Source organism: Pithys albifrons, chromosome 15 (assembly GCF_047495875.1).
Source record: "Pithys albifrons albifrons isolate INPA30051 chromosome 15, PitAlb_v1, whole genome shotgun sequence".
In the NCBI taxonomy this organism is placed as follows: Eukaryota; Metazoa; Chordata; class Aves; order Passeriformes; family Thamnophilidae; genus Pithys; species Pithys albifrons.
In genome coordinates this window covers 7,799,510-7,922,734 of record NC_092472.1, presented here as the reverse complement: position 1 = coordinate 7,922,734, position 123,225 = coordinate 7,799,510, and the positions used below count along the sequence as shown (strand labels likewise).

The 123,225-nt window shown below is 50.1% G+C and overlaps 3 protein-coding genes across 9 annotated transcripts; 2 read left to right on the top strand and 1 right to left on the bottom strand.

The window, feature by feature from the left end:
* Positions 1 to 2,815: 2,815 nt before the first annotated feature.
* On the top strand, positions 2,816 to 4,122 carry POU4F3 (POU class 4 homeobox 3). The gene is made up of 2 exons (XM_071570239.1): positions 2,816 to 2,935; positions 3,202 to 4,122. Exons 1-2 carry the CDS (start codon positions 2,816 to 2,818, stop codon positions 4,063 to 4,065), a joined length of 984 nt encoding a protein of 327 aa, XP_071426340.1. The 3' UTR covers positions 4,066 to 4,122.
* An 11,943-nt stretch (positions 4,123 to 16,065) lies between these two features.
* TCERG1 (transcription elongation regulator 1) lies at positions 16,066 to 45,745 on the top strand. Of its 6 annotated transcripts, none has more exons than XM_071570670.1 (22): positions 16,066 to 16,160; positions 16,921 to 17,146; positions 19,795 to 19,947; positions 20,117 to 20,354; positions 22,884 to 23,126; positions 23,434 to 23,550; positions 26,730 to 26,792; positions 28,051 to 28,251; positions 28,992 to 29,107; positions 29,831 to 29,916; positions 30,905 to 31,065; positions 31,864 to 31,930; positions 32,874 to 33,009; positions 33,792 to 33,881; positions 34,597 to 34,715; positions 36,688 to 36,838; positions 41,232 to 41,396; positions 42,103 to 42,285; positions 42,761 to 42,940; positions 43,784 to 43,867; positions 44,123 to 44,223; positions 44,622 to 45,745. In XM_071570670.1, exons 1-22 carry the CDS (start codon positions 16,084 to 16,086, stop codon positions 44,821 to 44,823), a joined length of 3,159 nt encoding a protein of 1,052 aa, XP_071426771.1. In that variant the 5' UTR covers positions 16,066 to 16,083; the 3' UTR covers positions 44,824 to 45,745. The 6 variants fall into 6 exon arrangements, with proteins under 6 accessions (XP_071426771.1, XP_071426770.1, XP_071426772.1 ...); XM_071570669.1 differs by having other exon boundaries at positions 29,828 to 29,916; XM_071570671.1 differs by lacking the exon at positions 23,434 to 23,550 and having other exon boundaries at positions 29,828 to 29,916.
* Positions 45,746 to 47,728: 1,983 nt separating this feature from the next.
* PPP2R2B (protein phosphatase 2 regulatory subunit Bbeta) lies at positions 47,729 to 115,108 on the bottom strand. 2 transcript variants are annotated; one of them, XM_071569951.1, is made up of 10 exons: positions 115,049 to 115,108; positions 114,836 to 114,913; positions 65,432 to 65,529; positions 63,732 to 63,897; positions 62,289 to 62,401; positions 56,001 to 56,178; positions 54,693 to 54,857; positions 50,901 to 51,070; positions 50,239 to 50,330; positions 47,729 to 49,724 (listed from the first exon to the last, which is right to left on the bottom strand). In XM_071569951.1, the coding sequence occupies exons 1-10, from the start codon at positions 115,056 to 115,058 to the stop codon at positions 49,445 to 49,447; spliced, it is 1,350 nt and encodes a 449-aa protein (XP_071426052.1). In that variant the 5' UTR covers positions 115,059 to 115,108; the 3' UTR covers positions 47,729 to 49,444. The 2 variants fall into 2 exon arrangements, with proteins under 2 accessions (XP_071426052.1, XP_071426053.1); XM_071569952.1 differs by lacking the exons at positions 114,836 to 114,913; positions 115,049 to 115,108 and adding an exon at positions 94,091 to 94,262.
* Positions 115,109 to 123,225: the final 8,117 nt, after the last annotated feature.

The window sequence follows — 123,225 nt, the reverse complement described above, 5'->3', positions numbered from 1 at the left end:
ATGATCTTCAAAGATCTTTTCCAACCCAACCATTCCCTGATTCTATGATTTTGATAACTAGCTGCATCTCAGCAACAGGACTTATTTTGTCACATAAATCTTGACTCAGATCTGGAAACACGATTTCTTTCCCAGATCCATGATGAAGACAAATGAGACCCATCCAGGTCTTGGAGTGGGCTGGGAAGGGGAGAAAAGGCTCAGAGCAGGGGCAGAAGGGGGTGCAGGAGCTCTGTGCCCCAAAGAGGAAAGGGGAAGTCTCCCTGCATGACCTCTGTGTGCTTGAGCTGCCTCATGAGTCTCAACAGGTACATACTGTAGCAGCCTCCTCCAAAGGAGCTGAGCATGCAGGACATTGTCCACTTGCTCTAAACAGCAACTGAAGAACATTTAATGGGGCATGTTCTGTTGGCTTTGTGACTGTAACAGACAGTGCTGCTCCCAGCCCACGGCAGAGAGAAGATACGGGTTAAATAACTCCTGGTTTTGTTTCAAACTTCCCATCAGTCCCATGCCGGCATGTACTGTATATTTTTTAAACTGAGCTGATAGAATCTTTGTTTCATTGTATCAACACCACTTCATGATGGGCTTTGAATTAAAACCTAAGTAAGAACAGAATATTTTGATGTATTAGGAAAATGGATAACAATCCCTGAACTGTGACAGAGAATAAAATAGCACACGCTTTTAATCTGACTTTTGCCTTCAGATTTCCAATGAGTCACCAGCGATGTTTCATCGGGGTATGGGTTTGGTGGTTTTTTTCTTCCAGAAATGCCATTAATTATTTACCAGTAGGTGAATGATCTCTGAAATCTATTGCACTGACACCTTTGAGTCTGCAGACAGTTTCTGATGGCAAACCATCTGGGCTCTTTTAACTTGTTATTGTTTATCCTTTGGACTCCTCTCCCCTGGCTGTAAGGTGTAATGGCAGCAGACAAGGCCAGGAGCATCAATATTTTACAGCTTTAATTAAAGGGAGCTCGGCAGCTGCATTGCCCAGCCCGGCCCCCTCGGGAGGGGAGGGAAGGGAAGGACCGTACTTAAAGAAGGCGGACAAGAGAGGTGTCCTGTGGTGGGCTGGGACAGGGATCCTCTGAGCTATGAGAGCAGCCCCGAGCCCAGCACTGCGGTCACACAGGTGTTGCTCGGCTGTGGCAGCGAATGGTCCGTGCAAGGACAGTGGGATCAGGGGAAGGAGGGTGCGAGGTCCGGCAACTCCTCCTTGCTCGAAAGGGAATCAACAGCAGAGAGACAGGGAAAAGCTGACTGCTCTCTGCGAACGGCATCGGAGCTGGAGCCAGGGAGCCGTGCTTTGACGAGCACGCGCTAATCGAGCTCTGCATCCAGCCTTTGCATCCTCTTATTTACTGTCGTTAACCAGACAGCACTAAATAAAGGGAGGGTTAAACCCAAACCAAACCGAAGACCTGAAATTTATCCCTCTATTAATTACTTCCAGCAAGCATGGCCGCCTATAAAGCGGTGCCACTTCAGATAAAACTTTCATGCAGCTATTTAGGGCCTCTGAAATATAAATGATTTCCTTTAAATGTTTTATCATAAATCAGGGCACGGAGCTTCGCCACAACGCGCCGCTTCCCGCCGGCCGGAGGGAGCCGCTCGCCCGGCCTGAAGCCCCCGGCCTGAAGCCCCCGGCCCGGCGGCGCATCCCGGATGCGCAGGGTGGAAGCGGGATGGGAACGGGGCGGGAGAAGGACGAGAACGGGACGGGAGAGGGATGGAAGTGGAGCGAGTGCGGGACGGGAGAGGGGCGGGAGGGCGACAGAAGCGGAATCGCCGCATCCCCCCGCCCTGCGCGCCCCGGTGCGGGCGCTGTCCGCGGTGCTGGTCCGCGGCGCGGCCCCCGACGGCCCCCCGAGCCCCCGTCCCGTCGCAGCCTCTCCCCGTCCGGGCTGGGAAGACCTGCAGTGCGAGCGGAGAGAACGGGGTGATCTTTAAGGTCCCTTCCAGCCCTACCCATTCCTTGATTCTGTGATCTTTGCTCTGTGTGCGTTTCCCAAAGGAAGACGTTTCACCACAGTGGTGCCGTTTCTTTGCCATCAGAGTCTACATTTGTCAAGAAGCATCTCCTTCGGCTCTTGGTCCGTATTTATCGACGCTCATAAAAGTCTTGGAAACTTTAAATCTGGGAGTAGATTTTATTTTTTAGGACTTCGAATTTTTCAACATATTTACATACCTGGTCCCTCAAAAGCCACTAGTGTCTGAAGATGTGTCAAGACTGCGAGAGCAAAAATGAAACGGCCACTCAGCTGGTAGAACGATGCCAACTTCTGGACCGTTTCCCCGCGGGGCGGGTGTGCGGACACCAGTCCCTCTGGTCCACACTTCAGCTCGAGGGTTTTACCAACGGAGAAACATCCGCTCTCCGTTCTTTCCTCGGGACCTGCGGGCCAGAGGGAAGTGCGGGATTCGAGCGGTAGCGACACGGGGGCTGCGAGCCGCTCTCTGACCCGCGCGCCAGCCGAACACCTGCGACGGCGCGTCCCGGCCCCGGGTCCCGTGCGGGAGCTGAGCGTGTCGGGGCCCGAGACACCGGGGAGACCGAAGGGGCCCGAGGGGGGACCGGAGCGTCCCGCTGCCCGTGCCCTGCCCGTCCCGCCCGGGCGCATCACGCGTGCGCGGCCCGTGTGCGGGCGGGCAGCGTGTAAGATGAGTGAGGGAGCGGTGGGGGGGCGGGCGCCGGGGGAGCTCTCCCATCGAACACCGCTCACTCGGGCAGTGCCGAGGGCAGAGGCAGCCCCGTGCCCATGTCCGGGGCTTCCCGCCCTAGGGCCGCGCGAAGATGATGGCCATGGACGCCAAGCAGCCTTTCGCCGTGTCCGCCGCCCTCCAGGAGCCCAAGTTCCCCAGCCTGCACGCCGGTGCCGACGCGATGCGCAGAGTTTGCCTCCCGGCCCCGCAGGTACGTGGATGCACAACAATTACCGCTCTAAGGCACATTTTCTGACAGTCACCGAGTTAATGTTTTTTTCATGTCGGCAGCACCATCGCGCGTCGCGCCCCCCTTCCGCGCCCGCCCCTGATCCGCACGATGCGGAGCGGGGCCGCTGCCTTCCATTAATTTTTATGACCCGAGCTCCGGGGAGGACCCGCGGTGCCGGGGCTGGTTTTTCAGGCGAAGATGACAGAATTCCCCACTGACCCCGCCATGCGCGCTCTTGCTCACAGCTGCAGGGCAATATATTCGGGAGCTTCGATGAGAGCCTGCTGGCCCGCGCCGAGGCGCTGGCAGCCGCGGACATCGCCCCCCACGCCAAGGGCCACCACCTGCACCCCCCGTTCAAGCCGGACACCGCCTTCCACGCCATGAGCGGCGTCCCCTGCGCCGCCGCGGCCCTTCCGCACCCCGCCGCCCTCGCCGCCCACCCGCACCCGCTTCCGCACCCGGCGCTGGACGGCAGCGACCTGCTGGAGCACCTCTCGCCCTCGCTGGCCGTGGCGGGGCTGGCCGAGCCCCCCGCGCTGCCCGCCCCGCTGCCGCCGCCGCCGCCTCTGCCCGCCGCCACCGCGGGACCCCTGCCCGTGCCCGTGGGCGCCCCGGGGGGCCCCGCGCCCGCCGCAGACCCGCGGGAGCTGGAGGCGTTCGCCGAGCGGTTCAAGCAGCGGCGGGTGCGGCTGGGGGTGACCCAGGCCGACGTGGGGGCGGCGCTGGCGGCACTGAAGCTGCCGGGAGTGGGCTCGCTCAGCCAGAGCACGATCTGCCGCTTCGAGTCGCTGACGCTGTCGCACAACAACATGACGGCGCTGCGGCCGGTGCTGCAGGCCTGGCTGGAGGGCGCCGAGGCCGCCCGGCGCGCCCGACCCGCCGGCCCCGACCCGCCGGCCGGCGCCGAGCGCAAGCGCCGGCGGACCTCGATCGCCGCGCCCGAGCGGCGCTCGCTGGAGGCGTATTTCGCGCTGCAGCCCCGGCCCTCGGCCGAGAAGATCGCGGCCATCGCCGAGAAGCTGGACCTTAAGAAGAACGTGGTGCGCGTCTGGTTCTGCAACCAGCGCCAGAAGCAGAAGCGCATGAAGTATTCGGCGGTGCACTGACGGCCCCGGCCCCGAGCGCCCTGACGGCGCGGCATCACGGACCCCGGGACGGGATGGACGGACGGCCCCGAGCGCCCCCCGCCCCGCCGCCAGCCCGGCCCCGGAGCGGAGCCAGGCGGGGAGCGGAGCGCAGGGCGCAGCACGGTTTCCGCGGGTCCTCGCGAGCTCCGTTCGCGGCGGGCCGGACCGCGAGGAGCGCCCCGGGTAGAACCGCCCCCTCCGCGCCCCGCCGACCCTTCCCGCCCCGACCCGCCGCGCCAGGCGAGCCCCGCGCCCCTTTCCTTAATAAAGTTTTATTTTTCAACTTGCCGGGACGTGTCATTCCTCGCCGCCCCGCACCGCAGCCCCGAAGCGAATACCCGAAATCTCGCAGTCGCCGCAAATGCCTCTCGGCGGAGCGATCCCCGGGACACCGGGCCGGGCTTGGCCCCGTCGGGCCCCGCGCTGCCACCGGCTGCCATCCCGCCCCGACGAAACGGAAACATCCCCCACCCACCCACCCCCAAACGTGGTGGCAGGTTCGTTTCTGTAGCTATTCAGGAGAGGGAAAGGGTTTTTATTCACGATTCCCAGAAGCACCTTAACGATTAAAGATTAATGCTCAAAGCGCGAGCCTCCTCTGAATATTCCACTGTAGCATTTCAATAAGTGACAAACATCGAACATGAGAACCGGGTCTTACCCTCCTTCCCCATCCGGGAAGGGTCTCACGAATCCAGCTGTTCCTCGCAGGTCCCCGGGAACGCTCCTTCGCGCTGCGTTTTTCCAGTCAGCTCCAGTGATTTTTCCCAATCAAATGTCCTTTAATAATAAATGCCCTCATGCCATTACATTATATTGTGGGCTCAGAAAATTAAGAATATGGGTGATGCAATATTAATCGCTTTCCGCAATATAAAGAAGGCAGCTCCGACAGCATCTTTCCCCTCAGCTGCTCTCTGTCGCACTGCCCCGGAGCCACTGGGCTTTCTTACAGGTAAGAGACAGGGCTGGGGAGCGGAGGGAGCATGGCCGAGGGGCCGGCGGCATTTGCTGGCACAGGGATCCATCCCGGCTCCCTAGTGGTGCCATTGGCGCGGGGCACCGCGAACTCACACCTTTCGTGTTACAGCATCCAGCAGAAATAACCTAAAGCTCCTACAGCTGCCCTCGGACGGGATTAGTGTCCTCCCTGGTTTGGGTTAACCCAGCCTGCATGCCACCCAGCTCCCGCTTCTGCCCGGCCGTGCAGGACACCCACACACACCGGGGCCATCATCTGTGTCTCTGTTCGCCTCTGGAAGGGAGGTCGGACCGGGCTTGTTCCTACAATGGCAAGGGGGTCCCCGCGGTTGTACTTGTGGTTTTTCTGGTGTTGCCTAGATCTGTCGTTCTGTGACGGTTCGGGGTTGGTCCGTTTTGCTCAGCTCTGGAGAATGGCTTAAAAATGTAAACCAAATCCTGAACGAACTTTCCCAAACGTGCAGTTCCTGTCCCAGAAAACAGCTCCTGTGGGCTCTTCCTCCCCTCCAACATGTTCACCAAGGAGACCTGAAGCCCCTGGACCCTTTTGCTCACACTTTCTTGCTCCCAGCCCCTCTTCTCCCAGTAACGCTGCAGGGTCTCTTCCCGGTTTCAGTCTTCAATCCCGTGTTTATTTTCACTCTACGTGTATAGGTTCATGCTTTGATCTACCCAAATACCACATACAGGACGTGATCGCTTTGAGATTTATTTTGGAGGTCAGGTACGTGCTGGTTGGTCATCGTGAGTGCCTTTGTCTGCTCCTGGGCTTGGCTCCCAAAGCTGTGGTGCCAGAAAAACCCACAGCAACACACGAAACTCATCTGGTCTTTCTGCATCTGGAGACTGACTTCCTTCAGCTTCATGGGAATAGTTCAGAACCGATATGCATCGCTGAAAAGGGACAAAGAAGTTGCCCACTTTTATCCCTTGGAATAATGAGCAGTGCCCTGGAGCCAGAAGGCATTGCCAAGGGGCAGTGGGAGGCAGGATGGAGCCAGTGCTCCAGATGGGGAGTTTGTGAGGAGCTGCCACCACAGCACAGCCCTCCATTCCCTCCTGCCCCATCAGCCTGGGGGATCAAGGACTCCCATTTTTCTTTGAGGGCTGGGGCTCCTTGTCCTGGGCAGTAGGTCTGTGGGACTCACCTTGGGACACTTAATTCTTCAAAACACACCCTCCACGCAAACACACCTCCCACAGGTAATATGAAAAATGCAGGTGAAATTTTTTGATAAAGGCAATTCCCCTTCAGTGACAGCCCAGGTAAAGGAAAAGGGAAACTTGCTGAACTAGGAAGTGCCCAGTACATGTGTGAGACACTCAGCAGGCAAATCCCTGCCTATGGTTTCTGAGCCACTAACAAATGATTTATTATTTTTTTTCCTCATTTCATGCTTGTTCCTTAATATCCTGCTTTGTGTCTCCTGGGGTCTGCGCACAGGAGATGAAAGCACAGAAAACCAAACAAGCCATTGGCGCTGCTCACTCAATTGATTTTTACACAAAATTTACCTTCGTGCACGAAGGATGGAAAAATGATCCAATTAATAATGAATAACAAAAACAAATGCAGAGAGGAAATCAATAGCAGCACAGCTGATCTCACAGGGGGACCTGGGGGCAACCCCCAGACATACAAAAGCGAGAGAGAGGGCTCAGGATGGGGGACACACGGGGGCACTTGGCATGGTGTTGCAGTCCGGTCAGAGACTGTAACACTGTTCTTTTAACTAATTACTCAGAGGCTAGATTAAGGTACGCATCTCCCGATGTTAAGTCTCAAACAGATAATTGCTTTGTTTTAACAATAATTAATGGGGAAACAGGGAGAGGTAGGGAAGGGACAGTCTATTACAACCCCCAGTGGGAAGGGTCTCTGAGGGCCTCAACCAAAGCAGTTGCCAGTAGCCGACAAGGAACAAGGCAGGCAGAAGCAGGGCAAGGACGGCGAGGATGAGGAGAGGTGGCGAGGATGAGGAGAGGTGACGAGGATGAGAGGTGATGAGGACGAGGAGAGGCCGGCAGAACTGACAGACGAGGAGTGGGGCCAAGAGTCGGGCTTAGACCCTGGGTAAACCCGAGCTGGAATGGCCACCGGGCAACTGGGCACAGTCTTCAGTGGCCTCTGGTGGATGCTCTTCGGCCAGTGTGGCTCCGTGCTGACCTTTCCACGATGGTGTTTGCTTGAGCTGGTGTCTAGGCATGTTGGCTCGGCAAAGGCAGGAAAATGTATCTAGTTTTGCTGCCAGTAATGCGTCGAGGGCTCCCCAGGATGTCGGCGAGCAGCCCAAAATGCCTCCCGGTTCTGTGAGGACAACCCTGCAAATAGCTGAGGTCAGTGTCTGCCACTGTATTTGGTCCCTGGACTCCGGTGGGGGCTCTTGAAAGCTGCAAACCTCCGTTCTGCAGTACCTCAGCTGCTGGAAAAAGCTCTTTGTGGTGTGGCTGATTGCTACTTATGCGGAGTTAAACAGTTTCAAAGTAGCCTTGCCTAGGGCTCTTAATTGCTGCTTTAACACTTATCGTGCCTTGGCAGAGCAACTAGTTGCATTAGGAATAGGTCTAATTATATTCTGCCCCAGTCAATGTGGAAACCTATTAGCGAGTTAGAGACAGAATAGTCTCTTACACATGGGTGGGTTTGAGGTGCATGTGTGTGTCTGTGTTTGTGTGCACACATGTGTTTTCGTGTGTGTGTGTGTGTGTGTCCCCATCAGCGTAGGGTTCAGCCACCCATGTCTCATGGGAGCAGCAGAACCTGCTGAGGGTCCCTGCTGGCACAGAGCCACTCACCTGTGCTCACAGGGGCACCAAGTGCTGGTCTAAGGAGTGGTCACTGGTAAGGGGGGCATGCGCTGGAGCTGGGGCTGTGCTGTTTCCACAGAGAAAACTGGAGTTTTCGGCTGCAAAAATGTCCCAACCTCCAGTCTCTTTTCTCTCCATGCTTTTCACCCTCCAGGTTTCCCTTTTGAGTTTTCAAGGATATTTGCCCTCCCCAGGAGACACATTCAGTTTGGGATGAAAAATGAACTTTATGAGAGCGGTTTCTGCTGGAGCCCAGGCTTTGCTTCAGGTCCCAGGCTGGGGGCTGTGGTTCCCATAGCTGGAGTGAGGACTGGACTCTGCACCCAGAGATGTGGGACTTGGGAATGAGGGACTGTCAGGGCGCTGAGGCAGAGGACTGGGACTCCAGAACTGCAGCGCCCAGCCCAGCCCAGCACAGTCCAGTCCAGTGCAACTCAACCCAAACCAGGCCAGCTCAGTGAGGAGCAGAGATAAGTGCCACTCCAGGACAGTCACCCACCTTTGTGCAGGGGCCCATGGTGAGAAGGGAATCCTCAGAAGGGACTCCAAGCTGCCCAGTGTTCAGCCTGACACAGAGACAGGGCTGAAACCTCTATCACCCACAGGCTCCCTGGGACCAGCCTATGGGTGCCAAGAGCACATGGCCGTGGACTTCGGATCAGCATCCACAGTCAGGAACTCTGTGGAGACCCACTGAGGCAGGGAAAGTCACACTTTGCACTGTTACAAAGTGGAGGAATCTCACTCTGGTCATATGTCCTCAACAGTTATCTTCAGAACAGTGTTCTAAAGCAATTAAGCAAATTTGTCTGTAATGAGACCAGTTTTGCTTTGCAGTTTACCTGTAAATGTTAGATACAAATTTATTCAATTAAGACTGTTTAGACTTTGTTTCTTTAAGCAAATTGAGAACTCTGTGGAAAACCAAGTTACAGGGGTTGCAAAAGAATTTTATATGGATGAGCAAAACAATGCTCAGAGGAAAATGAAATGCTATGACTGTTTTGAAATCCGAAGACAATTAAGAATGTCCAATAATGCAACACAAATCTAGATCAGTTGCTGTCAAATAGTACAGACACTTGGTAATTATCTTCAACCTGTCGGGTGGAAATGATGCTGCCAAATACTGAGTGCAAAGCAGAGATGGCATCAGAACTGCTGGGCCCACATAGCCCCACTCAGGCAGCCGAGTCTGTGGATGCCCAGGGTCAGCTCAGTGCCTGGCTGTGGTTTTCACTGTTCATGCCACTGAAAGGGCAGTGCTGGAGTCACCCCATGGGGGTGAGGCAGCCCATGAGCAAGGGGGGCAGCCCACAGGTTGGGGGGGAACAGTCCTGCCAGTGCCTGGACACATCCAATGCTGTGCTAGTCCTGGGACCAGCCCTCCTGGCACCTCCAGGTCCCAGGAGCAGAGCCGGACCCCAGCGCGGGGTTATTATTTGTCAGTGTTGGAGGAGTGCCATCTCTCTCCATTCACTCCCTGTCATAACAGATGAACCAGGAGGAAAACCAAGGTATAATCCTCCAACAGAGCTCAGCATTCAGAGCTCAGTGAAGGCAGTGAATAACCCAGCACCTGTGGAGTGGAGCGGTTTGTACTTCTCAGTGGAACCACCTTGATGTGACTCCCCATATCCTTGTGCTTGGAGGGGATACTCCCATCAGGCAGATGGGCCGAGCTTCTCTTTCCAGGAGCAGAAGGAGGAGGGAGCAGGTGGTGAGGTGAATCACAGTGTCTGAATTTCCTTGCTTTTAAACTTGCATGAGTGTGGAGTTAAAGTGGAGAGAGACAGAGGGCAGGTGGATGGGCAGGGAAACCTTCAGTTTTTCTCCTCTTGAGGCTGGTGTGTTTAATGCACAACTGAGGCTCTCAGTAATCCCAGGAGACCCCTGATACTGGATCCCAAGAGCCCTGACACTGAATCCCAGGGCCTTGGGGATGTCACTGTGCATATGGATCATGGCCCAAAGGACAAATCCTCCACTGGGTGTCCCCTCCAGCAGGGCCAAGGGGCAGCGCCTGGGCTGCCTAGGGGAGACACACCCTCCAAGCTCCATGGAGAGCCACAGCTCTTCATGGAGTGCAGCCAAACCCTGCAATCCATGCCACAGAAACACATGCAGGGGGTTAGAGGACAAACTCACCAAAAACCAGGACATTATCTGGGGACAGGGATTACATTTTCAAGACCTCTGTGTGATGCAGAGCTAAGGAAGGTTCAGCTGGGCACCCCATTTGCTGGAGCCTCAAATGTTGCTCAAGTTCCCAGACAGGTCTCCCCGTTGCGTGCAGTGTCTCCACCGCTCCACACAGGCCCCTCCTCAGGCCCCCTCTGCAGCTCCCTGCACCCAACAGGCTCTGCCAGAAGGAACAAAACACGCCAAGGATCTGAGTCAGAGATGTAGTTAAATTTTGATGTCTCAGTTGTCTCAGAATACATTTGTTTTTCCCCAATTGTCAAAACAGATTAGTCTGCAGCCACCTCTACATCCTGGCCTGAGTGTGGATCTCTGCTAGGAAAACCAGCACAGCTCAGGGATCCTCCTTCAGGTACCACAGTGAGAACATGTAACAGCCTCTGGGAAACATCTGAACCCCTGTTCATTGCTTGGTTGGTTTTACATCCTGTAACTCCCCAGCTGATGGATGCAACTCTGGGCACTCAGGAGGGGATGGGACACACAGGCCCCTTCCTGTGGAGCAGAGGAACAAGCATGTGGGTCTCCTCTGGGTAGGACAGGGCAGGAGGTTTAGGGATAGGGATTCTGGGCAGGCAAGAAGAGTGGATCTCTGGATCCCCTGGCTGAAAGAAGAACCTATGAGGCAGTCATGGATGGAATGGAGCTGGAGTGGTATCTAAGGCCAGCTCTGTGAAGGTACTTGGAGGATGGTTTGGCCAAGTTCTAATGCTGTCAGCAGGCTGAAATGCCTCGCAACTCAAAATAACTCTCATCTAAAGGCAAAAGGAAATATTTAGGAAAAAAAAATCTTGGACTTTCTAAGGAGAGATTTTGTGCCTTTTTTCAGTATGTTTTTAGCAGGAAGGCAGAGAAGGGTCAGTGAAGGCACATGAAATGCTTTGGATAAAGCAAGTGTCTTCTTTGTCAGAGATACTGGAATGGGAGTAGTTGTTCATTTCCTCCTTTAATGAGGAAACTTGAAATATTGTAAATTTGGGGTCAGCCCAGGCCAAAGCTGGGTGGAGAAGCAGAGTGGCAGTGACATGCGCAGCCCTGTCCCCTGCCAATGGGGCACGTGAGCCAGTCATGTAGTATTAGTGACTCCATGGTGAAGTCAGGTTGGATGCCACGTGCTGGCACGTTAACATGGAAAACACATTAGCCCCCGCCGAGGAAACCTGAGCAAATTGGCCATGAGATGTAGCGTCCTGGGATTTAACACTGATGCCATTCACAGGACAGGACAGCACGGCAGAGCTGAGGCCCCAGGAGTGGGTTGGCTCAAGTTCACCACAGTCCCAGACAGCCAAAGGAGTACTGGGTTGGAGCAACCCTCTGGAATGGCACAGATCCATCGCCTACCGCAGCTCCCCCCACCATCCCTGGCCTGAGCCCCCTCGCAGGGGTCGCGGTGGGTGTCTGTGAGTGGCACCACGACCCTCCCGCACCCTGCGGGAGAGCACGTCTGCCCCGTGCCCCGGAGCCAGCTTCTGTCCCAACATCTGATGAAATATTAACCCCAGAAACGAAGCATTCGCGGTCTCCCGGGGGAAAAAGGCATATTTGCAATGCTCTGAGGTTGATCTCTCCCGGACACCCGGTCACGCTCACTTGCACCAGGCTGGCACGCAGCCCCCGGCGCGTATCCCGCCAGAGGGGACACAGAGCCCCGCCGGGAGGGGACACGAAGCCCCGCCAGGAGGGGACACGGAGCCCCACCGAGAGGGAACACGGAGCCACACCGAGAGGGGACACGGAGCCCCCCCGGGCTGTCCCCTCAGCTGACCCTGCCGCGATCCCCGATGGCCGCCCCGACCCCCTCTCCTGGGGTGATGCTGCTGTGAGGCTTCCTGAGACACCTCTGGCTGTGCAACCCCTGCTCAGCCCCCTCTGCCAGACCTGTGTGCGCCGTGTGCTCTGAGCGAGGGAGCCGAGGCCCAGCGGAGGAGGAGACCGCGGCAGTGTGGGCTGGAGAAGGGACCCAGGGGGAGCACAAGTCGTGGTCAGGAGCTGGATAAGAGCCTCTCGAAGGAGCAGGGAAGCACACGGGGCATGGTCACGCCCGTGTGAAGCCCCCGCTGCTCCGGGGCTCTGCGCCCCAGCACCGGGACCGAGCTGCTCGCCGGGACCGAGCCCCGGGATCGCCTCCTGGCAGTCCGTCCTCGGGACGGCGCGGCTGCGGCAGCGGGAGCATCGCGGAGGAAACGGGAGAGCAGCAGCACCTCGGCACATCAATAATTCATAAAATGCCAGCAGCAACGAAGGGAAAGAGGGACCGGGAGCACAACAGAGTATCTCACAGCTTTTTAGTGGTCTTTTTCTATTAGTGTCAGCTCTGTGACTGGTTTCGGTGTAGAGAACTTTCCCTGGATGCCCCCAGAATGTCGGGATGGGGCCTCCTGGCCAGAGTCGGCTCCCAGCTCTGCGGTGGCTGGTGCAGATGATTTCAGAAGGGCACATGGGGCTAGTGACACTGTCTCTCCTGGCCAAGTAGCTGCAAGAGGTGACATACTGCAGGCAGCCAGGGTTGGCTTGGCTCTGCTGTCCCCTCTCCAGCCATCACCTCTAATGAGTCCCAGTTTGGGTGAACCCTTGTTCTGGCTGACTTGGGGCACCTCACGGGCCTCCTGCCTGTCTGTTGCCCTCACCACAGCTGAGCCTGCACCTCCTCCCCCATGTCAGGGGGGATGTGCAGATTCTGCACGTACAGGGAGAATGGGACTTTTTCATGTAAAATACTGGGAAAGCCTTGGCCAAACTGGGGAGCTCCATACCCAAGGCCTGCATGTACCACAGTGCTGTGCTGACAGGCGGGGACATGCCCTGTTAAATTTGAACAATGCCCAGACCCACCCTTTCCCCACACCTCTGGATGACACCTCAGGTGGCCTCAGAACAGGGTTGCCCAGCCCCACCATTGAGCAGGGGCAGGTACCCATGGCCCCCACCGCCCCCATGGCCCCTGTGGCACTGATAATATCCACAGCACCCATGTCACACACAGCCCCCCGGCACCTACACTCCCCATGGCATCCACAGCACCCAGAGCATCCACAGCCAGAGAGAGCAGGGGTTTCACCCCCAATCTGAGCAGTGAGCTGTGAGGCTGAGGAGGGGAGGCTGGGAAAGCAGAGGCACCGCTGTGCTGACGGGAGCCTCCCCCCCCCGCTGCCGCCTTCCAACACGGGACCTGGGGGTCTCCCCGGCAGATGTTGGCACCGCAGCAGCCCAGAGGCCCTGCAGACAGCCCAGGGCAAAATTTTTAATTTGGCATCACACTTCAACCTGAAATCTAAAAAAAAAATCAAAACAGGATGACAAGATGTCAGCATCTCTGAGGCAGCACAGCCCCACAGCTGCCACAGCTCCACGGCCGGGACCGCTGCTGGCAGCGGGAGCCCACGGCAGCTCCAGGTCTGCCACACTGTGCCAGAGGGAACCTCAGTGCTGAAACCAACTCATGGTACAGAGCTGCAACGAGGACAGAAAAGGCCACTTGCCTTGAACTGAGGAAACACGAAAATGTGGCTGGTTTGAGAAGGAGCATCCAAACCACAGGATTTCAGGATTCCTCTCTGTATGCCTGGCAGAGAAGTCAGACCATGTCAGAAATAATCCAAACATTTGAAAAGGTTCCCAGTTTGAAAACTTCCAGAGCAGCAGCGGCGGTGGCAGTGGCAGCAGCCCTGTGGCAGTACCTGGCACAGCGTAGCCAGCAGCTTTCCAGCCATGGAGCAAAGGCCTGGGGAGGATCAGAGAGAGGTAGAGGGAAACTGGGGCTGCAGTGGGGGCCACAGCCACAGACTTCTCTGGAAAATTGCTTGGATACCCAGCATGGCCCAAAGCCATTCCATATGCACAATCCAATCTGCCAGCAGATCCAGGAGCCCTATAGTGGGTGTGTTTTTGGGATTCCCCGGCAGGGATCTCCCCCTGTCCTAATGCTCCCACAGCCCCATTCCCTGAGGAGCATGGCCAGCAGTGCCCTCCCAGAGACTTCCCAAGGGGATGAATGAGTGGGTACAGAAAGGTCCTGGCCTGCAGGTCAGTCCCCTTGTACCTGTGTCCCCTGAGCTCACTCTGCTGGTAATCAGGGAGGGTGTCTGAGCAAACAGCAAGTTAAGCTATAGGAATTCTGGGTTTTAATGAAATCCAGAAAAGTGCATATCAGTCACAGTAAATTGTACTGTTGCCAAGAGCTGTGTCCTGTGGCACAGGGAGCTGCCTGCACATTCATTGAAAGACTCCTGTTTTGCAGCTCACCATTAACTGCTCCTGAAGGAGTTGCAGTCAGAGAATTCCTGGCTGGAATGTTTTAGGTGAGAGGGGCTGGGGTACAGCAGTGGGGCCAGCCCCCCTCCCTAAACCCAGGAGAGGGCCCTGCTGCTGCTCCCAACTGCCAGCCTGACATCAATAAACGTAATAGACAACCCTGGAACAGGGATATGAAAAGGGGATGAAAGAAGTGTGGAAGACAGGCAGCCCCACTGTGTGGGAAGGATCAGAGTCACAGTGGCCAAAACCTGTTTTAATCTCTGCTGTGGGAAAGGACTGGCAAGGGGAGATGTGTGGGGGACATAAGAGGATGTCCAGCTCCATCTCCTCTCCCTGGCAGAGTGGTGCAGGTGCTGTGCCCCTCACTCCGCAGGCAGAGCCAGGCAGGGATCCCCTTCCGAGGGGACACGGAACAGGGAGGACTGTGGCTCCCCCCGCTGCTGCCACCCAGGTTTGGGGCAAGGATAGGCTGGGGACATGCTGGGGTGAAGTGGGACACACTGGGATGGAGCTGGGGACACATTGGGATGAAGTAGGACACACTGGGATGCAGTGGGACACTCTGGGATGAAGTGGGACGTGCTGGGATGGAATGGGACACGCTAGGATGGAATAGGACATGCTGGGATGGAGCGGGACATGCTGGGATGAAGTGGGACATGCTGGGATGAAGTGGGACATGCTGGGATGGAGCGGGACATGCTGGGATGAAGTGGGACATGCTGGGATGGAGCAGGACATGTTGGGATGAAGTGGGACATGCTGGGATGAAGTGTGATGTGCAGGCTCCTGGGGAGCCCCAGCACCCACTGGCCCATCCCAGATTCTCACAGTGGCACAACTTTGAGCAAAACACACGAATAAAGCCCCCAAACAGTGAACTCAAAGTGTGTGAGACTCCCTGTGGATCAGCACCGACAAAGGGCCCCTTGACAAACCCTTTATTTTCATTATTTAAGAAAAGACAGATGTTTTTATTAGAAACAGGAAAGGAATGGTAAACGTGTGATCACAAATCCAAAGCCGGTCGAGATAGAAGGGCCCCACGAGGCTCCGGCGTGTTTGGGCACCGCACCCGCAGGAGTCGCTCCCGCCACCCGGGGCGTTCCTTTGCCACGAGCACCGCGGTCGCCGGCGGGTTCCCAGCAGTGTTTGCCCCGCTGCCCCCGCTCTCGGAAGTGGGTGCTGCCCGCCAGCCGGGCTGCCCCGAGCGGTGGGGCCGTGCCGGTGCCGGTGCCGGTGCCGGTGCCGGTGCCGGTGCCGGTGCCGGTGCTCGCCCCGGGCCCGCCCCGAGGGCCCCTCCCGGTCCCTCTCCCCGTCCCCGTCCCCGGGGTTCCCTCACGGCCTCCCCGCGCCGCACAGCGCCCCCTGCCGGCCACCCTGCTCCCCGCTCCGGGCCCGCCCATTGGCTGCGGAGCCCCGTGACGTCACGGGTCAGGACGCCCCCGCTGGCCGCGCTTCCCCCCACCCTGTACGGCGCGAAGTCACTTCCGGGTTCTTCCCCCGGCCCCGCCACTCCCGCGGGTCGCCCCTCACGTGACCCTCCACCCGGTCCGGGAGCGGCGCGCGCCGCCCGCGCGCAGCCAATCGCGGCGCGCCCGGCTCCCCCCATTCAAAGCCGGCGGGCGCTGCAGCCAATGGCGGGGCGCGCCCGCCCCCGCGCGCGCTGACGGGCGTGCGGCGCGGCCAATGGGACGGCGCGGGGCCGCGCGCGGGGCGGGGCGGGTGCGCGCGGCGGCGGCGGCGGCCATGGCGGAGCGGGGCGGCGGCGGCGGCGACGGGGAAGCGGCGGCGGCGGCCGGAGAGCGCTTCGGTCCAGACCTGCGGTACCGCGGGCCGCGCCGCGCCGGGGCCGGGCGGGATGGTGATGGAGATGGGACGGGGAGGGGGCCGGCGGGACCGCTCCCGCCTCCATTTCCCGGCCCCGCGTGCGGCGGGACGGGCCCTGTCCTCAGTCAGCGGGCCGGGGCCGCACCGAGCGTGGCACCGGGTGCCCTCGCGGTGCGGACAGACCGTGCGTGTTGCCGGTCATCGCCTTGTGAGCTCTCCTATGCCCGATCCCCAGTCATGCCCGCTCCGTACCGGGCCGCTCCCGGCGTCTGGGAGCGCTCCCGCGGGGCAGCGCCGGCCGGGCCCGGCGGGGACGATGTTTCCTGTGCCGGGCGCCGGGCCCTGCTGCGGGACCCGCCCGCGGGGGACACCGGAGCTCTTGGAGCGGCAGAACCGACACCCCCGCGGGCACGACCCGCGGCCGCGCTGGAGGGGCCCGGGACGGACCCGCAGGCAGGTTGTGGTGACGGAGCTCGGGCAGGTTCCCGGTGCCTGCGGCCCCGTCCCGGCTCTGGGTGTCCGTGCCCACGAGCGGAGACTGACAGATGAGAAGCAATAACCTTGAATTGCGAAGGGGAGGAATCTTTCGAAGTAGTTGCAAGCTTAGCTCTACTCACTCAAACTTGGCGGTGCTTCACACCCTTTTTGGCGTTTGTTGGGGTTTCTCGCTGTTCACAGTCAGCGCTGCTTTTCCCACAGCCCAGCAGCGACCGGCAGTGACCCGTGTCCCCCGTGTCCTCCTCTCTCTCTCCCCAGGATGGCTCAGCAGCAGGCGCTGCGGTTCCGCGGCCCCGCGCCCCCGCCCAGCGCGGTGCTGCGGGGCCCCCCGCCCCTCCTGCGGCCGCCGCCTCCCTTCGGGATGATGCGGGGCCCACCCCCGCCACCCCGGCCCCCCTTCGGCCGCCCCCCCTTCGACCCCAGCATGCCCCCGATGCCACCGCCGGGGGGGATCCCCCCACCCATGGGGCCTCCGCACCTGCAGGTGAGGAACGGGGATTCTCCTGCATTGTTTAAGTGGGATTTAGGGATTTTTTTCCTGTTTGTTTTCACACGTGGAAGTGTTCAGTTTCGGGCCCTTCAATTCAGGAAGGACATTGAGGGGTTGGAGTGTGTCCAGAGAAGGGAGTGAAGCTGGGGAATCGTCTGGAGCACCGTGAGTGAGGGAGCTGGGGCTGCTCAGCCTGGAGAAAAGGGGGCTCAGGGAGGACCTTCTTGCTCTCTGCAACTCCCTAACAGGAGGAGGGGGGGGGGCGGTGTTGCTCTCTGCTACCGGAGGACAAGGGACAGGACAATCCTCAAGCTGTGCCAGGGGAGGTTCAGGTTGGACATCATGAGGAATTTTTTCACTAAAAGGGTTGTCGGGCATTGGAAGGGGCTACGTGGTGAGGTAATGGAGTTCCTATCCCTGGTGGTTTTCAAGCCGTGGCACTCAGTGCTCTAGTCTGGTTGACAAGGTGGTGATGGGTCACAGATTGGACTTGATGATCTTGGAGATATTTTGCAACTTCAGTGATTGTGTGATTCTGAAAAATACAAAAAGTAGACATTCAAAAAGAGACATTCAAATGGGTGAAACAACAGGGTAGGACGTGAGGAGAACACAAGGCTGAGGTGTGGTGTCATTTACCACTGCATATCTGTGGTATGCAAATGAGTTTTTGCACAGCTCCTTAAGGCAATGCTAAACTGATGGGTGGTTTAAGGTCTTTTTTTTTTCTTTTCAGAGACCTGGATATTTTGTAAGGGACAAGGCCTTTGTGTGAGAAATGGATTATTTTAATTGCCATGTGGGGGTGTGATGCCATTAGGGCGGTGTAAGCGCTGTGTGGGCTGAGGAGCTGAATGGTACCACGTGGTGTAAATAATGGATTAAATCCACTACTTGTAATTGCAGTTTGGAGAACCAGCCAGAGTTACTTTGGATCCCAGGCCTGGCTATGGGTGTCTCTGATTTCTGTGTTTGATTTACATCCTGAGGGTGTTGCTGCTCCCAGTGTCACACAGGGCTGGTTTGTTGTGCCAGGCTGGGAGTTCCACAGCTCCTCACCAGCACCAGGCAAGGCTGGGTGTCTCAGGCTGTGCCACCACTGTGCTCTGCTCTGCACTGACATGTGGGATCTGCCCTGCCCTGCAGACAGGATGATATGAGGTCCGTGGTAGGAACATGGGTAGCTGTGCTTGGAGCAGGGCTCAGGATGTGCTGAGGCCCTGGCTGTGCACCAGACACAAGCTGCCCACATGGTGTGACTCCTGCCTTGGGGACAGCAGTGGCAGTATGTGCAAAGTGAACTTCACTGGATCTTTCACAGAGGTTGTAGAGCAGGAAAGAAAGCTCACTGTGTCACAGGTGCTGGAGCTGAGGGGAGGAACAAGGTAGGAAGGCAGGCTGGAGTTGCCTTGAGGGCTTCTTTTGTTTGTGTGTGCACTCTTAACTTCCTTTAGAGTAATATTTGGAACAAATAATTGTTACTAGTTTGGTACATGGATTTAAAGAGCAGTTTAAAAGATCACTCTTAGAGCAGAAAGTTGGATCTCAGGGAAACTTCCAACAAAAGCCAAATGCAGACAGAAGCCAAGGACATGGCAGCACTGGAAGCTTTCAGGGGCACAGCTCCAGTTCTGGGTGCAGGGGTGCAGCTCAGGGCCCATGTATGCAGGTTGGCACCAAGCCACCTCTTCCCTGTGCCATGGGATGTCCTGGGCTGGCCCAGCCCCAGCAGAGCCCTCTGGGTGTCTGGTGAGCACAGAGCTCAAGGCTCTCACTGGAGAGCAAAGCTTTTGAATCACAACTTCATTTAGAGCTGTACTGATAGAGGTAATTAGGGCTGTATTGTAGGTGTTTGCAGTGTAAGTTGTAAGAACCCAGTGAATTGTGTCAACTGTCCTTTCATAGGGAAGTGTTCATGGTACTTGTGCACAGGGAATTTCAAGCTGTCCAAATACGCAAGTAGAATAAAAGAACTGAACATATTTTGAATTACAAACATGTGTTGAGGCTTTCAGGTAACTGTGGTGTGCAGAGCAAGCTGGAATTCCTTATCACAAGGCAATAATGAATATGTAATTATACCTGTGTATTTTTATTGTAACTGGCACTAGTTAGAGTTTTAGTTAATGGGAAATTTAGATGTATTGCAATGTAACCCACTGCTCAACTATGCTAACAAATTGGACTCTTACTTGTAATCTATCTTTTCATTTAACATTTCTTCCCTGGGAGGGTCATTAGATAATTGTTCAGTGGGGTATTTGGGTCACAAATGGGGATGTCTGAGCAGTAGCTATTCAGAAACTGCTCTTTCTTTCTCTTCCTTGCACTGAGATAGTTTCTACTTTTCAGGAGAGGACTTTTTTTTCACTACGTTTCTCTTCACGCCACCTTTTTCAGATCCAGTAATGTTTGCCTCTCAGAAGTGAAGTGCTGGCTGCAACTGTTCTGCCATAGGCGGACAGTTGGCAGGAAGCACATTCCCTGAGCTGGGAGCATTGGATTATTAGAGAATGTCTCAAGCCTGGCAGAGTTATCCTTACTGCCGGTGTACTGTCTGTTGGTGCTCTAAGAAAGGAAAACTGCTTAGAAATTATATTGTTGTTGTCATTATGATCATTATTGTTATTATATGCCTTTAGAGACCACCATTTATGCCTCCTCCCATGGGTAGCATGCCACCACCTCCTGGTATGATGTTCCCTCCAGGAATGCCACCGGTCTCTGCGCCGGGAACACCAGCAATGCCCCCAGCTGAGGAGATCTGGGTAGAGAACAAAACTCCGGATGGGAAGGTGAGATGGGTGCTGGGGTGGTCCCACTGTGAGCCCCTGGCCATGCAGTCGGGCACTGGAATCCCACACTCCTGTCTGTGCCCCTGTTCCTTGTAAGGCTGGAGGAGCTGGGCTGGCTGTGCCGCTCCCGGCAGCCGAGCCACGGGTGACGGGGCTGCTCTCCCGTCAGGTGTATTTCTACAACGCGCGCACGCGCGAGTCGGCCTGGACGAAGCCGGATGGGGTGAAGGTGATCCAGCAGTCGGAACTGACGCCCATGCTGGCAGCCCAGGCTCAGGCCATGGGGGCCTCCACCCCCACCACCAGCAGCCCTGCATCTGCAGCCTCACCATCCACCTCCTCCAGCACACAGTCCTCCACCACCTCCACCACCACCACAGCCACCTCAGTGTCCCAGACCAACTCCAGTGAGTACCTGTGGGTGTCCTGGGCCTTGCAGTGGGGGGAGCAGGTGGTGGGGGATGCTGCATGGGGAGTTCCAGCAAAAAGTTGCTGTCTAGGAGGAAGTTGTTTCAGCATGAAGTGAAGTGTGAATTTAAAGTACGGTGTTTAATCCAGAAGGACCTTGCATGCAAACATTTTCCACCCCCAGTCTCAAATAGTTCTTCAGGTCTTTGTATATTTTACTCCTGCTGTTGTCACATCATCTCAGAGCTATTACGCATCTATTTCCTTTTGACTATAAATAGAGATAAATTGGTTTTAAAGGTGTTTCAAAGGAACAGTTGATCTGAGGTAGGAGTTTAGCTGTAGTTTTCTCCGTGGCATCTCTTGCTGCAGGAGGTCGGGTTTCTGAGAGCTGCTGGGCTGTGAGCATTGGTTGATGTCAGAATAGAGCTGCTTTGGTGTGTTACTTTTATTAGCATTATTCTTCTGCCTAAGCCTCCTCAGTTCCTATTTTCTAGAGTTGCACAAAAAGTCCTTAGAGCCATTATTGTTCACTCATGACGTTTGAGTAATAGTGTGGAGATTAGTGCTGCTTCCATGGGCTGAGCCTTTGCTTGTGAGGGTTTTCCAGCTGAAGGAAGGGCACTGAGTTTATGCAGCAAGCACATAATGCATGGCTGTGCACCCAGAAGTGTGGTTGGCACTGCACTTTGTCCCATCTGTGCTGCCTGGGAGCCTCGGGTGCATCTCGGCAGAGATGTGTTACCTACTGTGAGTCTGTTTGCATGTGAGTGTGTCAGCAGCAAACTGAGGTCACCTCCTGTGCCCAAAGCAAGGTGTGCTGGGGAAAGAGCAGCTCAGAGAGTGTCCTGCCTGCATGCAGTGACACTGACAGACACTGGTGTTGAGCAGGAGTCCAGCACTGGGACAGCCTTGGGTGTTGTAGTTTCTCTGACTCAGATGTGTGCACTGAGCCAGGCCAGAGAGTATGTGGAAGGGGAACTGTTCCAACTCCACTGGGGATAGAGTTGCATCCTCTGAAATTCCTCTTTTTTGTGTAGCAGCTGAGACAAGTCAAGCTTAACTCACCATTTAACCCAAACTTTAGAATCTATGTACGTGAAAGGGGAGTAAAGATTTGGGTCACCCTCAAATTCTGTTTTCATTGAGACTGGTGGGAGAACTCATCATTAGAGCAGCAAAGAACTTGTATTGCTCAAAGCTATTTAGGGCTTTTGTTTAGTTGGAAAGGTAACTCAGTGCTGTGTTCAGTAGCTTGTCGAGGTATGGTCTGCTCTAACTGTTGTGCTGAGTAACATGAGTCAGGTGGGACATGGATGTTAGCTCCTAACCCAATGTCAGGCTTTGGAGAGCTGATCCTGCTTTGGAAAGAGCACTTTTATGCACCTTCTCTGAACTTAAATTTCCTTATATTGAATGCTGAGAATCTGTTCCACTTCTACCTGTTCTATCTGCTAAACTTTGTCTTTGCTTACAAGAACTGTTACTGTTGGTGTCTGTGCCTAGGTGATGAAATTTTATAATTTAAAATAATTTTATAACTCTCTTTAAAAAAACCTGGGACTTTGGCTGAGCGTCATTCTTGCCTGGTACTGATTTGACTTAAGTCTTACAAATCACATACTGACTGTCTGCTCTGTTTCCCTAAATGTTAGGCACTGCTGAGAACTTTTCCCCTTTCTGAAATACTTAACAAAAGACAAAAAATCTTTAATTAAATATGCTAATGCTGTTATGTTATTTGGAATGTTTCTGGTAGTGGTAAAAAATGCATGGTGTGCTTATTGGAATATGGCCATAAATTGGTGTGGTTTCTTTGTTTTCTTCTTTTGCCCTCCTCCCCTGCACCAAATCTTAGAGTGAATTTGAAATTTAAGCAGACTTGTCTGTGGTCCCTGTTAGCCCATGCTGTGAGGTGTTTGCTCCCAATTAAGGGATGGTTTCAGTCCTGCTGCAGGGATTATGGAACTGAATGCCAGTCGCATGTTTTCCCACTGGGAGGCACTGAAGACCAAGAAAGTTATTGCAGCTGCTGAACAAAAGTACTTTCCTTTTCCTTGCTTATTTACACATTTTTATTGATATTTTCCTGTTCTGGGGTCGCAGCTGAACATAATTTTAGGCAGACTGCTGTCATGCAGGTGTTGCTGTTAAAAGCAGAACCTGTGTTCATGTAACAGGAGGGCAGTCAGTTGCCATTGGAAACTCTGTAACCTTCCCTTTTTGTTTCTCTGAACAGGAATACAGAGTAGACCCTCATTTCAGGCTGTATTTGTCCTTTAAAACACTTGCGACTGCTGTAGAGACTTGTTAGGTGTAAAGAATGGGACAAAGTGAAATTGGAAATTGACTTCCTTTGAGTATATTTAATGTTCCAGAGAAGGCAAAGTATTTTTTGTCCAGGAGTGTCTTGGTGCTGGTTATATCTGAGCATATCTGTTATGTACGGGGAAACAGAGCGCCAGTATGTTTGCAGCGATTTATTGCAGTGACTAAGATACAAGGTGTTCTTTGTGTTTTTTTATTAGCACCTACCACACAAGACCAGACCCCGAGTTCGGGTGTTACAGTTGCCACACCATCAGTCAGTGTTTCAACCTCTGCTCCTTCTGCTACACCTGTGCAGACTGTACCCCAGCCAGTCCCACAGACATTGCCTCCTGCAGTTCCTCATGCAGTACCTCAACCAACTGAAGCAATTCCTGCTTTTCCACCAGTAATGGTACCTCCATTTCGTGTCCCCCTTCCTGGCATGCCTATTCCACTTCCAGGTAAATTGGCAAACTGTAATTGTCTTGTCTGCTACATGTCCATGTTGTCAGTTGTTTGCACTCATGTGTCCACTGTGTACAGAACTTGCCTGGATCCTCTCCTCAGAGTATTTCTGAAAGAATTCAGGGTTAGCAGACAGACTTTTTAAATTAACAAAGAACATAAAATTTTTTGACTTCTAGTCCTTTGCTATACTTAGCAGAAAACAGCTGCATTTAAACATGTAATGTTTAAATCAGAATATTGAGCACTATATTTTACTAATTGCAATATTGCTATGATTTTTTTTCTACTTACTTGATTTAGACCTTAAGTCTTGTGCACAAATACTTACTAGGACATGGATGAGCAGGAAGAATTACCATGGAAATCATGACCCAGTGATGTCAGGTGTTCCCAGTTCTCACAGGCTGCAGCCATCAGGTACAACGATGAGTGTTGAGGTGTGACCTGAGGACCAAAATGAGGCATTCACTGTGCCAGGGTGTTATTCACAGGCTTTAGGTTTAAAGACCATTGAGAAGTAATCTTAGATGGCAGCACAATACTTATGGGTAAATCAGTTTCCTGAGTTTTTATGAAATACTTAGATAACTAAGGAAGGAATTTTACACTGGCAAAATGTTGGTCTCACTTGCTGTCTGTAGTTGCTGCAGAGGACCTCCCAGGATGTTACTAACGCCACTTGGTACTTACACACCACATTTGATTTGCATGGGTACAGATGAGATCCTGTTCTAGTACCAAATTGATGTGTTTTAGTGCACAGTAGCATTAAACATACACCAAGAGCTGTCAATTTTGTGTTGCAGAGGGAGGTTGGAGACTGCAGTTATATTGGATCCAAGTTAAGAATTGGATCTGATTAAGAATGGCAAAGAAACATCCATTGTTTCTGAATATTCTTATAAGCTGAGTGAGGTGATGTCCCTGCTGTCCTCCTAATGCAGCCACCCAGTGTCAGTGGAGGGAAGCCTTCACCTTCCACTGAATTGGGTGGATGAAAAGGAACCCTTCAGAACACTGCCTTGGTAAGGGAAATAAACCTGAAAGCAGTTAAAATGCTGACCAGAAAAGAACACCAGCTTTTAGCTACCTCTGGTTTTAAAATAGTCTTCTAAAATAACGGAGCAAAGCTACTTTTATCTGTCCTGCTTGAAAAGGAAATCACAGTGTAGGACTCATTGTTTTAAGCCAGGAAATAAATACTATCCTAAACGTGATACTCAGGGCTGAATACAAATGGATAAAGGGTAAAGGGAGAAGTCTGTATGTTTGTAAGTTTTGGAAGAAGGTAAAATGGGTCAAGCCTTAAAGGTAGTCAGCTGAATCCTCTGAACTGAGAATTCTGACCTTGGCAGCAAGGGGTCAGCATGGAGTGAAGGGTCCTTGCCCACCTGTGAGGGATATAATTTACAAAAGTGTGACCTGTCAGGTAAAGTGGGGGTGGTCAGAGCAGTGGACAAGAGTACCAGTGGAAATGGAGGCACTGGGTGTGAGCCTGGGTTGGGCTTTTTCATGAGCTCTCAGTCAAAAAGGTTTGAAAGTTGTGCAGTACAGGAGCAAATACAGAGCAAGAATACAGATCTCCTGAAACTCATTTTTGAAAATTACTTTTTCATAACTTCCCTATTAACAAGTGTTGGCTCTGACCAGTTCTCCCAGCAAGCTGGGCTCAGGTGGAACCCACAGCATGTAGGAAGGAACCTGGCAGCGAAGTGCTGCTTCAAGTAGCAGGTCTGATTTGTCTGTTCACCTGATTACAGAATGAAATCTGTCCACTTTCAGCTAATTCTAACTTGAGTTGGTTGTGAGTGTTTATAAACACTGTAAAAGATAAAGAAACCTTTAAAAGCTCTTACAGGAACAAGAAATAGAAGTCAAAATCACTTCATGGCAATATCAGGTGATGTCAGAAGGACTTGTGGAGTTTAGATTGTTTAGGGACATGCAGCACTAGGTGTGGTATCAGCCAGGGGATTTGAAGTCACAGGGACAGAGATGATGGGAATCCCACTGTTCAGTCATTTCATGGTTGATCTCTGTTACACTGCAGTAAGGCAGAGCAAGGGAAGAATTCATTAGTGATATCTCATAACCTCAGATCTTAAAAAGTAAGTCTGCTTTCTCTCAATTCCTCCGTTCTGAGTCAGTTGTATGTTTGGGAATGACCTTGGCAGAGGAAACAGCTTGGGTGTTTGCTCAGTCCTACCTGCGCTGCAGCATCCCTGACTCCAGCACCCTGCAGACAGTGCTGTTCATACTGACCCACCTTGGAGACATGCTGTAACTTCCTTAACAAAACGAATTTGCAGGTCCATTGTCAAATACATAACATGACCACTCCCCCAGTTTAGATGAAGACTTCAATTAGTGCTGTTTAAGTCAATGTGTTTATGTCTCAATTCATACTTTATTAAATAAAACTAGTTTGGGATTTTCTCATTGAAATCATTACTAAAGAACATTGCGATTCTAGTCTAGCATCTCACAAATATATTTTTAAATAAATTGGCAGTATTTATGTATGCTTTCCACATAGGCTCTCTAATGAACAAACACAGAAATTATTTTGGTTATAAGCACAGGGGTTTAATTTCACTTTCCACTGGAGCATTTCCCACCTCTAATGATGAAGGGGAGGTTTCTGAAGTATTTCAGTTTCTGAGTGTCCAGACTGGACCAACCAGAGAGAATTTCTATAGTTGCCTTCCACACCCAAAATGGAGGTTTTGGAAATGCATTCCCCCTATCCCTGTCTAATTTCCTGCTAATTTTTGGCCTGATCAAAGAGGATAAGCTGCTTTCCTCTTTGTACTTTTCTGTGTCATGTCTTACTGAGCTGGAGAGCAGACCAGTGCATGGTGCCACCTTTCTGAGGGCAAATTACAGCTTTTAAAGTATTTTCTAGCTTGTGCCATTCTTGATAATCTAAAATAAAGAAAATTTGGGCTGCCCCTGACCTAGTGCAGCTTTATGTACTTCTGTCTGTAGCGTCATTGCTTTTTACCCCCTTTCTTCCACCTGCAGCCTTTCTGTAACGATCCTCATACCCTCAGCTTTCCCTCTGAGTTGCACTTGGCTGTCACCCCTTCTCACTGCTCTGGCTAGTTCAAATCTGTGCACCCACCCTTACCCTGCTCTCTCAGTACAGCAGTAGACTGGGGACAGCAAAGCCTTTGAGTTTCACTGTGCTGCTGCTCCCTCTGGGTCTGCCCCAGCAGAGGCTGCCTGTGCAAGCAGCCCCGGTACTGGGATAGTTTCCCGTGGTACTGTCCTATAAGGAGAGCTGCATTCCCCATGGGCTGAACTTAAACCCCTGAGTCTTCACTGAAACACCTTTTTTCTTTTTAATGACATCCCAGTAACTTGCTGAACAGCTGATTTAACGTAGGCAGAGACTGTTGCTGCAGCTTAAAATTAGTTTGATATTTGATGTAACATAAAATGTTGGAGCAAAAGTAATTTGCATTTTCTTGCCGGGAGGCTCCCCCTCTGCCAGCTGCAAATGGCATTCCAAATTGTGGCAGGAAGTCCGTAGCACCCCGTGGTAGCTGACATCCCATGGCAGCTTTCCAACATGCTTCCTATCCGTTTTGCAGGTGTAGCAATGATGCAAATAGTCAGCTGCCCGTATGTAAAGACAGTCGCTACCACCAAGACCGGTAATTTCCAAACCCATCCTAGTTCGTTTTGTCTGTAAGTTGGCATGGTAGTGAATGTGGTTGTTTCTTTTATTTCTTTATTTGCTTCCCCACTTGAATGACTATATTTATACTTTATTTTTAAAACCAATATAAATGCAAATATCATACTTGGCCAGGAAATAACTGCCCAAATAACTGTTAGTGTCAGCTTATTCTGTACCCAAACTCCCATACAGTTTTCTGTAACCATTGAGTTCTGTAATGACCGTGACTCTCATGCCCATACTTAGTTCCTAGTTTCTTGTGTGGATTTTTGTTTTCCTGCTCCACATGTGCAGTGGCTGGCTGTGCTCGCATGTTGTGTGCGTGTCTGTGTGTCTGAGTGTGAACTTCCATATTTCAATTGTGGATTTAAGAACAGTCACTCACTGAGAACATGTTATTGCAGTGTGTAATGTGTGCTTTTCTATTCTTTAAAACAAGACTTTTTCCATCTCAAAGGCTCAAATTTATGATCTTGTAGTTCCAGTCCTATTCAATTGGTGTTCTAGAATTTGTCCTTCCAAATCTGTTCATTATACCCAGTTTGATGGGATGAGTGGAGACAGAATAGGACAGTGCAGCATTCTGGCTTTCTTATCTTTGGATATTTGCTTGCCATTTTGCTTTAGGATTTCAACAAAATGTTTGGTTTTTTTTCAATCAGTTTGCAGTACTAAACAAACCCAACAATCTGATACTATTTCATTGTCATCAGGTTTTATCAAAAGCTCTGAATTAATGCCATTATTTAAGATTTATCGGAGTTCTACTCTATATTCTATTGCTCAAATTCAAGCCACTGTTGCCTTTTTTAAGAGCAATAGGAATATTTCTTACGACAGCTGAATTAAGCAGTGGAGTAGATTAAAAGAAAACATTCCTACAGAGATCTCATAAAGACTTTTTTAATAAATAGAGCACTTAATTTTGAAATATTAAAGCAAACGTCTAAAATAAGCTTTGTTCTCTGCAGAATTATGCATTAATTGAAATTAAAAGCTATCTAATTTGCCTGGGAATGGGCATTACTGATTGCAAAACACAGGAAGGAAATTTGGCTGCAATGCCTTGCTTTCCAATTTAACTTTGAAAAACAATCCTTCTCTTTAATTCTATGGGTTGATTATTTGCAAGTTAAGTCGGTAACGTGCTAGGTGTTGGTGCTTAGGTCCTACTTTGTCACTTACTGTTTTCTTTTTCCTTTTCTCCCTTTTTCCCTTTTTGCCTTTCCCAGGAGTCCTGCCGGGCATGGCCCCCCCCATCGTGCCCATGATCCACCCGCAGGTGGCCATCGCCGCCTCCCCCGCCACGCTGGCCGGAGCCACTGCGGTCTCTGAGTGGACAGAGTACAAAACAGCAGATGGAAAGACTTACTACTACAACAACAGGACTTTGGAGTCCACATGGGAAAAACCCCAAGAACTGAAAGAAAAAGGTACCTTTGTTTTGGTATTTTTTTGTTTGGATTTTTTTTACTACAGCAGTACTCTGGGAACATTGCTCAAACCATTAGGAGTTGTGTTTGAAAGCATAAGTGGGAATGTTTCTAATCCCTGTTCACCTTTAAGAATATTTTGAAGTTCTAATTCTAAGTTAGTCTTGAGTTTGAAAGTTGCAGTTTCCCACTGTGCTCTAAGAATGTCCAGTTCCAGACTTGCTCTGAAATCTTGTGCCTTGGGTAAGTGCATGTTCCTGTGCCAGTAGAAAGTGAGTACTTCATGTGCACGTGTGTTTGAGAAGGTTCCAGTTGCAGGTAGAAAGTGAAGGGAAAGTCAGTTATTCTAAGGGCTGTAACCAGGAAAAAAATGAAGATAGTTGTGCTGAATTTCAGATCTTCAAAAACTAAATTTAAAATCTGAAAATGGTCTTCAGTGTTGCACTTAGTTGATATTTTTATTGGTGACTCAGCATTCCTTTAGTTGATACTCTTTATTCAGCTTTTTAGTATAATAGAAAATTTCATTTTCCAGTCCCAAGTAGATCTTGCACAGGAGATAACCACGACTTTATAGCAGACACTGCAAAACCTAAGAGGGACAGAAAGTGGTGACAATACATTGAAAGGAAGTTTTGGGTTGGTGGTGGTGTGCTTGGAAACTTATACTAAAAAAAAGAAATTTGTTGTGGTTCTGTAATGGTTCCTTAACACTCAGAAAGAGTCTTACCTTTATTTAGAAAAAATGGAAGAGAAGGTCAAAGAGCCAATTAAAGAACCGTCAGAGGAACCTTTACCGATGGAGACAGAAGAAGAAGAGCCAAAAGAAGAACCTATAAAAGAACTGATAAAGGAGGTAAAAGACCTTAAACCCAATAGTCAGTCTGGCCATTGAGTCCCACATCCCACAGATGTGTCTGCTTCTCAGCTCAGGCAGGTTGGCAGGACCCATGGTTAGTCATTTGAGTTCTTAAGTTCTGGAGGGGATTTTGAAAGCCTTCCTTTGTGGACTCAGACTTTTCTTTTTTTATTGTTAGCGTTTTTTTTACATAACGAAAAAAGGACATTTAAAAGAAAGATACAGAGTATGTGAGTTAAGAAATAAATGAAAACATGGGGCAAAGGTTAGCTCATTACATAGACGTGGTGTTGTCTCGCTGAATTTAATGTGCTCAGAAAATGAAACTTGTCCTGACTGTTTGAAACATTTAGTAGTTTTTTTCCTATTTCTTCTCATTATTTTGAACAGTTTTACACAAACCTCACATGTTCTCCATGTGCTTTAACTTCCAAGTTTAGGTTGTTAGGAGCATGTGTCCTAGAAAGGGTACTATAGTGTTTTCAGTAAACCGAAGTAACTTATTCCTTGGAAGGTGTTTGCTGTGCTGAACAGGATAGTTCTTAAGGATGCTAAGGGATGTTTGAATAAAAATTAAAGCTTTTATCCTGATTTCTTTGAACTTCAATGTAGTTTAGTAGGTAAAAGCACAGAATTCAGTTGCTGGTTTTAGTTACTGTATAATAAATAATTAGCCATCTGTCATTGTCTGATCCTCTAACTTGTTTTTCCCTTGAGGAGCCAAAAGAGGAAGAAATGACAGAGGAAGAGAAGGCAGCTCAGAAGGCCAAGCCAGTTGCTACCACCCCTATTCCAGGCACACCATGGTATGTGGCTGCTGCTGTGGGGTTGACAGGGCTGGTCCTGGAGCCACCAGGGAGGCTGCTGGGGAATTAGAACAAGTGATAGTGTGTGAGGAGCCTGTTCTTGGTGTGCTGCTGTACCAAAAAGCACCGTGTTCTTGCAGCCAGTGCTGCTCACATGGTGCCAGTTCTCCTGGTGCTCAGGATTGTCTGTGGTGTCCCACACTGCCTGGAGTCCCAGGGGTCCATTGCCAGGATTTCTTATCCCAGCCCCCTCACCTGCCACCAATTCCTCCTGATCTCATGAGATACTGGCCAAAAAAATATCTTTGGCATCTCTTACTCTATGCCTCGAAGAAAAAATAGCTGTGCCTGCTGGCCAAAACAAGGTGGGTTTTTTTAACTTGGCCCAGAAGCTCCTCAGGTGCCTGTGTGATGTCATGAGGAGGGTGACTCTTGCTGTAATGTGTAAATCATCTTTGCATGTTTCATGACAAAGGTAAAAATCTTCCTGATGGGAAAGGAGAATTGTTTTCATTTTTGCAATTTAGCTGTTGTTGGTTTTTATTAATGTTTGGTGTTTAAAACTGTCTCCCTTTAAATTGTCTCTCTGGTTCTTTTATCCTATCACTTAAAAGAATCTGGCAAGATCCTGAGTTTGCTTTTTCTTACACTTTGTGGGCATTGAAGAGATGAGGTACATTTTATCCAAAAATCTGCTTCCACTCTCTGAAACGGTTTTCTAGAGAACTGAGTTTCCTGCAGCTCCTGATATAAAGCATTTTTTAAATTGCATTTTCAGTGTCAAATTTCAATTACTGCATTTTCAAATCTGCCAGCAGAGAAAAGCAGCAGTTCAGGATGTTCCATTCCGGCAGGAGGAATGTCTGGCAGTTGTGTAGTCAGTGTAACCAGGGGCGTGTGTGTTGTCATTGTGCTTCAGTGTATGACCGTGATAACGGGTACCGTGAGTGAAGACAAGGTAATCTGAGCCCTCCTGTCCCATCCCCAGGTGTGTGGTGTGGACAGGGGACGAGCGGGTGTTCTTCTACAACCCCACCACCCGACTGTCCATGTGGGACCGACCCGACGACCTCATTGGGAGAGCTGATGTGGACAAAATTATTCAAGAACCTCCTCACAAAAAAGGAATGGAAGAAGGAAAAAAACTTAGTAAGAGCAATCATGTTGCTGTCATAGGAAGTTTGAATATAGCTTAGCACTTATTTTGTGTTGATGTCCAAAGCTTGTAACATTTAAGGAAGTGACAGAAATGTAAGGACATACTGAAAATGTGTTCAAGTGTGGAATGTAAGAGGCTGATTGGAATGCAGATTGCGGAGTTCTTTTGGAAAAAACGAGCCCATTAAAGAAAGTAGATACTAACAACGTTAATTGTTTTGCAAAAAGCCAACAGGCTGACAAACCCCCCAGTTTTTACTGACTAAAAAGAAAGATTTTTTTAGCTGTATAAGCAAAAGGCCAGAAAAGATTAATCATAATTTTCCAATGGGCTCTCACAGAAGAGATCATCAGTCAGAGTACAGTCTGGAAAGAGCTGGAAGGAGCAGAGAACATTCAAGGGGCTGCTGAGATGATATTTCTCCGACTGAATGCTAGTAGATGGTGCTGGGATGATATTTGGGTTTGATAGCTGGAGGAGAGAAAAGTGCGAGCAGGTAATCAGGAGATCCAACTGTGCTTCATTAGACTGTTTAGCCTGAGTTGTTTTCCCCTAGAAATAAGAGGTCAGTGTTTGTCATTTTAAATCCAGTGTTGGCTGCAAGTCCACTAGTCCTGCCCCTCAAATTCTCGTAGCGTTACTCTGAAAGTGACTTGAGAACCATGTGTATGCCTTTGTTAGAACAGAATTGCTGCACACACTGTCCTCAATTGGTGCAGGAGACTTCACTTGTAAATGACAAATTTTCATCAATATAAAATCTAAAGTGTTGTTGAAATCTGTTACAGTTAGAGAAGAGCATGAAGCTGCAGAGGAAGCAAATGAAGATGAGCCTATTAAAATAAAAAAGCGCAAGTAAGTTTTTTCTTTTTCAATACCAAGCAGTCTGTGTAGGTAAAATAAGTGTCACCTGAGACGTGTGTGTTGTGTCCAGCAGAGTAGAACAGGAACTGAGAGGGTTAGGGAACAGTGATCGGCTTTCTGCTGCTCAGCAGCTCAGGTATCTGATATTTCCCTGACACAGCTGAAACTTATGCAGAGAGGAAGAAGCCTTTCTTTTGGAAATGAATGATGTAAGCTGGTGAAACCAAGGAATGTTTTGAGTGCAGTTTGTCTTACATAACTTGCTTCTGTCGTTCACTAATTTCTGGGCACAAGACTGTTGCCAAAATATCCAGCCACCAAAATTTTCATAGTGATTTCTCTATTTTCACTCTGTTCTACAGGTTTAAGAGTTTGGGTTAGGTATTTTGGTCTGGTTGCCTTTTGCAAGCGATACATGTGATATACTTACACTGTTTTAAGAGTGGTTTTGCCATGTTATTTGTGTGCTCATAGGGATGATCGTGGAGCTGTTGTCAGTAAGGGGTGGGGGTTGTTTGGGATGAAGGATGTTTGCTCTTAATGAACCTAAATCAGCGAACAGTGCACTTGTCCAGGAGATTGTGAGGTCTTCCCAGTCTTAACAAACTCCCTTAGTGCCTCATGACCCTGAAGAGGGGACCAGAAAATTAGTGCTGTTGATCTGCTGCGTGTCTGGCAAGACCTTTGAACGCAGCCAGGGTGTGCTGATTGCTTGGAGTCATCTGTTGGCACTGAAGTTATTTGGAATACCTTGGCTCCTGAGCTGTTGGCAGGAAAGTATTCATATCCATGTCTAAGAATGGCTTTCATAGATTGTAAGCCTGTGTTTCTGGAGTGATGTGTGATACCCATCCTGTCCAGGTGTGGTTTGTCTTTTGTCTGCAAGGCTGGAATTTTACTTCTCAAATTACGCTTTATGTCTGTTGTTTTTCAGGAAAGATGATATCAAAGACATCGATTCCGAGAAGGAGGCTGCTATGGAGGCTGAGATCAAAGCTGCTCGAGAGAGAGCCATTGTCCCACTGGAGGCTCGGATGAAGCAGTTCAAGGACATGCTGCTGGAAAGAGGGGTCAGAAACCTCTCTGTGTGTGTGAGGAGGGAGGGAGCGAGGTTCAGGTCAGGCTGGGCAGAGGTCTGAGTTCTTGGTGAATTCCGAACCTGTGATGTTTCGTGTAAGGGAACAGCCTCATCCTGTCTCTGATTGATGGATGCTCTTGGTACAAGACTCCAGATTTCAAAGAAAATCTGGAATTACAGCAACATTTTGATTTCTAAGTAATTGAAATGAGAGAGGATCAAAAGATATTTTTTGTTTTTCCAATTTTTTCCCAAGTTAAGTAATTACTTAATTGGAAGCTGCCATTGAAGATAAATGGGACATACAAACCGGACATATCCTTAATGTTTTTGGAAATATTTCTACTGAAAAAAGCAGCAACTTCCAGTCTAGTCTGTACAGTCTTAGCCTTCAGTGGGAGACTTTTGGCTATTAATTAACTAAATCTGCTGTCTTCTTGATGCCGATCAATTTTGATAGAGAAATTGGGCTATTTGGATAGTAACTAAAAAATGTAAGTGCTTCCAGCTGCCTATGGAACACAGCTCTCAAGGCTTTCTTCCAATGTACTTTTTGTTTTTAATGTCACAGTGCAGTAGTAAATCAGTGTGTATTATCATTTATAAGTTTTCAGAGCTAGCTAGTGTTGAAACTTTCTATGGCAGGCTCCATGATCCATTAGTAATGAAAACTCCAGGATGAGTTTGTTTCCATCTTTTCATCAGATGTCTTGGAGTTTTCAAGCAAAACAGTACAGCTTCCATATATTTTGTGTATTTGTCTTTTAATTAAAGGTCTCTGCCTTTTCAACATGGGAGAAAGAGCTGCACAAGATCGTGTTTGATCCTCGTTACTTGCTGCTCAACCCAAAAGAAAGGAAACAGGTAAAAAAGTCAAATTCACTCTCCATCCAGACACAGCTACTACAGGTTTATCTGAATCCTCAGTCTGTTTTTGTTCCTATAAACCTTCCAGACTAATCCATGTTGCAGGGGGGGGGTTGTCATGATTAGGATTTGTCTGGAAATGGAAGAAGCCAGCAAGGGAAAGTGTTGATAGTTGTTGTATTTCCTGTGGTCAGAAGATGTCTTATTTAGTACCGTGAAAGGTTTATATGTACAGAGAGCTGCCAGAACCTGAATGGAATTGTGGGAGTCATCAGTATCTCTTCAAAGTATTAGTGTAATGAATAATCTAGCTATTTATTTTAAAATACTAAAGTGCATTTTTATTGTTAAGTAAGTTCTCACTTCAGCAGCTTTTCTTCAAGTGGATGTAGGGAAATGGAAAGCTTCGAGAACACAGGAAGTGTCTGAAACATGGGACCCAGGAAAATATTAACTGGAATGTGTAAGGAGCTTCTTCCCAGGTCCTCAGATGTTGTGTTAGGTACAGCACCCTTCATGTGCAGCAGCGTGAATCATTTGCACATTGAAATACAAAGAGTACCTAATCCTTCTTTCTGCCTTGTCTATGTTGGTTCTGTGGTGAGAGGAAAGGAAACAGGAGGGAAGGAAGGAAGTGGGATCTTTCCTCCCTCGTGCCTAGAGCTGTGTGTTAGGTTTGTGTGTTTGCTGTGGGTGACTGGTGTTTCTGTAGGTGTTTGATCAGTATGTGAAAACCCGAGCAGAGGAAGAGCGCAAGGAGAAGAAAAATAAAATAATGCAGGCCAAGGAGGATTTCAAGAAAATGATGGAAGAAGCAAAGATTAATCCCAGGTAGGAGCTTCTTTGCGGTTTGTGTGCATAAGCTTTACTTGAATGCAGGATGTTGGGTTGTATTGGGTTGATTAACTTTGTTCAGAATGGGCAAAGAGGAGAAAAATCATCATATATTGTTGACATTTTCTTTTTCCTGTTTGTATTCACCTAATCTGTGCAGTAATAGAACTTGTGATTTATGATGATTTACATATTTCTAATGATTTATGTATTTATAGTGATTTACGTATTTCAAGTTGTAGAAATCCCCAGTGTGCTGCCTGGATTGTGAGAAAGGGCTTTGGAATCCACCACAAGTTTCTTTAATAACCCTCTTCTTCTCTGAGAAGTAGTAGGGAGGTTTCTTGGGTTTGGAGGGGGCTGAAGAAACATTTCTCTGGTTACAAAATATGTTAATGATAATATGATAGAATATTCTGGTTGCTTTAATACAGCAATGATTGCACAGCCCTCAGATTCAGACCCACTGACAGTGGTAAGAGCAGGGGGATGACGGTGAATGTACGTTCAAGATTTCATTGCTGGGATTGTTTGTTTCACAGCTTCCTCACATAGAGGTCATGAGATATGTGCTTATGTCACCAGATGAGTTCCAGAACGTCCTCTTTCAGCATCTCTTTGCTTATCTGGCATTAATTCTTTCCAGTGAAATAACAGCTCATTTGTTTCACTTCAGCTCAGTTTTTTCCAGTGACTCCTTTTGGAAATCTGGTGACAAGTTAGTGTTACATTAACTTTTAAATTGCTTCAGATCTGACTAATAACTCAGCAGTAGGCTGGAAGAATGGAGGCATGGAAATGCTTTAAGAAACAGTTATGTTGTCTTTAGTATTCTCAGCTTCCAGCATCTCTCCAATATGTCATGTTGGGACTGATCATGGGCTGGGGTGGGAAAGAGTTCCAGCTGAAATACTGTTTTGTTTAATCTTATCCTTTGTCTTCTGGTTTCAGTGTTTGTCTAAAGATATTGCTGTACTTCTGTGAGTGCCAGACTGGTTTTTTATCATCTATCTCAGTCCAACATGCTCAAGAGTTTGTGTTCCACTTGAGCAGCTCTTGTTCTTCGATCTAGCTTTACATTCACTTTCTAATCCTTTTGAATAAGCTACCAAATTCTCTTCTTGTTTCAATTTACCCTACAGCAACAGTAGGCTGGATTTTCCAAGTCTAATTATTTCCATGCTGTGATGAAAACATTCCTATGATTATAAGTGTCTCACGTATTCTTGGGGCCAGATTTGCATCAGAGCTTGGAAAAAGCACAATAGTGATTTTTTTCCGAGGTAAGTGGCAGTACTATACCTACTGCACAGGTTGGAATCTGGCCCTGGAGGTGAGAGAATAGTCAGGGAAATGCTGTGGGATGATGGGTCGAAAGCCCAGTATTGCTGCCTCTGCCCATAGTAGAGGGTTTGAAAAGGTTTCAGCTCCAAGTGGTTTGAGCTCAGATTCTGCACTGTACACTGAAGGGGAAAGAATTGATACAGCCAGTGTTCCGTGGGGACTCCTGCCAAAGACTTGTTTTCTTGGTGAACTCTTAGCATGGTTTGGCTGCAAGTGAATGCACCTGAGAATTTTGGTTTCACAGCTGTGAAATACCTGGACAGACCGGTGGCTGAACTGCTAACCCACAGAAACACAAAGTTTTGTAGACAACTGAGTTTTTTTCATTTCTTCTTCTTGGTTGCACTGTAATCTCTCTCTACACCTGCCTGTTCTGCAGGTGGCTGTATCTGAACAAACCAACCCACCCCTGTAAGTCTCTGACAACACCTCTTGTGTGAGTGCTGGCTACTATCACAGAGTTCATGGGTCGAGCAGCTCTGTAGTGAAACCATAGGATTTGCCTTTTGGGGTTTTTTAAGTTGTGCTCTGGCATATATTGCAGCAGAGGAAATATTTCCCTGCTGAACCTGCCTCCCAGCCCAGACAGCTCTGCCAAATGAGTTCACTTGCCATTTTGTTGCAGAACTACTTTTAGTGAATTTGCAGCCAAGCATGCTAAAGACTCGAGGTTCAAGGCAATTGAAAAGATGAAAGATCGAGAGGCCTTGTTTAATGAGTTTATCACAGCGGCAAGAAAGAAGGAGAAGGAAGACTCGAAGACCAGGGGAGAGAAGGTAAGGGGACTCTTGAGTTCCAGCAGTGTGAGTGGTGTGAGTGAGATGGGACAGAGCCAGTGCTTGGCTTCCCTGAGCCTTCCCTGAGACAGGGACTGGGCTTTCCTACAGGTGATGCAGACAAACACTTTAGGGGTGTCCCCCTAGTCTTTCTGAACCATTTCAAGTTTGCAGTTTTAGAGTATCTAGAATTGAATTGTTTTTATTGGTAAAGCTGAGTTTGCTTAAATAATGACACTTTTTTTTTCATTTAACCAAGCAAATAACATTATCTTCTTAACTGGAGTAATGCTTGATTTTTGTTTTGTTTTTGTTTTTTTTTTTTTAATTAAGTTCTGTTATCCTGAAGCATGAAAAGGAGTCTTACCCTGTTTGGCTGGAACCCCAGAGTTTGCCATTACCTCTGTGCTCCCTCTGTGGAAGCAGCAGAACTTGCAATTCCCTGAGGGTACTCCAATTAAATTTCAAATAGTTCCCATATCCTTCCTTTCCATCTCAAAGCAGACACTTAGGGACTTTTTGAGTAAATAGATCTTATGTATAAACTGCTACTTACTAGATTTAAAGGTCAGCTATTACAGATTAATGATCTGCCAATGTCACATTCCTGCACTGCTGGTGGTGGGGAGCAGCTCTTCTCCCTGCAGAGAGGACATCAAATGGGGCCACTTACTGCCACGTCCCTGTGTGTGTGTGTGTGAGTGGAGGTCACCTCTGAAGACTAATCATTTTGGACATTTGGAAGTCTGCAATGTTTATTTTGTAGTATGAAATGATTGTAGATTTCCCTACCTGGAATGCTTTGGGGAGGGAAAAGGGTCAGGGGACAAGTCAGATTTGGGGACAATTTCATTCTTTAAGAAGCTTTGCAGATTTTTAAAATCTGGGTGCTCTGATTTAATTTGGTTGTGTACTCAAATTTTCACAAAGGTTGCTCTTTTGCTGCTGTTTTCCATAAATGATTATGCTTTCAGAGGGGAGCTGATGTAGTTCAAATCTAGATTTTACATACTGCATTTTGATTGTGAATATGGAATTTTAAAGCATTTTTTGCATCTTAATAGTGCAGTTGAAGACTTTAAAGAATAAATACTAGTTTTGTTGTTGCATGATTGTTCTAAAATTGAAAAGTTAAGAGAGATTGTATTTGTTTGCTTTGAATAATGTTTTTTTTTTCTCCAAAAGCCTCTTGTAACCATTTTATGTATTCTGTTTTATAACAAGTGGATAGACTTTACAGTTATGTGCTGTGCGGCCTGTCAATCAGTTCAGTCTGACAGCTGTCAATCACTGACACGCAAATATTATGGGATTCCCTAGTGAGGAAAGCATTGGTATCTCTGTGTGGTGACTTTAGCCTCCGCAGTTCCGGTACTTTACATTTTTTTAGTTTTTTTCCTTGTGAAGTGATGAGAGTTGTACCTGCAATGTGTTAACTGCCAAAAAAAAAAAGACTTCTAAATACACCTGAAATGTTTTCAGCCTTATTTTCCTTCTATTTTGAAAGTGCTTAAAACATAAAAGAAAATTTAAAGCATTTAACCTGAAGCTTTCTCAGTCTGTTGTAAAAGTCCAAAATCTTTACTTAGGGAGGATCAACTTTACAGAAATCTTTAATGTAAGGGTTTTAAATCATATAATGTTTGATTTTGCTTCATAAAGTAATGGCTTAAGGAATGGGGGTGGAGCAGCCAGTGTTTTCAGTGGCTGGTTTTATTCCTGTGCCAAATTTCAGTGAGTAAATCCGATGCCAGTGCTTCTCAGGTGGCAGAGAGGAGGAGTATGGGGGACTTGGGGATATCAGGACTGTGGGCAGGTAACAGTGTAACGGTGACCAAGCTGCTCCTGTGCTGTCCCAGGACACAGCCTTGTTCCATGTCCCTGGGACAAGCCGTGCCAGCAAATGAGCCTCACATCCCACTTTACAGACTTACTGAAATGTTGAGCTGCAGGTGCCCTACAGCCCCATGCTGGTGGCTGTGTCCCCTGCCCTGGGTCCAGAGCTCTGTGTGATACTCGTTGGTCAAGCGAGTCCCTCTATGCAGGCACATGGAACTCGACATCTGGAGCTCGAATCTGAAAGGGGTATTCCTTGGTGAGATGTTTTAGACTCAAGTTTTTGAGACATTTTCTCCTTTTTTAAATTTAAAATGGCCTGGTAACAACACCTGTGCTGTACCCAGGGCACCTGAGTGGAGTGAAAGCCGTGCTTTAGAGCACTTAAGCCTGAAGTGCTGCTGGTTTTTCTGAGGGCGGGGATTGGCTGTGCCATCTTGATCCCTGCCCAGTCTGGAGCTGGAGAGGCCACAGCTGGTCCTACCAGTGGCTGCACAACCAGGCAGGAGCTTCTGAGGAGGTGAGGGGATAAGGGAGTGAGGGGTGCTACTGGTGCTCACATAGCCACGCAGGAGCTCCTGAGGGAGGGAGGGAGGGAGGGATTGAGAGGCCCTACTGTTGCCCATGCAGCTGGGAAGGAGCTCCCGAGGGAATGCGGGGTGCCGCTGGCAGCCACACTGCTGGGCAGGAGCTCTTGGGAGACTGGAGGTTTGCTGCTGGCAGCTCCCATGGGAGCACCTTCCTACAGCCTGTGGTGGTGACCTCAGGGGAGGGTTTGTGTGGCAGCTGGTGCCACAGAGCTCCCAGCAGTGTGGCAGGTGTGCAGTCCTGATCCCGTGGAACACATCCATGCACAGGTGATTTGTGTAGGATCTTGGAGATACCCTTACCTTAGAGACTTCTGTGGTAACAGCTGGGAACTGTTTGGTTTCTAACAAATATTTAAAATGCCATGGCTTAGAAAGCTTCATATTTCAATACTGCATGCATGTTTTAAGATGTTTTGAAACAACATTCTTAATTTTACAATGAATAAACGGTTTGCTTAGCATTTTGTTGAGCTCCTTTAAGATAAAGCAATAGCACTGTAGCTGTAGCACAACATCCCACTGGCACTAACAGGCTGTTCTCTGATCTCTGCTTTACTGCCTTAGGCTTCTTTGGGATGGGAAAGAAAGAGCCTATAGAGCCTTTTATGTTTATATGTTAATATTTTGAAGAACTAAAATTATTGGTGGGCAAGGCTGCAGACTGTTGGTGCTGATCTTCATCCCATTCCTGCATTCTGTAGCTAAACACGTTCTAGAGGATGGGGATGTGCCAGGTCTCTGGCAAGCCAGAGCCTGCTCTGTCCATCTGCTCCCTTCCCTGAGGAACCTCAGTGTTCTGCAGCTAAACTGCTTCTGCTGGTTTCCATTTTTTAAGGGTTCAGGACGGGAGAGAAGTAGCAAATAACATATGGCCTGTCCTTCTCCTGGATTTTGAGTTTTTAATTTGTGTGCCATTAAGCCAGGTTTAATTTGCATCCCAGCAGGGTGTGGGATGCTGTGGAGGCAGCAGGGTGTGGGGAACTGTGGAGGCAGAACCCTCCTCCCTGCAGGGCCCTAGAGCATTCCCTGACCCCTGGTGAGTGAGGTGATCCAGCCCCTCACCTCTGCTTCAGGAGGGGGAGGCTGAAGTGCCAAACTAGCCTGCCTGGAGTGAATACAGTGGTGACCAAGGACCTAAAGTGCAGCAGAACAGGGAGATCATCCACCACAGAAATCAAGATATCTAACAAAGGCAGAGTAGTTGCCCTTACAACTGCTGGTTCTGGGAGTTCAGATGAAAACGTGTTGCTGGTTGTGGTTGAAATAAACCTACCATGATTGATCCTCTGCCAGCCCTTGCAATGGCTGTTGTTATGGACAGAGTGCTGACATGCCATTTCCAATTGACAAAGTAGACTAAAATGTTTCCCTGAACTTTTATATAGATGTACATGTCCATCCTAAATATAATTTTATTATATATTTTACTTAATTGTAATGTGGGTAATTATTGGTTAGATCCATCTTAAGACATTGCTCTTTGTCGGCAGATCCAAGCATTCTCCTCTGTTCATTGTACACCTGGAGGATGAATCCATAAATACCTGATTTCTCTAGAGCCCTGTTTTAAGCTGCATGGCTTCTGGAGTACTGATTTGCAAAATGCTATGATGCAGCATCAGTAACTTGTTAATTTGACATATATATAGAAGTTCAAAAACAAGCTTAAATTGGAGTAAAAGAATAAAAACTCTTGGTGGATTATTCTTTAAAGAATAGTATTCATCTAAGGTATAGCAGATCACCTTAACGTATCTGCTTTGGTAAAATTGTCCCAAGGGACAGTAAATTTGAGCTGCAGTTATGACTAAATTCAGAGTTTAGTGATTTCTCTAAATTGCAATGGTATATAATGTTACTGTGCTCCCTCTGATGGAGGTAAGTCGACTCCTTTTTTCATAAGAGCAAACTGGCATATCGAAGTGTCTTTCTCAAGTGTTGTCTCTCTGTTTCTATCTGTACAACAGATCAAAATGGACTTCTTTGAGCTGCTGGCAAACCACCACCTGGACAGTCAGTCTCGCTGGAGCAAAGTGAAGGACAAAGTGGAGACTGACCCGCGGTACAAGGCGGTGGACAGCTCCTCACAGAGGGAGGACCTGTTCAAGCAGTACATCGAGAAAATAGCCAAGGTCAGCAGGGAGCACTGGGATTGTGGCTAGGAGTGGGCTTTAGGCAGACAGATCCATGGTGAGGAGAATTCCATACCAGAGTTACTGTGCTGGTACCTTAGAAGACAGCTTGGAACTTAGAAGTTCTGTCCCTGGTGTGATGTTTGTGACACCTGCATGCACACATAGGATATGTGGCAGAATTATCCCTCACAGACTCCTGTGGAGCCATTGGTTGTAAAAATTGCTGTAAAACTTCAGAAACTACAGACATGACATTGATTATTTCCTCCTACGATGGGTAGCATTACTTTTGCTGCGGTTTTCCCTATCAGCTGAGCTTCCTTCAGGGATATGTGTTCATACATACTTCCTTCACTATGCTTCTCTCTTAATCCAATATTCCTACCTTTTTCTTCCAGGCATTTAATGGTTAAGTATGTAAAACTGGGCCAAAAGTGATCATCTTGTCCCTCCTTATTCAGAGTTTGTCACTGAACACAACGTGCTCCTGGGAATAGTTGTTCTGTGACCAAATTTTTCTCTACCCTGGGTAAACACTGTAATGCTTCATCACAGCTCTTGAAGCAAAATTTTGTACTCCATAGATCCCAGATTGCTAAGAAGTGTTTCTTTCCAAGCTGCCTTTAGTTTGGTAGCCCTTTAGTTCACTTACCTGTCTAGTGAAAGGTGTTTTTGTTGAGAAAAGTTGGTTCTTGCATGTCAGAACTTAGATTCTGAGAAGGAGAAGGAGCTGGAGCGACAGGCGCGGATCGAGGCGAGCCTGCGGGAGCGAGAGCGGGAGGTGCAGAAAGCACGCTCGGAGCAAACCAAGGAGATCGATCGGGAGCGGGAGCAGCACAAGCGGGAAGAGGCCATACAGAACTTCAAAGCGCTGCTGTCGGACATGGTGAGGCACGGACAGGCCCCTCAGCTGCTCAGGGCAGGATCTAGTTGATTGGTGCTCCCTGTAAAAGCATTTTGGCATTTGGAGTTCAGATTATATGGAGGTGGAATCCCATTGAGGGTTTTGGCAGAGCTCCTGTTGTCTCTGGAAATCATAATCTCCGAGACTGCCTTTCCAAGCACCCTGGTGAACACAGAGGAGAGAGTGCTGGAATTTTCTGGTTTTGAGAATGCTCAGTCAGGTCAGTGGGACATCTCCATCTGCTTCAAACTGATGCAGAGGGATTCCTTCTGCCACTGCCTGTTCCGTGTTTGAACTGAACAGTTCACGGGGCGCCTGCTGCAGTCTCTTCTTAAAAGCTGGGGTTTTATCTTTTAACCTTAACTTCAAACAAGGTAAATAATAAAAAAATAAGGATGTAGGAATTGTCAATGAACTTTAGAAAAAGTGGTTTAAAAATGAATGATCTCTGGCTCAGGTGCGTTCTTCAGACGTGTCCTGGTCTGACACCAGGAGGACCCTGCGCAAAGATCACCGCTGGGAGTCTGGGTCTCTGCTCGAGAGAGAGGAGAAGGAGAAGCTCTTTAATGAACATATTGAGGCACTTACCAAAAAGAAGAGGGAACACTTCAGGCAACTTCTGGATGAAACTTCAGCGGTAAGAGCTGCGGATGTTCAAACTGAAAAATCTCTGCAGCTTGTTGGGATTTGTTTTTCTGTTGCACACTCTGGTTTTATTTTCAGGGCCCACTTTGCTTCACCACTCTCTTTTTTACCTTCATAACAAAACCTGTGCATTGTGTTTCCTTACCTGTTTGTCTGGAGTGTTATTTTGTTTGAACATACAGAGCATTTACATATAAAATTCTAATCAGTGATCTTTTCATCTTCTTTTTATTTCTTCAGCATGGAGTTATTTGATACTCTTCACTAACTCTTTCACATATCCAGGCAGTTGGTCTTAGTGACCATCAGTATGGTCTTCCCCAGTTCATCTGTTTTGATGTTTTCCTGCTTTATCTTGTGCTGCCAAACACAAGCTTTTACTCTGCTCATGCTGTGGGATCCATCCCTGATTCTGTGCACTGGGGCTTTATTTAGTGGGCCTTGCTCTTTTTTTAGTTCTGTGCCAACTTCAGGCAGCTTTCACTTACCCTGAAAGTTTTTACCTCGCTTTTAATGTATGAGTTCATTTAGTTTAGAGGCAAATTTTCTGAAGGTAATTTATATATGAATATGTACTAGAAAAAGACTTTGGGAAGTTAGATTTGGAGGACCTTGACCTGAAAATGCCATCTCAAAATACAAAAGTCAGTATATAAAATCAACTAGTTAAAAGTACAAATGTAATGGTATGAATAATGAAAACCCAACACTTAAATACAGCAGCAGCTTTCTCAGTGGGCTTGGGAGATATTTACAGGCTTCAGCAGTAGTAGTGTTTGCATTTTGTATTCTTAGAATCTAATTTTCTTTTAACTATTTTTGCTTCTTTTGAAAGATAACCTTAACATCAACATGGAAGGAAGTGAAAAAAATCATTAAAGAAGATCCAAGGTGCATTAAGTTCTCTTCGAGTGACAGGGTAAGTGGTTTGTGTTGCTCTTGCTGACTCCCAGTGTGGTGCAGAGTGCAGAGAAGTGAGTTGGTGGCTGCTGCAGTGGGTTGTGCTCTGTGTGAATGCAGGTGTTAGTAATTACATACAATTTATAAAAAATTAAAAATGTAAAAGATAAGGAAAGCTGTAACTAACATGTAATTATTACTGGTGTTCAGTGTGTTCAGTTGCAGAAGTACTGGAGCTGCATTCAGTGTTTTCAGCTTATCTTTCATCTTTCAGAAAAAGCAAAGGGAGTTTGAGGAATACATCCGAGACAAATACATCACTGCCAAAGCTGACTTCCGGACGCTGCTCAAAGAGACCAAATTCATCACCTACAGGTGGGGAGTGTGATGCCAGCACAGGACTTGGCTTTTATTGTGCTTTGCTGTATAAACAGCAGCAAACGGATGTCTGTTTTCTCCTCGCACAAGCTGATGTCTAAGTTAGTTGAGTCTTTCATCGTGCTTAGTTAATGTGGCACAAGTGTAGGCAACGAGCCTTTGTTTCCTGTGCCCAGAGCACTGTTACGTGCTCAGTCCCAACCTAACATGACAACTTTCTAGCTCAGAAGATGGCCAGGTCCCTGTACCCTTCCCTGCCTGGCCTGTCTGTTGACTCCCTGTGCTTCCTTATGGTGGGGCAGCTTCCCTGAGCCCAAGCAGCCACCTCAGGAGCACTGGGGTTCCTGAGGGTTCCCAGCCTATGCTGCAATGGTAATTCCTACGCTTGCTTTCAGATCCAAAAAGCTGATCCAGGAGTCTGATCAGCACCTGAAGGACGTGGAGAAGATCCTGCAGAACGACAAGCGGTACCTGGTGCTGGACTGTGTGCCGGAGGAGCGGCGCAAGCTCATCGTGTCCTATGTGGATGACCTGGACCGGCGCGGGCCGCCCCCGCCCCCCACCGCCTCCGAGCCCACGAGGAGAACCACGAAATAGTTACGGAATGCTCCTAATCCAAGGGTGTCTGTTAAATCCAAACGCTTGCATGAGCCATCTGTCAGGTTACACACATCCATTGCCGTGAATATATTCAAACATCTGAGGAGCAGAGGCAGGAGCAGCATTTGTGAACATAAAATGGTCTCTGGGGAGGGAAACAACAACGAAAGCCCACGTTAAAGGCATTTATGGATTAATTGGGGCATGACTGATGAATCCCAAGGTGTGGGGCTGTTGTATGACTGTGGGTCTCAGGGCGGGGTGTGTGAGGTGTGGATGTCTGGTACCTGGGGCTTTCCTCTCAGCAGTGTCATACATGTGAGTCCCAGGGGTGATCACATTGTGGTTTGAGCATGTCCTACGTGTGTGCCACCAGCTGCCTGATGGTTCCAGCAGTCCCTGACTGAGGAGGTGACATGCTCTCATAGCTTAAATTATTGATCACTGACAGCCTGTTCTGGAAACACCGGCCCCAATTCCCTGCTTCCGCCCTTGGGAATGGAACTACATCCGTTAAAGCCAGGGTTAGAGCTGAGCGGAGAATTGGGACTCAGAGACCAAACTCGGTTAGTTCACAGGCTGCTCTGTTCCTGCCCTCAGCCATGAATTAGCAGCACTCATGTTGCTCTGCCCAAGTGAAGATCTGTCTAATAACTTTTGCTCGAAGCTGAAAACACTTGGTGCATCCCAGAGGTGACCGAGCAGGCCAGGATGGTTGTATAAACACATTTTTATTTACAATAAAGTGATCTTTACATACTCTGGATTAGACTGTGGATTCCCTCTCCGGACAATTCTTGTAAACTATACTCCTGTTTTGAATGTTAAACTTGTGTTTCTAAAGTTTAATTTTGAAAATGTTGGGATTGTTCAGTTTATGTATTTGAACTACAATAAACCAACCCTTTTTATATATGGATTGTACAGGCCTAATCCAGATTTCTGATAAATTTTGCTGGACTTGTGAATTTATGAGTAAAGCAAACAACTGAAGTGATACCACCTACATTCTTGGCTGTGTTTTGCAGAACAGGGACCATGGCACTGAGCAGTGTGTGGTCAGTGGGGAGTAAGTAAAATGATATTCTCATTTAGTTCTTTCATCTACTGCTTAAATGTGAGCTGGCAGGGCTGGCAGAGCCACAGTTTCTTTCTGCTGCTTCTGTGTTTGATATGGATCTCTTCCCCTGACTGAAGGCTGGGGAAGGAGTCCCTTTTCCTCTGAGAAAGTGGTACTTTTTTTGTCAGCAGTTGGTGTCGGTGGCCACAGGCAGGACTTGCAGGCTGAGCATCAAGGGAGAAAGGGATTGTGACAGCCTGGAGGGATTTGTGCTGCTGACAGCAGAATGTGGTGCTTGGAATGAGAGTGTATGCCCTGAATCCAGAGCAACAATCCCTCCCCCGTGTCTACCCAGTCCATTGGTGTGAGGGTACCCAAACCATTGCAAACTGGTGTTGGGTGATGCCTTTGCTGGGAATGGGTGCGGACTAATAAGAATTGTAGCTGGGTAAGGCCCAAAGTATGAGAGCCTGCAGGAGGTGTAGCTCCCAGGTGGGAAGTACAACCCCAAGGCTGACCAAGGAGGCTGTGGGGCAGGAGGAGCCCTGGCTGGGTGTGGGGCAGTCTAGTCCACGTGTGACAACCAACTCAGTTCATTTTGGGGCTCAGCTGCCATCACAGTGCCCTCTGAATCAGGGAGACACCCCTGCCATCCCCACATGTGATGTGGCCTGTCCCTCCCTGCCAGCCAGCAGTGCCCTCCATTGTCTTCAGGTGCCTGCAGACAATGATGCTGTGGCCATGGTCATGTCTGGGACATGGGAGGTGTCCAGAGCAGGACACTGTCCTGGCACTTCTGGCCTTGCACCCCCTCCTGTGCTCTGCCAGTAAATGGATATCCTCTCAGTGTGGCCCAGTGGGAAGCTGTATGTTTCTTATGGCTGTTTTAGAATATGGTTAACTTGTTCATTAAATGAGTAAGATGGCTATTAATTTTAATTGATCTGGTTTATGGAGACCAGATGTTCATTAACATTTATTTATCTGCTTATTCTGTAGATAAAGCAATCACACCCACAGGCTGGGCCCCGGAGTGGGGGGTGCTGCTTCTGGAGGACATGCAGGTGGTGTGTGACACCACAGACCTCATTGCCCCTGGCAGCCCTCTGGGCAGGGTCCCGTGTGTGCCCAGAGGCAGGGACAGCCTGTGGGAACCTCATCCAGAGAGAAGGCTGGGTTTAAGGGATGCTGACAACTTCCCTAGCATCGTTCCCATCGCAGCCCCGCAGCTCCCCTGACTGGCCCTGCTGCTGTGGCCAAGCACTCAGAGGAGGCAGGGGTTAAATCCAAGCAAGATTAGCAAGACTGGGAAAGGAAAGAAACCACTTGTGAAAAGCTGAACTCATTCCTGCCTTGTGGAGCAACCAGGCTCAGCAACACAGGACAAGCTGCACCCCACAGAGCAGAGCCAGGGCTGGATTTCTTGCTGTTTCAATTGATTAAGGCCTGCAGTAATGTGGAGGTAAATGAGTATCTGAGGAACATGTCCCTGACAGCACAGTCTGTGCCTTGCAGCTGCTAATTAAGGGCTGCTGCTTAAATTCACCAGGAATAGCCCAGAATTAGGACAGGGACTGGGCAGGGGCCTGACCAGCAGAGCCTTGCAGGGCTGTGAGTCCCAAGGTTCATCCTGCTGCAGCAAGGGAGATCCAGGTGCTCCCTCTCCCCACATTCCATGTTACATGGGCCTCACACCCTGAGGGACCCAGAATCCCTGGGATCTCAGGCCCCCCAGCCATCTCTCATCCCCTGGCAGCCACCCTCAGACCATGGCCCCTTGGAGACCACAGATCCACCATCCTCCTGGCATGAGAGGCACAACAGGCAGCAACTCCACACAGACACATTTGGGACAACTTTATTTCTGACACCGCAGCGTAGGCTTTCCTTACAGAACCAAAAAAAAGCATTTTCTTAAAAAATGGTTGATTTACTCTTGCTATTTTATTTTTTCATTTCTCATTTAAAAAAAAAAAGTTACTCCTGAAAGCCATCCCTTGGAATAAATCCATAAGCCAATGTACTTTGTTTTTCCCTTGGGGTGGCTCCTCGAAGGTGGTGTGTGGGGCCGGGGTGTCCCTGCAGCTCCGTGCCCAGATGGGTCCCTGCCACCACCCAGCTCCTGATTTTCAGCACAGTCCATGCGCTCGCTCCGTGGGTGTGCAGCAGTTCTTCCTGGTTGGGGCACGCCAGGATCCTCGCAGAGAGACTGTCCTGGGAGGCACCTGGCCCTCGGTGAGTCGTGTCTCAGTCCCTCCAGGGAGCAGGTGCTGGGAGTACCCACAGGAGGGATAGCAGCGGGGTCGCCCTTGTGGAGCCACTGCCAAAGTGACAGTGTTGGATTTTGTAATTGACTTCATTTATTCATTTGCCTCTTGCTGCAGGAACATTGTCAGATTTACGGAAAATCCAGTCATTCCTTTTTTTTTTTACTGAAAAGTTGCTCAAGTAAAAGAGGGACCTGACCAATCTGTAGAGTAGAAAGAGGCAGCCTCGCCATGCAAAGAGAAAGAGTTACTGGTTTTATTACTATTATCATTGTTATTATAATGTAGGACCGCAGACAGCCTCTCTCTGACACAGTCAGGGGCTAACAGCAATATACGGTTGGATTCTTCTTTAGAAGGTCATAAATTAGCAACTTATACTTTATCGTTAAAAAATTGAATAAATAAATAAATAAATTACAAAAGAGAGAGAGAGAGAGAGTGTCAGTCACAACATGCAAGAGCTCACAACAGAATGAGGAAAATGACCAAAGCAAAGCCCAGAACTGCAGCAGAGCCCAGGGTCAGTTTGGTTTGCGATCAATGCAGGTCGGAAGCATCGTTTATAAAGGTATTTCATATACCAAAGAAGGCACCACAGTATCTACAAAGCCAAATCCTCAGCAGGGTTCTGGGTGTGGGGGGCAGCCTGGCTGGAGCAGACATGTCTTGGGGTGCAGCAAACCCCCCGCCCCCACTTAAGCTCATCCATAGCAAAACAACTTTTCCATTTTATGTTTGGTTTTGCTGTCTCTGTTGTTAAAACACAAAATAATTGTAGTAATAAAAAGACAAATGTGGAAAATGGCAAAGGGAGGTGATGTTCCAATCTTCAACGCAGCAGGTGGAATATACCTGGGATCAAGTTTAAAGCCACTGGAGCAGGATCCCTGTCACCAAAGCTGCCAAGGGGCCATAGTGTGTTACCCCCACACCCTACTTGCCAGCCAACAGCCCCCCCTGCATCACCCCCTTGGCCATCAGCAGAGGGTCACTGCCACCCCACCGCTGCCTGGGGACATGGGACAGCTTGGCCTGACACCCCCCCACTGCCCCCACCACATCTCAGCTCCTCCCGTGTAAATCTGGTGTTTTGGGGGTGCCCCCCGTGGCCCTGGGCTGGGGTGCCCCAGTGCTTCTCTGCACAACCTCAATCTGCAGAGCAGGAACTGAACGAAGAACAAGAAGGAAAGAAAAAAAAAGAAAGAAAGAAAAAGAAAGAAAAGAAACAGTTGAAATTATGTGTTTACTGGTATCAGTACATGAGACTCCTAAAGAACACCTGGTCCTTCTAGTTAACCTTGTCTTGGAATATGTACAGGTTGTTCGTGGCTGCCACGGCAATGATGTTCTCAGAGGGGTGCCAAGCTGTGTGCAGGATCTTTTTGCTAAAGTCCAAACTGTCCACGCTGATCTCGTCTTTCCTGCGCTTGCCGCCCACGCAGACCTTGCGGGGCTTGAGGATGGCGCGGGGTTTGCTGTTCTCCCGTGACGCCTCCAGCGTCACGTCGCGCTTGGTGTTGCGGTCGAACATGCGGAAGAAGTTGTTGTAGGAGCCAGTCATGATAACACTGTCAAGGGGAAGGGCAGATGATTTGCACAACTTTTCAGGGTCAAACTGCTGGTGATCAGAGGCAGACTGAACATTCAGAAGCATAATGAGATTTGGTAAGAGCTGGAATGTGCCTCAGGCCCAGTTGTGCCTTGTTAGCTTGCTCTGATGGCTCAGACAAAAAAACTGTCAGCCCTGCCAGGTCAGCCAGCCTCACAAGCTTCCAGCAGCCTGGCTCAGTGTGAGTAACACCTGAATACTCATCATTCCCAGACTTGGGCAATCTGGAGCTAAACCGTCACCACCCTCCTCCAACTGTGGGAAATGAAACATCCCATCCAGGAGCAAGTGGAACCCTCAGACAACTAGAGCAGCACAAGGCTGCACACAGGTGCAGGTGGTCCTTGTTGCACCTCTCTAGACCTCCACCCAGCCAAAGACCAGGCAAGGGGCTGCCAGGGGCTGTGGAACCACTCAGGCCACCCCAAAGCCAGAATCCCCAGGCCAGACAAACCCCACCGCCACACACTCACCTGTCGGACCCATTCCAGACGCACTCAAACTTGTCGAAGATGCAGTCGTTCTCATACAGTGAGCAGAGCTTGCTCCGCAGGTAGTCATGGACCTGCCGGTGGGAGGGATGGGATGAGCATCCGACACTGACTGGCACAGCCCAGTGACCAGCAGACCAAGCCCTGCTCTCGCTGGGGGCTGATGGACCCAGCCCAGCCCCATGCTCCCCACAGCTGAGCCAGCAGCATTGGGTACTGCCTGGCACCCCATGCCCTCCCACTGCCACCACTCCCCTCTAAGCACCTCTAAGCATTCTCCATATATGGCTTGGACAGCACTGGGCAGTGCCAGAGGACATCTCCTGGTGGAGGGTGGCAGGAAAAGGGCTACTGCTCTGCACAAGACCTTCCACCTGGCTGTCTCAGCTGCCAGCACCTGAGTTCCTGCTCCTCACCCACCTCCAGCCCCACACCCACCTCCAGCCTGGGGACATGGTGACAGCTCACCAGACCACACAATTCCATGTTTAACCACTCTTCATTTGCTTTCCACCATCTAAAGGCATGAAGCTCCCACCCATCAAGTGTATACCCACCACTGCTGCAGCTGGCCCAGAGCATGGCTCACGAAGGAGCTCAGTAGGTGCCCGACTCCTGCAGGTGCCCAGCCATGCTACACTCACCTGGTAGGTCTCGATGGGCCGGTTCTCCATGTTCAAGTCCCACACCTTGACAGTGAGGTAGTCCCTGGTCATGATGTACCTCCCACTGTGGCTGAATTTGACATCGGAGATTGAGGAGATGATCTCAGAAAAAAATGACCGGTTACTTGGGTCTTCAGGCTCTTCAAAAACTGTGGGAAGAGGAAAGGACAAGCCCTGGCATCAACCAAGGCAGGAGCTCCCTGATCCCAGGCCAGTGACCTGCCACCCTGTCCCAACACTGCAGGAAGCTCCTGGGAGGGAAGTGGGTACTGCTGGAGCTAAACTGCCGTATGCAGGAAGGATCATCAGAGACCTACCTACTGACAGCCCAGGAGCCTGGGTGCCTGGCACAGCACCTTTGTTCTCCAGGAATTGGTGGGGCAGCATAACTGACATCAATGTAAGTATTTTAAAGCCACTGCAACCTACAGATTTGATCTGATCAGTCTTTGACTAAATCACAGATAGAAGAAGATTAATAAAGTTCCAAATTAAATATAAAAATCTGATTCCAAAGTAACATCAGTGGAGGCTTTAAAAAAAACCATCACAAAGATGTGTTAAGAGATGCTGCTGGTGTGGGACCTGTTCATCTGTCTCCTTCCAGGTCACCAGCACAGCATTCAGCCTTGCACCAAGCCCAGCAGGGGATCCAGCCCCATCACATCCCAGTGCAGGATCCAACCCTGCATGTGGGCTAGTACAAAGGAGCAGTCAACTTCTTAAACTTCAAAGCAGCCAAGAGGTGGAGCCTGGCCCAGGTTATCAGCATTTTCCCTGTGCCAGTGTCCTTGCAAGGGCTCTGGGCCTGAGAGCCTCTGGCGCTGGCAGCAGGGCCATGGCCAGTGGCTCCGTCACAGGATATGCAGACCCTCACCAGTCCTGGCACTGGCAGCAGGAGAGCCTTTGCTGGGACTGGGGTCCCAGTACACAGGTGGTGCCATGACCAGGGTCCCAGCACACACAGAGGCAATGCCAGTGGTCCCAGAACGCACACACACACAAATGTGATGTCAGGATGGGGGTCCCATCACAAGTGGTGCTGCCCAGTCCCTGGGCAGGTCTGTGAACCAAAACTTGTGGCTGGGCAGGACAGACAGTTGGAGCAGCTATTTTTGGTTCGGACTGAAGGCTTTTGCATGGCTTTGCTCCTGCTGTAGAAGCAGATCTGGGCTGCTGAGCTCATGGAAAGGATTTCTGAGCACTAATTCTCTCTTACACAACAAACCTATTTTCACTAGCACTGAGCGGGTGCTGCCCTGCCCACTCTGGTTCCCTCTGACAGCCCTCCCTCCCTCCTTCCCCAGCAGTCTTCCCAGCCCCTTCCTGTGGGGACCTGAGGGAACCCTGAGATGGCCCCCAAGGGCTGCATGGCCCGCGGGGTGATCCTGATTCTTGGGGGACTGATGGCCTTTTCACCCCATGCCTGGGCATCAGCGGTGACACCGAGTCTGGCTGGGGCTCCGTGGAAGGCAACAGTGCCAGCCCACACATGAGGAGGAAGGATTGTTGTAGGGACACTCCTGCAAAGTCGGAGGGTGAAGATGCAGCTGGTGGTTGCCTGATCACAGCAACTTCTAATGTCTACTCAAAGCTGAAGCTGCTTTCAGCAAAGAAGAACCATTCAGCAGTGCTGCAGCAGTGCAGTCAGCAGGCCAAGGACGAAGCAGAGCTTGTCCCAAGGAAAGAGGGCTGTGCCTTGAGCTTGTGGTTCAGCAGCTTGGTAGGTACCATCACAGGTGGCTCCATAGAAAAACTGGTGGAAAACGTGATACCTTTCGCTATAGGGAAATAACTGTAGAACCCCCAATGGTGCTGCTCCTCATTTTCCCATATCCTTTCCAAAAAGTATTGCTTTTCCTGGCATTATCAGCTGCTCCTGGAATCCCAGTCTTCCCTCTGGCTTCCCATGGTGCTTTGAATAATTCACAGGATTCCCATGCGCCTGGTGAGTGAGGGCAGGTTTCTCCTCGCAGGGCCACTGCCCCTCTGAGTGCTACAGCACATGGCCCCTCACAGTGTCACCGAAGAGCAGGCATTCCTATCAGCTCCTCACATCCCCATGGAGAGGGCATTCCTATCGAAGCTGCATTCCTTCAGGCCAGTTCTGCACCAGAAGTAACACAGATGTCACAGACTGCAGGAGCTTCAAATAATGTGAGCAAACAAACCTTAATAAGAGAAGCACCAAGTCAGAGCTGCCCCAAGCAGTGACTGCACCATCTACATAAACCTGATGTGATGTGCAGAGCAGTTTTATTAAATATTGACAGTTATTAAATGTCTCTGTTGGAAGATTTGCTCCAAAAGCCAATGTTGCTTTTCATTTTGAACTTTGATGAACTGTCTCAATTTCGACTCCCACATCTGCTGAACTGCAATTGACTGCAGCTGATGCTTTGGAGGGGTGGAGGGCAATCAATCAGGAGATGTCACGGGAGAGGTCACACTGAGGAGGATGCACCCCGGCCGGTGTGTAGCCGAGGGCTGGTGGGACCAGGCAGTGCCCAAACAAAGGGAAATGCTGGGGGCTTCTGCTGCTGAAGTGTCAGGAAAATTAATTTTGTTTGTTCTGTAACTGTATTTTCAGCTGGGAGCCATTGCTGTCAGACTGTGAGCCATGGCTGGGAAATGCAGGGACATACCAGGTGTGTTTTCCTCAGGCCTTGGGAAAACTGGCATTTGGTAGTTACCAAACTCCTGCCAGAGATGTGAGCTTTCCTCTGTCTGCTCTACTCCAGGTTAAAAACAGGTATCGGACTGCAACTGTGGCTCAGGAGCTCAGAAGCAGCAGCTGGAGTGCAATTCCCCAACACCCCAGGAGACCTAAACCCAAACAGAGTCAGGGGCTTGCTGAAGGCAGGCTGTTAGTGGGGGGCTGCAGCAGCACCCAGTTTGTGCATCTTGTTCTCGTAACGTGATCACACTCTGAATATAGAAAGTTTCCTTAGTTTCCCATGGGATACTGGTCACTTTCTGAAGCAAACTCACACAAGAAGAAGGCACACAGGGGTTTGGCTGCCCAGGGACGCACCACGGTGGCCCAGGGCTCTGCCACACCTTGTTGTCTCTAAGGCAGATACCAAACCCCTTCAGTCTGTCCCACCTCTGTGTCGGATTTACCACATTGTGCCCACCGTGGCACTGCCTTTCAGGAGCTGCCAGGACACGCAGAGCAGCAGCAGGTATTCACCAGCCCACCCGTGAATGCCGTGGGTGTTCGTGCCAGTGTTCTACTGAGCAGTTTCTGACAAGGAGAATATTCCCAGTAAGCAGCACCTGACATGTGCAGGCTGAGCTGGGACAGGCTGTGCTGGACGGCGCAGCTCATCCATCTCCATGGGCCCCACTTACTTCAAAATTCAAGGGAGCTTTTCTGCCCCTCCTGACCCCCGTGGCATCAACCACAGCTGACAACAGGACCCGAGACTGTTTGGACAAACAGCCTGAAGTAATGTACCACTCCCTGTCTCTGGCACTGACAGTTCAGTAGTCACCAGGCACAGACATTCCTGCAACCTCTTGGACCCAAAACATCACCATTGTGGTTTTAACCTGCTCCCCAAAAGGTGTGGGGCCAGGATGCAGGGCAAGCTGGTCCTCTTGCGGACAGGCAGAGGCGTGTGAGGGTGGGTGGCCATAGGGACTGGAGCCTGGCACACCATGGGGAGAAGGAGACAGGGTGGTAGGGCAGATCCAAGCCCAGGTGGGTCTCCACACTCCCTTTTTTGTGCTCTTTTAGCCCAAGGGGCCCCATGGCGCCGCACTCACACTTGGCATGGCGGTCGCAGAGGGCAGCGGTGCGCATGTCACACAGCCGGATAGTGCCTTTGCTGCTGCTGTACACGAAGGTGTTGCAGTGGTGTGGGTGGAACTCTGCGGCCGTGATCACCTCCGTCAGCTCCTCCATGTTGGCTGGTTTGATGTCCACGATGTCTGGCAGGGCGAGTCAAGGAGCCCACACGGCCCAGCCCAAACCCCACTGCCCGCCATGGGGTTTCCTCCCAACCCCACTCCTACTGATGTCTCTGGAACAGGATCTCCAGGTGTTCCTGGGGGGAAGCACCATTCTGGGGCAAAACTGCAGCCCAGAGTGGGACCAGCCCACACCAGTGTGGTGCAAAGCCAATACATTTTCTGGTCAGCTGGGAACCCCAGGTCTGGTGCCACAGCCAGGAGACCCCTCTGCAGGGCAGGAGACTTGATCTGCCCATCCATCCCAGGCCAGAGTAAATATCTTTTATTGCAGTGTCGGGGCACAAAACCCAGGGCACACCAATCAACAGAAAACCCCCTCTAAGTCCCTCAGGCTATCTGAACTCCCTGAGGTTTGACCCAGATTCAGTACTCCTCACCCTCATCCTTGAAAAAAGCAGGCACTGCAGCCCTACTTGCCCACACCCACTCTGAGCTCCCACAGCCACACGCCTGTGACTGCTGAAATCCTCTCCAGCTGCCTAAACCATGCCCCAGGGATTTCTCTGCAGGAAACACCATATAAATATCACTGATGATTAGTGCCCCATGTTATTATTTCCGATGTGGCTGTTACAAGGGTGACTGGCATGACCTCATTTGTATGGCGGTGACTGGCAGCCTGTCACCTGCTGCAGGGTATAATGGGGACCACACCATTAGTGTTTCCATCTTCCCCAAGGCATCTGTCTCCTCCATCACCTGCGGATCCCCTTCCCTCCACCCACCCCACCAGACCCTGCAGGCGAATTCAGAAGCATGTCCCCCACATGGCAGGTGACAGCTGGATGTGCTCACCAGACACAGCCCAGCATCCCGCCAGCAGCACAGGCAGAGATGGGAGGGCAGTGCCTTGGCAATGAGCCTGGGACTGGGGACCTTTGGGCTCTCTGCATTCAGGTGCACAGCAGGCAGCATTCTTTCATACTCCTAAGGCCCTGCCAGCCTTGCAGAGGGTGAAGCCCCTGTACTGAGACCTGCAACCAGGTGCAGAGCCAAGCGAGCCACTGTGCCACCCAGTCACCATCCCTGCAGACACGGGCATGGCCCTGGCCCTCACCAGGACCCAGGGCTGTCCCCAGGGCTGTGTGCACCAAAGGATACTAAAACTTTGATTTGTGATTTCAAAATTCCACAGGTTTATCCTCAGGTCATCCGCTGACATGTAGGTCTCGTAGTCGCTGTTGACGGAGATGGAGTTGATGTGGTAGGTGTGTGCATTGGCAAACACCCTTCGGGGAGTGGCCTCCACCATCAGGTCCATGGGCCGGAGCACGGGCACCTGTGGGATGGGGAGCAGAGCATCAGCACCAAGGGACAGGGTCCAGACATTCCCGCCAGACCACTCCAGCACCCAACATGGGGACACACGCCCATGGTGTTCTGCCAGTGCTCCATCCCACCTGCCTAACAGGCTCTCTCCAGGAAAACCTAACGCCTTCCCAAGGGTATGACAGAAGGGCAAGCAGAACCAAGTGCCTTCCAAGAGAGGCTCCAGGATGGTTAGAGCACAGGGAAGCAGTGAGAGGTCAGTTAACCAGGCTCTGATCGAACTGCAGCAACTGCTCCAGCTTTCAAACAAAAAAAAAAAACCAACTAAAAAAACACTTCCACCTCGTTTTATCACTGTTACCTGAGATCTGTTTCTGGATCATTCCCGGAGCATTTCTAACAGAAATACATTTATTGTGAGAGTAAGGTCAGTCAAACTGTTCTTTTAAGCCTTTTTGCATTTGCCTCATAGCAAACTGACAGAGGTAAGAGATGAGAAGGGACAGAGCAAAGGATGCACAGGCCCAGGCAGAGGGAAGGACGAAGGACAGAGCGGCCTTTAGATGAATCAGCACAACCCAGAGGGGATGGGGAGATTCAAGCAGGGTCAGTAATAACTTCGGACACAATGCTCTGAAGGAAACTTAATACACCAGGAATGTGTCAGTCTGTGCTCCCAGTTGCCAGTGAGCTGTTCCCTCCAGCTACTTCATTACTTTTATTATCTGTGTGCTGCCTGAAGAGATTTCCCATGGCTGCAGAGGTGGGGATGGGAGTGACAAGCCAGCTCGAGTGACATGAGAGCACTGGCGCTGCCAGCTCAGAGCCTGAGCCTAATGTGACAAGCCTGCCTGCTAATTCCACCTGACACAGCCAATGATGCATCGTTTGCGCTGACGGACTCTGCTCAGCCAGCTGGGGATGGGGCACAGAGGCTTCAGGACTGCAGGGACCGGCTGTCAGTCCAACTGTCGGGAACACAACGGTTGTACAAAGAGAAGGGTTCAGTTGCTACACCGGGCCTGGCCAGACATGAAACAAGCACAGAGAAGGGTTGGGCAGGGGATTCTGCTCAGTGAGATGACTGTACGACCCAGCACAGCTTGGGGTCAGACCTTAGGCTGGTTCCCATCCCTGACATGGGCAATTCAGCACTCATCCCAGCACCATGGGCTCCTGCAGCTCCCAGTGACCCAGCACACTCCTACATGGCAGCCACTCACAACCACAGTGGCAGGATAAACTCTTCAGCCAAGAACATTCTCCACATGTTACTTCAGAGCCAAATCCTGGGGAGATTTATTTTGTCTGGGACTTGGCATGTCCCCAGATAAAACCCCACAAGAGTGACAAACCTGGTCATCTGTGAGTAGTTTTTTAAGGCAGGGACTTTTATCTGCTACAGTGGGAAGAATCTGCACTGAAATATGGAAACCAGTGCGCCCACGTGCTGCAAGCTTTTGCTTAAGGGTATCAGCAACGAGGATTTAACCCAGAAAGCACTGACACTTTGAGGCAGGAGTAGTCAGGAATGTGCCAGGAGCACACATTGGTTTGGGAAGCTCATCCCTCAACAGTGGGATCCTGCAGCACAGGGAACCCTGGCTCAGGAGAGCCAAGGGGATCAGCTGCCCAGCCCTCAGCTACAGTGGAGACAGAACATCAACAAATGGGGCAACGTGACAGAAACTGGAACTGGGTCTTTTGGTTTGATGCAGGCACAGGCCAAGTCAGTGTCTGCCCAACGCACCTGACTTCATCAGCAGTGTCATGGCAATCCTCCACAGCAGAGACCTCCTCACACATCCCTGCTCCAGCTCTGAGGCCCACCTCAGGGCAGGCTCTGGTGTCACACACACCCATTATTAAAGGGTAATTCAGTGTAACAAAGCGCATCAAGTACACAGAAAGACTGTCAAATAAAATAAAGCACTAATAAATTCAATTACTTTCTGCTTGCAGGAAAGGGGGAAATACCAGTCATTTTTAATTTAAAACAAAATATGTCTTAATTTTTCTTCCTGCCTTTAGCAGGCACCCCCTGCAGAAGAGACATCTCACTCACTCCAAGCACACATGGCACTTGACTCCTCTCCCCATGTCTGGTGAAGGCTTCTCCTGTCCTGAGTTAACGAGACACTAACCCTCCCTTGAGCTGTAAAACTTATTTTCTTGGTGGTTGGGGTGGAGGAAGCTGGTGTGCCCCTCCCCTTCCCACCACTGATACTGTGCATTCTCCTGCCACCTCCAGCCCTGAGCAAAGGATCACAGCACTGGGGATGTGGTGTCAGTAATTGCCCCCGTTCCCATCAGGCTTCCCCTTTCATTGTCTGTCATGTCGACTGACTCTCTGTGGAGCAGCTCTGCGTGGCCAAGTTCTCCATGTCATTCACAACACCGTGATGGATGTAGCCTGTGGAGCCACAAAAATTCAGTGTTTCTCAAGAACGCCTCATCCTTTGCCCAGAGGTGCCACGTGGCAGCAGCGTTAGCAAAACACAGGTCAATATACAAAGGGAAAAGATCAAGGGCTCAGCTCTCAGGACAGTGAAGTCAGAAACCTCCCAAAGCCCATGGTCAATGTGTGGCAGGTTTGAGCTGTCCCTTACTGGGGGTCAGGCAGGTACATGGAACTTCCACACAGCCCATGGTGGGATGGGACCTACACACAAAGGGAAATCAATGTTGGGAATCCTCATGGGAGATGTCAGAGGCTAGGAATTCCCAAAGGGTGTCAATATGACATGACTGACTGCAGTGGGACCACCTATTCATTTCTGTGAAATGAGCAGGGGGTTATGTTGCTGGTTATCTCCATGGAAACCCTCTGGGCCCAATGGACCACGCCAGACTTACACTGAGACCCCAACCGAGGATGAGCGAGAGCAGTGGCCATAAAAAATCTCAATAAATAATCCATTAGATGTTTACGCAATCCCCATCTTGTCAAGCCTTGGCACCAGCTGCAGCCATAGCTCTGTGGTTACATCCCAGGTGCAGTTCTCCCTGCAACCGCTGACAGACACGGCCATGCTGTGAACTGGGGATGGGAAGAGCTTTCCTTGCTCCTGCATTTACAGCAGGACACACATCCCTCTCTGGTGAGAGCTGAGGGGGTTGGTGCCAAGCCACATCAGCAGCAGTGCCAAGCTAGTACAGTGGCATTGCCAGGCCGGCATGGTGGCAGTGCCAAGCTAGCACAGTGGCAGTGCCAGGCCAGCATGGTGGCAGTGCCAAGCTAGCACAGTGGCAGTGCCAGGCCAGTACAGCAGCAGTGCCAGGCCAGCACAGTGGTGGTGCCAGATCAGCACACTGGCAATGCCAGATCAGTGCAGCAGTGATGCCAGGCCAGCACAGTGGCGGTGCCGGATCAGCACGCTGGCAATGCCAGATGAGCACAGCAGCCATGCCAGCCCAGCACAACGCACGACTACACAGCCCCACCCTCCCAGCCCACCTCCCTGCTCAGCACCAGCACGGTGGGTGCCCAGCTTGCTCCACAGCCTCGCGCATGATTTGGACAAGTGGGATTAGTCAAACTGAAGCCTGGATTGACCCCAGCCTTGGGTCTGCAAGAAAGAAACTGTAATCTCGTCCCTGGCAGACCAGGGAGCAGAGTGAGTGCTCAGGGATAAATCTGGTGAGTTCTGCACTTGCCCCAGAGGCTGAGCTCCTCCAGCAGCTGAGCTCCTCCAGGCACACTCCCTGTTCACTTCCTACCTTCATAAGGTGCGTTCTGTGACCCATGTCACCTCCAGATTAATATTTTGCAGATGAAATGAGCATCAAACACTATTTTCATGGCAGACTGACAATTTCACACTCCTCAGGATTTTGTCAGATTGGACCTGACCCATGATATGTGGAAGGGACTTTCCTGAGGGAGGACCAAAGCAAACACATCCTCTCTTTAAAAAGGTTTAAGTCCTAAATAACACTGTGTTAATTATTTCCTGCATATATCCCATGGCACAGGTATGGCTGGCAGCACTCAGGAGCACACCCAGGCTGTTACACGAGGCTGAAGGGCTGCAGCTATTAGACCTGGGGCGATTCAAATCAGCAGAGCTCTTCTAATGACAGCAGACACTACATTTCACAGCCTGAGCAGAGTTAAATATTCCTTTTGCACTATGTGGGTTAGAAATTCCTCAGAGGATGATGCTCATCAAGCTCATTTAAACCATTAAGCCAAAAGGGTGAGAAATGATTGCAGCAAGGTGGGTTTAAAACCTTTTTTTGCTTGTCTATGGTAGAAAATTAAGCCGTGGATGGATGTGGCTTTAGTCCAAAGCACGAGCATCACAGGACAATTACACATCAGAGATACACCAAAGCTGCTGCAAAACGGTTACAGCTATGTAAATATCTGTCTAAGTAAAACCATCAAAACATTAGATCAAACGGGGCTGGCAGAAGACTCCTCAATCCTCTGTCCTCAGGGACTGCAGGCACTGCACAGCAGATACCAGTAACTACAACACCGAGCACTTACAGCATGTTTTACTTCCAGGTGCCGTGGTGAAGCAGGAGCCACTCGCTCCCACGGGGCTGCTCACCGGGAGCAGGAATGGCAGCTCTTGATCCCAGTGCACCAGCAGACACCAAACAGCAACTGCTCCAGCCTGACAGCACTGAGCTGCTACCAGGAGTGAATGGGCTGAGAGTAAAACAAAGGCTGGAACTTTCAAGGCAGAGAGTGGACTCTCCAATAGTGTCCAGTTCTCTGGTATTTCAGGATGCCTTTCTACAGGGGAAAAAGAAATCTCAGGGTCTTCCCAGTGTGTAACACCCTGGGGTAACACCCTTAACACTGCAACTTTCCCAAAGCCTGCTTCCCACCCAGCTGAGGGCTGACAGAACCAGCTCTGACAGCTGGATGCCTAGCAAATGTCTCCAATGGGCTGCCACGCCTGTTAGGCTGAAAATGCTGCCTGAATTGTAACAGTAGATAGACATCTACGTGAAATAAATGGTCTCTTGCTCTGTCAAGAAAAATGCTGCCAGACATCAGGAGCAACCCTGTGCAGAGACAAGAATTAAACTCCTGTCTGAGGTTCTCAATTGCTTCATCCACAATGGAAAAGGGAGCCAAGCCACAAAGTCAGGCAAAGGTAATCATAGCAACAATTTTATATGTACACATATAAACCCCACAAGTACTCACAATGCAAATTCTAACAGGATGTTAACAAACAACAAGCTGGTCTGGTTAAAGTCACGACCAGGAGTTCTGGGCCCCTCAGTTCAGGAATGATATTGAGGTGCTGGAGCAGGTCTAGAAAAGAGTGATGGGGCTGGTGAAGGGACTTGAGCACAAGTCCTATGAGGAGAGGCTGAGGGAGCTGGGGCTGTTTAGTCTGGAGGAGGCTTAGGGGTGACCTCATCACTCTCTACAACTACCTGAAAGGGGGTTGTAGCCAGGTGGGGGTTGGTCTCTTCTCCCAGGCAACCCACAGCAGGACAAGAAGGCATGGGCTTAAGCTCTGCCGGGGGAGGTTTAGGTTAGATACTAGAAAGAAATTCTTTACAGAGAGAGTAATTAGCCATTGGAATGGTCTGCCCAGAGAGGCGGTGGATTCTCCATCCCTGGAGGTTTTTAAGATGAGACTGGATGTGGCTCTTAAGGCCATGATCTGGTAATCACAGTGGTGTTGGATCAAGGGTTGGACTTGATGATCCTGGAGGTCTCTTCCAACCCAATTCCTTCTATGATTCTATGAAAACTCATTTAGAGAAGTACTGCTCCCACAGCGGCACCTGCACGTGTGAATGCTCCAGGATGAGAGGGCTCATGCCCTGTCTCCTCGCCAGGATAGGCATGGCCTGTGAGGCAGCACAGAGGCACTAAGGCACCAGGGTACCCAACAAAGCACAGAACGTGGCACTGGCAGCACACCTGCCCTGAGTCAGCACTGCTCATGGCAGCTCCTACCTCTGCTCCCATGCCCATGCACCACCCAAAGCACTGGCCTCCCAAACAAAGATGCTCTCCCACATCAACTGATCACAGCAGGATGGAGTGGCAGGTACCACGGCACACTGGTGACACTGGTAGCAACTTTCATCCAAGCCCCTGCGGTAAAAAGCTCCTTGACAGCCATGGTACCCCACACTCACCCGTAGCATGGTGATCATGGAGGGGTCTCGGAGACGGCCATCCTCATCCTTGAGGTTGTATCCCTCTGGTCTCTTGTCCCGCTCGCTGACCTTCCACAGCTTCACAGTCTTATCTGGGGGAGGAGAGAGGGGAGTGTCACAGTGGCTGCTCCCCCGAGCTGCCCACTCATGGACACACCAAGGCCATGCCAGCTGGAAAAATCTGCTGTGTCCCCTGATGCCACATGCTGGAAGTGGTGACAGATGTACCTGTCCCCACAGAAAGCTGCTGGTGTGCAGCCCTGCAGAGGAGCAGAGACATGTGGGGCACGCAACACACCTCAATGGACACGACAGGGTGACTGCAGAGTCATCTTGATGATCCCCACCCAGAACTGTGAAGAGCCCAGCACTCATCAGGGACCAAAGGCAGCTTCAAGCCCTCCACAGCTCCCTGTCCCCTCCCAGCATACCATCCCACTGTGCCACAGAGTCCCTGGGGAAGGAATCTCAAGAACATGTGGGGTTATTCTGAATAATGGTGTTTTCTTTGCTCCCTCCTGGCAGGGACTCCATCTATAGTTTGTCATCACTTCCACCAGGTTTCAAACACAACCCCATCATCCATCTTCATTTTCTCCCTTACATGGCAACTCCCATGGAACACCATTAATTTTGTTTTTATTAACCTGCTCTACTTCATGGGGCTCAATACAAAATGTTAGTGTAACAGTAAGAACAAAAAGAAACACCATAACACAGGAATATTTCCAAAAGAATCATTTTGATAACCTGACTGCATGTGAAACACCATCCCAAATGGAAGGGTAATATCCCTGTTAATCAAAAAACTTTTAAAAAACTCAATTAACAGAACATTATGCTGTATAATTAATCTTAATTGCATTTCAATAATTCTCCCCCCAAATGAGTTTAATAAGTTTTTGAATTTTAATACAGTGATCAATACAGTCAATTCTATAACACAAAGTAAGTTGGTTATGGAAGATGATTAGACCCCTCCTTTTCCCCTGAAGTAATTAAGTCACATCCATCTTAAGGTCCCATTTATCCCAAGTAATATTCCTGGATCCTCACGATATTTATCAGAACATAACATGGAACTGCTAAGCTGAACACAACCGCAAATTGAAACAAATCAGCTGCAGTTGTTTTTTTTTAAATACTTCCCATGACCCAAAGAATAAAAATAAAAGTTAGTAGCAGAGAAGTCTCCTTCCCTCCATCCCTCCTCTCTCAGGGAAGGGCTGTCACATCAATGTCAATGCACCTTGTGCACAGGGATCGAGTTCTGCCAGACCCATTCCCCAAAGACACCTGTGTTTTCCCAAAGACACTGCACAGAGAAGACTTTGCCTGGTGGTGGGAGCCCAGGGACATGAGGTGGCAGGACAGCATTGTCAAAGCAGCCCAGCCCGGGCACTCGTGGCTATGGACACCTACCATTGGTGGAGAGCAGGAAATAGGCTGCGTTCTGCTGTGGCAGCCATCGGATCTTATTGATCTTCTCCTCGATCTCCAGGCTTTTCAGGTAATCGAACTCTGGCTCATGGCTCTGGAAGGTGCTGTAGACATTGTACTCTCCCCTGCGGTGGGGCTGGTTCTTGCTCTGCAGAGGGAGAGGTACAAGCTAAAGGTGTTTGTAGGTTGCTTGGGGCATTCTGGGGTTTGTGAAGTGATATGAGAGCAGAGTGAATACCCTGGGACAGCCTCTTGTGGCACCCAGGGCTCCTGGTGTGCTCAGCGGGAACAGAGTGGGAACTGAGCAGGAAAGAGAGGGGACAGGGGAGGAATGGAGAAGGAATGAAGCAGGAACAGAGTGGATGTGGAGAGGGAACAGAACGGGAACACAGCGGGAATGGAGAAGAAATGGGAGAGGGAATGGAGTGGAAACAGAGAGGGAATGGAGGGAGTGTAGCAGGAATGGATCCCACCCCACTGGCCATCCTCAGTGAATGGGTGGGACGAAGTGCCAGCTCCTGCTGGGTGCCAGACCCACCACAGAGGAGCCACCGGCAACAGCCACTGGTATGGGATGGGCAGCACTTGTCCCACGGGTCCATGGATATAGTGCAAGGATAACATAGGAAGGAGCAGGGCACAGTCCCTGTGGGAACTGACACTGCCTGCCCCAGTTCAGGGCTTGGAAGACACTGTGTATCTGCAAACACCAAAAATGAACCAACAGCACCAGGCTCCAAACAGGGCTGGGGTAATTAAATAAAAATACTGTGGAGATGAAGTTCCCACGTACAAATACAGCATTTAGGTGAGTGAAGCCCCAGGTGTCCACTGGAGCAGGAGCTGAGCAGATACACCTGGAGTGATGCTGGAGGCTTAAGGTTAAAGAAAAGCAGTAGAATAATGAAATGAGAGGAAAAGGAGAAATGAAATAGTGATGGAAATGCTGATGAAGGGTCTACATATGTAACCTTTAATGACGGGGATCTCTCTAGAGTATGTAGAAATAATGTTGAGGCTTTAACTTTGAGAAAAATTTAAAACTGTCATTGGACTGTGACATGTCTCATGGCCAGGTCTGACTCATCCTTTCCAGAGCAGGGAAGGACAGATCCCACTGGCTCAGGCTGGCCCAGAGCAGCAAACCAGGATGGCTTTGGAAATAATAAGGACTTCCAGGTGGTGGGAGCCAGCACAGCTCCTCCAGCCAGGCTGGCAGGGTGAACATCCACAGCAGGCCATGCGGGGGCCTGAGGGCTAAGCACACACCACCCCAGCAGGCATGACCTCCAGCTTCCAACAAAGTGCTTACTAATAATTTGCCCAAAACTGGGCAAAGTTTTGAAAGGGAAATGCAATTGTTGCATCCATCTACACTTCACAGAATTTTGGTGGTGTAAGGAGGTTCTTGGGGTGGTGAGAGCTCTGAGATGGGTTCTCATCTCATGCTCAGACATGGTGCTTGATCCCCATTACACCTGGCGCAGGAGGATGCAGGAAATGTGAATTTCGGAGGGTGTTTGACAGGAGGAAATATGGCCCTGCTGATGTTAATAATGGCTTTTCAGTTCAGAGTCTGCCAGGAGAGCCCTGAGGTTACGAGTGACACAGGCGGATTAGGAAACAGCAGGACGCTTTGCTTAAAAGGATAAAATGGGCATTTTGCATTCAGTGGCACTTACCTCCTGCTCACGCTGAAATATTACAACCCGCCCCCCCTTGTCCCCTGTTGCCAGTAACTCTCCAGTGTGGTTGAACTCGACTGTGGAGATGATGTCAGCTGGGAAGGAGAAGACAAAGACAATTTAAGTAACTGCAGTTTGGCTTTTGCAGGCATCCAGAAAGCAACATTCCCCATGCAGCTACACACCCTGTCAGTGCTCGCCCTGTGGCATCTCCACAAATCCCTGTTTTTCTATTGTCTCTAACAACTAAACAGACACAGCGTTTTGGAAGTGTGCTATTGCGAGTCCAGACCTGCGGAGTGTTCCTGCCCCCATGCCCCAGTGTGCACCCCAACACTGGATCCAGGGGGATTTCCAGGCACTGTCTATGTGCTTAAATGCAGCTTGAGAAAAGCTGGAAGGATGGGCACAGAGCTGGGTGGCGTGGCATGGCACAGCATGGCATAGCATGGCATGGCACACTCCCTTTGTGCCCTGGGGAGTCTCCTCACAACTTCAGGTGACACGATCGATTCCTGGGACCTGGGGAGAGCTTGGTGCCACCAGTGCCCCAGCACCTTATCCTGCACCTGCCACCACGCCTGGGTGACAGGCAGGTCTCACTTCCACCTGATCCTTCTGCCACCATCTGCCTGGGGTGGTGGTTTGCCTTTGCCCTCAGAGGGCACAGATCAATGAAAACACCTTTGCCTTCTGCCTTTGAGCTTGCCAGGCAGAGCAGCCCAGGTGACCACATCCACACTGCTGCTCTCCTCTGCCTGTTGTAGAATCTCCCATCACCTTCCAAGGTAAATGGAAGTGATGCCTTTCAGCCTTCCATCAGACCAAAAGCCACGGTGCTCACACTGCTCCCCTTCCCCACAAACCAAGGTGCTATCTCTCCAAGCAGCTCTGCGGCTGGAGAAGCGAGGGGACCCGTAACTGCAAACGCTTTAATCTGCAGTGTTTACCCTTGAGGCAACGTGGACAGGAGCTGCTAATGATCGGATTTATTGGGCCTATTTTTAGAAGAATGTCAGAGGTTAATTCCACAGCAATTACTGCCCAACTGGTGCTCACCCACTGCCTGGGGAGCTGCACTCCGCCAGCATGAAGACAGCGAACAGGAAGAACAACTGCAGCGGCACAGCCCCAACACTGAGTGCAGGATGGATTCTGTGACGAGCAGCGTTTGGCCATGACAGCCGCCAGCTCACTCCTGCCATTTGCATTCTCCATCCCTTTCATTTCTAAAGCACCAGGACTGACAGGGCTGCACAGATCAGGACTGCAGCCCTGCAGCTCTGGAAGGGGCAGACCCCAGAGCTGGCACAGCACCCATACTGAGAACACCACTGAGGGTCTGTCTTCCTGGACGCCAGCAGAGACAGCACCCACCAAACACACACCCCACGCTGTGGCAGCACTCAGGCAAGGCAGCTCAGAGCCTCATCACACAGTCATGGGCTCCCCCAGAACAACAACTCTCTGCCCCAGACACCATCTCAGCAAGTGACTCCAGGCAGATTTTGGAGTTAAAGAGCCACCCTGTCCCAGTGGTGTAGGACGCTCACTGGCATATGCAGCTGCTCATGGGCACACACCAGTGCTCACCACACACACCAGTGTTCACCACACACACCAGTGCTCACCATACACTCCAGTGCACACCACACACACCAGTGCTCACCACATACTCCACTGCTCACCACACGCAACGGTGCTCACCAGTGCACACCTCTGCTCACCAAACACACCACTGCTCACCAGCAAACACCACTGCTTACCACACACACCAGCACTCACAAGCACTCACAAGCACACACCTGCACTCACAGGCACACACAGCTGGACTGGTTGGAACAGCAGCACTGGAGAACTCCAAGGTAAAGCACTTTGATCCCTCATGTGGAACCCATGTGTCTCAGACTGTTGTGGCAGGCACATAGTGCCAGGAAGGGTTTAACCATCTGCTGCTAATGCTCAGGAAGGCTGAGGAGCACCACTGAGGGGCTGAGCTCTGCTTCAGCTCACACCCGTGGGGTGGACTGCAGCCTGGCACTGGCAGCATCTGGCAGGGATGTCAGTCGGTTTGGGTTAAAGTTATGGAATGGATCCTGAACTTCTTCAGATCACGTGCTCTTCTCTCTTGTTTGGGTAAGAACTATTGGTTAAGTATCATTCCCATTTTGCTAAGTCCCACAAGCAATGCATTCAATGAGTACCTCCCAAGGGCCAGGACAGGCATTTTTAACACCTGTTAGAGGTTGTAGAGGGACACTGGGACAGGGCAAATCCCATCTGTGCTCTTGGAACCTGCCTGCCTCACTAGAGGATGTGACAGACATCCAGAACCAGAACTCAACCCGCAATTTTGTGGAATGGCTGTTGGGTCTAACTCACACGAGAACAAACACACCCCTGGGAAGATAAGCCAAAGCCATCCCCTGTTCCCACAGCAACTGCAGCCACAGCTACCGACAGGTGCTACAGCAAGTCAGACACCTTCAAGCACTGAAACCCAGTGTTTGGCACCAAGTCTGGCTCAGCAGCTTCAGCTCAGCCCCAGGAATGTTTTCATTCCTGTTGCAGGACCCCACCCCACTGAGTGCTGCTGCAACATCGTGGGTCAAGCCCAGTGCCACCAAGGTGTCACATGGAGAACACGCTGGGCATGGGCTTGGAACAGCAACTCCAGCAGCAGCTGAGGGAGTCAGTGGCCATGGTCAGGCAGTGTTAACTCACACCCTGCACTGAGATGTGCTTCTGCCTTCTAAAACTACTCAGTTGAAAATGTACCTGTTTTGCACTATTTAATCCTCTCCTTTGCCACCTGCCGGTTTTAGGTCATACCCTTTTCAATGAATTAAAAATAACTTTCTCTGCTGTAGTGAGACATTTTTCAGACATGACCTAATGCATCACCCCGTCAGCAGGGCTGTGGTCTGAGACACCAGGGCAGGGCATCACAGGGACCCTTGTGCCACCCCAGTCCAGCCACCCATTTACACTGCACCTGCAGGCAGAGTGCTGCAGGTGCACATACCCTCCTGGATCTCCTGTTTACTCATGTCCATTGTCAGCACTTCAGATAAGGATAACAACAGAGCCTGGTTAACAACACCTTTTATGCCTTAAAAAATACCCTAGATATTAAAAAAACCCTCTTGTGAGCAGAAGTATCCAACCCAAGCCCACCACAGTCAACAGGTGCATCATATTCCCTGGCACCCTGGGGACCAGGGGCTGGCTCTTGTCCCCAGTGTCTCTAGGCAGTAACAGCAGCATAGCATGGCACAGGAGGACATCCTGAGGGGAAATGGAGGAGTCCTACGGAGGTTACAGCTCAGGAGCACAAAGTAACACCACCTCCTTCCCAAAGGTGTCTCTGGACAAATCTGGGCCCCTGCAGCACGGGCAGTCAGTCACGGCTGCTGCCTGTACATCCCACCCACTGCCCTCAAGAGACATGACAGGGTGATTATTAATTAAAATGCACACGTATTCGCACTGAGATGATCAATAATTTATGCCCATTTCTCCCAAGGTTCCTTCAGCAGTTTTTTGACAACAGAAAGCAAAAAACCTTCCCCCTTTTTTGCTTTTTCATTTCCTTCATCACCTCCTACTCGCTCAGTGCCCTGAATGCGGGAATTTAAAGCAAACAGTTTCCATGGAGACCCAGCCCCGCCGTCCTCCCTACCCTCCCATCCTCCCTTCCCTCAGCATCGCTGCATCTTCACGCTCTCGTGCTAAAAATATCGAAGACGGGATTTGATTTCCGCCGTAGCGATACAGTTTTATCAGAAAAATAGGAAATTTACAATACACCCCCCTCCCCCTCTCCCATCGTGGAGAAAGGCATGCTCTCCACCAGAAGTGGGGAATGACTGATATTAAATAAAAGTGACATAAACCAGGGAAGCTTGTGTCAGTGCTGAGACCTGGATCCCTGAAGCAGCCTGATCTGCAGCAAGGAGCTGCCCATACAGCCACCCCTCTGCTCCAGCCCACCAGGGCAGGGGCCTGAATGCCCTGTCTCTCCTCCCAAACCACCCCAGGGACCTAATCCTTGCTCACAGGGCACTCCAGACACCTTGTACCTGCTCCCACCACATGCCACGTGCCCCAGCTTCAGCACCAGCTCCATGCAGAAGGGTCCTGGTACCACCTGTCTAGGTAGGGAGGCCATAGGACACCACTGGTGTCCCACCACCCCTGCTAAGAGCACATAGCCCTGATTGGCACAGAATGGCACCCCCGGTCCAGCCCATGAGGCCCAGGCTGCAGCAGGAGTCCATGAGGGCAGGGGCATCCCTGGACTCAAACCCACCAGGCAGAGAGGTGTCCCCCAGCCCCACCAGGGGCTCTGCCTACTCACTGCTTTTCCAGCAGGACATGTCTCCTTTGGGGTGGGTAGTGTGAGCAGGTCTGTGACAATACAGAATCGTGGAATTATTTATGTTGTTCCTTCAGCACTGCCAAGGCCACCACTAAACCATATCCCCAAGTGGCACATCTACATGTCTGTTACATGCCTCCAAGGATGGGGACTCCACCACTGCCCTGGGCAGCCTGTGCCAGGGACTGGACAGCCCTTTCAGGGAAGGAATTTTTCCCAATACCCAACTTAGACTTCCCCAGGTGCAACTTGAGCCCATTTCCTCTTGTCCTGTCCCTTGTTCCCTGGGAGGAGAGCCGGATCCCTACCTGACTCCCCCCTCCTCTAAGGGAGGTGCAAAGAGTGAGAAGGTGTCCCCTGAGAACCTTTCTTTCAGTCTGAGCCCCCCACAGCTCCTTCAGCTGCTCCTCACCAGACTTATGCTCCAGACCCTTTCCCAGCTCTATTGCTTTCCCACACCCAGACCCAGGAGCTGTCCCAGTAACACCACTGGACCAATTCCTTTCCCAAGAGGAGCTCTGCTTTTCTTGGGCAGCCCCTGGCTTCCCTCTGACCTTGGCTCCCTGCTGTGCCCCTGCCCACACAGCTCTGCCCACCAGGACCAGCACCAGGGGACAGGAAGGTGTGGAGTGGCATCAGGATCATGGCTTCGGACACCCCACTCTCTTCATTATCTGTATACGTCACTCAGTGGACAGCACTACACACAAAGCCTCCAACTGCAGATGATAATAAATCGGGAAGCACCATAAATAACAGCAAACCAGGCTGCCAAATGAAGGATTTAGATCACTCAAATCCCAGGCTATGAGTTGCCAAATCCAGTTTAATGCTGGTGTGAGATAATAACTCACCACAACCATGTCCCTCCCTCTGTTAGACCCCCGAACAGAAAGAGGGCTGTGGAGGTTTGCCGAGGGAACAGGGATGTGGCCCCCAACTGAGAGCATGACCAAGCCATGGCACCATGATTCACTCCCAGCCTGCTGCTCAGCCACCAGGGAGAAAGGAAGTGGGACACCAACAGGGTCTGTTAACAGAAAACAAAACCTACATCTGAAACCACTCAGGCGGATGAAGAAAGCACAAGGAGATCATGAAAAATTAAGGGGGCTTAGGGAGGGAGTGTCTGGTAATGGAAGAGCCAGAGTACAAGCCCACCCACAGATCCTCTGCGGGGGGCTCTATGCATCCCACTGCCTCTGCATCCCACCATCTCTGCATCCCACCATGCCGTGGAAGGTGGTAGACCCCAAGCTCAAGAGGGGGTTTCAAGGAGGTCACAAACCTTTGAGTTGCCTCTGAATAACTCTGTACAACCCTCAGCCTCCTGAGGAGGACTCCTGGGTCTGATGTTCAGTGACAGCCTGTGACTCTTACCTTACTCAGGAAATTCTGAGGCTCTGCATTTCACTTTTGGTATCGCTTGATGTCTTCCTCTCGTAAAAATAAAACATAGTGAGGCTTTCACTCTGAAAGGCATGTGCTGACAGTGATGAGGAATTCATGCCCATGGCAGGAATTCATGCCCATGCCCATGAACTTCGATGGGAGCTCTGGACATACCAATGCTCAGGCTGGAACACCACAAGGTGCTCTGAAGGAACCAGGTCCTGCTCTCGCTTCTGTCAGGTTATATTTACCCCAGCACCCCTGGCAGCTGCAGCAGAGCCAGATCCCCCATCCTCACCCCAACAGGTAGAGCAAGAGGCTCCTCCAAAGATCTGAATACAGCTTTCTTCTCTGCCCATGAAAAAGTTTCAGTGAGGAACCAAAACACAGGGACTTCAGGGCCTCGGAGGTACAGAAACAACAGCCTAAAAAGGAAGAAAGCCTGGGCAAGGCTATGGAGCTGAATGGGACAGGGAAGTGTCACCTGAGTCCCACAAGAACAGGGCAAGGTGTGATGTGCAGCATCATCTGGGGAGCCTGGGCCATCAATCCTCCCCCAAACTGTGTGGTCCATAGCAGGGGGGGTGTGAGGTGGGAGGGCAGAGGACAGCAGAGGTTAAACTGGGATCTAATTGCATGCAAAATCACATGTGATTGATCGGCATTGATTCTCCCCTGCTGAGGTGAATGATAGCCTGGGAAACAGAAATCAATTCCACTGCATTAAGCCCAGTAAGGATCTTGTAGCATCAGCAAAACGCCCTGGAACACAATTGCTCACCAACTCCACGAAGTGAAGCACAGAACAGCATGGTACAGCATGGCACAGCACAGCACAGGATGGCATAGCATGGCATGGCACCTGCACCTGCCTGCACCCTCCGTCCCAGCCAGGCCAGGGTTTGGGCAAAGGAGGGAGGACAGGGTTTGTCGAAGAACAACACTCTTGAACACCTGCAAGCCCAGGGAAAAGCTAGGCCCATCTCTCTGCCCCTCCTGAGTATTGTTTCCTGCCAGGACTGGGCTGGAGTCATTGCTCAGATCAGACTTCCCAGCGTCTTTGGGCAGGGTCAGATGCGCTGTTGTGCCTGCTCTGGGGACAGCTCCTCATCGTGATGACACGGCGCTGCAGAGCCAGCAGCAGCTGCTCCTCTTCCCCAAAATGGAATAACTCTCCTAGATTGAAGTTCTAAAAATACTGGCACATTCCAAATTTCTCTGCCCTTGTTACAGCAAAGAATAATTTTGTGCTACCAACCTAGACGAAAGAAACTTCCATTTGGCAGCTCCCCCAGTGCTGCTGCAGCATCCCCACCACAGCACCCATTTCAGGGTGCCAGTGTGCAAGAACATGAATTTACATCTCTCCACCATCCTGGCCAGGTGTAGTTCACTGGAACTGCTGGAAAGGAGAGCTCAGGAGGAAACAACATCGTGGAAGGGTTTGGCACAAAGACTCACGAGGAGCAGCAGCTCTTATGGTGTGCAGGGCAGGCCTGTGTGAGGAGTGGGGTGAGCGCTTCTCAGAGGCAAATGCACCAGCACAGACCATGTAGTAGCCTTAGGATGTGATGGGTCAGGTCATTAACAGGAGGAGAATAATAAAACAGAGAGGAAAGCGAAGAGCAGCTTTCAGGCAGAACCATAACTTAGCCCAGCTGTGGAGGCCAACAGAGCAGAGCAGAGCTGCCGTTGGCGGGGCTGCCGTGGGCCTTGGCCCCCAACCCAACCCAGCACCTGCATCTGCCCACCAGTCCTCACCGGCTCTGTGTTTGTACATGCAACACAAAACTCCTCTTTCGGCATCAAGATGCACAACTCATTAGCTCTTGGATTAATAACAGTTTTCAATGGGTCAGGCTATGAACACCTTATAGAACTGTTACACATCACACGTGTGATGGCAAAACAGCACGTTAATCAAGACAATCAGCATGGGACTGAGAATCTCCCTACCAGTGCAAATAAACCCCCACTTTGCAAGGGAGACCAACAGCTGCTTTAGAGTGTCCCAGAGCAGCCTGCTACCACGAGACCCAGAGCAGCCATGCTGGTAGCAGGAGCCAGGGGGAGGCTGCATTGCATCGCCCACTTGAGGAAAGCAAACACAGCCCTAGCTTTGTGTGGGGTAGGAGAGGTTCCCATGTGCCCAGGATGTGCCAGGACAGACCCTCTGCATGCACACCTGAGGTAACCACAACCCATACTCTGCAGAGCACAGGCGACTTCAAAGCAAACCAACTTAGAAGTGGCCAACTACTGGAATCCATCATCTGTTGTATTGGGGTTTTTTTGCTTTTTACTGTTATTTTCTTCTTTGTGCCTTTGCATGCATACACACACACATCAGGACAGCCTTCCATGACATGCTGGTGTTCCCACTGCTAGAGGCTCAGAGGATGGTGCTGGGGCAGACTTGGGCTGGCAGAGCCTGCCCTCCTGCACCGACCACTGCTGCCCACAGCCCATGCCTCCTCCAGCCCCGTGCTCTGGCTGGACGCTGCCTCGCTGCCTGTGCCGTGCTGCAGAGCTGGCTCACACTGCCAGGAGCATCCCAGGCTACTCATCCAACTGCTCTGTGCCTTGGCTCACTGCAGGATTTACACTGGGATCCCTTTGCCAAGAGGCTTAGCAGCACAGCAGACACAACCTCCTCAATATGACTGATTCAGGCTTAGGAATAGTGATGGAAAATACAAGTCCATCTGCAAAACATATTCTTAAAATAAATGAGATTCTGTAAAAAGCACCTGAGCATCAATCAAGTCCTCCACCTTTTCTATATCTTTAAAAACTCAGAGGATTTCTACAAACCTACCAGGTCTGCCCTGGGACTGTCTGGGCATTTCTCATGCATGGGGACCAACACATAAGCAACCCAAAAAACTGGTCTGGTTCCCAAATACCTCCCTAAAACCTGAGATTTCCACGGACATCGCTGGTTGCTGAAACCTGAACAGCTGATAAGGGAAGCAGGAACTCACAGATGCTAACAACACAGAGCTCTTAGTATTTACAAGATCTTTATCTTCAGAAGGAACACAAAGGTTGCTTTTCTCAAAAGGTAACACCATGGTGACCACTGCAGCACCAGCTCTGAGACCCTCAGCACGTAAGTGTGTCCTGGGGATGTTACCTTGCAAACCCAGGAAACCCTCAGACATGCACCACCCCCCGCTAGGCTGTTTTTACAGAGCTGAAGGGTCAGTGTGCAGACACCGGGATTGATGGATGGATACTTTCCAACACACTCCGTGTGCCATGCAGTCTGTCTTTCTGGTCATCTTGCTGCAGCCATCTGTTAGCTGATCAGCAAAAACTACTGACTGTTTAAAAATTTTAATTAGAAGTACCCAAATGTCAGCTAAGCGAGTAAAATTTGGAAGCAGCAAGCTTTGCTCTCACATAGAGCAGCTGTTTTCAGCTTATGACCGAATTTTGTTACCATCTTGCTCTGATGTCATTCTCTGTTGCATTACAACATGCACCCAATGTGACAGGAGCATCTCACAGGACCCCAGCACTGAGTGCTCAGTAACGGGCACCACTTGCAGAGACCTATTCAACAAAGCATCACAGAACACTTACACATGTGGAGACTCACAGTAATATGTGTCTGTGGTAAACCTGGGCATGGAATGACTAAATGAGCTGCCTGTAGCCACGTCAGCCAGGGAGGTGGCACTGAGGTGGGTCAGCAGTGAGAAACATCAGTGGGTCAGCGGTGAGACAGGATGGGCCTGGCATATGATGGGGAATGAGAGGAGGCAAGCAGGGAATGCAGCTGATGGAATCTGAACACCTTCTGCATGGGGCACCTGACCCTTCTGTGCCATATTTTACCTCTGCAGCAAGCACCCATGGAAGCCATGGCCATCAGAGCAGTGGTGTTTGAAATAATGTGCTGAATGCCCCAATTCCAGTTCTAGGGGAAAGCAAACACACTGAATGCTACGTGCAGACGGTCATTTGTTGCATAGACTTGAATTTAATCAGCTAAAGATGCCTTTATCCAACATCTGGGGTTGTACTGAGTAGGACTTTAGCAGCACTAAAGGGACCTGGGCAGACCATGGGCAGACCATGGGCAGACCTGGGCAGAACATGGGCTGTGCCACCCCCATTTCAGCACCTGTGTCTGGGTAGAAGGGACATTTCAATCTGACATCCACCACCACAGTGCTCCACCAGGAGCATTTCCCCTGCCTCTGTCCCAGCCAAGTCCCACCACCCACAGATCCCCTTTCTGGGAGGCAGCGTGGCCTGTCAGCACCACTGCCCTCCCAGTGCCTTTGGGGACTGGTGCCACTCGGGGTCCTCCCTCCAGGATGTACCCCATTCCCAGGGGTGCCAAAGGCACAGTGACACCAGCAGCAGGCAGCTCAATGCCACTACCCAGCATGGCTCCACTGCTTCTTGTAGGAGCACAAACTCCTTGTGAGGCAGTGCAAGAGCTCACAGCAACCCAGAGCCCACGCACAGGGCCAGGACACAACATACATTTTGTCTGCTCACCCTAAAACTCATCACAAACTGCATTTTGTGCCTGCTTTAACAGTTCTTCCCACAGAAGCTGGATGTCTGTGCCACCATTTTCAATCTGCCCCTGGAAGAGTTTGTCTCAAGACATTTTCTTTGCAATATTTTAATTAAACTTTCTTTCCCTCAATTTAGTGTTGGGTTCATTAAGTGACATCCTGAGCCACTGAAATGAATTGCTTAAAAGTGATTTGTGCAGCAGCTGAAGGAGCAGATTGCAGCTATAAATGAGTCTGTCTTTGAACTTCGGGATTTTGCTGCCCGGGGCGTGGAGTGCCACAAGTCCCTGGGGAAGGCCCAAGGTCTGCGTGGGTGAGGCAGCATCCCTGCCTCCTACTGGTAAGGAACAGAGAGTGAAAACCACTTGGTTTGGGAACTGCAAGTGTAAATAACAAATATTTCCATTTGGAAACAATCAGAAATTTCAGAGACATCTATCTTCAGTGGAAACAGGCAGAAAACCCTTGCTTGTTATAGGGTATAAACTCCAAGATGCAATACGCTTCCAAATGGAAGCATGGTCATTCATTAGATCAAATGAAAACCCTCTCCCAGTCAGATGGGATTTAATTAAGTTGATTCTGACAGGGAATTAAAGGTCTTTGCTGGGAGCTCTGGTGCTGGTGCTGGTGCTGTATCATTGAAGCTAAACATGGTGCCTCCCCAGGCAGGATCAGTGCAAAATATTTTTGACAAAACTATTGGACTGAGATAATCTTGACATTGTTCATCCACCACAGTGCAGGGACCAGAGTTGGAGCTGAACCTGGCTGTTCCCAGTGAGGTCTTATTGTTAACACAGCAACACGCCAACATCAATTAGAGTGCATGGAAAACTTTGACCAGTCTATTCTAAACTAGTGGCAAATGGAGACAAGTAAAGTGCCTCTGCACACAAGAGGCTGGGCAGGGGCAGTGAGCCATCCCTTGCCCAGCAGCTCCACAAGCAACACACCAGCCCCAGTGACATGCTCTGTGAAACACCCAGTGCTCAGGTCACCAAGGTTCTGTCTAACTGAGGGGCATGTGGTTCTGCTATAAATCTATGATTTTGCTGTCACAGGCTATGAGTGATTCTGTTTAAAGTGATTGTCTGCCGGGCCTTACCACATGAGTCCATGGGGAATGTGGGCTCTCCGCTCCTGCCCTGGAGCACAGCAGCTTCCAGAAGGCTGCAGCACTGGGCAGGGGACATAGCGTAGGACAGCACTCCGCACAAAGCTGTGATTACTTGTGAAGAGCATAACTTCACTTGTATCACAGATGAAAGGTGTGGCATCACAGAACACTGACTCTGAACACAAGCCTGTTACTGACACAAGAGGACTGGCGCAAGTACGAAAATGGCTTGGATGCAACAGGAGAAGGGTTAGCAAAGTGTGTCTGCAGCACTCCTGGTCAGCACCCAACAGACATAAATACACAACATCCAACAAAAAGCCACAGTGATAAACAATGCGTTCTCTTACAGAACACCTAGAAATGAGGTAAGAGCTGGGTCCCTCATCTCTATTCCTCCTTGTGTTGTCAGTGAGAAAGCAGGTTACCAGGTGTTACCAGGCATTAGGCAATGCTGCTTCCCATCCACGGCCTGCCCGATGCTTATTCAAAGATAAGGCACTGGGCTTCCCATTCTCACACTCCAGCCTTCTGAGGTTCACCAAGGAGTGAATCATGTTGTTTAAGGCCTTAGAGCAGATCTAAGCCCTGCCTGAAGCCTGAGTCAGATACGGCTTAGGTTCAGAGCTCCCCACCCAAACACCGCAGCATCACCCACCTCCAGTGACTCTGAGTGCCACTGCCAGCCTAATCAAGCCTTTGCAAGCCTGGGTGGTGCCCTGGAACACGATTTGGGACAATGTCTGCTACAGTAGGGTCAGTGAACCATGAACACTCGCCCACACCCACTCAGGTGGGTGAGGCAGCATCCAAACACAGCACTTGACACCGGCTCATGCCAGGCAGGAGGAGTAGCAGTTCCAGGGAAAAGTTGAATGCTATCCATGCAACATCCTCCTGACGCAGGTATAGCCAGCATTAGCCATAATTATTTGTGTGGTTTCCACTGTGGCAGGGATGGGAAAGCTGGGGAATCAAGCAAAGGTATCATCTTCCAGAGCAATGCCTGGGGCAGATCAGTTGGCTGCCGCTGCACAGCAAGGCAGTACTTCATCCTGGGGATGGGAGACACTCTCCGGGGGGGACCCGGAGTGGCATCACTTTCCCAAAACAGCCATCACAGCAAGAGCAACTGCAGGACACTCAACATGGACATGGTCCCTGCCCATACGCCCAGGTGCATGCAGTGGGTAAGAGTGTGGATTTTAGCACTTCTGCTGGGAAGCTGTTCCCCACTCTGATAGAAATCTATGTATTATTTAATTCAAAACAGGAAACAAACTGCACTGTGGGCTGTGAGCATGTTTCGGCTTCATTCAGAAGGAGAGAAAGTGAAAGTACTAATTAACCCCAGTTGCTGGAAGAACACCCTGCAGAAACGTAACTCAGAATGGGTCACAAATCATAAAATAATAATAATAAAAAGCCACAATACTCTGGGGACATTAAGCGATTACAGAGAGTTGTTATTTGGCTGATTTTCACACTTCATTAGCATATGCATAATTTAACAAGTGAATGTGCTAAGGGCTGGCAAGACATAAGAGCCACTTTCTTGAAACACGAACTGTAAATTGGGACACCACAGTTCGGGGGTTTGTTTTAAACCATCATAAAAAAGCGACATCAATTCTAGGCACCCAGCAGAAGGAACGGATGTTCAGGGACCACAGGCCAAGAAAAAAGCTGCCATGGAAAGGCAGCTGCCCCTCCGGACATGGCCCAGAGCCCCTGGCTTCACATGGCTGGGAGCCACCACTAAGCCATTTAACGAAGAATTAGGTAAATCTGGATGAAAACAACACAGTGTGACTTTCTACTGCTCCCATTTGCCCAGCGCACACCACAGAGTAGTGGGGCTGGCACTGAAGCAGCAGGCGGACTTTGGGAGTTACCATCAGAGCAGGCAACCTTCCAGCACACTCATTCCCCTTCCAGCAGGCAGAAATGAGAGCAGGAAACAAAGACAATTCATCAGTACCAAGAGGGCTATCTCACACGGAAGGGGCAATGCCAAGATGTACCAGACTGCCTGGGGCCCCAGGCTGCTGCCAGCCCTCACTCACACCACGATGGCCAGCAGCCCCCCCCCCAGGCAGCCCACTCCTGCAGCTGTGACACTGGGGGACCAAAGGCTCCATAGCCACCAGCCATGGACAAGGACACCATGGACCAGCAGCCCAGGGCACACACTGCCCATCACAAGGCTATCACAGCACCCAAACAAGGCTGGGTGGGCATGGTGAGCATGGATGTGCAGCACAAGGAGACCTGCAAGCTGAAGGCAGAGGGAGAGTTCAGATGGGGTAGAGAAAAGCCCCTTGCAAAAAAAAAAATCACTTTCCTTTTTTCTCCACAGCCTGTGGAAGCCACATCTCTAACCACCGTTCCAGACTGTAATTTCCCCATATTTTAACTGATGTTCTGTTTATGAAACTGCAAGAGGATTTAGTACTTATGAATAATGCCATGAGGCCTGGGAGATGTTTCTTTATATGATTAACTGACCACAGGCCATTTGTTTTACAACAAAGAGGCTCAATGATCCATGCACACAGATTTATTCAGCCCCCATCTAATGCAACTGCTGACATCGCCCTGGTACCCACCACCAGCATCCACTCAACGATGGGAGGGATGCACACCATGACAGCACATGCCCAGTGCTCTCCATGACAGTCCATCAGCTGGGACAGAACTGATGGGCAGGAATCTCAGATCATGGTGGGGGAACCCGGTAACTGGCACACCAGGTTTCACAATGAAGCAGGTTTGGCAAAGTCCTGCTTTCAGGTTCTCCCTGGCACTTGGCTTACTGCACATTTCACCCACATTTTTGATTTTAGCTACAATATTTGCTGTAAAGATAATGGGTATTAGAAAATGAACTGGGGAAAGCAATAACAGCAGTGTCACATCAGGCACCCTGACACTTTGCTGATGAAATGTTGCACCAAAACAGTGTGTGAGAACTGGCAAGTGGATCTCACTCTGAATAAAAGTGGAAGTGACAAATGTACTGTAATTGTCCAAATTAAAGCAGCTGATGTCAAGAACCTGGCATCCTCCAGGTACCACATATTTTCTCTCCACAAGCACTTGATTCTGCTCAGTCTGAGTTCCAGTAAAGGTTGCTGGAAAGGTTATCTTCATTCTGACTTTGGCTCTCAATAAATGAACATGAAATATTATGACTACGGAAGAACTCTTGAGTTTCTTCATCCAATGAAACCCAGCAATGCCTGGATGGCACTTTATGTTGTTTTGTTTTGCTGCACATAAATAATTAGCAGTGAGAATGCAGTACTTTGAAGTTGAACTTAGGAGTATGAGTAAAGCTACAGCAAGAGTAATAAATTATGCAAAATTATTTGTGCTTGGAATGTCAATGTTTCAAGATGATGTAAATAGGCACTTTTTGAACCTCTTCTACAATCTCAAAGAAGCCTTGGGACCAAACCATATGGTTCAAGTCAGCTGCCCATAGCAAGCTTAATGCTTCCGCCAGCCAGCAAGGATTTGGGCAATTAGTTTATTAATGTGTTTATGCAAACACAGAGAAAAAGAGTTGGGGAAAGTCTCCTCTGTTTCTCTTTGCCAAATTTACTGAGCACCATCAGACTGAGAAAATGTAAATCTAAAATAGCTTAAAACCCAACAAAGCTCCAGTCAATCCCAGCACCCTGACAGGCAGGAACTGGTGACCCCCATCAGAGGGACAGTGCATGAGCAGACCGGTGTCTTACCAGAGCCATAGGAAACAGTCCCTTCCGACCTCAAAAATCTATAAAAGCTGTCATATCACTTACAGTTTATTATTATATATCGCTAGCTCAGGACAAGGAATATTTAATTATCCTAATTGCTTCTGCTTTGGGAACAGGCCCTTTACACTTGGATAAAGGTGTCTATAAACAACAGTGTTTCTGCCTGCTCAGGCTGTGGGTCAGGTTTTATATCCTCTGAGAAGATTAACTTTATTCCTAGTGAAGAATTTAATTACAGGAAGCGATTAGCCGAGTGCTCCCAGTCAATACAGCCACGGTAGCAGCTGCACAGGAGTGCATGGGAAGCTCCTACATGGGAAGTCCAAGAACAGTGAAATTGTAGCAAAGCCATTTGGGTTTTAAGTGACACCAGCCAGACCTGGATCTCCACAGGCCAATTACAACATGCTGACTCAAGCAACATTCAGCAGGGCTGGGAAGGGGGAAACCAATAAAAAGACAGCAGGAGAGTGAAACTCCATTTAAAACCACAGGAACACATTGGTTTATAGGCTTCTTGTTTTCTAATTGCAACACTGCAAAAATCAATGGCTTTTGGAAGGTAAAAGAAACACACACAGTAAACTGCTTGCAAACCCTGCTAGCCAGAAAACTGTGCTTGTAATAAATGTATTGTTTTCACTGTCTTTTGGAGGAAGATGGGACAAAAGAATGCCTTGAACACTTCCCATCTGCTGTAATGCTTTTCACTACAGGTTAATAACTGTATCAGCAGCCATTCACTAAGCAAGAAAAAACTGTGATTAAATATACCTAAAATAGCCTTCTAGCCTCCAAATAGCACCGCCAAGGACGTAACAAAGGCTAAATCCGACAACCCAGCCAAGCTGCCTGTTACTGTGCTTATCCAGGAGGCAGCTGGAGCGGCAGCAGAACACACTGCTGTGTGTACCCTGCACCCAGTGGGGAAGAACTCGCTTGGACGGTAACATGGGGCATTTTCCTACTCCTAATTACCACCCACATCTCTTCCCAGGCCTGCACGTGTAGTGAGAAGGTACCACTGAACACACGGACCACGAGACCACTAACCCAGCAGTCACTGCCCTGAGCCCAGCACACGGGTTTTAACAGGAGGATGGTTTCATTTGAAGGCCTAAGACTGCCTGTGCAGAGGAAAAAAGCCATTTTCTGGCAAACCCTAGTCCACTGATTTCATCACCTTGTCAATAACTTCACACGTTGTCAGAAACAGATTGCAAGAAAAGAAAGAGGTTTGGTGAGGCAGCAGCTCTTAGGAGATCAAGAACAAAGTGCCTCGCAAGGCAGGAATTCAGCTGTATGGAAGTACCTGAAACCAGGGTATGGCTGCTGCCTGAAGTCAGGACAATCACTCCCAGCCAGCAAATTCCTCAGCCTGGCTGCACCATCACCGTGGAACAATACACCACAAAGCAGAGCCAGTGCTGCGGTGCCCCTGTTTGGAGAGGAGCCCTGGAACTGGCCATGCTCACCACAGTGATCGCTCCTCAAGGCAAGCCATGGTCTCTAAACACACCGAAGAAGTCAGGCAAGATGCTTTGCCCATGCCCAGCAAGTGCCAAGACAGGACAGGAACCCCAGTCCAATGGGGACAGACTGCTCCTGCACAGGGGAACATGAGCATCCCTATGGAGATGCATCCCTTCAGAAAGCACAAGGAGCAGCAAAATTAATCTAAAAACCACCTCGCAGGTTCCTTTCTCAGGAGAAAGCAGAGGTCTCTCTCAATTCAAGAAACAAAGCTTTTAAGAATAGAACTCCAAAGCCTCTCTGGTTCCCAGGGCTGCGTGGGTGCCTGGTAAGGGAAAGCACACCAGACGAGCACAGTTTGGAGCAATATCTGGCAATTCTGTGCAGAGTCTCTCTGGCTAACCCCACACTGCACTCCTACTGCTCCCACATTGTCAGGTCCATGGCTGGACCTACCCGCCTCTCTAGAAAATGGGGAGCCAGGAAGGGGCAGGGCTAGGGGCAAGAGTCATGACACCAAGCCCAGCATGCAGAAGGTTCACTAGTGGTAGTGACGTGTGTGTGTATGTGTGTGCGCCTCCCCTTCTGCCTCCTCCCACGGGTAGAACACTCCATCTGAAAGGGGATATGGCTTTTGTCTGCCAGACAGAGAACCCTCATGCCAAGAGGGCATCTTGCCTTCTGGCTCATTTTGACTGTTCAAGGAGATTGTAGGACAGGTGACAAGTCAAAGCTCTCAACAGCCAATGTCCTCCTGCAACACAGACAAGTGCAGAGACACAATCCTCCCATCCTGGTGCTGTAAACCACACTGAACATTGGGACCACACAGCCAGAGATGTTGGGGATGTGATCTCATACCCATATTTAACAAATAAAGCACCACCACTGCATCCGTAATCAACAACAGGAGTGATGAGCAGACATGCTGCTCGGGATCTACAGACCAGGACACTCCCAGGCAATCTTCACATGGAAAACTGAGGGTGGCATTTGGCCCCGAGAGCCTAACTTAGAGCAAGGCTAATTGTATTAAGGACTACACATCGTATTGCTTTATTTGTAATGAGTTTTAGGCTTCAGAGGCTGAGAATCCCATCTGTAAGAGCAGACTGTTGCAGGATTCAGCTATTAATAGCCACTGGTACACACTTACTTCCAGCTGAGGGACACAAGGGGGGAGGAGACAACCAGATGGAGATAATGCATTAGGGTGACACAAAGCCAAAAAAAGGATGATCCACTTCCCCACATCCTCACACACATCTCAGGCCTGCAGCAGGGAGTAAACCAAGTGTCACATGTGATTAACTCATAAACATCCTAATTAGAAAGTTCTTACATTGGATCAAATGTCCAAATATGACAAGACTTCAGTGTCCTACCCAGAGCCTTGTGCAGACGAGATAACACTGCAGACTTCAGCTCCAGCTTCAAAGGAAGATCCCTGCCCAGCCTGGCAGTGCACTAACAGGCAAGAATCAGCAAATACATCGGTAAAATATGAGCAAGAATCTCCATCTCATTTATGAAGTGCTTTAAGACCTGCTAGTGAAGGAGTGCTGGTTAAGAACTACTCTCCCATCAATGCTACAGCCAGATGGGGATTCCCGAGCACCTGACTCGTTTTGATGCCTAAATCAGCAAGGCAGCAGAGACTGTTGCCACTGATGGGCACCACAACAATGGGGAACTCTGACCATCTCAAGACCCATGGAAGACACGGATCTGGCTGCACTGACACCAGAAACATCGCCAGCTACAGGGTGATCTCTGCACAGCATCATGAACACCATCCTGAGTGAACTCAACCAGTCAGTGCCACAGGTACAGACCTCTGGCTTTGTTTTTATACCCAATGATTAATAAAGGACACTGCTGCTTTACTTCCATTGCTGAAAAAGCTGAATACCCTGTCATAGCTGGAGATGCTCCATCAGTAACACCTCACTGCTGCACTTTGCAGGACTCCTAATGAAAACGTCACATCAAGGTGCCAAACTGCAGCATGAAACAGGATCTGCAGCCAACATACTGCTGCAGGGAAATTCGGACCAAGCTGTACAGGGGCACAGGGGCTTCCAGCAGATACCTCCAGAGTGCTGTCAGAGTGACAGCTGCCCAGCATTGAGTTTTCCCCATCACCACAATACACTTGCTAGCAACAGTCCTGAGGCTACTCAACCAGGCTACTCACTGTGACTCTATCTCCAGCTCTCCCATACTGCCCAGCCCCTGGGCTGCTTTCCACTCAACACAAAGAGCACAGCAGAAGCACAGCTCACTGCTCAGAGCATCATTTCCCAGTCCACCAAAGCTCCTGGGACTCACTGGCATCACTAGGGGCAGGCAGGGCCCTATGGCAGCAGGACTCCAGCCACGCTCTGGAGACAGAAATCATGATGGGTCTGGTGGCTGCACAAACCCCTAGACCAGAGCCTCCACCTAAGGCCAGGATAGAGGGACGCTATCGCCAGAAGTCAGCCAAAACACAACAGTTTGTCACTGCTGGGGGAGGTGCAGGTCCCCATTCACTCCTGGGCCTTCTAACAGAGCACCTCTGTGGAAGAAAACCACTGGAGAGACTGTCATAGGGATTCTAGTGGGCTTCTGCCAAGAAATCAGGCAAACAAGCCAAGCACCCCTGGATCCCTGCATGACTTGTGTCCTCCAGCTGAGAGCGTTACCCGAACGGATCTTCGCAAGCAGAGGCAATCACAAGCAGACATCTGGCACACCACTCCCGCTCGCCAGAAATTTTCAGTGGGGAACCAGTTACAAAGCAACACTGCTCATGCTGTTATTATAATTAAGGGTCTGTCAGCCTGCTGCAACTAAGGCCAAGTTTATTTAGGGATTGTGAGGGAGGGCTCTCTAGAACAGCCTCTCTAATTCTCTCCCTTCCATTCTCCTGATCCCACAGAGACACGTGTTTTCATGGACAGCTTGCCAGCTGAGGTTGGAGTAACCTCTACCTCTGCTGACATCTAACCTTCAGCAGCAGACCCCATTTCCTGTTCCAAAACAGCAACTGAAAGGGTCCCCCCAGCCATTACAGAGGTTTCCAGTACGACTGGGAGCAGCAGGCACATGCCCTGCCTGAAGGCAGGTGCAGATGGGTGTGCTTTCACTGGTGTTCCTCACCTGCCTTGAGGGGCAACACCAGGCACCCTACGTTCAGGACAGCACCTCAGGCAGCCACAGAGCAGGGCCCCATGGAAGCAAAGCTTGTTTTCTTACAGGCTTCATGCTGGCTGAACATCCTCACACCTGCACGCACACCTGTGGCTCTTCAGGTACCTTCCAAAGACCTCCTGTGTCCCTGGAGATGGGCGCTCTTGCCGGCAGCAGGTTTGTGCAGGAGTGGCACCATGAACACCCAAGGACAAACACGTGTAGTGCACTGTGCGTCTGAGAGAGTTTAATAGGTAGGAGCCAAGTGTTAAAGAAGCTACAGACCGCCCCCAACACTGGTTGGGACCATCAGCTCTGCGGTGAGACAGACCCATCAATGCATGCCTAGAATAGCATGAGGTGCAAGGGCTGGAGAGCTCCTGCACTCCCTGACCTCCTCCCCTCCTCTCTCCATAAAACTGACTTAGCCTGCAAGGGAAGTGATCCCTCACCCCAAAGCACCAACTGCAGCTGCTCCAAGGCAGGCACAGGAATGGGCCATCAGGTGCTAATGGTATTTCTCCTCAGAGAAGCTGCTGTTCCTCAGGGTGCAGTCACTTTTCCTTTACTCACAGAGCTACGAAAAGGAATGCAAGGAAATGCTGGGTAATTCAGCACCAAGGCTGTCCTGCTCATTTCAGGGCTGCCTGGTGACACAGCAGCACATGGGCAGGGGCCCGAGCACTGCCATCAGCTCTGCCAAGGCATGCAGGAGCAGCACTGTCACCACAACACAGCTGGGGCCAACCAGGGGACACCCAGAGCACCCGGCACTGGGCACAGAACACCGGTCCGGAGCTGGCCATCACCATGCACTCCTGCTGCATGGCATCACTCCGTGCGTGACAAGAGTCAGAGTGTCAGGACAGGGTGAGGGCAGGGCAAAACCCCAAAGGCACTGACTGTGGAGCCACACCATCTCAGGTCAAATCACACCTGAGGCACATCTCTCTTGCTACCAATGTGTATGTCCCTGAGGACTTGGGTAACAAGAATGGAAACACCAAGATGAAGCTTTAAAAATCCAGTGGTCTTCCAAAGTCTACAAAACCTTGGAAGGGAGCACACTTGGGGAGTTCCACCTGTGTGGCTGGTTGACTAAAGCCACAGCTGAAACAGTGGCTGTTTCAGGGTCTAGGGCTTCTCCTGCTGCTGTACTTTTTGGGGAGCTCATTATCAGCATTTGGAGAGGTTCCACTTTGATACCCCTGCACTAAAATGAGTTGCAGATCAAACCAGGTAGCCAACAGAATTTTTAAATTAAACTACAAAATTACTTAAAATCCCCTTTGAGGATGTTATCACAGGGTTAACACCCACTCTTGGCTCCAGATAATACAGCAGCAATAAATGGTAATGTGCGCTATGGAACATGATTTATTTTTGCTGAGCAGGCTTGGCATTATAAATCTCAGCACTCTTAACATTTAAAGTTGTTATTCCAATGACAAAATAGACATAAGGGAGATAACAGTCTTTATCTCCATTAACGTTTTATTGTTGTTCAGAGACTATGGATACGGACTGATCCAAGGGTAGGAAAATCACAGCAATTTGTTTGCATACTGGGGAAGCTGAGATAATGGTTGTGTTTTATGATCACACCAGGGAATCAGTTGAAATGCAGGACAGAGCAGATCGAAACAAGAGATTAATTGGCTATTTTGGTTTCTGGTTTCTATTCCAGTTACCTTTGCATTCGCAGGACCTGCTTCAGTGCGACATTAAGCGACGGTGCACGCGCGTGGCCGAACAGCTGACTTGTGGCACCCGAGTGAGTGAAGAAACAGGCTTTAAAGGAAACAAAAAGGCTGCAGAACAGTTCTGTGCAATGCAGACAAGCAGGATCCTTCTGGACACTCAGCTGCCTGGAAATGACTCTCCGCTCTCCCCCAGCCCTGCTGTCTGGGCTCCTGCAGCCCCTCGTGGGAATGCAACACAGAGCTCCCGACTTGTCTGGCATTTTTCCTCCTCCCCAAGGCACACATTGCACCTCAGAGTACCATTACCCCCTCTGTAAGCTAAGGCTGAAACAGAGCGCAGGAGCTGTGGCAAGGGCTTCACTGCAGGAGGCTTAAGCAGCTAAAGGCTGAAAACCAAAGTAACAGAAATCCCACATAAACCATGCAGCCAATCTGGCCCATGCCAGGACCAGCTGGGCTAGGGAGGGCCAATGCTGCCTTGTCCCAGGACCAGGTGGGCATGGGAGGGCAATCCTTTCCTCCCAAGAAATCAGGCTCATAATGCTTCGGGAGAAAACAACCACCAGTGCTGGAATTGCCCTAAATGGAGACACAGACTCCAATAGCTCGACCACGCCTTTACTGGGGAGGATGGCAGGGAGGCGAGCTGGGGACAGTGTTCCTGACAGCATACAAACAACGCATCAGTGTCCACACATGTGGGTTCCAGTGCCCAGGCACTGTGACAGGTGGCTTCTGTGGCATTTCACCCTTTACCACAGTGCTGGGGACAGGTCTGGGGGCCAGTCCCGAGTTCACTCTGCCCCAATCCCCCCACTCCAGGGCAGGGGAGTCACCAGCTCCCCACCTCGTGAAGACTTTGGGAGGGCTGCAAGGAGCTCAGGTGCCACTGCCCTGGACTGCCAGGTGTCCAGGAGTCATGGCAGATCTACGCAGGGATGCTGGGATGAGAAGTCTGAGTCTTTTGGTGTTTGCGCACGAGCTCCAGGCAGACTGGCTGCCCAGACCCCCGGTGTGTGCCCACGCAGCACTGCCTGGGCTCTCTGCTATGCCCAGATCCTCGGCAGGCTCCCACACAGCACTGCCCGGGCTCTCCCTGCGGTGCCCGAGCCCCGAGCCAGCCCTGGGTGCAGCTGAGGCTTTGTGCCTGCTCAGCACATCGGCGTCAGCGCTGCCAGCTCCCGGCCACAGCCACACAGCCGAGATGGGGAGGAGCAGGGAGGAAGCAGCCGCTATTTTTAACCTTGCCTGATCAGCATCCTGCCAGGTCAACACGCCTCGGCTCCACTAAGTGTGCCGTTCTGTGGGCCTTACCTCCGTGCCAGCCGACAGCACACCTTTCCCTGAGGTTACAGGAGCCCACACCTGCAGCACTTCCCGAGACACAGCAGCTGGGACTTATATTCTCAAAGGATTTCTTCCACGAGCGTTGTATTCCCGCAGCCAATCACCAAGCAAGGTTTCCAACCTTAATGATGATTCTATGATTCTAAACCTGCTGACAGGCTTATACCTCTGCCGTAGCTCCCAGAATTAGGGAAACTGATGATCACCTGGTCTGCCATGGCATTAAGCCTTCCACCTTCTGACCTTCCAGGCACCAGATCTCACTAGCTCTCTGGGGAGGAGGTATCAGGTATTTGGCACAGCCCTGCCGACTCCTGTTCACAAAACAGCCACAAGAACCTTACCCAGGAGCAAGGACCTGCTGGATTAGAACAGGAGCACATCCAGCCCAGCATCCCATCTCCAATGGACAACAGGCAATGCACACGAACAGGGTAACGACACCACATTTCCACTGATATTCTCTCACTCCCTGCAACATTCAGTTCATGGGGCTCCTGAGCCAGAGGTGGTCTCTCTGCATTTAGAAAACCTTGACCATTTCATCAAGTCCCATAATTCCATTTTGAAATCTGAGAATGGGGCTGTCCTGGCTGGCACCCTGAGGATTGCCACACAAGCACCCACAGCATGCCCCAAGGTCCTGATCTTGAGGAAAAGACTAGTTCTGGGTTCTGACCTCTGCAGATGGTCCCCAGAGCAGGGGGACTCCACACCAACAGGGACTGGGGCAACACTGGATTGTAAGGGCAGATCACTCCACATTGCTGTTGGTGCCTGCTGGGAGTGACCTGGCTTTCCCCAGTGTTGGAGGGAGCAGCTCCCACCTCGACCTTAGCACAGAGATGAGGAGGGGGAGGTGAATGCAAGCCCCCCACATGCCATCACCAGTGACCAGGCAACCTCCTCACAGCCCATCTGCAGTGGGTCAGTCACATCATTACCTGCTCCCAGTCCCCTCAGTAATCCCTAGATTACAGAGCCCCCAGGCACATCTATTCTCTCATTAATCTGTGGATTAAAGTATCCCCAAAGCGGCTTTGACGCAGTGCACTGCAAACAGCTGAGTTACACTGTGCTCCTGCAGCGATCCTGGATTAGGCAGAAGGAGACATGTCTGTGGGTCCTTCCCACCCAGGGTGAGCACAGGCTCAGGGAGAGGAAGGGAGGTCTAAATACAGTACATGTGTATAAATAAAAAGCAGAAAGGATAAGATTGAGTTTCGTAATCAAGTGCTTATCTGATAAAACAACTTCATGGAGGTTCCCGGATTAATTAAATGTCAATCCAGATGATCTCCAAACAGCAACATGCATCATTTGTGACAACAGAAATACCAAACAGCTCTTGCCCTAACCCACACCTGGGAAATGCCTCACTTGGTGCTCTCCTGGGGACAACACACAGATTTTTAAAAAAGCCACCACTGTATCACAGAGAGCTCAAGGCAAACTGCCCTGGCATGAGGGCGAAGGGACACTGGCATCAGGGCCCCTTCCTGCAGCACGATGGCAGGGCAGGGCTACAGGGAATGACAGAGAGGCAAGGGGGTTACAGAGGGAGTAACAAGATTAAACCAGGAAAAGGAAATGAAGGCTTAGTGGTAGATTTCTCAACAGCAAAACCTATTCATTTTGGGAAACACTCACTCCCCCAGGAGATTAAAGATTTGAGCGGGCATCAGTCAGTGCCTGGGGACAGTGTGCAGGGAGCAGCCACACAGTGGCCAGGAGTCACTGCAGGGTGTCATGACTGTCCTGCCCAGAGAGCATGGCACATCCCTGAGGCCACACAGCCCCAGCAGCATCAGCTCCATGCCCACAGGAGAGAAGATCCCTTGACAGAGCCACTGGGAATCAGGGATGTCCCTCTGGAGGGGGCAGGATGGTCCCAAGACCCAGCTGGCCCCAAACTGGCACCACACCATGGCCATGGGTACTCCCAAAGGTCCTCTTCCAACAGCACAATCACCTGGCTACGGCCACCTTCCCAAACAGCCTAGGTGAGGCCACTCCTCCTCATCCCAGTGCCAATGCTGGGAATTGTAGGTGCCAGGGCTGTACCACACCTGTGCTGTCCACAGCCTGCCATGCCTAACGCATTGAAACCATGTTAACAGACGAAGCACACACCCCAAAATGCAGATCCCAAAATGCACACCCCATCCAAAGACTCCTGTTGGTGCCTTCCCAGAGCAGGTGCCTGGTGTGGGGAGTGCAGGGCACTCATCACACCCTGGAAGGTTCTGCCTGTTGCATCACACCAACAGGAAGGGGTATGTCTCTGTGTCTCTATGTGAAAGGGTGACTCTGTCATGGCCATTGTGGGGTCAAGGCTTGCGGGCTCTCCACACGGAGCCCAGGACATCTGGCAGCATCAGGCTGGGGCAGGGACACGGCTGGGATGGGGAATCCTGTCCCAACAGCAAGGTGTCCAAGGGGAGACATGCAGGGCTGTGATCTCAGCTACGCTTGCAGGTGGGGGACAGGACAGGCAGTGCCAGCCTGGCCTTGGCCCACCAGAGACTCCCACCCCAAGAGGGACCCATAGCTCTCAGGCCAGCCTGGTGCTCAGCATCCCTCCTCCATCAGAGGAGAAAACAACAGGGCAGGTGTGCACAGACATGGAACAATAACATGAGGCATTGTCCCACTGGGCTGAGCCATGACTGAGCTCTCGTCCCACCTGAACGCACTGAGCATACAGGCTGGGTTCCACAGCCGCTCCCCTGAGGGCAGGGCTCATGGGAAGGGGCGTTCATGCCATTCCTCCCATTCCACCCTCATCTGGAGGTGTTTGCTCAACCGTCACCCACAGCAAGGACTCGGAGACATGAGAGGTGGACAGCACTGCCACACACAGAAGGTGACAGCCACAGCCTGAAGCCTTCAGGAGACAGGCATTTTGGATCCAGCTGCTGAAATGGGCCAGCTTGGGGCAGGTGAGCACAAAGGGCCCTTCTACATCTCCAACAAGCATGTCTAGAAGTGGAAGCTACTCCAATGGTTATTTGTATTCAAATGTCTCGATTTGTCCTACTTTTGGCTGGGCACTCAGCAGAATTGCCAATGAAGATGAATTTATGCAGCAGAACAAACCAAGCATATTTTCTGGACATTTTTCACATGACATCTGCCATTCTGGGGCAGTGCTCTGAGACCTAAGCCGGCATCGCCCTGGAAGCCACTCACTCCGCTCCCTCTGCACCGGGCGAATCCTGTGACACGGCCGGGGACATGCTCTGCATCCCAGCACCTCCACACGCCCTGGCGACCCGAGTCGAATTAGCACAAGGGCCGAGTTCCTTCTCAGCAACACTCTGAGCTACACAAGAAAGAGGCATTCAAGTGTGCACTTGTGAAATACCATCCTCACCCCACATTTGCATGAAAATACAAGACCTATTTAAGTGACAACACTTCACTAAACCAAATTACATAACCCAGCTTGTTCTCTCAGCTGACACACCAGAGACACCTTCATTTCCAAAGCAAGTCTGCACCTGCTGCACGGCATTGGGAAGGATTTTTTCTTTTTTAACCAGAAGACGGGTTACCAGCCACAGCGTTTTAAGCATATGCTGCTTTTTTGTAGAAAAAAAAAGAACTGAATTATCGACATTTTTTACCCACTAGTAAGGTCTACCATTTCAAAGTGCAGTCTTCCTCTAGCCGAACCACTGCTGGGAGAGTGAGGAGCCCTAAAGCAGTATGTGAAGAGAAATTCCCAGCTGATACAGAGCCATTAAATCCCTCCCGTACCTTCCCTTATCACAACAGGAACCACTCCGGCCAAGTCGGACACCTACTGCACAAACGCCTCTGGCAGTTTTGTTTCTACTGAGAGGGTCACTAAAGTTCACTAGTACCGACGCACAAGGCTCTTCTGAAAACGCCAGCATACAGCCACAGACTACCAGACAGATTGGGTCTCATCACTGAAACCTCGGGTCAGAAAATTCTCAGACCACCCGGTGTCACCGAATCACTGCGGGCTCATCTCAACCCCCCATCCTTTCCAACCAGGCAACCCGAGTTCTCAGTAGGTCACAATTAGGCATCTACAGCCCCATTTTTTATTTGCTGGTTATTGTAGTTGCCTTTTAGAATGCAGCAACTGCAAATTCATCCTTCCATGGCACACAGCACATGGTGATGCAAGCCAGACAACCGGGAGGTACAGGAGCTCAGCTCCATCCTGGCCACACCACTCTCCTGTAAGCGCCGACTCGCACCACCCCTCTCCCAGCAGGAATGTCCTGCCAGCGTGGTGTGGCCTCCGCAGGTCCATCACAGCCCCACAGCGGTCCACCAACCACCCTGGCCCCACGGCGTGAGGCACCCAAGGAGAGCAGCAGAGCCACGATGTGCCAGGGCATCACCTCCCCTGACTCTGGGGGCTGTCACGCCAAGCACTCATGTTCCAGCTACACACAAGCAACCCAAATGATCATTTTCTGTGGCTCACCAGGTATCCACAGATTTCCATTACTATATAAAGTCAAAGATTTCCCACCAGACAAACCCTCCTTTAGCCATGTGCTGAAGATATAAAAAGCCCAAAGCCTGGTTATATGTTGGCTTCCTCTAAGCCTCACGAGAATGACACAGTAAGGGAGAGCCTCTCTGGCTACTATGAAGCCATGAATAAGACTGTTCAGACTCTGATATGGGGTCTGGTTTTTGAAGCCTCATTGAAGGGGATCAGTGCTACAGGAGGGATGGGGGGTTCGGTTTTGCTTTACAGCAGCTGCAGTTTTCCTCCTGAAGCCAGGGAGCAAAGGGAGGTTGTGACAGAGCTGACGTGAAGTCGACAGCTCTTCAGCTGCCAGGGAGGACAGCAGAGGCGGCTACAGCTCCGTCCCCATCCCTCCTTCACCCCTCGCTGGTGGAGCTGCCTTTGTGGCGGCTGCGGCGTCATGTGCAGGCTGAGCTCACGTTCCGATGCCTGAACCGAACATGGCCACACTGTCTCCTCCACTTCCGAGCCATTATGGGAAGCCACTTTAAAACACACGAGCCTCACCGGGGCTGTGACATTATCCATGTCCAACAGCCCTGGCGTCTCCTCGCCTCTGCAGCGCATCAGTCAGGATTCTCGCATTCCCACCTGCAGCGGGTTGTAGGGAAAACAGCCCCGAGACAACTGTTCCGTTCGGTGACGAGACCTGCACCAGCGTTTGCCGTATTCCCGCACCTCACAGCGCGGCTCCAGCCACCTGCGGCACCGCGAACGCCCTCAGGGGCTGACGAAACCGATCGCGAACCGCGGCCGCCGCCCGCATCCCTCCGGCTCCAGCGAGTCCCGCTTCCCTCCGGCCCCGCGGGTCCGCGCCAGTGGGGAAGGGGCTGTGGAGAGGCCGGGACTCCCGTCGCTCCTGGAGCCGCAGGAGCCCGGCAGGGGCTCCGGGGGTCGGCAGCGGGGCGGGAGCGCCCCGAGTGCTGCGGCGGCGGCTCTGGGGACCCGGCTCAGCCACCTCCGCGCCCGCCGAGGGCCGGCCTGCCCCGGGGGAGCCCACCCGGCGGCACCGGGCGCTGCTGAGTCACCGGAGCGGCTCCGCCGCGCCCGCACCGACCCTCCCCGGGGCCGCCGCCGCGGGGCTGCCCGGGCCGGCCAGGGGCAGCGATGCCAGTCCCGGGACAGCCGCGGCCCCGGTGCGCGGGGAGTGCGCGGACCGATGCGGGCGGGGGCCGGGGCCGCTGCGGGGCGGCCTCACCTGCTGCGGGCGGGCCGAGGCCGGGGGCTGCGGGTCGGGCTCACCTTCCGTGGCATAGCTGTGGTCTCGCAGGAAACTGCTGCTAATCTTGCGGGTCTCAGCGTCCTCCTCCATTGACGGCGGGCAGGCGGGCGCGGGGCGTCAGCAGCCGCAGCCGCGGATCCATCATCCCCCCCCGCGCCCTGCTCCGCGGCGGCGGCCGCCAAATGCGGCGGGGGGGGCGCAGGGGCGGCGGTGCCCGGTGGCTCCTCCCATACGGCACCGACCGGCACCGCGCGGGCGGGCGGAGCGCGGCGCGGCGCGGCGCAGCCCCGGCCCCGGGGACGCACCTGCCCCAGGGACAGTCCTGCCCGGGGATCCTCCTGCCACGGGGATGCTCCAACCCAGGGGATTCTTCTGCCCTGGGACGCTCCCTCCCGTCCGGGGATGCTCCTGCCTCGGGGACGCTCCTGCCCGGGGATGCTCCTGCGCTGGGACGTGTCTGCCCGGGGGATGCTCCTGCTCGAGGACGCTCCTGCCCGGTGATGCACCCGCCCCGGGGAGACTCCCGTCTGGGGGATGCTCCTGCACTGGGACGCTTCCTCCTGCCCAGGGATGCTCCTTCCTCCCCGAGGATCCACTGCTGCCGGAGAACAACCCTGTCCCTGAGGAAGCTCCTGCAGCAGCGGCGGAACGACTGCTGCTCCCTGACCTGGCTGCCTCTAACACAAGATCCCCAGCCGCGAGATGACACCAGGCCCTGTTTTGGTGGAGCCACAGAATGTGAACGCTGGGTGTCCCAGGACAGGAGATGCAGCAAGTACCACGGGGGTGCTATGCCAGCAGTGGTGTGTGCCCATGGACACCTGGCCTAGGCTCACCCTGTCTCAGCTGTGGAAGAGGATAGGGATGCTCAGTGACTACTTATGGCTGTGAAGGCTGATGTGGGTAGGGGGATCGGTGGCATCCAGGGAAGTGGCTGAGCACAGGGACCAGGAGGTGAAAGGAAGACTCTCCTGTTCAAGGCACACCTCTGAAAGGACAGGCTGTATTCTGGACATATTATCTGCTGAACACCAAAGGGAAACAACTGCTCCCTGGAAGGGTTCTGTGTCTCAGGATAGTCCAGGAAGAAGCCTTAGCACTGGATGAGTCACTGGCAGACACAGGGAAGAAACTCATGGAGGACAAGTTCCCTCCTTCTGCACGTGAAGTTGGAGGTAAAGCCCAACGGCAGTGCCAGGGCACAAGACATCCCCCGCCAGGCAGCGATGTGCACACTGGGCAGCATCAGGGAGACAGGCACGATGCCCCACTCTCAGGCCAGCACCAAAATTGACCCACAGTGTTCCCCTCTACCCCCCGCTCTCCACTGCCCAGACAGCTGCTGAAGGGAAACCGGTGCACAGAAACGGCCTGGGGTCTGCCCCAAGCCTCCACCCCACAGCACACCCCTGTCACTGGTGCTGGGTACTGGCTGGCTGCAGCCAGGGAGCAAGCACAAGTGGGCACAGGTCCTGCAGCACCTTTGCACTGTGTCCCACCCACCCAGCACCCCTCAAGCTTCCCGCACCAAGAGGCCAGGGTCAGCTGCAGGACAGCATAGCTTGGTGTGCCACGGCACAGGACCTGCTTGACAGACCAGGGCCACATCAGCAGGGAGCGTTATTGTTACTAGAACCAGAGGATTCAGAGGGAAGGACTAAGATGCCAGATAACATTGTACATACAGTGATGCACTGCAGCTCGATTTCCTCTTTCAACTGTAGTTTCAAAATTAAAATCTTATTAAGAAGGTGCAAGATTTTACAGCCTGTGTTACTATTGTGCTGAGATCACCTTGCCTCCTTGCGGCTCCTTATTTCAGGGGAAGAGAAGCACAGAGCATCTCTGAGTGAGGAGGCACAAGGACTCCAGCACCTCCAGTATGCAGATATTGTGGGCAGCATGTCTCCCACACCACTGCACAACCACCCCACCACACTGTCCACCCCAGCACACTGCTGCACACCTTTTGGAGGAATGCGTGAATCCTCTCAGATGAGAGGCAAGATGGTCACCCCTGTTGTGACCTTATAAGAAAGGTGAATTCCCAGGCCCTCTGCTGCCTGCCTCCCCAGGACGTTTTCTGACACACTGTCACACAGAGGTTGATATAAGGCATTGTAAAACTGCACCTTGGAGAACTCTGGCAATTACTCATATGCATATGTAACTTCAGGATTTGCCACTCAACCACAGCACATCACAGGCTACTCATTAATACAGGGATTACTGATGTGACAAGCCAGAAGCATTCATCAGACAGGCATGAGCCTGAAGTCTCCATGCCCAAGCCTTCACTGAATTATGCTGGAATGTGAGTTACTTGCTATAATCACCAGGTACATGTGTAAGTAAATCAAACACATTGTAGAGGCTGCTCTCAGCTGCAGTGGGTGAGAGCCACAGGTTACTCTGAATTCGGTCCTGGTGACAGGGCACAGGACCTGGCCATGGCTCCACAGCACAGCACAGAGATGTGCTGACCAAAGCTCTCTTGCAGGCCAAAGAAAGCCACAGCACTAACATCGCGCTTTAGAAATAACTTCTTTGTTGCTGGCAGCTACTTGTACATGCAACAGCACAGGGCACCAACCCAAACATGGCACCACAGGACTCAGAACTGCTGCTGGCTCCAGGCAAGTCAACTGACACCTCTGTCTGTGGTCTCCTGTCTCCTGAAGGAGGGGAAAGGCATGGACCTCTCACAGGGTAAGAAAGAAGGAAAAGGAAGATCAAAACTGCACCACAACAGTATCCCCAGGATCATTTAAACACATCCACAAGCCACCTGTTTGTTATGCAATGCACACAGGAGCTGTATCATGAAATCCATTTATTCTCAGCTTTTTAAAATCCAGGAATGAGCCTTTACAATAACTAAAAGCATTAGCTGTCCTAAGCAGGAATCCATTTGCAGATTAAATTTGCCAAAGGTCAGCTTGTAGCTGTCACTGTTTTCCAAACCCCCAGGTGTCCACCATGTTCTGTACTTTGACATCTCCTGAAGAGCCAGGACACTTTCCACTCCAATGATTTTTGCTTCAATTAGAGAGGTTTAAGAGCTCCATTCTCAGGTTTCTGTGGGATCTAAACAGTGTGTGAAGAATAATTGAATCAAACCTCCGATTTTATGCTCAGCACAGAACTTCCTTCACCTCATTTATTTTACCCTTCCATCCATGAGCACTAAATCTATTTTCCTAATTACTGCTCTGGGTTAGAACACTACCCTCATCTTTTAACTGTTAAATATAGGTAACAAAATTTCTTTTAAACTCGTAATAATTATTTCTGTTAGTTAACTGATCATTAGCACAGTGCTGTCAGCAGGGTGCCAGCCAGCTGGATGATGCCAGAGGTCATCCTGCATGGAGAAATGCTGGTGACAGCCTGTGCCCATAGCACAGAGGACAGGGCTGGCAGTGAGAGCCCTGAGGTCCTGTGCTCTGCCTGCCATAGGTGTGTGGGCAGCACTTCTGCCCTGGCTCTGCTGCTTCCCATGGGTGGAACACCTCCTCCCCTCCAGGGTCAGACAGGGAACCACTCCCTGGGAGTGGAATGTGCTCCCATCTTGCAGCATCTCAGATTTGTAGACTTGTTAAATTACAGATCAACACAAGTGGTGGCCACCTCCATCTCCACTAACCAGGTCTGTGATGCTTTAACTGAAAGCATCTCACACCAGAGCCAGCACCTGGTCTTTGATCTGGGTGAAGGTCATGGCACACAATTCATATTCTGAGAGAGAGAGCACTTAAAGCCATTGTACATTTTCTCTCATCATGGCCAGTTCCCAATATCCTCTGAGTCCTTAAGGTTGCAGATTCCAGTAGACACAGCACTTTGGCTTCACAAATCTGAGAAGCTAATTATGCAGCAAAAATCCATAATTACACACCTATTCTCCCACATGCAATTGGTGTCAGCCAGCCAGGCTGGTGGCTGGCTGGCCCATATTTAAGGGACAACCCCAAAGGGAAAGGGCTGTGTCAAGGCGGAGCCCCCCCATGCTGCACACACTGCAACATCCCAGAGCTTCTCACCATTCCCAGTGCTGAGCACATCTAATGCCACAGGCACAGTGTTCCTGAGACGGCTAGAGAGAGAGACAGACAACAGGTCAGGGACCCTGCTCTCCAGAGGAAACAGACACTTGAGTGCTTCACAGCTGGTGGCTAAATATTATCCCAGTGGTAGAGCTGAGAACCCAGAGAGACCAATGCTCCTCAATTCCAGCTCAGAGAGACTGGAGAAGGCTCAGGAAGGGCACCAGCTTGTGCCAGCCAACAAAGACCATTCCCACCCAGCCATGAAGAGACATGCAGAGTGGGTGAAACCATCTCTAGATGAACATCCTCCCAGTGAACACCTCATGCAGCACAGTCTTCTTCGCCCCAGATGGAGCACTGGACTGCTGTGTTGTCCTCAGGGAATGTCTGTGACCCTCACCACACATTAACATCCTCACTGAGCCCCTGTGCAATCCCTGCCATGCTCTGGAGCCCTGCCCTTGTGCTCCTGAGGCACAGCAAAAGAGCTGACTGTGATTTCACTGCACCAGGTCAGCTTGTTTCTCATGTTTTCTCCTCTAAGTCACGTAAGCAAGCTGGGGAAGCCATAACCCACATTCAGGATGAAGTCTCAATCACAGGAACCTTAAGTAGGATGACTTGAGGAAGACCAATAATTTACCAGATTAAACTAAGATCAAGAATACTGAGAAGCCAGGCTGCATGCAGAGGGCAAGCTGCAGCTCTCTTCTTCATGAATGACAGAGAACCAGGGTCAGGACCTCGGGGCAGAAAAGGGAAGAATCAGTTCATTGAATGCAAAGTAGGTGAAGACTTCTGCCTCCCAAAGGTTGTATGATAAATTGATCTACTTGGCCTTGACCCCTGCTGCGCTGTTACGGGTGCTGGTACAAGCTGTACGTGATTAACAATGTGCCAGTAACAAGCACTGCCACACACCCAGCCCCCTCAGGGAGCAGCTGCTCCCCAAGGGCTTTCTCTCCTGCCTTCAATTAGACCAACCAGCTTCTGCAGCATTTTAGCAGTCCTTTCTTCAGATTCACTCTTTCCCTACCAAGCATTTTCTGAAGCCCAGACAGGATCTTGCTCACCAGATCTCTCCTATGATGCAACAGCCACCTAACTGTGCAACTGCCACACATACGTGGTGCTTCCAGGAAAAACTTGCTGTGAATTATTTCTTACTCTACAGACTCCCTACCAATAACCTACTCATTTTCTCTCCATTATTACTAAATTGTATTTTTGCTAAGTACACTGCAGAACACACCAAAATGGTATGAGGCACAGGGTATTTCATAAGGATCTGAGACATCAATGTCTTTTAAAGGATACAGTGTAAACTGTCACATGTTCTTCACATCAGAGATATAATTAGCTCAAATACTTACACAGTAAATAGGATTTTCCACTTCTGAAGATTAAGGCCACATGCTAGAGCATCGGAGCATCTGAACCAGGGGAGCACATTCTACACTAAGGAGTAAGTTTTTGCTTGAAAACAGCTACTCTGAGCAACTACTCTTGCTACTCTGCAAGTGAGGCCAGTCCATGTCAGCGTTTTGTCTCCTCTGGGTTTGGGTTTTACCTGTTGTAACAAACTCCACCACAGGTGACAGTGGAAGGCCAAACCTGACAGGCATTGGTTGGGTGTCTGGGAGTGAAACACCATCATGGGACATCAGTGCTGTCTTCTGGGGAGCACTGGACACAGAGCACACAGCCCAGGTACAACCACCACATCACACACACACACCAGCTCCATGCCCTTAGGGGCTCACAGGCTGCTGCAGTAAAATGTGACACAGGGGGTAAAGAGGTTGCAAGAGGACACTGGAACATCATCTATGAGAGAAGTCTTATGCTGAATAACTAACGCACAGAATGCAAAAATAACAGTAGTATTTGTTTCTTGGGTTTCCCTGCTGATTTATTTTCATCTGGGGGAAAAAATGACTGCATTAATTCCACTATTTCATGCGGAGATTCAGCTCAAAATGTTTTCATCAGGTTAGGTCACTGTATGGGAAGGAACACATGAACTCACACGTGCATTTGAGTGGAACAGCTATTGTAAAATTATACTGAAGGTCACCTTCTTGCCTTCAGCTTGCTGCACACCTCAGCCCTGCCTTCCCCATTCATGACAAGGCTCTGCACAGCCTGGGCCCTTCTCACAGGGCTCAGGGCCAGGCAGTGAACATGTGGGACACTCCTTCCCCACACTGCTGCTCATTCGTTGCTCCACTGCTTTAAAAATGTCAGCAGCCCAAAGGCAAAAAACAATTCCACACAACCAAGATGGCAATCACACACCACAGTAATGGAAAAAAATAGCAAAAACCCTTCAAACCTGTAAAACTATCAATCTACCAGAAGTCTGCAAACTTTGTCCATCACCTGATGATCAGAAGAGCCAACAAAAAAGAAACTGGAGTCAGTCTGAGTGAAGAAAAAGCAAAGTTTGTCATGTTGTGTATTTACACTGGGCACTCAGATGCTTCCCCACGTACCCTGAGATATTATTTGTGCAAATAACTATTTAGCACTTTTTCTGTTATATTAGCAATTAATATACAAGATGTTTAGCCCCAAAGGTAGACTTTATTTGAAAGGATGAATGCCAATGAAACACCAACACATCCAGGTCATTGTGAATTTTATTTCCTAAACTGCAATTACTTCATGGTCTTCAGTTAATCTGAAACATGTCCCACATCAAAAAGTAATGAAATCATGGCATAAATTAAAACCGGGGGTGCCCACGTCTTGCAACACAAGCACAGTAGGTTTCACAGCACTGCAATCCTGGGGCTGGCTAGATTATGACTTCATAAAAATCATTGTGCTTGTCCTCAGATGTCACCCAGCAGCAGCAGAGTGAAGCACACACAGATGCAGCCTGGCCAGCCTTGCAAAATGGAAAGCACAAAGCCTAATCAGTCAGAGAGGATTAATTACCCAAAGAAAAGGAAACTGGGTGTCTGGCAGAGCAGCACTCACGACCTGTGCAGGGATTAGCAGAAGTTCCACAACTGTCAGAAGGACAAACAGGGACCCAAAACCGGGCTGGTGGAAAGCACAAAATGGGGTACAGCAAAACAGAGGCACCGTTGTTGTGATGCTGAGAGCCAGGGAACCGAGAGCCCATCAGGACTGATCGATCGCCAACTGTTTCCACGTTCACAGGAACTTTCAGTTTTTAGTGGTGCTTCACAAAGCAACAGCCAGTGCAGGTGAGGACCTGCCCTGATAACTGTGTTTCCCCATGCTGCCTTGGCAGAGCCACTCCAGCTGTTGGCAGCATCCCACACTAAACCACGTCTGGAATCCAGAGCAGCGCTGTAGAGCCAGCACGGCTCACACACGCCTCGGTTAACCCAGAATGTGCTCTAAGCATGAAACTACTGTGGTATGGGGAAAAATCACAAGAAGTCATCACACCATGCTCTGATTCAGCCGCTGCTCTGGTTCCTACAGCTACAGGTCCCACGAGCACGGTGGTGCTGCCACAAGTAAGAGCAGCCATGGCACCAAGGGAGCCCATGAGCCTCCTGCCAGACCCAGGTGAGTCCAGGGAGCAGTGTGAGAGCACTGGGTGACTGCAGCCTGGGCTGGATGCTGGCAGGGTGAGGCTGCACCACACACCCCCCATAACTGTGCTCACCATTATCTGATAACACAACATGTTATGCCAGATCATCCTACAAAACAAAGCCCACAAGGAGGTAACCTGTCAGTTTAAATTGACCTCGTGTTCGAAGCACCCAAGCATTAACGGAGGGACAGGGTGTGTTATGGTGATCCTATTCAACATTTCTTATGTGCACATGGTCCTAGATCCAGTTGGTAATGCTACTCCTCTGTGACTCAGAGCCATGAGCAGGGAGTGGCCCATGACAGCGATGGGAGAGCCTGTGGCCCTGGCTCTGCCGTGCCCAGCCCTGCCCTCCACCTCACCCTGGGTAAGTCATTCATTCTCTGTGAACACCTGAAATTCAACATTCCAGTGTCACTGATCACTCCTGGAGCTGTGCTTCCTCCTCCATTGGACCTCCAGGTGCCTCCAGCAAAAATGGCAGCTTGGGAAAGGTGGCACTGAGGCTGGTCGGGGTCCCCATCCCTGGGTGTGCAGTGGGACCCACTGGGCCCTTCTCAGGTAGCAGATGGGGCTGCTCCATCACAAAAAAAAAAAATACCCCCTTTTTGGAGTCTCAGTGCAGGGGCCAGGTGTGACCAAGATCTCATCTGTGCAAATGGACCTTGCAAAGCCCTGCCCAGCGCTCAGTCTCTTGCTGCTTCCCAGGAGGACTGAGCTCCTTTCTCAGGCTCCTCTTCAGCTGCCAGACAGAGAGGGCTCCCAGGAAGGGCTGTGGTGAGACAAGTGTTCTCTCCTGTGTGGTGTACAGTCTTCATACCTGTTTACACCGATTCCCACTTTTAGAAATCTCCAGGAGAAAAAGAGTATCACACAAGAATAGAAATGGGCTGGAAAAACTCTGCACTGGCAGGATAAATAGATGGCTCAGGACACTGGTCAAGTCCAGGCTTTCCTTACATTAAGGAGAGACCAACCATCATCAAAACATAAACCCAGTTGTGCTACCAGAGAACCATAATGAAGTAAAGCTTAGGGGAGAGGAAAAACTAAAACAGGAGACACCATGGGGAGCCTTAAAAGTTTGCACAACTTCTCAGAGCGCCAGTGCTGTAAACCTAATATTTGTATGTCACTAATATTTACATATAATCTACCTCATGTCATTTGGAAAAACAAACCTGGAAAACTGTTAATTAATAAAAGATATCACGTCTTATTAACGTTCATATAGTAATTACAAAAACCACATATCCATCTGTTAAGCAGTCGGCAAACAAGACAAATGACTGTGTTATGTTAAACAGATTATAAAATGCCTGAGGGAAGGAAATCTAATAGCCCTGACCTAGCCTGAATCAAGCAGCAGCACACGGGCTCCAGCACACACAAACACACGCATGTGCCTTTCCCAAGGCCTTTTCCTGAATTACATATAACAACATCAGCAATGAGGTTAGTATGACATTAGGCATAAAAGTCTTCATTTAAATGTGATGATGTGATCATTAAGATTTTATGGTCCTTTAAAAAAAATTACTTCCAAAACCAGACAACTACTCCCCCCAAGATGAGACTGGAACAATATGCAAAGTAACATTAAATCCAATTGCCCCTGTCCACATGGGAATCCAGCTACTTTAATCCAATTGAATAAACAAAACTGATTTCATTCCTGTCATGTTTGTGAGTGATTTCTGAACATTTAAAGGGAGAAACATTCACGCATGAAGAGTAATTGTTTCATTAGCATGAACATGGTCAATCTGACCATGTGTTCTCTGGACACTCAGCACAGTCCCATGGACCTTGCACACCTGTCCTTCGTGCCATGTACGTGCATTACTGGCTGTCAAATTGTAGTAGTCTTGCTGTGACTGCTCACATAGAACAATTAACTGTGCTCATCAAAAAGGGGCATTTGATCTGTGTATTTCACATATATTAGCAACTCTCTCTGCGACTCATCAGCAGCACACACAGTACTGCCACAGGATGCCCTGGACAGGAAGGAGACTGCACGCCCTGCTCCTCCCACACAAACTGCAGGCTCCCCTGGGAGCTCTCAGCCCCTGAGCTTGTCCTGAGCACTTCCCACACTCCAGCTCTCTTAGCCCTTCCACAACAAACTAGAGTGAGTCAGTTTTCATCCTGCTGACTGCACAGTCTGTTTTAGACCTATCCACACACCATCATACAGGCTATGGCAAAAAGGCTCCAGTGCTTCTTTTTCCTGAGACCCAAATTTATGGGAACAGAATGTCAAAGGTGTAACAGCAATGTTACCCTCATTCCTGCCCTCAAATAATCGGTGTCAGAAAAATATGGGAATGACAGTTCATCAAAAACATTCTCTGTGGCCTTCCCAGACTCACACACATGAAAATCCATCAGTGTGAATTTTATGGCTTTTAAGTTTCGACAACATGGAAAGTGATTCAAGCAGAGCAAACCTGCAATGCCTTTCCTGTCAAGGACAACTACCCTTGAAAAATTACAAAACCAGCACAAAAAGAAGACAAAGATTTGAGGGCAGCCTAAGCAGTGGGGGACTATAAATGGGAGTCTCTGCAGGTAATGGCTTTGCCGTGTGGCTGTGTGTGTGCTCATGGTCAGGGCACAGCATCCTGAAAAGATGGTGGAGAGCTGTATGCCTCCAGGGAAGGCACAGGACCCCCCAGGGGCACACAGCAGCCCCAGGCAGCCCCTGTTCGCTCCATGCAGAGCCAAGCCCTGCCCTTGTTCTGCACTTGGCATCCTTGGGTTTGAATCTGCTCAAGCACCAGGAATTGTTACTTGCTGGCCCTGGATCTCTCCTGAAAATGAGCATCTCTCAGCAACTCTTGACCCTCTCCTCCCAAAAGCTACAGGGCTCCAGACTCTCAGGCTGGGAGCTCTTCTTGGAGTCCCCCCAGGGCTGCATGCTAGGGACACAGGCTGCCCCAACACAGGGAGCAATGGCCCATGGTGGTGCTCATGTCTGCAGGGACACCACAAACAAGAACCACAGCAGAAACATGACTGCCTCTGGTTTCCCAAACACTTTTGCCTCTTGCTCTTAGGCTGTTCCTGATTTTAATCAGTTGCGTTATTTGTTTTCTTCTTTCCATTATTCCATCGCTTAAGACTTCAGCTTAACAGTGGGGATGGAGAGAAGCCTAAGCCGCTATTAGCTGAAACAGGCAAGTCAATTAGCCTCCTTCAACAGAACAACATCTGACTATGTGGCAGCAGGTCAAAATATGCACCTAGATGGTTTTTCTTCATGGGTTAGTGTGGTGGGTTTGTTGCCATCTGCTTATGAATTGATTACTCTTTCATTTCAGCTGAGGAACATGAAATTTAAAGGCAGAAACAAGGCAAAAATAAAAGGAAAGCCTTCTCATCAGCTCCTGCTTTTGAACACTGGTTTTGTTGCGAAATTTCCACTTCGGGCAGGTTACTGAGAAACCAGATTAAAAAGAAGTAACACTTGCCTTGCTTGTATTGGCAGGGTCTGGACACGTGTGTGTCTGCCTGTTTTCATGGACATACATGTGAAAATCCCATGCCTGACTCAACCATGGGTATTTTTTAATTTTAATTTTTCTTGACCTTTCAGACCTAGAGACCTTATGCCTAGAACATCAGTGAGCACAGTAACTGAGTGCTTGTGCCATGGCTGTGTCATACTCCCAGGATGGCCAAGTGCCCTTGTGCTCACCACCCTGCCCAAATGATGAGGCCCACACATTCACAGCGCCACTTAAGCATCCTGTGCTACTTAAATTGCTTCACGAATGTCACAGGAAGAGAAGACAAAGCATTTTACAAAAAATGTTCACTCAACAGAATGGAGCATCACACTCCTCACTCAGGTTCAGCCACGCGATCACACCCGGTTGCAGCACACACAGTGCCGGTGATGACAGCAGTGATGTCCCCTGGGCAGAGAGGCACAAAATATGTGCAGGAACCGTGAGGTGGGTGCTCACCCCCAGCATCTGCGGGAGCTCAGGGCACCCACACTGCCACGGTGAGCCTCAGTGTGTCCAAACCTCCTTCAGGGACAACAGAAGGAAACAAAAGACTGACAGAGCAGCTTGGGGTTTAGGTGCAAAGCACACCTACACCACAGGAACTCAGTCCTGAACTCTGTTGGCCATGTGGACATGTGCTCCATGCAGGGTCTTACAGCACCATTTCCAGAGGAAACTGAGTCAAAAAAAACTGTTGTGCAATGCTCCACTGAAAGGAAAATAGCAGCCAGCAGCACTGGAAACATGCAAGACAAAAACTGCTGATGAAGTCCACAGAAGCTGGTAAGAACTCACTAATGTAAGTGCTTAATTATATTGCTGAATGCGCGTTGCCCAGACAAGAGGTGGCCCGTGGCTGTGACCAGCTGACCGCTCCCAGATCACACGCTGGAAGAGGAAACACAGAAAACAGAGTGCTGAGCGTATACTGGAAAATGTATTACTAAATGCCACAAACTTGCATTTGAAAGGAACTGCTGATTGTGAATAAATCCACCATATGGCTTTACAAAGCTGAGTGTGTTTATTTCCCAAATATAGCCAGATCAGCCTCTGACAGCCTGGTTTTCTTTTATAATCCACATCAGAAAATTATTTAGAGTGTAATATCAAACATGATTTGTTGGGTCGCTGGTGTAACACAAGGAATTCATGGTAAGAGCCAGGTCTCATGTACAGTAATTACACCTGCACAGCTGCATTACAACATCAAAACATTTAAGAAATTTCTGAGACCTTCCAGGTGACTTTGTTCTACAAAGCTGCCTGCAAAGAAAGGAAAAAAAATATTTTTGTGAATGTTTTCATTGAGTCACATGCCCTGTGACCTATGACATTCCCGGGTGGGGTCAGTGGAGATGAAACCCAAAACCCAAGGGGCTGCAGCTGTCTCTGAGTATTTCCCACCTGGTCTGCTGAGCCAGGACAGCAGCTAAACATGCCTCTGGGTCTGACCAGAGCTGCTGAGCTGTGCCCGTGGCTGTGCTGAACACACCCCATGGCTCTGGGGGAAACACCCACCCTGGCCCTGTCCAGGAGAACGGGTTTGGCAAACCCACCGATACACAGGCAAAGCTGTCTGAAGTGGGGATAAGTATAGACAGCCTCTCGGTTTTTCTTACAGGTAGGTCACCCTGACCACACTCATCATTCTGCCTTCCCCAAGAGCGCCTAAAATAACTCCTTTTAAAGGCAGCCACAGCCCGAGATCTGCTCTGAAGCTCAGCCCCCGCCAGCTGCTCTCCCCTCTCACTCTGAAGCATTTCCCTGCAACCTCCATCAGGTCCCTTCCGAGTGGGAGGGATGACAGAAGGCACCTTTGTGCTGATTTAAGCACTAACTAAATATAGACAACAGGGGAACGCTGGGAAGCTACAGCTGAACCCATCTGTACTGAGGGAAATACAGCCATAGAATGGAAATATCTCCAGAGCCTTGGAAACGTGCACTTAATTCGGCTTTTGCTTTTGCTGAAGCCGGTTTGACACGAAAATCGCAGGAAGCCTGACCTCCAGGCAGCCTGAAGAGACCTCCCGTCACACGGGACTGGGATCAGCACGGGAGCACGACCCAGTACAAACCGGGGAAGAAGAAAAATCATTTTCAAAACCCCTCGACGCTAGGGCAGAACATCCAAAACTAAAAATATTTTTGATGAAAAAAACCCCAAACCCTCAGCGACATTTTCAGCCGTTAAAGATGAGCGCTCGCCCCGCGGGGCAGCGCCGGTCCGGGCGGGGCCGTCCCGAGCATCACCCGCCGGGCGGGGGAGTCAGAGCCCCGCGGGGAGAGGCCGAAGGACGGAGCCAGAGCGGACAGTGCCGCACCGGGATGCGCCGCCTCCCGCGGGGCGCAGAGGGCCGCGGGGGGACTCTGCCCGTGGGACCCCGCACGGCGAGGCCGTCGCTGCTCTCCGTGGGACCGAGACCCCCCATCAACACCGAGATCCCCATGGGAACCGGCACCGAGCGCGCCCCCGGCCGGCAGCCCGCGGGAGCGCGCCCGCGGCGGGCGGGGCAGGGCGGGGCGCAGGTGGTTCCAGGTGTATTTTTGAGCCGCACTTCTGAGCCCCAGCCCTGCCCTGAGCAGCAGTGATACCTCCCCGCAGGTGGAGCTCGTCTCCTGCCAGCAAGCAATATCTGGTTTGGGTTTTTAAGATAAAATCCGCAGCTTCGGGGCCTGGAGATGAAGCTTTAGCACACAACGCCCTCAAGGAGCTGTTTAAGCAAACCACACACATCTCTCATGACCCCCTTCTGACAAGGCTAATCGAGAGCCACCATTTTAACTTTGTTAATTAAAACTTTAAAGACATCAAACTCAGCAGAATCACCTCCTGCTCGACACTCATTTCCCACTCTGTATAATGAACTCTGTGGTCAGGAATTTTCCTTTTCTTGGCCGCCTGGCACGAAGAGCTGTTGCTAAAGAGCAAAACCTAAAAGCACTGACTGTTCCTAGTTTACTCCACCCAGCCCACACAGCACCCTGATTCCGGTCCATCACCACCAAAGTCTGATCAAAGATAATCCTGTGCTCCCCACACAAGTTCTGTGGCCCTGCCCACTGCCCACCCAAAGGGAACACCCCAACAATCCCCTCACGGGGCTTGGTCAGATGATCAGAAGGGTCACAGTGGGACATGAACATTATTTCATTTAAAACAGCAGCTCAATGTCACGCTCATGAGAATTCAAAACCAAATTCAACCACACTCTCTACCCAGCATCTTTGAGAGAACACAAATGAGGTCATGTTTCAGCCTGGGAAATTGGTGCAAAAGCATAGCCTTTTGAAACAATTAAGGCTGATCTCCAAGTCAGGCCATGTCTCAGCCTACAAGCTACCAGGCTTTTTTCTTTTTCCTCCTTTAAAAAAACAACCCAAAACCATTTCAGCACAGTTCTATCATTTCTGGCTGTAAATTTACAGCAGTGTAAGATCATGTGAGGGATCATGGCTTTAATATAGAAATGTGTATACTATCAGAGCTTACTTACAAACACAAAGCACTTTTATGTGGCATTAAGAGGTTTAGAAATGCCACTCACAAGAATTAAAAAATTCCCCCCCAAACTGATGCGAGCACAGTACGAGCTCAGACCTCCATCCCTGTTTATTCAGCTTTCAGCTGTGAGCTCCCGGCTCAAAGCCCAGTGTCCACATGGGGATGGGACCCAGTCATACAAAGAGCAGCAGCACAGAAATTTTACTTTTTGTAAAATGCTCTGATATGGGCAGAGCAAGAAAAAGTGCAAAGGCAATGCAATCAGTCCAGTCAAGGAAAGGTACTTCCAGCTCCTGAGTTACCACAACAAAAATAGAGGTGCACTGACCATTTCCAGTGGAGAAAACCAAGCCTCCTGCACCACCATCCTGCCTGAAACCCAGTCCCTGAGCCCGGTAACAGAGGGTTGGGCATCCTGCTGTGTCCTGAGCAGTGCCTCTGCCATGGCAGCTCTCCACCACGCCCAGCAGGACACAATTCATCATGTCTCAAATTAAAGCAGCCCAACGATGCACCTCTCCCATCCCCCGACTGTTGCCCATCACCTGCCTCATGCTAGAAACCACCAAAGGAGTGAGATTCACTCGGGCAAACAGGAGTGAAAGGGAAGAAATAGGTGTCACAGAAACAAGGCCTTAAACCCACTGGGAGGATTAATAATTTCCACACACTGTGCTGCTTCAGATTGACACTATGCCTTGTATTTTGGATAGGGAATTTGCCCTTTTTCCCCAAGCCACAATCCAGTTCTTTGTGGCTGCACAGAATTAACCTGATTTACTATTATGAAACAAACTAACCAGGCAGTTGGACTCCTGCACATGATGCAAGTCCTGATTAATGTAAGACCTGCGATTAGAGCCAGTCTGATGTTCTTCACTCAAAAGAGAGGGTTGATGTGGCATTCAGAACAAGAAACTGCAGAACAGCTAAATCAGGAAATGCAATTATTGCAGAAAGCTCAATCTTTACTTGGTGTTCTCCTCCATCAGCCTTACACTAATGGCCTCTCTTTATGTAATTATAGACTATTAGTGACACCAAACCATATTTGCATACTTACACAATCATACTGTACCTCTAATTCACAAACCATCCTTTAGGATTAGCACTGCTGCAAACTTAATTTATGTGGGTTTCACTCCAGGGTCATTCAGGACTTCAGTGAAGCTCCCAACTGCTAGTGCCTCATTAACTTGGGTCAGAGCCATCAGAATGACTCACCAGGAAAATAAACCACCCTGTGGTTAACACAACAAGCTGGTGGTAAGTGTGAGGGTCATCATAATAACAAAGGCAAAGTCTTCAAAACAGAAAACTGGCTATTTTAGGTTCACTCCAGGCCAAGGATTTTGTGCGAGAGCTCTCCAGGAAGTGGTCTGGGGTTTGCTCTGTGACACACTGTGCACGGACTGAGTGCAGTGGAGGACCTGGTCCCTTCTCCATCCCACTGCCAGACTGGCACCAGGTACCAAGAGCTCTACAGCACATTTTAAACAGTTCCCAAGCAGACCTTCCTTCACGTTGTTAACTGGCCTATTCCACTGATTCCACTGAAACCTGAACACACTTTCTGTGGTCACTCATGGAGGAATCTGCTGTCTGGAGTACATGAGGAAATAATTATTACTTTTTACACGCATCACTCAAAAATATTCCAGAGGCCAAAAGCTTAGCCTAGAGATGCCCCTAAGGTAAAGAGCTTAGCTTTAAGGTGCCTCTGGCTGAGCTTTCATGTTAAAGACCCCTACAAAGCTAACCCTCTAGCTTAAGGGCACCTTTGAGCTAAGCTTTAATATCAGCTCCAACTTAAGTGATTAAACATCCTGGCCTTCATGTCACTTCCACTGGAACCTCCAAAAGCACTGTTACAAACCCTGGGCAAAACCCGCAAGACATAGGAAAACAAAAAGCTGTAAAAGGCTTCAGAGAAAACACAGAGTTACCACAGGGCTACTGAAACACAGGCACTGCTCCACTTTCTGGAGCATTTGTAAGCCAGGGAACTACTCATACAAATGCTGTGGGAATTATCATAACTTCCAAACAGGAGAAGACACAGGAGGAAGAAGGGAGGAGTTGCTGTGACTTATCAAGCAGCAGAGATCAGAATTCATCCATGCCCTCCCACACCCTCCAGACACGTAATTGCTGAAGATTAAATGTAAATTCACTTTCTGTTCGAGCTGCTGCAGGACAGATCTGGACTGCTGGTGGGAGGAGAGCTCCCCATGGCAGTCCAAGCTCCCCACGGGCTCATGGCTGCGGGCACCACGCTGGGACTGGGCCGACAGCCACTACTCGTCCTGCTGTCCTTCGGGACAGCTCCGGAGGCTGTGCCCTCTCTCGGGGTATGCCAGAAGTTGGGCACAAGGACCGTCTGTCCCTGGTGCAGGGGGAACAGGGCTGAATCACGGGCCCCTGCCCACCCCTGCCACAGACAGTCCCTGCCCTGTGCTGTGGCCGCAGCTGCAGCCTGGGCATAGCCCTGGTGTGGTGCCAGCCGTTCCTCAGAGCCCTTGAAAGAAATGTTCATTGTCAAATATGTAGTATTTACCTCACTGCTTTTATAAAATCTATTTATTAAACTGTCTTTTCAGGCAGGAGGCAGGTCTTACCTTGGTTCTCTCTTTGGTTTTGTTAATGATTTATCCTGCAACAGAGTCCTTTAAACTCTCCAGACCTCAGTTTCACCCCAAAGTTTATTGCATGCATCTGATATGCGACTAAGAAACAGTTTTGTTCATGGTTCACTTTCTATACTGTTTGCAATGAACAAAAATGGGTATCTCACTAGTGTGACACTCTCTTTTTTTTCTCTCACTAGTCTCATATGACCTCCCCTAAAACAGCAAGGTCTTCTCCATTAAGTTACTTCTTCCAGTACAACAATCTAGAAGTGACTTAAGCAGGATATCTTAAAAGATTGTGCCTTTGGACAAAGTCAACATGAAAACAAATCTTCAGAGAAATTTTCAAAGAAAGAACTTCATAGTTAGTTATCTATTGGGATCATTCTATCTGCTTAGAACTTCAGAGAAACTTTAAAACAAAGTCTATACTGTTTGCTTGCACTTAACTACAGCAACCTGAATGGAAGTGACAGCCTGGAGTGTCATCACTGCTGCCAAGTGTTCTCTGCTTGCCCCTTTTCATTCCACATCCTCAGCAACCAAATATGCCTCCAGCTTTTGCCTGGTTTTCCTCTCGGATCAGGCTGGTTCTTCAGCCATGTAAACAGACTCATAGATCTGCACAAACCTGGGTGACAGGGTGGTGGGTTTCCTCCTTAACTAATTTTGTTCAGGGCAAATGTGGAAAGCCTTTGTGGTTCCACATGGGGAGCAGCGGTGCTGGGAATGTAAATCCCGCGAAGCTGATCGGTGTGGTTGCCAATGATCCGCAGACCAGTCCGACAGCTTCCACCCCACGTCACACAGGGATGAATCCGCAAGAACGGGCTCTCCGGTGGGAGAGTCCCACGAAAGTCTCGGCGAACACACCCCCGATACTTTACATCCCTACCTCAGAAACGCAAACTTCACTCACTGCTGAGAACATTTCCTTTTCCCCAGACTGCTGCAGAGCTGTCTCGCCGAGACCCGGGAGCAGGCTCTGGTAACGGAGAGAGCGGGCTCGGGCAACCGCAGGCGGGCAGAGCACGGCAGGACCGTTCCACTTCCTCGGCAATATCCGGATGCATTAAAGGCCACATCCACACACTCCCTACACACCTTGAGAGCCGGGCAGTGCCCCCCGCGCCCCCCGCGCCCCGCGTACCTTCCGCGTGGCAGCTGGCGGAGCGGAGCGCGCCGGGCGGCCGGAACAGGTACGGGAGGTACCGCGAGAAGCATTTCATCTTCCGAGCTGCACCAAGCTAAAACACCGACCGATACCGGCGGGTAGGGCCGGTCACCGGGCTGCCGGCCCCGGCGGCGGAGCGGAGCGCCCCGGCCCGCCCGGCCCCGCCGCCGCATCGGCTGCGGCGCGGCCGGGAGCGCTGACTAAGCCCGTCCCGCCCGCAAACACACCCCCGGCCCCGAAAGAGCCGCAGGGCCCCGGGCCGGGGCCGCCCCAGCCCGCCCCGAGCCCCCCCGGCCGTCGGGAGCCGCGAACCGGGAGCGCGTCCCGGGGGGGGGCGGGCGGACGGACGGGAACTGCCGCGCTCCCAGAGCGCGCATCATCGCACCGCGCCGGCCCCGAGGGCATTCCACCCCTTGGGTTTGCGCTAGTCCGTTTTCTACACCAGACTGCTAATTATCGGTGTATCAAAATAGTGAAAGATCTCTAAAACTTGTGCCCTTTCGGCAATAATGAAATATAGTTCCAAGCACTGTGACACCACGACGGCAATCAGCAACATCATGTACTTCACGTCTAACACTGAAATCAGTGTTTGAGCAGCTTAAAGATGTCCCAGGCCTCCCATCTATGTACAAGGGAGCTCATTCATCCCGCAGTTGCGTCAGTTAAAGGATCCATTACGCCCGTGGTTTCATCGGGACAAGTACCATGGACTGCGATATCATTCTTCAAGTTAAGAAAAACAACCAATCGGGAAAGTACAAAATTAGAAAGTTTTTGTAGATCAATTCGTGCAACTATGTGTGAAAAAGAGCAAGCAATTAAGACGGAATTAATGCAGAATTACTGGCAACATTTGAAGTAACATTTGAAAGTCAGAGTCTATCCTGCTGAAGGCGGCAGGCTCTACTACAGTCAAAGGTGCAGAACATCGTAAACATAATAGTAACACCTGCTTTCACCTGACCATACACAACTGCATGCTTCCTAATCACCAGTGAAATCATATAGTGCAAATTCAGGATGCTTGAGTGTTACCATGAGTTCTGAAGGTAAAAAATGTGCCACAAAGACTAGCATTACAGGAACGAGTTATGGATAAAGTTCTGATGAAGGTGAGGTATCTGTCCTACCATGTTTATGACTTAATTCATGTGTATATACATCTGTAGCCATTTGTACATTTGCATAGAAACAGAAACAAACCAGCACAAGAATCAAAGCCCATCCCACACCTAACACTTTCCTGAGCTTCCTGCTCAGTCATGGTGATACTGTTGGTACCTATTGTCCAGATTCAGTGCACCAACAGTGTAACCTTTTCATTACTGGTTTCACTGAATACAGCTAGTAAGTATTGTCCATCAGCCTTTACTGTTATCTGAGCCCAGGTTACCCCAAGGGAAAAATCACAGGGGTTCCTCTCTGTCATCATGGTTCTGGATTCCTCCAGCACTGAGTCTCCAGTGACAAAAAAAAAACTTATAGCCCTCAGCCTGACAACTGGTTACACTAAGTAAAGAATAGTGAGCAAGAAAAGGCAACCTAATGTTTAGTTAATTCAAAAGTAGCAAACAAGTACTCCTGACCATGTACAATGATGTGCAGATTCTACAGTAAAAGCTCAAAACACCTGTAAACAATTTTGCTGGGGAAAAAAAAACCTCACTAAAAAAACGTTTTGGCTTTAATCACTATGATGGAGTTTTTCTCCAGAGATTTAATAAGTTGTTAAATATTTTCCTGAGGCTACAGACTGAAACCCTCTTCTGCAAAAGCAGTGTAACAGAACTGCCATTGAAGCAGGACAGGTGACAGTGCTCCAGGCAAAGCCACATTTCCACCAGGAGAAGTCAAGAGTTCTGCTGTCAGAGGCCTGGGATGACTCAGTCCTCTCAGTCTTACAAGACTGTGCTTTTAAAGAAATCATCACACTTCATAGAACACAACAAAACAGAAGAAATGTATCTAATGGCCCATCTCAGTTCCAGAACTGATTCCGGTAAAGAAGGTTATTGTGGGAGAGGCTGTCTCAATTCCCTGAAAAACTCTGTAAATAACAGCTGAAAACCAAAAGGAAATCTATTTCAAAGATTATTGATATGATTAAGCCATAATGCCTTCAAATACATTCTTGGATCAGTAGTTAATTTGAGAGACTGATCTCTTCCAGATGCACAATACATAAGGAGGGCAGAAACCAAGGAGTGTAACTGAGCTTTGTGCCAGCAGCTGCACACCAATTAGGCAAGATGTACATGACAAGCTATTTTTGACCATAGCAACAAAAGGAAAAGTAAACTTACCTTCTGTCACCCCAATATCTATAGTTCCTTTTACTTGACTAAAGCACCAAAGCACATCCTGCATCAGGCTTCCAAATCCTGCCAGGAAAACATGAGCAGAAAGAATAGAAGATACAATCACACTAGTACATGACTTGTCCTTTTTTAAACTAACACACACACACGGACTTACAAATATCTGCAATCCCCACATGAAGATAAATATCTGCTCACCTGGTATCATTCTTCCATGCAAAGTGCAAAGCTAACACTGCGAAGCTGAGAGCATCGTGCCCGCGTTATGAATCGCCCATCTGTTCTTTCTGTGCCAGGGCAGGGTTGTTGGGAAATGGAGCCATCGGAGTCAGTCCCCTGCACATCACTGGCAGCAGCACAGCAGTCAGGAGGCCTTGTAGTCATGGTCTTTGTCACAGCCTCTCTCCATCAGAATACTAATGCCCCCAGTCATTCCCAGCACTGTTAAAGAGGGAGTGAAACAGAGGAAAAAAGAACTACTACTTACTACCAAAAGAAATTTTTTTCCCATTTGTGGTTAGTGTAGTTGTGAACTGCTTGGCAATGAATCCAAGCAGCATGGAGCTTCTTCACAGGACATTGTAACACTGTAATCAAAAAATCTGTCTGGAATCACAAGTGTCTCGTAGCTGCTTTAAAAAAATTACTATAGGTATTTCTATTGTAAGGCATAATTATTAAGCTGTAGAGCTCTCAGTTGTGCTTGCTGCTGCAACAATACCCTGTGTTTAGACTCTCTGAGAGAAATTTGGATTTTATCTACTGTTGCTCCTTGTTTTTTCAATGGCTCAGCAGAATCTCCCTTTCTGCAACATGGTTTTCACTGTTCCACAAAAAAATCCACTGCCGCAAGACAACTTGCTTACTTTCATCCTAACACGTTTTTTCTCAAAGCCATTTCCAGGCATGAAGAAAGCAGCACCATGGAGCCATGAGTACAGGAAATACCATCTTACCTGTTTTGCACACAGGTAAAATATGTCACAGCAAATGCGGATATTTTACAGTCAGCAGGTGTGATACTGGGCTCAGTCAAGGGGTTGTGCTGTCCGTTCCCTGCAAAAGAAAAGGAAAACATGAGATTAGGAGATAATGTCCAGCACGAGATACAACCAAGTCATATGGACTATGCCATGGCCTATCTGAATGTCTTTGTGAGATTTCTGTCTGATTTTATTTAAGTTTTCATATATTAATACAGGTATATATCACAAGTAATGTAACTATCTTGAATACGTAATAGCTACAAAGTCAAGAGTGAGATGTATTGGATGATTCAAGCCAAAACACAGCGAGAAAATGAAGCTTTAAGAGTATGAAAAGTTCTGGAATCTGAGCATATTAAGTGGAGATTATACAGTTTAGTGAAATTTCTAACTAGAGATGTCTGAACAGTGGAAACAGCTACAGAATATGACAGGAAGATGCAAAAAATCCAAATTACATTTACAAAAAACAGGTCTTGCCAAGCTCTCAGTCTTCTGCCTCTCCTTGACATCTCCATCTGAGTAACCCCCAGGTTAATTTGATCCTTTGACCATGATGTTTTTACATTTGCTAACCAGTAAATGCCTCAAACTGCAGCTTTATTAATGTCACTTGAACATCCATGTGTGTGATGGATGTCTAATGATTTTAATGCTGTTCAGCTACTAGCATTTTGCAGAGATTTTTATGCTTATAAACACATCTGTTTCATTTTAAGTGATTGTTTTGAAGAAACCACAACCAACCATGTGTTTGATGATATTTTCTTCATGTTTTCAAAGCATTTCTCAGGAACAGCTGCTGCTGAAGACATTAATGAAGAGGTTTTGGCAGTGGGAATGGGAAGTTGGACATCTGAATTCTTCAAAACACTAAGCCACTGACAAAAGAAAAGCCAGGTATACATAAGGTCATGAGCACATGATTATGCACCCTGTTTTTACAGCTGAAATGTAACTGCCTCACACGTGTCTAAGATATTGAGAACAATTATCCAGAACTCCCAGTTTCCATTTTAATCTCTGTCTGCTGTGGCATGGCCTCCTGCCTTCTCTGAGAGTTGAGTCCTGATAGAAAAATGCAAAGTGCCCTGAATAACAGAAACAGCATCTTCTAAGTTTGCACTCAAGCAATCCTTTCTGGATCACTTGCCAGGAATTTTGCTGTGGGCCTAGGAATAACATGAGAGCTGATTGAAGATGCACCAGCACAGCCTTATTAATCACTGCCAAGAACTACTTCCCTTAGTCCACAGCAGGGCCTTGAAAAAAGCCCCGTGTTCTATATTGGCAAAGAGTACCCCTGAAACCTGGTGCTGTCTGGGCATTTTCCAGAGGCACTGTGGTGCTTGTTGCAGCTTGGGCAGAAGCTTTAGTAAGAGTGACAGTGAGTCTCTAACGTCTGGGCAGTTTGGAGGGTTCAGTCACAGATCCTCACTGTCATAATTGTAGCTCAGTGTGTTTTTTGCCCAACAGTTTCTGACAGAATTTGTTTCTGTCCTCACTGCTGTGGTTCTCACACTGACACCAGGGATGGTTTATTCCTGCTTTGCATTGGAAATGCTGACACCAGCAGGAAGGGTTTCTCAGCCCTTGGTACCCCCAGACTCTCAGAGCACAAACACTGTACTGTTACAGACACCACACTGGGGAAAAGCCTGTAGTAACTGAGCCACCCTATGATATATTAGAGAGGGGTAATTTAAAGAAAGCCATTGTGTTTTTTAAGGTTTATTGCTGACTTCATGTCTGAAATTTCTCTGTGGACCATGTAGACATGTAATTTTTAGAGTCTCTCAGAACACCAGTTCTTGCTGTAAGGGTGGGATTTCACTAATGAAGGACATGTCTTGTGATATTGCTGTATAGGAAAATCTTGCCTGCAAGCTTGGTCTGTCTCTTGCCAGCCTACAAATTAAATGTCTTTTCATTCTAAGAATTTGAAGAACTCTTTTAAGACTCAAATATGCCCAGGAAAAGGCTGAACATTGATATTAATTAGTTTTATGATGTCTTCTGTGAACTGCATTGCATCCAGCACTGGGACTGGACGAGTTCAAATGTTGGGGGGCAGTGGGAGAGCATCAGTTTCAGGTGCACACGACAGGCTGGGAATGCTGATGGGAGTGAGTGATGTACGTAGGGATCCTGTTCCAGTGGAAGAGGTTATAATACATACTAGTGAAAAGGAGTGCAAATACAAATAGTTTTGTATCCCAGCCACCCACTGACACCTCGTGTGATCATGAACCAGTGTTAACTAACAAGCTCTACCTCACCACAATGAGAAAAGGCACACACAGAGAAGTTGTTAGTCACTTCACATCCCAGCTTGCTGGAGGAGAGCTGTCACACACTCACTGTTCATTTGTGTACACAAAGCTATGCATAAAGCGTTTGTTTCTTGCAGAAACATTCTTAAAATTTTACTTAAGCCTTTTATTTCCATATAAGCATTTTCCTCACTGTTGTTTTTTGCAATGTAAATATAATGGAAAGGGTTTAAAAAATCAAGACAGGGAGAATTAGGTGGTTTTCACTGTGGCAAAACAATGAGAACATGTAAGAGGAGTGAGGTGGATTTCCTTTTGTATCTATCCATGTCAGAAAAGAGACTCCCCTTATTCCAGGTGTAAAAAAAAGCTGGAGGAAGCTTAACTAAGCTTAACTGTGAAAGGAAAGCTTCAGTGAAGAGAAACTCCTTGGTACAGGAGGGAAAGTGGAGAGCCTGGTGCTTTGTATGTTGTGGAGACAGGGACAAGGACTCTGCATTGCCAGTGCATTCCCTATGATTTTGCAATCTCTTTACCGGGAGCAGTATTGGAGAAGGAATATGAAGCTGCAGTTAATGTTACCATTGTTAGGAACAGAACTGGGGTTTTGCTGAAGGAAAAGGAACTGTATTAATGGAAAAATAATAGGGGAAGGGGGTAACTAGGTTTTTAAACAGTTAAGTGCTTCAAAGGCAGTTACAGCTTGGTTTTCCTGCCTTTTGGGGGTGGAGGGTGGGGGGGATGGTGGTCTTGGGCAAGTAGGTGGACTGGGCCAGACTGTGAGTCCCCAAGAACTACCCAATAGGAATGGGGCAGGGCCCACTTGGGCCAGGAGAGTGCATAAAGTTCTGCTTCTTTTTGTTCTGTGTCTGACTCCTGGGCCAGAGTGACACACCCGATTCAGCTAAATTTGTTGAATAAAAGTTTAGTTTTGCTTCAACGACTTTGTCCCCTCTAAATTTTAGTGGTAAATGTGAGCATTTCTCACACTATTGATATGTGAAAGCTTTTATCCAGTAATCTCTCTGTACAGCATGTCCTCCCTCTGGAGTCCCATTAGATTCTGGAATAGTGTTCTGTCTTAAATTCTAGTGACCCCTAGCTGAGGAGTCCTAGTGCTTCACATCCTGCAGACAGGAATAGCCATTCCTCAGTGTGTTCTCCGAACCAGAGCTCAGACCCTACAAAAATCTTGTTGGAATTAGTGTGTTTAAAAACTCTCTTTTAGTGCAGGCTCAGGGATACTGTGGTTTGCACTATGAAAAGGTTGCCCAAGGTGTTTCCAGAAGCAGCAGCCCCACAGCACATATTAGAGTGGGTGCAGGTGGCAAGGGCGTTTGTGAATGGGATAAAGCACCAGAACAGATTTGCCTATGCAGGAAAACCTTAGTCCCCCTTACTCGTGAAAGAGCCCACGGCTGCTGGAGGAGAGCCCTGGGTGGTCCATGCCTCTGCACAAGTTCAAGTGAGTTTTAACCTGGACTAAACATGTATTTCAATAGCTACACTTTGGGACGGGCAGCCACCTGCAAAGCTGCTTCTAATTCAATAGCTACGGGTGGCAGTGTGTGAAGGTGAGCCCACTTCAACCACGGGAGGTGCCAGCAGTGGGTATTGAAGTCTGACACTTTGCAGACATACCGTAATGTTGAAGTTCACCAAAGGGTTACAGCTGAGTTATGGTTGTTCAATGCAAGTTCACTTTTTTTAAGACTTAAGGTTCCAGGAAATACTTAAAGTAGGTATGGCAAAACTTCTCTATTTTTGCAAGCCACAGATGAAAATTAGTCTGGTACTTGAAACAAAAATGTAGTTGGCTGAATAGTTAAAATTGTAAAAGAGAATAAAACTTTTTTTTAGTTATTATTTTTTTAAATTCAGGGACAGCTATTCGGGGCTGTGCCCCCTTTGCAGACCCCGGGGGTTTGCTCGGCGCACCCAGGTTGGGGGTCGGGAGGGGTTCATGTGCTGGCGGAGGAATCAGGTTGGTGGCAGGAGCTTCCCGGAGGACAGGGATCAGCCGAGCCTCCTCTCCGTTAGAAGGCACCAGAGATCCACCGTGGCGCTCCCATCTCTCCAGCCGGGAAAGCTGGGGGCGGCTGTTGCGCATGACGGGTGCCTCGGAGAGCCCACTTCACTTCTCCGAACTTCTTTTTCTACTCCCACTGAAAAAATTCCCCTGCTTGGGACATTCCCCTACTTGAGAGGCTCCTGTTTCTGAGCTGATAGAGTAGGAAAGCTCCATTTCTTAAGAAAACTGGGGAAAAGTTTACTGGCTTTTTTATTCCCCCTGGCAGACCAAAGCTCCAGCTGAAGCATGTGAGGCTCTCTGTTTCCCATGGAAAATGAATCCCTCAACAGCGCTTGCTTCACCGAGCAGAACAGTGTTTTCCCATTGCCCAGCGGGGCTAGACCACGTCCTGCTGCAGTCCAGCGGCAGAGCTGGCTGTTCTGCAGGAGCTGTTGCAGAAGAGCTGCCTTCTGCCCTCTCATTTGCTGTTTCTTTGACCAACTCAGTAATTAGGCTTTAATAGCTCATTTCTGCCAATATATTGAGATCTTGAAACTCTCCAGATGACCCACTCTGCAGAGAACAGCTCTGGATTAACACTTTTGTAACATTTCCACTTCTGATTCTACTAATTGTCCTGTATTCTAGCTTTTGTTGGAAATAAAATCTGAAAAATGTTCAGAAAAGAATTCTATTGACTTAAGGTAAAAAAATTCAAATTTCATTTGTCATTAATGTAAAAGATCAAATAGAAAGGAACCTCAATCCAGCAAATTTTAGTCCATTTAGGAAAAGCTGCTTTGGACGTACAGAAGACCACAGGTGGATCCTCTGCAAGTTAGGGAAGGGAATCTTCGGCCTCCCCTGATGCTGGAGCTGTAGATAAATCACTAGACATTCCCTACAGAATGAATGTGTTATCCTATCCAGCACAGATGGTTTACTTTAAACCACTTTGTCACTTATTTTCTGTGTGGTAATTGCTGGATCCCCATCCCTGCTGTAGGGCTGTGCAGGTTGTCTCCCAGGACAGGAGGTGGGGTCCCAGTACCGAGCTCACCTGCCCTCAGAGCCCTGATACGTGTCCTTACCTCGGGGCTGAGTGCTGAGGATGGGTGTCCCCTGGCTGGAATCCAGCCTCTCTCTCCCTCTGCAGTCCATGGTTTTGTTGTTTTTGGGGTTTTTTTCCAGACAATTTGATTTAGTTTACACAGTTTTAAGGGAGTCCAAGCTGTGTTTCTGCTTGTCCGTTCTTCTCTAAGTAATGCACGACTGTGGCTGAAGTTGGCTGATTGCTCTGACTCCTGTCTGCTCTGGGATTGCTCTCCCTTGGAGCCCCGGGAGTCTTGAGCTTGCTCCTGGCACTCAGGAATGAGAAAAGCCAGGGTTCGAACAGTACGGACAATGCGGTGGGAAATGTCGTGTATCTCTTCGTATGGGATCCTTTCAGTGGGAATGCGGCCGGGCAGCGGAGGCGACGTGTCCCCGGACCCCGGCCTTCCCAATAACAGTGTGACCGGGGCTGGGCTCGGAAAGCACCCCGCTGTGCTGCGGGGTGTGAGCCGTCCCTCGGCGTAGCTGTCTGTGTATGTGTGTGAGTGGGTGAGGGTGAGCACCTGGGGCACAAGAGGAAGCACCTGGTCCTCCCCTTGCCAAAGGCAGTAAAACTCACGCCACGAAGCTCGGGGAAGAGGAGGGATAACCCCAGAGCGAGGGCGGCAGAGTGCTTCGGGAGTTGGGGTAATGGGGGGGACTGTCCTTGCCCGCCGCAGGGCGGGGACGCGTCCTGGCAGCCCCGCGGGGGCGTGTCTGTGTCCATGTCTCGCCCCACGCGTGTCTTGTCCGCGCTGCCGCAGCTCCTCCGGACGGGACTCTCCGCTCGGGGCTGCTCCGCTCCCGGCTCTTCTCCCGCATGCCGGTGCCGCCCGCACTCCGGCGGCTACTCGGGGTCCGTGCTCCGCTCCCCTCCAGGTAGGCGCCTTCCCTCCCGGTTGAGCTCTGCGGACCGCGGTGCTGCGATGTGCTGCCCTCGTGGAGGGGCTGGGTAGTGGGGCATCGCTCGCTGCTGGCGGCGGCTCGAGGCGTGCGGGGCTCGCCCTTACGGTGTTCGGGGGTCGCGCCGCCGGGGGCCGGGCTGCGGCGAGGAGAACTGACGACACTCATGGCATTGATGGTGACACCCATAGCACGGTGACACCCATGGCACCTGCTCTCGCCCTCCCTGAACGCCATTGTGGCTGCGGGAAGTTCAGAGTCACCGTTTGTTGCCCTAGGACTGAAGCGCAGCGTGATGTCCTTCTTGGCTGTGTCACCGTCCGGTCCCAGCCGCTCCCCAGAGCCGCAGCTTCCCCCGAGCAGTGCTTAGGCAGTGCAGAGGTGGTTAGAGAAATTGTCTGTGAACCCGCGGAGGCACCGTCCCCTTCCCGGGGCTCAGCAGGGACTCTCAGTGATGGGGATGCTGCCACCCTGTTCGTGAGCGCCCAGCCCTTCCCTCCCACTGCACACCCTGCTCGCGGTGCGGTGCGAACTGCGCGGGTCACCGACTGCGTTCCTCTCTGCTTCGGGGTTGCATTCTGCTGTCGGTGTATGACGTGGTCGGCCATGGGCAGGTGTGCTGGGAGCGGGGATCGTCCGCATTCACCCTTGTAAAATTGTCCGCCGTGGCCGACGAGGGTCCGAATGAGCAGGATGTTAGAGTGGAAGCATTGGTATACTTGGCCCCAGGAAAAGTAGTTATTTTAATAATTTTGTGACTTTGTAGCGTGAAACTGTGAAATATGGGTCGTTACCGGACCCCGAGTACACTTTTAAAGGTGCAAATCGCTGTAATTATTATTCAGATTAGCTTAACTTCAGTTAATACCTGCGCGCCTTCCTCGGAGCTTGTGTGCATTGATGTATTTTCAGAAATAAATTCAGGTCCAGACTGCTGTGCAAGGAGGTTTCCTGGAGCATTTGGGCTTGGCTGATACCGGTCAGATCACCGTGGTGTAGAAGCAGTGGTATGGAAACCTGATTTATGGCTGTTGCATATGAAGGTCTGTTTTAACTCTGAAGAGTAGGTTTTGAGGCTTGAAAAGAAGTGATGATGTGGCTTTGTTTGAA

Bases quoted from the DNA above. Each gene is read 5' to 3' on its own strand.
- POU4F3 (XM_071570239.1), top strand. From the start codon at position 2,816: ATGATGGCCATGGACGCCAAGCAGCCTTTCGCCGTGTCCGCCGCCCTC. The intron at 2,936-3,201 runs GTACGTGGATGC...TCTTGCTCACAG, and splicing joins TTTGCCTCCCGGCCCCGCAG to CTGCAGGGCAATATATTCGG.
- TCERG1 (XM_071570669.1), top strand. From the start codon at position 16,084: ATGGCGGAGCGGGGCGGCGGCGGCGGCGACGGGGAAGCGGCGGCGGCG. The intron at 23,127-23,433 runs GTAAATTGGCAA...TACTTGATTTAG, and splicing joins CATGCCTATTCCACTTCCAG to ACCTTAAGTCTTGTGCACAA. The intron at 43,868-44,122 runs GTAAGTGGTTTG...TTCATCTTTCAG, and splicing joins AGTTCTCTTCGAGTGACAGG to AAAAAGCAAAGGGAGTTTGA.
- PPP2R2B (XM_071569951.1), bottom strand. The intron at 65,530-114,835 runs GTAAGTTTACTT...TCTCCTTCCCAG, and splicing joins AGATATTGGGGTGACAGAAG to CTGACATCATCTCCACAGTC. The intron at 63,898-65,431 runs GTAAGTGCCACT...CTCCCTCTGCAG, and splicing joins TATTTCAGCGTGAGCAGGAG to AGCAAGAACCAGCCCCACCG.